This window comes from Odocoileus virginianus, chromosome 1 (genome assembly GCF_023699985.2).
Source record: "Odocoileus virginianus isolate 20LAN1187 ecotype Illinois chromosome 1, Ovbor_1.2, whole genome shotgun sequence".
NCBI classification, from domain to species: Eukaryota; Metazoa; Chordata; class Mammalia; order Artiodactyla; family Cervidae; genus Odocoileus; species Odocoileus virginianus.
In genome coordinates this window covers 54,324,253-54,468,431 of record NC_069674.1, presented here as the reverse complement: position 1 = coordinate 54,468,431, position 144,179 = coordinate 54,324,253, and the positions used below count along the sequence as shown (strand labels likewise).

The 144,179-nt window shown below is 39.6% G+C and overlaps 1 protein-coding gene across 1 annotated transcript; it reads left to right on the top strand.

Annotated features, from left to right (window-relative positions):
* The first annotated feature begins 98,579 nt into the window (after positions 1-98,579).
* Positions 98,580-143,868, top strand: TBX20 (T-box transcription factor 20). The gene is made up of 8 exons (XM_020889338.2): positions 98,580-99,153; positions 102,513-102,771; positions 103,795-103,959; positions 107,866-107,974; positions 111,251-111,409; positions 119,991-120,067; positions 140,688-140,800; positions 143,473-143,868. Exons 1-8 carry the CDS (start codon positions 99,027-99,029, stop codon positions 143,811-143,813), a joined length of 1,350 nt encoding a protein of 449 aa, XP_020744997.1. The 5' UTR covers positions 98,580-99,026; the 3' UTR covers positions 143,814-143,868.
* Positions 143,869-144,179: the final 311 nt, after the last annotated feature.

Here is a 144,179-nt window from a genome sequence, read left to right as displayed (position 1 = left end):
GAGTAGAGTGGCACACATCAAGAAGAGTAAAGTGAGACCAGAGGTGCTCCAGAAGCAGCACTTTGCCCAGAATGAATCAGTCTCAAGCTTTGAAAATATAGCAACTACTCACCTACTTGACCAGGCAGCTTTCCCTCGACCTATCCCTTGGCTCTTACTCTGCAAAAGTATCAGGCTGATGCTGGGGACATGGCAGAATGCCTCATGGCAACCCTTGGCTGGCACAGCTCAGATGACCTCTTCTTACTCCAGTTTCTACTCTCACACACTCTCTTAGCCCTTCTCCTGCCTACTTTTACCCCTGCTAAGAGGCAAATAAATAAGGGAAATGATGGAGAAGGCTGGGCTTTGGAGCCAAATAGTCTTCAGTTTAAGTCGTGCTTTTATCCCTTCCAGGCCATGAAGTCTGGGGAATCTGCTTCTCTTCTCTGCACCCTGGTTTCTTCTCTTATAATAATAATACTCAGCTCCCAGATTTATGAAATTTCTGCTCATAGTAAATGCTCAACAACATTACTATGCAACACTTCAAGCCTTTTTGATGTTCTAAACTAAAAATATTTCCCCCTCTGTTCCCCATAATCAGTTCTAAGGTGTGGACAGTGAGGGCTCAGGAAGTTGCATGCACCCATTGCTAAGTCTCCTGTAGTTAGCAACTGTACTCAGCAGTGGGATATGGGTCTCTATCATTCAGGGTCAGTTATCCATTCTGCTCTTTGCATCTCTCTCCACAATCCTATCTGCCACTCTCACTCTCTCTCTCTTTCTCTTCATTTTCTTTTGACTAGGTATAGGAGGCTCCTGCTTAGGAACACCCTAGAAGCAACTTCATAGTATGTTTAATCCTTTTATTGTTCTCTAGCCTTTAGAGGGCAAGAAAGCCAGGTGCTACCCCTCCTCTTCATGGATAACTTGATTATAAGCATTAAAAGGCTTTGGTTACATTATTTATTTTGAAGCTTTGTGCCTCTTATCCAGTAAGGCTCCAAGAGAGCCTCCAATGCAGATGGTCTGCAGACACTGTACCTCCTGGACAGCCATATATGAGATAATCCTTAGAACTCCTTGCTTATTTGCCTGGCACATCCAGGACCCTCAAAGCACTTTCACATGACTTTCACAATAACCTAGTGAAGCAAGAAGGACAGGTTCCTTTTATGCTCCAGGTGCTCTCCCAGGGAACTAGGATCTCAGGGGCTCAGTTAGGCAAGTGACTTGCCCAAGGTGATGGCCAGGTAGTTTATTGGTACAACAGAAACTGAAACAGAGCCCTGTAGATATTTAGGCTGGTTTCTTTCCACTACACTAAGCATGAACGGTGGCATTTGGGTTGGCACTACACACCATGGGCCTACTTTCCAAGGATGACCACAAAGGCATTCCATCTCATTGCTCTTCTCTAATGTGACCTTGGTTAATTACCCTCCTCTTGCATCTGGCCTGCCCTAATGACTTGCTTATAACCAAGAGAAGGTGGCAGAGCAAATCTGCATGACTCTTAAGGCCAGTCAGGAAATACTACGCAGTTTCCCTCTGGGTTCTATTTGTTCAGTTGTTTTCCACATGCCCTCTTACAATATTCCTTTTCTGTATCCAACTGCCATGATGTGAGAATCCCAACCCATACAGAACGTGGTAGCAGTTAACAGTCCCAGCTGAGGACAGTTTTTAAGTCTGCTGAGCCATGAGATGTGCATGAAGAGGCTTCCACATAATTCCAGCCCCCAGCCATGTGAGTCTTCCCAGCTGAGGCTCTAGACACTTTAAGCCACTGCCACATTGGGAGACAACTCTCCCTGGGTTGTTAGCATTTCGGCATGTCTTATAAGGAGAAGCACAAATTGCCCTTGTTCCAGACCATCTTTTACTACAGGAGAAGGAGTACTTGCCTCTGAAGCAAAGGGCAGATTTTCTTGCAGACTTGGAAAACAAACAGCAGCCTATATTGTAAAGAAAATACCTTTCTCTGGAGTTTATGTCAGGCATGCTTACTTCCTACTATAGAAGATTCAGCTCCCCTAAGCTTAGGGCTCCTCTTCTGTAATGTTACCCATTGTGTGTGCAGGTGTCACCTGCTCTCATCCCATCACCCTGTGGGAATTGGGTTTCAGGGAACTGACATGAGAAAATACTGATACTCAAAATACTGTTATTGCTGTGAGCAATAAAGTCATTTGTCTCTGGTCTAGAAGTCTCATATTTTGTGCTTGCACCCTCAAAACTGTGACATGTTAGCTTGTGAGCTTGCAAGTAAGTAGGGTTCTTGATATCCTAGAGTGCCAATTGAATTTATGATCTCCAGAATCTATGAGCATAATAAAATTGTTTTTGTTTCATACCACTTAGTTTGAGGAGGCTTGTCATGAAGAAATAGATAACCTGACAGATGCAGACATAATCAAGAAATATTTCTTTCCTTTGGGGAGCCTACAGTCTATGAGGAAAAATTAGACCCCATGTACATAGAAACTATATGTAAGGCCACCACATACAGAGTGCCCTGGATGGGCCAGTGCAGACACTCAGATACTCCCTTCACATCCATCAGCACCCACTGTTTCTTCACAGCTGATGAGGAGACTTCAGGGGAAAAGATCTTTCTGGTTTGATACATATAACATGTCTGTTGAGAGGAAGGGCCGTGATAGAGGCTGAAGACATGGAACGCAGCATGGAAGAAATGACCTGGCCAGCCCGGTGTGCTTGCATCTGAGGGAAGAGGTTGCATGTGTGAATCCAAAGAACTTTATCTCTAAATGCTGGAATCCTTGGTGCCCAAGAACTTTTGCTTCTGGGGCACACTTAACTGAGGTTAACACAGAGCCAGGGAGCATCAGTCTCATTTTACAGAAACATTGTTGATTATGGTGAAGGGTCAAGAACAAGAACCCAGGGTGAGAGAGGAGTTTGGGGGAGACGGAATACACTTATATGTAAGGGTCAGTCCTTTTGCTGTTCTTCACCTGAAACCATCACAACATTGTTAATCAGCTATAACCCAATAGAAAATAAAAAGTACCCAGGGACTATAGCCCTGGGGGCTCAGGATACCAAGGCTTGGTAAGAGCATTATCTGCAGAGTTTCCAGAACTGTGGCTACAGATGATACCAGAAGCATCTGAAGATTTCCAATTTTGCTGATAATGAACAGGCAGAAATAATGACCAAAGAGGGGACTTCCATCACAGAGAAGAGATCACCAGATGATCAGGACCTGGATCTGTAGCCTTGGTGGTCAGTGTAAGAGCTCTGTCCCTTTATCAGTCAGAATAGGCTGGCCTATGCTTTAACCTCAAAGGACTGAAAAGTTCGAGTGGATTAAAGCAACATGAGTGCTCTTGTGAGTCAGTAGAGAGCTAGGATGGTGTGGGGCCTTGCTGTATACAGTGGTCATTTGGGGACCCATGCTGATGGAGGCTTCACCACCTTATCTCTCTGCTGTTTCCACAGGAGGTCCCACTATTCACTGCAGCAGTCAAAGAGAGAGCATGCACTAGCTCTTAAATGCTTCCACCAGGAAATGATTTTATATCATTTCCTCTCATGCTTCATTGGCCAAAGCAAGTCAAAGGGTCATGGCTTTTGTCAAAGTGTGGGTGGTGGTGGTGAAGTGTGGTCCCTTCATGTGCCTGAAAGGAGAGGCATGCTGGATGTGTAGTCACAGACTTCTACCACAAGACTACCTGGATGTTTTGGAGCTTGGACCACTCTACTAGGAGATTCCTCTTGACTGGGGAAGGAAGATGCCCTCACCATTTCTCTCTGCATGATCAGCACACAAATAACCTGAGTCAGGGCCCATCAGAGCCAAAGAAGCCTCACCACTGACTTAAGGCTCTTTAGGTTTCCGACCCCCGGCATTTTGGCATGCTTTTTCAGTTTTGTGATATTGAAGAAAGACCTGGGAAATGGGCAATGTAGCGATTCCCTAAGTGCAATCATAAGCAAGGCTTTTCCTGCTCTCTTTCAATACTTCTGATTATATCCAAGAGGAAAATTATGAATGGAATCTAATAGGTCCTAACATATCTATAATACTGGTTAACCTCTCTTTTTAGCAAGGAGAAATAGGACTATGCCTCAGACTCAGTAATCTTTTTCACATATTTATTGTTTATCTTCTAGCTAAGAGATATTAGTTTTCAACCTACATTTTGATATGTTTCCTTTTTAATAGACTTATTTAAACTTTCCCCCAAAAAAGTTGGTTTACAAAAAGTTTTAAGAAAATAATAGTATTAATAGTAAGAGAATTGACCAGAAAGTTTGAAGGTGTTAAGAAAATGACAAAGGTTTGGCAAAGAGGAATCTGACAGCACCCTCTCATTTTCCCAGTAAGAAAACCACGGCAGGGCAGGATGGGGTGAAGAATCTGTCTTCTAAGTATTTGTCACCTGCTGGCTATGAAACTTTAAGCACAAATCAGTGAAGTTTCAGGGCCTCGGTTTTATCATCTATAAAATGGGGATAATAATGATGCTTATCACCTTAATCTGACAACTAAATGGGTTAATTTATCAATAATATCACCAATAACTTGATATTGGTTGTTACTGTTATTGTTCTTGCTGTCACTTGTGCTCACCCAAGTCCAGATTTCCCCAGCTGTCTCCTTTTGCACATCCGACCTGTGACTGAAGTTCTCTGAAAGGCAGCATATGAGTCTCACTGTTTATTCTGTTTTTATTTACTGGAGACAAATGTTTTCCCTGAAAATTAGGTAGTTGAGTTAGTGATCACCAAACTAGACCAAACCGAGTCTGGCTTTTCCCGCAATCAATTATTCCAACAGCCGTTGTTTAGAAACAGGCAACTTAGTTGCTGCTGTCCCTCCACCTTCTCAGCCCCTCAATTCTTTCTATTCATTTCTTTGTTCAATAATCTATTTTACTTGGTCACATTCAGGTGGGAGTGGCTGGCCGCCTGTCTGTGGCAGCTTCTTTCTATTAATCTGAGGGGTAGCGGGTGGGGGCTCCAGGGGAAGCTGAAGTATAGGAGACAACTTGTTGGGTGTGATGTACCAGATCCCAGAGCAGCCCCCGCAGGAGCACAGACAGACACCCAAAGCTGGTGCTAAGCACGTCAATCATGAGGGACTGGCAACCTGAATAACAGCTCCCCTGCACCCTTTCCTGAGGATTCCAGACTGAAATCAGGCCCAGTCCTCCAGAGGCCCAGACTTCTCACTATGTTTTCTGTGCCAAACTACATAAAGGTTAAAGAGCCTGGGCTTCTTAGTCACCAAATGTGCTGTTGAAATCATGCTCACCAGCCATGTGACCCTCGGCAAATGATCAAATCTTTCTGAGCCTCAGTTTCTTCACTTGCACAATAGAATAATAATACATATCTCACAGAATTATTGCAAAGATTAAATGAGATCACATATATGACAAAAAACAGGCCCTTATCCCATTTTATAATGTTTCCCCTTATGTGGAAGGCTCTGATGCAGAAAACTGTGATAATTTAATGAAACAAATTTTTATGCTTTTATCCATTTTTCTCTTGGTCAAACATATCTGCCCACATCAAATTGCTACCCATTTTTTCTCATAGATTGCTTTTGTTTTCCCTTCCTTGAATATCTTTTTTTAAAATTCATTTTCCCATATTGATACCCTTAAAATAGCAGTGCTATCATCACTTGAAGATAATGTAAACAGTAGGTTACCAGATCAGTTTTTGATGGTGTATTTCTTTAAACTATTTTTCACTACACACATAAAAGCAGTTAGGTTTTGTCCTGTCTTATTCTGTGGCAGTATGTCTCAAATTTTGTTAAACAGTAAATCCATGGTATATTAATACATGTTACTCATACAAACAGTCCATGAACATCCAAATTTGGGAAACACTGAGCTAAGCAAAGTTAAATTTTCTTTATTTTGGAACTTTCCCCAAGCCTTTAATATACTAATGCATAAAAAGAATAGGATTCACTGTTTCTCAAAGTTTTTTTTGCCTGTAGAATCCCTTTTGCCACAGTGGAGCATTTGAAAAGTATAGACTCTTCTAGAGCAGCATTTCTCAAAATTTACTATGCACGTGAATCAGCTAGGGGTCTTATTAAGAAGCATATTCCAACTCAGGAGGTCTGGCGTGGGACTAAAGATTCTGCATTTGTGATGAACTCCCAATGGACACTGATATCGCTGATCTGCACACCAGACTTGGAGAACCAAGACTCTAAAGGAATATCACCTGACATATAACTTGAGAAAAATTATTTTTGCTAGACAAGTCAGCAGAAGAATGTGGTCTCAAACTATAGTTTGGAGCAGTAAAAATTACACTAACCAGCAGTCAGACTGTCCAGTTCTAGGTAAAACAAGAAAGCTGGTCCCAGCTGGTTGAACTTGAAGATAACCTTTCATATTTTCAGCTATCAGTCCTTTCATCTATAAGTTCACTGAGTTTGCACTAGCTCAACAGAGTTGCTATGAGAATGAAATTAAATTCTGTGAAAGAGCCCATTGTAAAATCTGCATAACTCTACCAATAAGGGTTAGAAGGTTAAGGTACCTTCACATGGAAGCTAGAACTTTGTGTTGGAGTCATGCTTATTGTTGCCACAAACCTTTCAGTGTTCTACAAAATAAGTGAACCAGCCATGCTGGGCCCAGACTCACTTGTTTCCCCCTCCGGCTGTTGCCTGTGTCAGGGTAACTGACTCTGCTAATCACATGTACTAATGAACTGACAGGCTGTCTGAAGCTCTCCAGTGACAAGGACTCTCTCTTAACTCTGAAAAATAACTCCTGGGTCAATTAGTAATTTCTGCTATGAGTGTTAGCGAAATAGCATGTGTAACCGACTCTTGCCCCCGCTACCCCCACACTGGGGCCTAGCTTTCCACTTTCCTTATTATCACTCATAAACTGATAATAGCCCAGGTGTGGCTAACAGCTCCTTGTTCTCCAAAGCATAAAGCCAACAGGTAGCACGTGAGTAGCCAGAGCAGCCACAGACTCTGCCATGCCTTCCTCACACTCCAGTCTGGTCTGCGGATAAAAGTTCTGGGGCCAAAGGGTCACTCTACTCTTGGAAGGTACTAGGAAGTCCCTGATGGAAAGCCAGCTGATGTGAAGAGCTGACTCACTGGAAAAGACCCCGATGCTGGGAAAGATTGAGTGCAGGAGGAAAAGGGGACGACAGAGGGGAGATGGTTGGATGGCATCACTGACTCAATGGACATGAGTTTGAGCAAACTCCAGGAGATAGTGAAGGCCAGAGAAGCCTGGTACTACCAGTGATTTATTGTTCATTCACTCAGTTGTGTCCAACTCTTTGCAACCCCATGGACTGCAGCACTCCAGGCTTCCCTGTCGTTCACTGTTTCCCACAGTTTACTCAAATTCATGTCCATTGAGTCAGTGATACCATCCAACATTTCATCCTTTGTGTCCAAGAGTTGGACAAGACTGAGCGACTGAACAACAACACAAAGGAAGTCCCCTAAGCCTCAGGTTTTCCTTAATCTTACAGATGCCAATTGCCCCCAAACTGGCTTTGTCTCTATTCAAACTTATATTTCACTGGGGTTGAAAGGATCTCCAGATCACTTCAAACGTGGGTGAAGTCAAAATGCCATGGTCAGTGAGAGGAATCTTGGGCTGCTTCTCTCTGGTTCATACTGTTCTATATTAAAAAATGTCCACAGTTCAGTATATTGTAGGAACCTTAAACTCTCATCCAGAGAAATGGTGCTGCATTCTCTCACTCAGACCAGGAGCCAAGCTATCATCACTGACTGTCCCTCTGCCTTTCCAACTCACTCTGGTCCACATCCAGTGGAACCGAGTTTGGAGAGGATGGAGACCCACTAGGCTAATGTACTTTACAATTCCCTTCCAAGATTCAGAGAGGAACCTGGCACAAGTGAACTCCCTGCCCCCACTGTTCCCTCTTCCTAGGGTCATGTCTGATTGGCTCAGGGGTGAGCATTCATTCTAGCTGGGCCAAGAAGAGTCCCCTCAATGGGAATTTTAAATGGGAGAGAAAGAAAGAGGGCCATATTAACTCAGAAGCTGCCTGCTTTCTTCCCGGGAACATAGGAAGGCAGAGGAAGTCAATATTTAGATACAGAAAGGGGATGATGAAGATGAGGAAAAATAAGGGAAGAGGAGAGACAAAGAGCACCAACTCTAATCTCTTGAGTCCTAGTTCCTTTGTTCTAGGTCCTGTCAGATACCACTGTACCCTTATAATAAAGACCCATTTTATTTAAATGAACACCTGGTATTTCAAATATAAATACAAGAGTTCTAAGCATAGGCTTTCACCAATTCTTCCCTAGAAACATGTCTCAAATGAGAGTTTATTTCTACCTTAATTCATCGCCTTTCAGAATATCACTTCTCTATACTTGAATGGCTGCAGTAACCACTCAGGTGAATATTCATCTTGCTTGTCATTTTGTAAGGTGATTGTTTTCTAAATAAAGAAAACAAATCTAAGACATTCATAAGTCATCCTCCTACTCAAAGAGAGTCCTAATTCCCCATAGTTAAACTCAGAACTCCTTTACCTCATATACAGACTCTTCAAGATTTCAAAAAAAAGTGATCAATATTCACTACTTGATACATAAGTTTCAAGTAACTTAAAACTCGATATAAACCAGCTTGAAAGTAACACAAGTAATATAACAGATGCTGCAAATGGACTCACTCAATACTAATTCTAATCTTCTTGGTCTATCCAATACTGGAGAGGCTAGAAAATCAAAGGCTGCATTTTCCAGTGTTCTGAGTGCTGGAAGGAAAAGCATGGCCTTTCTGGCAGCATGTTATGCTTCAGCCTTTCCTTCTGTCCCTCACCATTCACTTCCTTGGCCCCGCCTGCCCCCTCATGCATATCTACCTCGGCATCATTTCTGAGGCCGCATGGCCCAGGCCATAAATCTGTGCCCTTGTTTAGTGCGGCATGTCCTCTACCTCTAATCCAATCTCCCTTCTGCGTGTTCTCGGCGCTTGCTCATTCAGTTTGACAGCTATTTAATAAACCTATTTGCTTTCCTTTGACATGAGGCAGAAGTGGTGGGTGTTGAAGAGCTGTGAGGCCCTCGTGGACAATGAAACCCTTTCCCACTCAACACTCTTCCAGCTCAGTACAGATAAATTGTGGAGAACTTGAAATTAACCCAAGCTATCTTCTTTTCTTAAGGAAAAAAAAAAATCACTGGAGACCCAAGAAGCAGAGCAAGTGCAGTAAGTGAAAGGAATGGCAGAAGAAATCACATTTCCTGGCTCCAAGGGCAGGGGTGAGCCCAGATCAGGGGCCTGTGAGCCTTCCCTCAATCTAGCTTTTATCACTTCAAAGCAGAAGGTCTTAAAGGAATGCCCTTTATGACTGATTCTGTCTTCAAAAACATGAAAGAAAAAGCATATTTTCTTAAGTCCACTTGCTGGGAGCCAAGTGTTTTCTCCAAGGTGACTGGACCACAAATCTTTGCAACCAGGATACAATTTAGTGTGACAGAAACAGTACTGGTTTCACAGTCAGCAGACTAGGCTGAAATTCTGACTTCACCTCTCATAAGATTCATGAAGATGGGACATTTATCTCAGATCTCCGAGCCTCAGTTTCCTTCTCTATGAGATGGTGAAGCCATTCACAGGGTTGTTATTAGGATTAAATGAGAGAGCAAAGGTGAATGTTCTTGGTACATAGTAGTTGTTCGATGAATTTTACCTAATATTGTTTATTGCTGATAGTAATAACAAGAAAATCTACTATCTATTCCATCTCTGAATAAATATGTATTCTTGCTGTTTACTGGTGTATCACATAGAATGTGTTTCCTGAGTCAAGACTCTAGGGTGTCCAGCAATTCCTGAAAAGTGTGTAAATGATCCCTTTTGTTAAATGCATGGTTATCTAGATAAATGGCCATAGGGAAGGACTATGTAAATTCTACTGACTATACATGCCATGGACTTTCAAAATTGCTCCTCCTGGGGACCTGACTTGCATATCAGTCAGTAAGGGGGATGGTAAGGTTGGGGGAGATCCTGAGTGAGGACAAACATTGTCTTGTAAGGTAATTATTTCACTTATGATTTCTGCATACGCTTCAAGCAAGGGAAAAAGCACTGTTTTTTTAATTAGCAGGAGTGGACCATTTACAGACCAGAAGGCTTAAGGTGATTTAAGAGTTCAAGATTCTCAGCAACATCTACTCAGATATCCCAGACCCAATTTTAAGGGTCCCCTTTCTGCTGAATTAGAGTTCCAGACTCTGAAATCAACCTTCACTAAAGCTTCATTGTTCTGTATCTGATCCTTCACAGTGTTTTTATTTTGATAATAGATTAGTGTTTCCTTAATGTTGCCTAGGATGTCCTCTGAGTGTCACAGTTTGCCTTGAATTGGTGGTTAATCATGATGAGACAGTCACTCTTCATTTAACACATCCATGTATTCAGTAACAACTACTCAAGCCCACAATCCTTGTGGCTGCTGCTTTCCATATTCACCCAAGTGTACCACCCAACACATGCCCTTCCATTGATAGTCCAATCATGTCTACCACCTGTACACATTTTAACAACCATACCATAAAGCATGCTAAGGACTCTTCACAGGATTCTCATTGTCAATTGGTTGGCCATTTACCCAGCTCCAAAATCCTATTTTAGAGTTCATTCTTAGGACCATTTTTGGTTCGATTTTCTGGAAACAGATCCTGAAGTCGAAAGCTGGTACATAAAGTTTACTAGTATATACTATAAAATGATAAAGTGGGAAAGGCAGGGCTAAGAACAGAGAGAAGCTGACCTACAATGTTGTTGCAGCTGAAGCCTTGGCTGATCCTATGGGGAGCTTTGGAGAAGGGATGGTCCTTTAGAGTGTCCAGAGTAAGGCAAGGTGTTGGGTCTTTGAATGCCTGCGAACAGTCATCAGTCATGGTCACTCCATGGAAGACAACTGGGCAAGGCATTTCTCTGGAGCCAAGGGCAATATCTAGTAAGGAACGCAGGTGTAAGTTATCCTGACTGATATTCCCAGCACTGGGGCATGGGTCGTGAGTCCTAAAGAGGGCATCTGGACAGGGTACCATAGCATCAACTACATCATGTAACTAACATCCCACTTAAGATATAAAACATTTCCTTCTATATAGTAGGATCTTATTAGTTAATTTATTTTATATATAGTACAGTGTACATGTAAACCCAATCTCCCAATTTATCCCAGGGAACTCTTAATGTTCTGTAATGACTTATATAGGAAAATAATCTGAAAAAGAGTGGATATATGTATATGTATAACTGATTCACTTTGCTGAACAACAGAAACTAACACAACACTGTAAATCAACTGTACTCCAATAAAATTAATCGAAACAAATAAAGACCAAAAAAGATATAAAACATTCCCATCACCCCAGAAAGTTCTTAGAACCCTTCGCAGTCACTCTTTGCCCCTTGCCCCACCCCTGAAAGAAAACCATTGCTCTGATTTCTATCACTATAGATGATTTTTGTGAGTTTTACAAATTTATATAAACAGAATCACAAAGAAAGTAGTCTGTTGTGTCTAGCACCCATAATTGTTTTTAGATTTAATCACATTTTTGTGTATATCAAAAATTTTTTGTTATTAATTCCATTATATGAATATACCACACAGATTGTTTTTACATTAACCTGTTGATGGGCATGTTTGCTATTTCCAGTTTCTCATCATTAAGAATAAAACCATTATGAACATTCTTGAACAAATCTATGTATGGGTGTATGTTTTTATCCCTTTTGGGTAAATACCTAGAAATGAACTGGTAGTTGTGGTATAGGTGGTTCTTAACAGCTAAAGAATACATGCTAAACAGTTATCTAAAGTGGTTATACCATTGGCCCTTTCAACAGCAACATATATGAGTTCCATTTTTCCACATCAAATTAATATACTGTTCATGCTATAAGCCTTTTAAATTATTACAACTACCTGAGTGGCTATGAAGTGATAACACCTTGTGGTTTCTAAATTGCATTTTCCTGATGAGTAATACGTTGAGCACTCTGCATGATTTAAAGACCATTTAATGTCTGTTCAAGTCTTTAGCTTATTTTTTATTGGGTTGCTTATGTTTTTATTACTGATTTGTAGTAATACATATCATAATATTTATGCATTTATAAAAGTATTTATCATAATATAATATACAAATGCATATTGTAGATATTTCTCTCAGTGTTTGGCTTCTTTTCATTTTCTGGATAACATCTTTTGATATGCAAAAACTTTTAATTTTGACATTCCCAATTTGCTTATTTCTTTATCATTAGTTCTTTTTGTATATTAAATCTTTTACCAAGCTTCTGATATGAAGATGTGAAGATATTCTTAATTTTCTTCCAGACGCTTTATTGCATTATTCTAAAAGACAAGTCACATTTGATGCTACATTATGCTGTTCAAACACAAGAAATATTTAGTAAAAGTGAGCAGTACAGAAAGTGGGAAGGAGGTGGCAATGCAGTGGGGAGCTGAGGCCAGCAGAAACAAAGTGGATGCCCGACACAGACGAAGTCTCCTGAGGGCCGGGGAAACCTGCTCCTCTCTGGTTGTCATCTTGAGGCTGCTCCTCTCCATTAGAGCTGAGGAGGTCAGCTCTGCCTTTTAAAAAAGGGAACCTGCAAATGGAATTCACACAGTGCCATGACCCTTGATGTGCAGTGTGGTAGGCTCAGCCTGATTCATGTCCAAGTGCACACCACACATTCATGGCTGAGAGCTTGCCTCTCCTGCCCTCTCACACCCATCACTTCCCAGAAGTTCTGCAGCCTGCTCTCCCTGACAATGTTTTGATATGTTGGACTGAACCTCTACAAGGGCACCAGCTCATTTTTGGTTCCGGAACACACTTATTTCAAGAAGGTCAGTTTCAGTTCTCTGTGACTTTGACTTCACCACTTCTCAACTTCGAAGACTGAGACAAAGAGGCACTGGTACTCACTGTACAGCTATGACCTCCTGTCCCCTGAGTCTCCACAGAGGCCTTTTACATCTATCGCCCTTTCAGAGAAAGAGGAGGGAAGCACGTGCCCTGGAAACTGGGTTACCACCAGCCCTTCCTACATCCTCTTCACAGAAAGTCTGCCTGCCCCCCCAGTCCGCTGCTGCCTGTGTCCTGTGATACCTGAGCCATAGCTGATTTGGTCAAGTTGAGTCACATGGCCCAGGACCACATGATCTGGGAGAACGAATCAGTGGTTGACCAACAATCTTGTAGTAGCCCCATGAAAAACGAAAAGGTCCTCCTCTGATTAGATTCTTTCTCTTGAGAATTTGAGCTCAAACACATGGGAAGAATTTTCCAATATGCGCTCAGAAGTAAAGCAAGATGTAGCAAGAAAAAGGTCATGGGGAGCAGTTATGCAAGAGATACCTGGAAAGATACTGAGATACTAGGAGATACCAGGAAAGGACACCCAGGAAAGAACAATGGCTCCCGCCTTATCAGGTTTTTTTAAACCAAAGCTCTTAAGTGCTTACTTCTAGATGTGTGCTCAGGCAATAAGAACTCAGAGGAATGGAAATGTGACTTTTGAAAGCAGCCATCCTGCTGGGATTATGGGACATTCATATAGCATTTTCGCAATTTTCTACAGTGTCAATCTTAGAAGTAAAGTGCTTTTTGTTAAAACCATGTATTAAGGGAGTGACATTCTGATAAAGGCAGTGGACATTTTATGCCCACAGAGCAACACCCACAGAGAATGGGTATTTTCCAGACTGTGCCAAGGGAACACAAATCACAGTTGCAGACTCTGAACAGTTAGACTTCACACTCAGTTATGTGCACGAGCTGACCAAGGGGATGTAGTCAGTGAGGATTATTAACACCAACACACACACACACACACACAACACACTCCTCTGAAAATGGAGGCTCAGCAACAATTCATTCATGGGAATTAGCTCTTCAGAAGAAAGCTCACAACTTATTTGGCAGAGTGTAGGGGTAGGGAGCAGGGGTGGGGGGTAATGCCTCAGCTGACCAGTGAGAAAACCACAGCCACAATGGACAAAGGAGTGTCCTATTACTTTCTTTTACATTGCAGAGAATCAGGACATTTTGTGCTCTAGTATAAGCGAAATGAGAAGAAAGGCCTCATACTGAAAGTAAAGGTTGGTGTTCAAAGATCAGGGTGGACACTGGGACCCCACAGAGTCTTCTGTCTGTGTGTGGAAAGCATCCCATAGTAAGTAAGTAAGTGTTAGAGGAGAAGCATCCCATACTTACAGAAAATTCGAGCTAGAAAAAACTTGAGCAACACTAGCCCAAGCTCATTGTATAACAGGTGAGGAAGATAAGGCACAGAGACAGAATCGTGGGCCCCAGCCCTGAGGCTGTCTCACAGCCTGCCCCAAAACAGGGTCCCTGGGTGATGCATGGGCACACAGTTTGAGAAGTGAGAAGCACTGCCAATATGCCACTGATGTGGCTCTTTCTCAAGAAAATAAATTGCAAGTTCCAACAGTTACAATTCAGCAATAAAGAAGACCACCATGCTGGTTTTAAGTATTGGCATTTGTAATTCATTTTCTAGAGCTGCTCCAACAAATTTAATGGCTTATAACAACAGGAATTTATACTCTCATAGTTCTGAACACCAGAAGTCTGAAATCAAGGGCTGACAGGGCTGTACTTCCTCCAAAGGCTCTAGAGAGGGAATCATCTTTGCCACTTTCAGCAATTCCTTGGTTTGAGCTTGTGCTGTGCTGTGCTTAGTCACTCAGTCAAGTCCAACCCTTTGTGATTCCATGGACTGTAGCCTGCTAGGTTGCTCTGTCCATAGGGATTCTCCAGGCAAGTATACTGGAGGGGGTTGCCATGCACTTCTTCAGGGGATCTTCCCAAACCAGGGATCAAACCCAGGTCTTCTGCATTGCAGGTGGATTCTTTACCGTCTTAGCCACCACGGAAGCCCAACAATACTGGAGTGGGTAGCCTATCTCTTTTCCAAGGGATCTTCTTGACCCAGGAATCGAACTGGGGTCTCCTGCATTGCAGACAGACTCTTTATCAGTGGTTTGTGACTACATCCCTCCATTTTTGTCTCTAACCTCAAATGGCCTCTCCTCTGTGTCTCAGATCTCCTTCTGCCTTCCTGTGACGTGGACACTTGTCACTGGACTTAGGGATCACCCTATCTCCAAATCCTTAATTACATTTGTGAAAACATTTTTTCCAGATATGATGATATGTACAGGATCTAGGTGGATATATATTTGGGGCCACTATTAACACACAATTGCATTATGGAGGTCAGTGAGGACAACAGTCTTTAAGATGTGAGGGCCTGTCTCAGGAGAGACAGAAGAGAAGAGAAAGGGCAGGATGCCACACAGTTGGAGGTGACCTTTAGTTGTTAAGGTCCCCTGATTTGTTTTAAATCATTCATTAAGAGTTCTCATGGGGACTTCTCTGATAGTTGTTCAGTGGATAAGATTCTGCATTCCAATGCTGGGGGCCCAGGTTCAATTCCTGGTCAAGGAACTAGATCCCATGTGCTACAGCTAAGTGTTTGCATGCTGCCACTAAGACCTGGTACTGCCAAATAAATTAAAAAAAATATTTTTGAAAAGAATCCTCATGGGTTTTGATTATCTAGAAAGAAGCATAGAGAGAAGAGAGACACTCTTTTGCAGTCTCTTTGGGTCCTCGCTAGAGGAAGAGTATAGAAGACATTAACTCAGGTTATCCAGAGAGCATTGTGCTCTGGCAATGAGATTAAGGCATAGCAAGCATTAGAAGTCAGTCTAAAATATATCTCTTTTCTGTCAGCAAAACATTCCCCTCTTGCCCTCTCTATCTATGGGCCTCTTCTTCCCTCCAGCCCCTGCCTCTTGTCTGCTGGGTGCTCATCTGCTCCCAAGCGGATTGGCTTCAGCCCCCAAGCTGGTCCTGCAGACAGCCCTCTGCCCCCTGCCTCTCCAGCCCAGAGGCCAAGGGCCCGGCTTGTCAGGCTGTCGGGGCACAGGTCTCCTCGCTAATTAGGAGCATTATCACTTTGTCAAGAAAAAACATGGACCCAGGAAAAGGCTCTGTTAAGTGTCCTGGACATCAGGGATCCTGACTGCAGGCAACTGAACTCTGGCATCTGCTTGACAGAACTGAAAGCTTCAGAGCTGTCCCCAAGTGCTCTGGAGAGACAGTTGCATCTTCATTTTCCACCCAAAACCCCCCAAATCATGGCCAAGAGATGGTAATATCCGCAGGACATGAAAATATTTAACTTGTGGCAATATATATATATATATATATAACATACAATTTAATATTTTTAACCATGTCTCTTTTTTTTGACAATTTAGTGGCATTAAATACTTCCACATTATTGTGCAACCATCATCCCCATCCATCTCCAGAACTCTTTTCATCTTGTGAAACTGAAACCCTGCACCCATGAAGTAATAACTCTTCACCTCCCCTCTCCCCCCGGCCCCTGGCAATCAGCATTATACTGTCTGTTTCTATGAATTTGATTTGACTGCTCTAGGTATCTCACAAGTGACACTGTACAATATTTTGTCTTTTTCTGTCTAGTTTATTTCACTTAGCATAATGGGTTCAAGTTCATACATGTAGCATGTGTCAATCTCCTTTTAATAGTCAAATAATATTCCATTGCATTTAAATACCACATTTTACTTATTCATTCATCTAACAGTGGACGTTTGGGTTGCTCAGGACACAGATTTTTAAAGAAAATATTTACTTTAAATTCTGAAGTCACTTCAGTAGGAGAAAGGAAAAGTCTAAAGAGCCTAAAACTGACTAGTGAATAAAATGAAGGCCATCTTTGACACTCACTGAAAGTAACTCAGCAAATTTGGAAAAGGAAAAAAAAAAATCACCTTCCTTTTTACACGTGCAAAAAGCCCCAAACTTTTCCAGAGAAAATAGGAGAGCTCTGTGACTCACTAGTTATGCCAATAGCTGGCTGAGTTATGTCAGTTGCACCAAAGAGCCAATTAATTCTCAAAGAATTAAAGGGCAATAAAGCTACATTTTGGAGAAGGAAATGGCAACCCACTCCAGTATTCTTGCCTGGAGAATCCCAGGGACAGAGGAGCCTGGTGGGCTGCTATCTATGGGGTCACACAGAGTCGGACACGACTGAAGCGACTTAGCAGCAGCAGCAAAGCTACATTTGCCAATCAAATGAGACTGAATTATTTGGAAAGAACTTTGAGAATTATGAACCATGCCTCAAGATCTTGGTACAGCTCTGCAGATGTGGGAGCAGCAGGCAGTGGTTTTTAGAGTTTCCAAGGTTCAGGGAAGTGGGGTCCTTCTTCCTGGGGTCTCTGATACCTGGTTATCCCAGTGCACATGCTTTAAGAAATGCTGATTTGGGTATTAAGTGAAAAGCATACTGGCTCCACTATTGTATTCTCTGAAAACTGCTTTCACATTTTTTCCTAATGGAGCAGTGTTTATTATTCGTCCTCCTTTTATTAAGACAACTGATTTTTTTTTTTAATTTGGGTTATTGAATTTCAAGTTGATTAGATGATGGGTAAAAGAGACTTTACTGTAGAGAAGAAACAAATTATGCCTTTAAGAAAATAAAATTACACATTGTATTTATTTTTCCAATGGAAAATTTTGTTCTTAATTTTACCAGTAAAAATATGTGAGAAGGAAGGCTCATAAATGCTGGGACATGCAGTAACTCAAGTAACGAGGAGTCCCCAGGGGGCAATTCACACATTCCTTCTTGGTGAGACAGGGATCTCTGGGGTAAAGTTGCATCATAAGTAAGAGAGGTGTGACATCCACGTGGCAGTGTTAGTGGTCAAGAGAGGGTATTGAGTCACAGGCTTTGGGCCTTAGGGATACTAAAACCAGCTCCTTAGCGTACCCTTGAGGCATACTTCCCAGATTAGAGCACAAAGTTGGAAAATACAGCCCCTCCTGCTAGTCAGTCAAGCTGTGTTAAATGCACAACCAGACAAACCCAGGCATTTTGCTCTCTGGGATCCAGGAATCTTTCAGGATTTAAATTCTCAGAGTTAGTGTAACCTTCTGTCTTCTATTTCATCATCAATAAAGTAGACATGAATGTGCTTACCACCCACCCTTTCCTCGTCTCGTTATTTTTCCAAATGAGTCCGGTACACCAAAGTTTCTAATCATTCTCCTAGCACTGTATTGAAAAGTAAAACCACTGATGCTATGAAATGATTCTTGAAGCACCTTCAGTGGCAGAGTCTGTCCCCAGAATTCAAAAGGTAGAAAGACTGTTGGGGTCACTAAGAAGTATTGTGACCATTTCAGGCTAAGTTTAAAAGAGAGCTGTTTGGGACTGGGCAGCATCCAGTGGCCAACAGTGCTAACACCGTGCGCTGTGGCTTCTGGTACCCATATCACTTCCCCAAAGTAAACTCAAAATCCAAGTTCCAGTGAGGAATTTTACCTAGAGGGTGAGTAGTTGGTGGTCTTCACTGTGGCTGCCTTGAGTTATCAAGTTGCAAAATAAAGGAAGCTGGACAGGAAGGTGGATGTTAGTCTTGGGGATCTCTTCTGCAGACTAATAATTAGTTCCTTCTTCCCAGGGGATCAGAAAGGCATTTCCACCTGTCTTTCTCCCCAAGGCTCAAGTTTCTTAGAATAAACAGAAACCAGAAAGAAGAGTGTCCAAGCTTTAGCCATGGAGGAATCCTACTTACAAAGTGGTCTAACAGGCTACTGGCGCTTTTTCCTCTGGGGCTGTTTGGGAGCCTTAAATGAAGTCATATCATTTGTATTTTTCATTTGTACTGTGTTTGTGTATTTCTCTTTGCAGTGAAGTACCCAGTTCATTGTCACACTCATTGCTGCTTGCTGGAAACAATAATGACCATAATGACAATTATGGCTACCACTTGTCCATTTTCTATGTGGCCATCAATGTACTGCAGTCAGTATAGGCATCATCTCACCCAAGAACAGGAGGCTAGACCCAAACTGCCTGCCCCACACCATAATAGCTGAGACAAAATTTTTGAGATTATGATGTGAGTTGACGGGGGGAAACTTAACAAAGTGTATTTCAAAGCAGTGGTAATGGTATTTATGTTATCACTGGGAAAACAAATCAAGAAAAGGAGTAAGCAGTCTTTTGTTGGCATCTTATAAAATAACTTTACTTCAGAGTGGTCCACCTTACATTACAGCCACTCACGTGTTCCCCTCCACATCAGCCAACACACACACGGTTGTATCATCACCAAACCTCATGCTTTACTTCCCCAGTTGACTCTAGAAGGCTACACTCTATCTTGGTTTGCTCTTTGGAGGAATGACCAAAACAAAACTAATCGTTAAAAAGCAGTAAGCAGCAAGAAATGGAAGGAAGGAGTAACTCGACGGAATCCCTCTCTGCCTCTGCTAGCTGTGTAACTCTGGACATGTGGTTTAACTCCCTGAACCTCAGTTCTTCATTGGAAAATAGTGTTATTAACAATTAAATGAGACAATGCAATGGATAGGCACTTAATAAGTAACTTGAAACACTCCATTTTAAAAGTGGATTGTACCTCCATTCTCTTTGTAGAGGCTATAACACATTTACTTGTCCAAAGAAGAAAACAAGATGATGTATTTTCCAAACATGATAAGAAGCCCTCATTTAACTTTTTGTGAATGCTATAAATCAGCAGTACACCCTTGGCATCACTCATTTATAGCTCTTAGAAAGACTCCAAAGAGAAGACAGATCTTCTGGATCCCAAGGAAATGAACACGTCTTGCTTTTCGGTCAAGCACAGGTTATTATTCCCTGTGCTGTCCTCTGGCCGCCTTGCCCAAACCCTCGGCAAGGAGGGACTTGAGGGAGCCCTCAAGGGTTGACTTGTGTAGACTCTACCATGTATGTCCTGTAACCTGACTGCCCTAAAACACGGGGCTTTGTATCAGGCTTTTCTGTGGCAGTCCTGCTTCCCCCATGGCCACAGCCCTCCTGTCTGGCAGCTGCAGAAGGAACATTCCCCACAGTTAAGGCCCAACAAGATTCAACTTTTACCATCATGATCTGGGTCTTCTCTGTCGGATTGCTTTGGAGCCAGCCTCAGAGGTTTGCTTAGCTGGCTACAGAGGAATTTTTACAATGAAAAAGAAAAAAAAAAAGTTGTCTGAGACAAATCCTACAGGGTCCTGAGGGAGACCCGAGGGTGGCTAATTGGAAAAACCATTTGCCCCCTTCACTGTTCCCCATCCCCGCCCCCCACGACCGCCCCTGCCTTATCCAGAGCAGCCACCCTATCTGTAAATGGCGACCATGGAAAATGTACCCTGGCGACTTGGTGTGAAAGATAGGCAAGGCTCCTAAAAAATCTTCTCGGAGGCTTATCACCTTCTTCTGGCTCCACAGTGCGCTCAGGCTCTGGGGCTGGAGGAAACTGCCTGTCTGTGAGCCTAGACAGGGTCTCATCAACAACTGATAAGGCCCTCTGTGAACAAGCAGGCACTGTGGGGCTCACTCGCTTCTCAAATGCCAGAGACATTTGTAGGAAAACATACAGGGTCCAATGACCTCCGTGAAGGAGGCCGGGCAAGCCCGCCATGTCAGCCGTGAAGCAGTGAGGCCCTACCCGCACTTAAGAAAGGAGAAAACCTAGCAGTCACTCCACAGACTAGGGGACAAAAGTCTGGTGGTCAGGTGGGACATCCATGAACTGGCAACACTGATATGCCTGATGAATTAATCACAAAAGAATCTCCATTCTATTCAGACTCTAAACAACCAAAGGGCTTCTGCAATCATAATTTCTGCAACCCTGTAGGAAGACAGTGGATATTAGAGTGATGCCCTCTCATAACATAAGACCTTGAGGTTCTTTTCCAGTGGAACTACTGAGGTCAACAAGGCACAGCACTGGAAAGGAAGAAATCAGATTTTATACCCCAACTCTGCCCTCTAACTGTCCATGTAACATTAGATAAATCAGTTTCTCCAGGAAAATGCAAATATTTACTCAGACTGGTTCTCATTATGTGAAAGACATTTATAAATAAATGGTAGAACACTATATAAATAAAGGATTATTCCATTAAAAATACAATACTTAGACTATTTTCAGTGCTGAGTGCACTTGTACACTCAAATCCTTTGAAAATTGTCAATTCCTATGCAGCCTATGCAGCAGGGTGAATTCAGTTAATCAAATGCAAACCGAGTTCCTTGCACTGTGGAAAATAACACGGTGGATGAAAAGATAAAGCTCTCATACAAAGAACTGTAGTATCAGGCATGTGTTATAACAAAGGAGTGAACATACTGCAATGGCAGGAAGATTGCTAAAAAAGCGTCTCAGACACAGTATAATCTGAGCAGAACCAAATGGTGGGATGGTTTTGGCCAGGCAGGGCAGCTGAGGAGAAATCAGTAGGAAGGACAAAACAACATGACAGACCCACTGGGAGACGACAATAGCAGGAAGCAGGCTGGTGGGGCTGCCCTGAAAGTGGTCATGAAGATACCTGAGGGCAGGGGGAGGCACAGGGGCCAGAGGGGGACGTCTTGAATGCCGGGTTATGGAGCTTAGATTGTATTATGCAGGCATGGAGAGAAGTGGAAGGGGTGTGAGGAGGAGAGCCATGCTGAGCGGAGGACTGTGGCAGGAGATACAGGGCAGAAGGGAGGCGGGAGGAGCCACAAACACTGGATGGAGGGTACCAGTGGTGGTGGGAAGGCAGGGGCTGCTCAGAAGAGGCTTTGGCTGTGTGTTGAGTCTGATAATCTAGCTTCATTTTTTTCCCAACTGGTTAACTGTTTGCCCCAATATCATTTATTAAATAGTCTATTCTTTATTTAGTGGTTTGAAATATCATTTTTATCACATCTCAGTATTTCATTCCAGTGATTGGCATGTCTGTCTCCTTAGGTGTCAATCTTGTATTGTTTTACTTATCATAACTCTGAAATATGTCTTCACATCTGGTAAGGCAAGCCCTCCTTCATTATTCTTTTTCTAAATTTTGTTAGTCTCATTTATTCTTTCAGATGAATTCTAAAATAATTTTATGTGTTCTCAAAAATAATGCTATTGGAATTTTATTGGAATTGCCCCACATTTAAAAATTAAACAAAGAATTGACATCTTTACAATACGAAGTTTGCACGAGAGAACATGGTTCACGTTTCCATTTACTCAAATTTGCTTTAATGTTTCTCAATAATGCTGTGAAGTATGTAACATGTAGACAGACACCGCTCAGTTCTTGCTGATGTTATCCCTAAGTATTTTATGTTTTTAGTTGCCAAATGGGATTTTTCCTGTTATATCTTCCAACTCATTATCACTGTTATATAAGTAAGCCATTATTTTATCTCCCTGTTACCTGCCAAATTCTGTTACTAATTCAAATAACTTTTCAATAGATTCCTCTGGATTTCCTGAATATGACTGTACTGCCTCAGGTTGGTTAAGCAGGAACTGTTGTCCATGAGCCTCTTCTCTACGTTGCTCTGAGTTAGAATTAGTCAAAGGGGGAATAGGGACAATGTTTGGACATGAAGGTAGAGCAGTAATCGTTATTCTCTGAAGGTCATTCACACTGAGTATCAGGCAGATACAGATCACCACAAGCCCCAAAGCCTCATAGACACCTCATAGACGTGCCAAGAGATGATAGCTACACAGAGACACAGGCATGTCTGACTCTTTGCAACCCCATAGACTGTAGCTGCCAAGCTCCTCTGTCCATGGAATTCTCCAGGCAAGAATACTAGAGTGGGTAGCCATTCCCTTCTCCAGGGGATTTTCCCAAACCAGGGATCAAACCCAGATTTCCTGCATTGCAGGCAGATTCTTTACCATGCGAGCCACCAAGGAAGCCTTTTAAGCAGAAGCATGTTTCAAATACTGAATGTGATATATTTACACAAAAAATTATTTGTTGTTTCTCTGAAATTCAAGTTTAATTAGAATTTAACACATGTACTCTTTTTCCCCTTCTTAAATTTGTCAGATCTACATTAAAGTTTATCTCAGTTCTATCTATTTAGTTTATAGAGAATAAAGCTTCAACCTAAGGCTGGTAATGGAACCTGGCTAAGGTCACCCATCCTGGTAGTGGCAGAACCTTGGGACAAGTCCCCAAGGCCTGACCTCCAGCCCAGGATGTTTGTGTGTTTGTTTGTTTCCCCCACTGTATTGATGAGAAAGCTAATATGGAAATGGAGTTTGGCTCTCCTCAAAACAAATCAAACCAGTCAACCCTAAAGGAAATCAGTCCTGATATTCACTGGAAGGACTGATGCTGAAGCTGAAACTCCAATACTTTGGCCACCTGATGTGAAGAACTGACTCATTGGGAAAGACCCTGATGATGGGAAAGATTGAAGGCAGGAGGAGAAGGGGACGACAGAGGATGAGAAGCTTGGATGGCATCACCCACTCGATGGACATGAGTCTGAGCAATCTCTGGGAGTCGGTGATGGACATGGAAGCCTGGCCTGCTGCAGTCCATGGGGGTTGCAAAGAGTCAAACATGACTGAGCGCCTAAACTGAACTGGACTGATCACAACTGCACAGCTGGTGACAGAGAATTAATTCGGAGGATTTAATAGCATATTTGGAGATGGTTCTCACATTGGCAATCTGTATGGCAATCCACAGTAAGCTTGTTAGACAAAACTTTCGAATTTTGGGATTTATACGTGCTAGGGATCTCAGTTGCAGAATTTCTGACTGAGACTGGAAGTTTGGCCACAAGCTCCTTGTCCTAGTAAAGGGCTGCCAAAGGAAACTGTAAGAGGGAGAGCCCCCTTCTGAAGCCATGAGTGTTCTGATTAAGCCATGAATTCCTTTTAGCATTAATTACCTCCAGGAGAAAGAAGGAAGGAAAGAGGGGAGTAGAGGGGAAGAAGGGAAAGTTAGGTTACTAAATGGAATAGTAGATGAAGAGTATTTCAGTTCAGTTCAGTTCAGTCACTCGGTTGTGTCCTACTCTTTGCGACCCCGTGAATCGCAGCACGCCAGGCCCTCCTGTCTATCACCAACTCCAGGAGTCTACCCAAACCCATGTCCATCGAGTTGGAGATGCCATCCAGCCATCTCATCCTCTGTCATCCCCTTCTCCTCCTGCCCCCAATCCCTCCCAGCATCAGGGTCTTTTCCAATCTTTTCTCTTTGCATGAGGTGGCCAAAGTACTGGAGTTTCAGCTTCAACATCAGTCCTTCCAATGAACACCCAGGACTGATCTCCTTTAGGATGGACTGGTTGGATCTCCTTGCAGTCCAAGGGACTCTCAAGAGTCTTCTCCAACACCACAGTTCACAAGCATCAATTTTTCGGTGCTCAGCTTTCTTCACAGTCCAACTCTCACATCCATACATGGCTACTGGAAAAACCATACCCTTGACTAGATGGACCTTTGTTGGCAAAGTAATGTCTCTGCTTTTAAATATGCTATCCAGGTTGATCATAACTTTCCTTCTAAGGAGTAAGCATCTTTTAATTTCATGGCTGCAGTCAACATCTGCAGTGATTTTGGAGCCCCCCAAAATAAAGTCTCTCACTGTTTCCATTGTTTCCCCATCCCATGAAGTTTCCACTTCCCATGAAGTGATGGGACCAGATGCCATGATCTTAGTTTTCTGAATGTTGATCTTTAAGCCAACTTTTTCACTCTCCTCTTTCACTTTCATCAAGAGGCTTTTTAGTTCCTCTTCACTTTCTGCCTAAGGGTAGTGTCGTCTGCATATCTGAGGTTATCGATATTTCTCCCGGCAATCTTGATTCCAGCTACTAAGATGCAAATAATAAATACATATTTCCCCCACTATCTGAAAGGAGAGCATTCCTAAGAAATCTTTCATAAAGCAGAAATGACATAAAGCAAAGAAGCACTTTTCTTCATAAAAGAGAAAATTCCTTTCGAATAGCAAAACCAGGTGCTGATGAAGGTCTTTAATAAAAGCAAAGAGGCATAAATTAAACTTTCAAAAAGCAAGGGATCCCTGTATAAGGTTCTTTTTTTTGACAGTAGTCTCTTAAGAGAAGTGACTCATCATATGATGTCCTCATCACAATTGCACTGTTGGGGACAGAGAACGAATTTAGGAGCAAGGAGTAGGGGCAAATAAAAACAAGGATTCTGGAGCTAAAACCCTCCTTATAGAGCTAACACGGAGCAGGTTACTTTGCATGCTGCTCTCCTACACAGATGCTCACATATCCGTCCTTTACATAGCTGAAACTTTTAAAATAGTAAGAGTAATCATGAAATACTAAGAAAAATGACCACAATAATTAGTATTAACTAGGTATCAGGAACTCTGACATACATCAACCCAGTGATGGGACATCATGTTAATTCCTTGATTTCTCCTAAATGAACACAACGGGAAGTGGTGTAAAACAAGCATTTACAAACATTTTGGGGGTCACCATGAGAAAAGATTATATCAAAATAAAGTCAGTCCCCACCATTTGAGGATTCCACAACTGTGAGTTCACTTACTAGATAAAAATATTTTGTAATCCCAAAATCAATACTCACAGTGGTTATTCATGAACATGAGCAGAGTGGAAAAATATTTAAGTTACCCAACATGCACAGTCTCGGCTGAGGTGAGAACAAGGCAATACTCTGCCTTCTTGTTTCAGCTCATACTGTAAATGAGAGCTCTTTGCAGTACATTTAATGCCATTTTCCCCACATTTTTGTGCTTTTCTGGTGATGGTTTCACTGTCTAAAATGCTCCCCCATGCATAGTGTTGAATTGTTGTCTAGTGTTCCTAGGTGCAGGAGACTATGATGTGCCTTATAGAGACAATATGTGTATAGATAAATGATTTTCAATCACAATTTATAGTGCTACTGGCCATGAATTCAATGTTAATGAAGCAACAATATATTAAAAGGTGTCTTTAAACAGAAACACACATGAGACAAGTTTATATACTGACAATGATGAAAATGTTTTACCAGAGGCTCACAGGAACCTAACCTTGTATTTTTCCTTGTACTAATCTTGCAGGAACCATGAATAGCTCAGGATTCATTAATACAGGGTTCGCACAAGACTAAGACTGAATCAACTATGTAATACAAAGAACTTAAGAGTAGATATTAAACAACTTAGCTATTAAAAATATCTCCATCATACCTAGCATTGGGAATGTCTGCGTGACTGTCTTTTCAGCTTTTAACCACCAGCTACTTTCTTAGGCTGCCTCTCTCTAGTCTCTTGTCATATTACTCTGCTTGCCCCCTTTCCCTATTCTGGGACCAGCTATTCTCCTTCTGGAGATCTCTTTGGAAGCCCAACTTGGGAGGCAGAATAGCTTATTTCTCTCTGCCTAACTAGGACCTCACACCATGCTCTATGGGGTCTTTTTACAAGATGGTTCATTAAGGCATTTCACAAAACAAAAACAGATATCCTCCTGACAAATTCTTCTGTCAAGTTTGAAATTAATCTTTCCCCACCACCAAACATACACATACTTTTGTATATTTTCTGACATATATTTGATGAGCCAGTTGATGGTACTGAGAACACAATTGTACTTGGTGTTTAGTTTGGAAATAAACCTTCAAGAAGCACTTCGGGCCACCTTTGTATTCATACTTTTGCCAGTGAGAAGAGAAAGGTAGTGCTTGTGGTAAGAACCAGAGAGTCCTAATTTTTCACATCAACACCTATTTTCAAAGGAGGCAGTTGGAGGTGATTTAGACAAGCTTCTAAAATTTTGCCCTGGGAAAGCCAGGGAGGAGCTGATTGGATAATTTTTTGTTTTTCTGAACTAGTCTTGTCACCTAAGAAAAAGTTGACAGTCCCCTATCAGGGCCCCTCTATGTCATCACCAAATCACTCCTGCCTCCATAAGAAAAACTTAAGCAGGAGTCCAATCTTCTGTACAGACATGACCTCACAGGGTCTCAGATATAGGGCCTTATTTTATGTTAAATGATATTTTTTTCCTTTTTTGTCTTGCCACATGAAAAATCTGCTTTTAGAATGCATGGGAGAGGACCGTCTGCTACTTCTTATTAGTGTAACTTCTAAGAGACCTGAGAAAACATGATTACAGCCATTGTTCAAACAAAGAAAAACATCAGATCTAAAAGCAGTAAATGCAATGATTTAGACTATGTTAACTGTTTTAAAAAAGGGTCAAAAGAAGGTGAGGAAATTGATCAGTAAGCTGGCTGCTAAAACATTTTAAATGAAAACGTGTGTGTGTGTGTGTGTGTGTGTGTGTGTATGCATATATAGCCTATGGCTTCCTGTTTTTCTTTTTTTTATTTGAGTATTTCTCTGCCTTTGTTTCTGTACCTTATGGAGTTTCCCCAACTATTTTTCCCCAGTTATGAAGGGAAAAAGTTTGAGATTGGTTAAGGTCAATGTGTAAAACGGGATTATTGTAGATGATAAATCAGAAGTCTTAGTTTTTCAGACATTTTACAGTAATCTTTCTTGGGAAGAAAATAACACATTTTTTACTACTTGTTTATCTGCTTTTGTTTTCAAAATAAATTCTTCGACATTTAAGAATTGCAAAAAATTCCTATGGGAAGACCTAGACTAGAAATATATTGTGCTGGACTTGGAAATCAGTAGACACTGTGAAAGATAGTGTAATAAGATACATAAGGGTTTGCTAATTGGACTGGGAGTTCATGAGGGAGAGCAGTTGATAGCTCTGAAGTGATTTGGGAGGGAATAACATGTTAGCATTAGAATAAAATGAAAAAATGAATCAGCACAAAGTGATTCTGGAGTTCATCTGCTGTGAATATACTTAGATGGGATGCTATTTTTGGCAACAGTTGCTATTATTTTACTCTAATAAATATTTATAAATTGTTTCAAAATTCTTTATCAACTGACTGTAGTGAGTGCACAGTGTGAGTATTTAGTTTTGGCATATTTACGTATAAGCGTGTGTAGGAGGAGGTGAATATGATAAGAAATAACAGCAATGTGTCTTCATTCAAAATAAATGCCCTAGATTCTGGCTGGATTTTAAAATAAATTCTAATATTTTAAAAATAGGCTAGAAATGAAGTTCTAGCTCAAAATGGTATTGGCTAGTAGCTCTGTGTTTAACAGTGTCCAACTTCTCAATGATTTAAATAGGAACACCAAAAAAGTGATGAAACATAAAATGATACTGCATTTTATACCACCACTGATTTCAGAGACTTCTGGAAGTCTGTCTGTACCACCCAGAAAATTGGTCATAAGCCTTTCCTTCAATGACTGAATACATCTGCCTACAAATCTCCCTGCTCTGTTTCACATCTTTGTACAGCCAAAGAGCAAAAGCCAGATATCAGTTGGGTAGAAACACAAATAGGAAGCTTTCACTTGAGTATTGTAACCACCATGAGAAACTATTATAGATATAGATATGTGCAGATGAACTTTGGTAGCCATGGAAATGATGCTTGCTCACACATTCCATCATTACTACAGGTGGATGTCAGATATAGGGGAAGATATCATCTGAATGAAAAAGAGACACAGTGGTAGTAAGCTAGGAGTTAGACTGGAAACTATGTGCATCAATCAGCCTGCAGTTGTAGATCTGAAAAGGGACATTAGACCATTACATAGCCACAGTAAGAGCAGGCCCAGGGTTAATTCACAGACCCAATGCCTAGAAAGATTTCACCTTCCTCACAATTAATTCATCAAACAAATGTCCACTGAACCTCTACTACATGCCAGGCCCTGTTCTAGACAGTGACTGGGTAAGAGAAGAAAACTACTGCAAAACTGAGGGAAAATAAAACAAAAGCATAAACCTAGGAAATGTCCAATGTAAGAGTCAGAATAAAATTTCAGAAAATAATTGGCATGTACAAAAGAGAACAACAGGAAATAACCTTAATAAACATAAGCAAATCTATTTTTAAAAATCTAAATTCAAGAGAATAAGATGAGACAAGAGGTAACAAAATAAAAACCTATTACAGACTGCAGAGGTATAACAGAGAAATAAGTTTAAAAAAACAAAACTTGAAAGTCAATAGAAATATAGAAAAAGGAATGGTAAATCACTATTTGAATAACCAATAGTACTTACTATGAAGAGACCAGAATTATTATTTAACAAAAGAAAAAGATATATAAAGCAATAATCATTTAATAACTTTTAATATCATCTAATAACTTTTCTGAGCTGAATAAAGACCTGGAGATCAAACACCAGGTAAAAACACCAGATAAAAACTATTGGAAATTGGCCCACTTCTTAGAAAAATTTAAACTACAAAAATAAATTTAAAATGTCATTAGCAGAAGGGAAAATCTGTTTCTTAAGTCAGAACACAAATAAAGATAGCTTCAGATACCTCTATAATCTTAATTCTAGATGACAGTGAAGCCACATCTATAGGTTTCTAAAGGGAAAATGTTGCAACCTAAGAATTTTAGACTGGCTTTCATGTATGACCAACAGAGAAAAATTTTCAAGGAGGCAGGGCTTAAAAAGTCATATGACATAAGTATTATTTTCTTTGAAAATAACTGGTTGAAGACATACTGTAATCATTTGAGTTGAAACAAAATTAAGTGGTTAAGTGTTAAGCTGTAATAGTATAACAATTAAAATACAGATGTCCAAGTAGAGGAAAGGAAACACAAATAAACATAAGAGCAGAAATCACTAAAACTGAAAAGAGAAAAGCAACAAAGAACATTAATGAAACTAAAAGCTGATTCTTTGTGACAATAATTATAATGGTAAAACTATGAACAGATTGACAGAAAGGAAAAAGTAAAGAACACAATAATTATTAACATAAAAATTGAAAAAGAGAATATCAATATAGACCCCATAGACAATAAAAGAATAATACAGAAATATTAAACAACCCTATGGATAAAAGTTTAACGGCTTAGATGAAATGGTCCAATTTCTTGAAAATCACAAACTACCAAAATTTATCCACAAAGGAATAGAATCCTACTAGTCTATGTCTCTTGAAGAAATGGAAAATTTAGTTTAAACACTACCCAAAAAGAGTTTTCAGTCCACATGGTTTAATTGGTGTATTCTAACAAATATAAAGAAATAATAGCAGAAATTTGACACAATATCTTCCAGAAGATAGAAGGGAAAACATTTTCCAAGTCATATCATGCAGCATCATTAACCTGATACCAAACAAGACAAAAATAGCACAAGAAAAGAAAACTAAGGACATAAATCCTTATACATGAGATTAAAATCCTTAAGAAAATATCATCAAATCAATTCCAGCAATCAGTAAAAGAAACAATACATCACCAAAAAGAAAAGTTTTTACTGCAGAAACACTAGGCAGTTTCAGCATTTAAAAATAAACCAATATAATCTACCATATTAATTGACTAAAGCAAAAAAAGCCCATATGATCATACATCAGCTGCTGCAGAAAAAGCATTTGATGAAATTCAACACCAAAAAATTCCTAGAACTTGCAAGTGAGTTTAGCAAGATCACAGGATACAAGGTCAATACACAAAAATCAATTGTATTCCTATTTATTAGAAATCAACAATAAGAAACTGAAAAAAAATTACCTATTTAGATAGCTTGAAAAAAGAGAAAATTTAGGCATAAAATCAAAACAAATGAAGAAAACCCAACCAAAACCATGTTTAGTATCTGTATCCTGAAAACTACAAAATTTGATGAAATATCAAAGAAGACCTAAGTAAATGAAGATACTTTCTGTATCCATGAATTCAAACACTCAACACAGTTAACATATATTAAAATCTTAAATTAAAATTTGTTTTCCCCAAATTGATCTTTAGATTTAACTCAATTGCAATCAAAATCCCACAGAACAGTTGAATATATGGACAGGCTGACTCTAAAATTTATATGGAAAAGTAAATGAGCTAGAATAATCAAAGTAATTTTTAAAGAGTAAAGTTGGAGGATTCAAACAGAAAGAGACCTACATAAATATGGCTAACTTATTTTTGATAGATAGTTGGACTATAAAGAAAGCTGAGCGCTAGTAGTCTAAAATAGTCTAACAGTCTTTCTAAAAATGCTGTTGAAACAACTGAATACCCATATGCAAAAAAAAAAAGGAAAAGAAAGAAACTCAAACTTTACTTCACATTTTATAACATAACTTAACCAATTATAACTCTAAATGTAAAATTTTGTAAAACCACAAAACTTTCAGAAGAAAATTTTTGTGACTTTGGGTTAAGGGAAGAGTTCTTGCATATAATACCAACAGCATGACATGGGGAAAAATATTTTTAATGATACACTGGACTTAATTAAAATTAAAAAGTTTTCTTCTGCATAAAACACTCAACAGAATTAAATATTTGCAAACCATATTCCTGACAAAGGACTTGTATCCAGAATATATAAAGAACTCTTAAAACCCAACAATAAGAAAAGAATTCAGTTTTTCATAAAGGTTCAAAGATTTGAACAGACATTTCAGCAAAGAAGATATCCGGATGGCAAATAAACACATTAAGACACTAAACATCACTAGCCATTAGAAACATGCAAATTAGAACCACGAGACACTTCTATGTACCTATTAGATATATACAAAAAAATTAGATGCTAAAAAAAATTCTGACAATACCAAAAGCTGACAATCAGGGATATGAAGAACAGGAGCTCTCATCCTTTGTTGGTGGGTCATCAAACTTTCTGAGTCAAGAGCTACCTGGGAAATATTTTAGGCTTTGGCTGCCAAGAGGCAACGTAGAGGGTATTATGTAGGTACTTATAGATAAACCATTTAGAAATGTAAAAACCATTCATGGGTCATGCAAAACTAGATGGTGACTGGATTAGGGCTATGGACCATAATTTGCCAACTCCTGTTCTCCAATATAGCCAGTGTAAGATGAGAAAAAAAAAATGCAAAAATTGAAGGAAGGAGGACAAATCATAATTAATTCTGATGATATAATTATCTTTCAGGCATACTCAAGGCATTAACTTTTCAACTTTGAGTATTCAGGAATATGCGTAATTATAAAGTACCAACAAACATGAACCTAGATCCATTTAAAGTCAGTTGTTCTCATCTGATAAAGTACATTTTCTGCGAGGATTTTTAAATGCAGTTTCTTAGGTGCACACCCCAGATTTTCCAATTTGAAAGTTCTGAGTCAAGGTCCAAGGATTTATATTAAAAACAAGCTCTCTAGTTGATCCTAATATAAGTAGTCCACAAGCTATACTTTAAGAAGCTCTGCTTTAATCAATCATATTAGTCTCTTCTAAATGGATGTTTCTTAACCTTTGGGGAATTTTAAATGCCTGTGAGAGTTTTATAAAGATTTATGTAAAATGGACACTGCTTTCTCCACTCCACCTGAAAATTCACCTATATACCAAGGAGTAAAAGAAAAGTTTCTTATTGCAATGGGATGGAGGATACATAGGTTTTAGTGTGACTTCACTTGAATGAAGGACTTGCACTACAGTACTGGGCTATCCTTGGTTGAATTCTGAAAAACAATTAGGAGAAATGATGGAGGGCAGTGAAGTGTAAACACAGAGAATTCGCCCATAGTAGTAGATTTGAAGTCTTTCTGTGCAGTCCATTTTGGGTCTTCAAGAAGCAGCTTTCCTCACCATCCGTTCTCAATACTCACTCCCCCTCCTACTACCACTACCACCATTCACAATCTCAGTATTTCCATCCACCTTGTATCTTGCAGTTATCTCTCCCCCAACTTTATGTATCTAAGGGCACATAGCCTTGAGCAGAAGGTCCAAGACGAGGAGGAGTAAGTGACAAATACAACTGGAAATCCTATGGGGTGGTAGAAAGTCAGGGAAAAGGTTTTGAACTTCATCCTAAAAATAATGGGTGACAGTTAAATGATGGAGAAAATGACAGAAGGAGAGTTTTCATGTCAATGTAATGTCTTTTTAAACAAATAAAGGGACATTTGCATGTTTTTTATGATTATCACTTAAGACTTGGTTCACATAATCTCACAGCTGACTGAACACCCCCCTCTGACCTCTTCCTCCTCAGGGACCAACTCAGGTTTAATAGAAGCTTTTGTTTCTGTCTATGCCTTTGACAGCTGGGAGGTTAGCAGGGACTTGGCTAATTAGTATTTAACTGTTTGCTAATGTTTCAGTGGGTTTGTCGATCACAATCTAGTTTAAAATGGATTCGAAGTTTTCAAAATCTTGAAAAAGAATGCTGTGTCAGAACTGATTTAATTTCTTGAGAGGATTCAAACAAGAATCAGATCTATCTTTATGATCTTTTCAGTCACATTCCCTAACAAAACTATGTTTTGAATTGGAAATAAGCCACAATCCTCTTTAGACACGGAGGCTATGGAATGAGAGTACAGTGAACTGAAGAGCCTCCATGGAAATGAGCTCTCACAAGTGCCCACCGATAGCAGTCCCACAATGACATGCTCCCCAGGTGGCCTAGGAGATCTATGAGGAGACAAGCCTCTTTATGCGATGTTTAGCACCTGAAGTTTACTAAAAGGTACCATGCAACTTGATGCCTACTTTTATTCGTTTGAGCAGTCAGTCATTCAATAAAAATTTTCTTCTTATGTGCTAGGCAGTGAACAAATACTGAGGATATAGAGGTAGAAAATTATGACCTCTAAAGAAGCTGACATTTTAGAAGGAAGACAGGCATGTAGACAATTACCATGCTATATGCCACATGGTGCCTTAATAAGGCACAGCATGGAGCAGTAGGGACACAGATGAAGGAAGACCTATGTCATGAGACAGCTGCTTAGGAAAGACTTCAGAGGAGGTAGCACTTTGACTGGGTCTTTAAGGATGAGTAGGAGATTCCCAGTGAAAAATTAGGGGCAGATAATTCTAGGCGAGGAAACAGCATTTTCAAAAGTGTAAAACAAAATGTAAGATGAGAGAAAAGACAATGGTTAGATCATGGGTATTTCATATTTCATGTTAAGGAGTTTAGACTTCATTCTATTAGAGCAATATTCTCTAAAGTCAAGAGACACCACTGAACTATCTGTGTGAGCTTAAGTTAATTATTTAAGCTTATTGGAACCTAGGGTCTTCATCTGAAACGGGAGCAACAAAAGGTTTGAGTGCTAGAGCAGTGTTTCACATAGGAGGTGCTTGAATCATACCACATATAAAAGTAGCTCAAACAAAATAGGTGTTTATATCTCCTCCACAGAAGAGTCCAGAAACAGGCATTTCAAAACTGATATGGCAGCACTGTTGCCTTTAGGGACCCAGACTACCCTAGACTGTGGATTCCACCTTTAGGATCTCGTCATGTCAAGGGTTATCAGAGCTCCACTCCAAGCAGCAAGAAAAATAAAAGGGGAAATCTCCCCTCCCAACTTGAAGCTTTAAGTAGCTTTCCTAAAAGCCCCATACAAACCTTTGACTTTCATACCAGCTTTCACATGCCCATGCTTCCTTGCTTCAAGGAGCCTGGACTATGGAGTCTTTTAGAGGGACATATTTCCACACCAAACAAAACCAGGGTTTGGTATGAAGAAGGAAGGGGAGAATGGACGTTGAATGGTCAAGGCAAATCAGCACAGTTTAAAGGAAAACATGTTTTAAGTCAAACACACTTGGGTTCACACCCCATCTGCCACTCATTTGGCATATAAACTTGGACATATTGCCTTAATTACTCAGAATTTCAGGTTTGTCATCTATAGAATAAAGGCAGACATTCTGACCTAACAGGCTGTAGAATACCTGGTACATGTACTCAGTAGATAAAGATCGACCTCCTCTCTCACCAACCTGGCAGAAGTGTAGAACATCAGTTCCAAGTGCAGCTTATCAGTCGGTTGTGCTCATCCATCCTTGGGAGAGAGACACCAGAGTCAGGATCTTTTGAGTAAGTCAAAACCATAGACAGATGGACAGTCTAGGTTTGGCATCTGGAGGAAGAAGGCAGAGAAGGAGGGTCAAGGTGTAAGTCAAGACAGTGCAAACCAGAAAAATAAGACCATACAAGAGGTTATAGGAGTCTAGAGACATTGCTTCCACGAGAGAAGCAGGATGTGTGGTCCTAGGTGAGGGAACTCTAATTTTGAGATATTGAAAGGGCATTAGTAAGTAATAGATTATAGTAAATAAAGACTGGACTCTGTGAAATGGACCTGATGTTAAATATAATTTTCTGGTGCATAATCTGTTCAACATAGAAGCTCCTGAGGAGACGGCTGAGTCCAAACACAAAAGCATCTAATAGTGGTATCAAGGGCCTAGTGACCTTGAAGTTTGCAGATAGCATGAAAAATAAGCAATTCATTTCATAAATATCTTAGTCCCTGATGTTTGATGGCAAGGAATAGAAACTCACAAAAAGAAATTCAAATAAAGAAGTTCATGGAAAGGATACAATTGACAATTTCATGGCCACTTGAAACCAGAATAGACTTGGATGGTCCCTTTGGGAATCCATGAGGCCTGGACCTTGTCAGTTAGGAAGGAGGCTGCTGTTTTGTCTCTCATTTCTGTTCCTCTCTGCCCCCTACTTCATTTCCTGCCTCTATCGGCACATTGCCCTTTTCGGTTTACTCATAACTTGTGAACTCTTTTTTTTTTTAATTTTTAAAAATTTATTTACTTTTAATTAAAAAAAAATTATTTAGTGAACTCTTTCTTAACCTTAACGCTACACAGCATCTTATTACCATGGTGATGACTCAGGCTCTGACTCCACAAGTCTTTTCCATTCAAATATCCACATCTTATAGCTACAATTTTCTAGTCTCATAATTAAACTCTAGTGGTTGAAAATCTTAGCTCAACCAGCCTAAGGACTGTCTTCTGAGGTGGATGTCTACTTCTAACCAGCTGTGACTAAAGGGTAGGACGGGGTCACACAACTGTGTGGACAGCTAAGCCTTCTGCTACTCTCCTAAATATGATATGAGTAGACAAGGGTAAACTCAAGATTTAAAATTTATAGCTGCATAGCTAAGACATGCCATCTACTACCACACCTACCAGTCACCAGGAATGTTAGCTTCATGATCATTCCTTTTATTCCCACTGTTCTAACTCCCTCTATCACTAACAACCCACACCGCAATCACCACTACAATTATTTATACTATCACTAACATATCCATCCTGCATCAACACCATTATCACTATCACCTTTCTCACCACCTCAGTCCCTACCATAATCATTCACCACAATTGCCATCAGAACCATCATACAACCCCCTCCGTCATTAAAGGCCATCTGTGCTTTCACCACCCTCATCATACAACCACTACCACCACTATTTCCATCACCACCATCACCACTAGACTTCTATTCTCCATCACCATCACTTCTCTTACCTCCATCATGCCCACCAACATCCCCCTCCAAAATTCCCGCCAGCACCATTCCATTGCCGCCGTTACTGCTGCTGCTAACACCACCTCCATTGCTACCGCCGCTGCCCGTTTCACTGTTGCAAGCAAGCCCCACCACAATTATCACCTCTGCCATATTACTGCCACCACTGCCACCACCTTCAGTATTACCATGGCCACCATCATCACTATTTCTGCCACTGCCTCTATCACCATCTCCACCATCATCACTACAACTACCACCACTGCTATCACCACCTGTAAAAACCTACGCTGAAAACAAAGATTATACTGTGTGTGACCTACTCTTAGCAGAGAGAGGAGGTGGAATTAGGATACGTACCTGTGACTTTTTGAACTACATCAATGCCAGTAATTCTTCATAGTTATCCAGAGCTGAATACTTATAGTCATCTTATCTTCCATAGCTAATCAGTCACTAAGTACTATAGATTTTTATTTCTAATTTGCCATCTCTTCCCAATTTTCCTTCTTGCTGCCACCATCCCTCATTTCATAAATGGATGATTATACCTGTTTCCTAATTGGCTCTCTGCCTCTAGTCTATCTCCCTCCAAAGTATATTTCACGTCATGCCAAATAAATCTTTCTAAAGTACTGATTTTGTTGCCTTTCTGCTCTGCTCAAAACAGCCAAGTTTTCCCATCTAGAACTAAAAACTCTAGATCCAGACTACTTTTTAAGTCTTATTTCCCATGACTCTCCCGCTGGAACTCTGGGATTCTGCTTGGCTAACATACTCATTATTCTTCAAACCTAAGATGGCCAATACCCATCTCCACATTACTGCACAAACTTGTCCTCTCTTTGGTCTATCTTCTACAATTCTCTATTTCCATGTAAATTCTACTTATTTTTCAACACTTGGCTGAAATCAAACATCTCCCATGGAATTTAAGGGCTTCTTCTTAAATAGATGAAAGGATTCTACTTTAGGATGACAGACTAAATCCCCATGGTAGACACTCCATCATGGCGTGTCCTGGTCCTCAGAAAAATGATGGTAAAGCAACAGAGTTGTATAAGCCTGCAACGGCAAGTCAATAGAAGGATACTCATCAACAGATAAGAGATTATAACAAATTTCCAGATGATAGAAAGTAAATGTAGAGGCATCATTGGTTTGAAGCACAGCCGGGAAACAGTGACCTTGAGGAAGCTGCACGAATCCAAAAGCAGCAAAACTACAGAACCTCTGGACTCAGAGGGAACACATACAAGAGCATAAATAAGAAGCAGAGCTGAAAACCAGGGAATGAGTGAAAGGGCTATAAACAAAATAGAAAATACCTCTCTCCTTGCACAAATGTCAGGCAGGCAGACATTTATCCTTGGTTTAAAAAAAAAAAAAAAAACAGGGAGGGGGGAGAGGGAGAGGTGTGGCAGTTTTCTTTAAAAAAAAAAAAAGTTACTCTATATCTGGAGTGAACTAAGGCAACTACTGGAGGTATTAGCACCTAAAAGTAAAGCAGTCATCATCCTAGCTTTTGGAAGCAGAATGGTTCACTCCCCACCCGCTCACCTTAAAGACATGTCTGTCAGTAACAAGTCCATGCCCATGAGTAGAGATTTGCCTGCCTAGTCCACACTCTTGTATATCAGTGAGCATTCAAAGTTATCCAGACACTTTAGGAGAAAAAAAGCAGTTTGAAAGAGAAAGAGCAAGGAAAACTGAACATGAATATGATTCAAGTTCAGTTATTTAAAAATATAAATCTAATCAGCAGGTTCAGTGAGATTTAAAAAGCCATTTAATTTACAAATCAAGAATAGGAAACTACGCTAAAGGATGATCAGGGTACAAGAAAATCGTCTTGGAAATTAAGAATACGACTGGGAACTTCCCTGTTGGCACAATGGATAAGACTACCTGCCGATGCAGGGGACACGGGTTCAATCCCTGATCCAGAAAGATTCCACATGCCGTGGAGCGACTAGGCTTGTGCGCCACAACTGCTGAAGCTTGTGCACCTAGAGCCTGTGTTGAGAAGCCCATGCACCACAACAGAGTAACCCCAACTCCCTGCAACTAGAGAAAGCCTGGTGCAGCAATGAAGACAGTGCAAACAAAAACAAATTAATTAATTAAGAAAAATAAAAATATGATTCTGAAATAAAAATACAATAGAAGTATTGGAGGAAAGTCTAGAAAACCTCTCAGAGCACAAAAGTAAAAAGGCCAAGGGATGAAACATATGAACAATAAAGATGTACACGAGTGCTCAGTCACTAAGTTATGTCCAACTTTTTGTGACCCCACCAGGCTCCTCTGTCCATGGGATTCTCCAGACAATGATACTGGAGTGAGTTGCCATTTCCTCCTCTAGAGGACCTTCTCAACCCCGGGATTGAACCTGAGTCTCCTGCACTGGCAGGTGGATTCCTTACCATTGAGCCACCTGGGAAGCCCGCACAGATTAAAGACACAGCATCAAACCAGGAGGTCCAATATCCACTAAGAGGAGAGCTAAATGAATGATAACAAATAAATGCAGAGAAGATAATTATCAAATAAATAACCAAAGAAATTTTTCAGAGCTAAAGAGAAAAGTGAATTTCAAATTGAAAAGGCCTATAAAATGTAAAATGGAATGAATGAGAAAAAACTCACACTTCACCTATCATTGTCCAAAAATAGCTATTTATAAAGCCAGATAGGAGCTTTCCTGTGGCTCAGACAGTAAAGAATCTGCCTGCCATGCAGGAGACCCAGGTTCGATACCTGGGTCAGGAAGATCCCCTGGAGAAGGGAATGGCAACCCACTACAGTATTCTTGCCTACAGAATTCAATGAACAGAGGCAGGCGGGCTTCAGTCCATGGGGCTGCAAAGAGTCAGACACGACTGAGAGACTAATACACACAAAGCCAGATAGACACATATAACATTTGGGAAAAAAATCTATGTATACATATGGGCTTCCCAGGTAGCTCAGTGGTAAAGAATTAGTCGGCCAATGCAGGAGACGCAGTTCAATCCCTGGGTTGGGAAGATCCCCTGAAGGAAGAAATGGCAACCCACTTCAATATTCTTGCCTGGAGAAATTTATGGACAGAGGAGACTGACGGGCTACAGTCCATAGTGTTGCAAAGAGTTAGGCACGACTTAGCGACTAAGCAAGCACTTGTGTATACAAACATAAACAACACTTAATATTTGTAATCAAATATATCTTTAACAAAAATGCAAATATATATAACACATTTAACACATGCCTTTAATAATTTAAAAAAAAAAAGCATAGGTGGAATCACGGCCTGCCCCTAGTAAAATGAAATCTTTTCCCTGCTACAATTAATACAAAGGAGTGTAGGGTGATATTTTGCACAGCAAGCTACATTGAAAAGACAGATTAGTCCTCTCCAATTAGCTGTAATCCCATATGTGTATATTTATTTAGGAGTTCCAATAAAATGCCCATGGCAAGTGAACATAAAAAACGTCCTGGTTAATGACAGTAACTCATATCTCACAGATGTCACATAACAGTGACATCTGGCAAGGAGTGGGAATCACACCCAAAGAAAACAAAACAACAGCCCAAACCCCCAAAAGATGTCCTTTTCACCATAGGGGACTGAAATGCAAAAGTAGGAAGTCAAGAGATACCTGGAGTAACAGGAAAGTTTGGTCTAGGAGTACAAAATGCAGAAGCGCAAATGCTAATAGTTTTACCAAGAGAACACACTGGTCATAGGTAACACTCTCTTCCAACAACACAAGAGACAGCTCTACACATGGACATCACCAGATGGTCAATACCGAAATCAGATTGATTATATTCTTTGCAGCCAAAGATGAAGAAGCTCTATACAGTCAGCTAAAACAAGACTGGGAGCTGACTGTTGCTCAGATCATGAACTCCTTATTGTCAAATTTAGACTTAAATTGAAGAAAGTAGGGAAAACCACTAGGCCATTCAGGTAATGACCTAAGTCAAATTCCTTTTGATTATACAGTGAAAGTGACAAATAGAATCAAGGGATTAGATCTGATAGACAAGAGTGCCTGAAGAACTATGGACTGAGGTTCATAACACTGTACAGGAGGCAGTGATCAAAATCATCCCCAAGAAGAAATGCAAAAAAGCAAAATGGTGGTCTGAGGAGGTCTTACAAATGGCTGAGGAAAGAAGAGAAATGAAAGGCAAAGGAGAAAAGGAAAGCTATATCCATCTGAATGCAGAGTTCCAAAGAATAGCAAGAAGAGATAAGAATGCCTTCCTCAGTGATGAATGCAAAGAAATAGAGAAAGACAATAGAATGGGAAAGACTAGAGATCTCTTCAAGAAAATTAGAGATACCAAGGGAACATTTCATGAAAAGATGGGCACAATAAAGGACAGAAATGGTATGGACCTAATAGAAGCAGAAGATATTAAGAAGATGTGGCAAGAATACACAGAAGGACTTACAAAAAAGATCTTAATGACCCAGATAACCATGATGGTGTAACCACTCACCTAGAGCCAGACATCCTGGAATGTGAAGTCAAGTGGGCCTTAGAAAGTATGACTCCAAACAAAGTTAGTGGAGGTGATGGAAATCCAGTTGAGCTATATAAAATCCTAGAAGATTATGCTGTGAAAGTGCTGCACTCAATACACCAGAAAATTTGGAAAACTCAGCAATGGCCACTGGACTGGAAAATGTCAATTTTCATTCCAATCCCAAAGAAGGGCAATGCCAAAAAATGTTCAAACTACTGCACAATTGCACTTATTTCACATGCTAGCAAGGTCATGCTAAAAATCCCGCAAGCTAGGCTCCAACAGTATGTGAACCAAGAACTTCCAGATGTTCAAGCTGGATTTAGAAAAGGCAGAGGAATCAGAAATCAAATTGCGAACATCTGTTGGATCACAGAAAAAGCAAGAGAATTCCATAAAAACATCTACTTCTGCTTCACTGACTATGCTAAAGCTTTTGACTGTGTGGATAACAACAAACTGTGGAAAATTCCGAAAGAGATGGGAATACCAGATCACCTTACCTGGCTCCTGAGATATCTGTATGCAGGTCAAGAAGCAACAGTTAGAACAGGATGTGGAACAATGGACTGGTTCAAAATTGGGAAAGGAGTACGTCAAGGCTGTATATTGTCACCCTGCTTATTTAACTTATATGCAGAGTACATTCTGTGAAATGCCAGGCTGGATGAAGCACAAGCTGGAACCAAGTTTGCCAGGAGAGATATCAATAACCTCAGATATGCAGATGACACCACCCTTACAGCAGAAAGCAAAGAGGAACTAAAGAGTTTCTTGATGAAGTTGAAAGAGGAGTGTGAAAAAGCTGGCTTAAAACTCAACATTCAAAAAACGAAGATCATGGCATGTGGTTCCATCACTCCATGGCAAATAGATGGGGAAACAATTTAAACAGTGACAGACTTTATATTCTTGGGTTCCAAAATCATTGCAGACTGTGACTTCAGCCGTGAAATTAAGACACTTGCTCCTTGGCAAGAAAGTTATGACAAATGTATACAGTGTATTAAAAAGCGGAGATGTTACTTTGCTGACAACAGCGCCCCAGGCCTCCCTGTCCGTCACAAGGAAAGAGGTATAGGGATAGGATAAATATCTAGTCTAAAGGACCCTTCTACATTTTTAAACTAGTATTTTTCATCAGTTTGCAAGTTACAGTCTCATCCCGGCTGACTGAGGGCAAAGGAGCTTGCTATGCCTGCCCCACGATAGCTGACTGTTCCAGCAGCTCCTGTGAGAACTCACAGACTTGCAGAGCCTCACGGACTGTCTGAGGGGGACGGATAGAAGACCACAACTCTTCACCGACGCTCGACGGCGCACAATCCTGGACAAAGAGGGCAGAGCACCTGGACTACAGTTTAGGAGAGTCCCTTTACTTCTCTTCAAGTAGCTAATATACCCAGTTTGTCAACCTACACAGAATTTTGAGAATAAATAGGATTACTAAATTAGCATGCATCTTAAGCTCTGACTGAGAGGAACAGTATTTATGGAGTACAATATGAAGACTATGCACCCCATTTATTCTTTCAGATATTTCTTAATTGATTCTTGAATAAGTTATCTTATTAATGCATTTGAACATTGTTGTAGCTCCCTTACCTCCACCCTCACGCTATAGAATCGCTCTTGCTGAAGTATCCTTTGGGTGTGGGTAGTGGTGATTACCACAGTCTAGCAATGCTCAGATTCTTTAGTGAGATGACCAAAATAAGGTATTTTTGGCTCAGTGCACCATAAGGACCGAGTATAAAAACTGGCATATGAGGTGTGCTATGGCCTCTTTCAGGGATGATGTTCATTAAGTAACACTACATTCTACCTATATGGTATTCTTTCTGGTTTTAGCCTCAGAAAAAGCTTATACTAAATTGTTTTATTCTCCTGTTAATAGCATTGAATGGAGTAGCTGGTCTAATTTCCAGCTTTTTGTTGGTTAATAAATAGCTTAGTGCTAAGTCTGAAGCAGCACAGCATAGAGCAGAGACTTCTGGAGTTAGACTTCTGAATGAGAATTAGAGCTCCACCATTCATCAGCTTTGTGAGTTGGGACCAGTTACCCAACCTCTTTGCCACTTGTCCATCATCACCCATAGGTGGGAATAATTATAGAACCAACCCCGTAGGGTCATTATGAAGATTAAATGGCTAAATATTCATAAACAGCTTAGAACAGTGACTGGTATGTAAACAAAATAAATTCTTTCACATTTATTTTTTGTATCAACCTCACTTATAGCTCCATTGTATGTCCTTGTGTGTATTTTATCCTTTCTTTCTTACCTGTTTTGCCATTTCTATGGCTAATATATCATTATAGATACACAGTGACTTTTAAAGATAATTTCTCTAATGTTGGATCTTTAAGTTGTTAGTAATGCTTTCCTAAGTGCCAATGAGTTGATGCTTTCAAACTGTGGTGTTGGAGAAGACTCTTGAGAGTCTCTTGGACTGTAAGGAGATCAAACCAGTCAATCCTAAAGGAAATCAGTCCTGAATATTCATTGGGACTGATGCTGAAGCTGAGACTCCAATACTTTGGCCACCTGATGTGAAGAACTGACTCAAGTGAAGAACTGACCCTGATGCTGGGGAAGCCTGAAGGCAGGAAGAGGAGGGGATGACAGAGGACAAGATGGTTGAATGACATCACCAACTTGATGGACATTAATTTAAGCAAGCTCCGGGAGATGGTGAAGGACAGGAAAGCCTAGTGTGCTGTAGTCCATGGGGTCACAAAGAGTTGGACACAACTGAGTGACTGAACAACAGCAAATGTTTCCCTACTATATATTTCATTGCAATTGGCATCCTTATACATACTACCTTTATATTTGTTGTAATTTCCTTGTAATAGAAAGCTCAGAATTGGGATTACTGTGTCAAAGGGTATTAATAAATTTAAGGCTTTTGATTAATAATGCTCAAATAATTTTTTAAAAAGTTATCTTTATTATTCTTCAATCAGCAATAAATAAAAGTGCTGATTTCTTCATGTTCCCATTAATATCAAGAATTATCTTTAAAAAACAATATAAAATTGGAGGATATTTTAAAATGACACTTTTTTCTAGTGTGATCAGTGTTGGTCTTCAATTTTGATAATTTCAAAGACCCAAGGGGTTCAGAACTTTTTTCTGCTTACCTAAGAAGATGTGTGTAATGCAAGAATACTTCCGAAGAGCTGGAAATGCAAAGGCAATGTTATCAATTGGCTGTTTATATATACTGTTTATATAACTTTTGTGTGCTACTATTTTCTGATGATATTGGTATATTAATATTTTCCCAAATTTTATTATATGCAATTGATAAAGAAAAGAAAAATCACTGGCACTAATAGTAAAATACTCCACCAAATGCATAGATCACATTGTACTTTGTTATTCCCATGTTGCTAGTTATTAAAGTTTTTCTGTTATAAGTAATGCTGCAATAGACATCTTTGCACCTAAAGCTGTTTCATTAATCTAGTTGCTTTTTTAGACTACATTGCCAAAAGAAGAATTACTGGGATAAAACATGACTAAATTGTACAAAGATCATTTGAAAAGCTTTTTTCGAAACATGTTTTGGTGGACAGGAAGAATGTGTTTTCATAGTTTTAAGAGGAAAACATTCCTACAGAAGCAAGTTTATAATGAAGCTAATGAAGCATGGACTGTGGGGCTCCTCACTTGAATAGGCTCTTTGAATGACCATCAGTGATGTGCTAACATGGTCATATGTTGTTTAAGTTGCTAAAGTAAAACATTTTAACACAATTTGTCAAGACTGCTCTTTCCACTCTATCTTTTACTTCATCTTACCCCCCTCAGATTGGTGATTTTAAAATGTCATGTGCAAGCTTTCAAGCCTCACAAAACTTGCATCTGCCCCTAAATTTCTACTTAAGATAGGCAAGTTGAAGAATGCTGGTATCCATATACTAAGCTCTATGGACTTTCATATTCCCAAACAGAGCTGGTTTAGAGAAAAGCCAAGAGTTTTGCTCTGGGACAGCTCTTGGATGCAAGAGCAGGATAAAAGCTATTAAAACTATTTATTGAAAGCTGGCTTTCCTGTACAGATGGAAAAGAAGTCTGCCAGAGGCTCAGCCTTTGAGAGGAAGAAGTCGTCTCCATCAGGATCCTTGCTCTGGATCCCGGGAATGGGATTCAGTTCCTTTGGTCTGTGTGACTGTGCTCAGTGCCCTCAGCGCCATTCCAAAGATCAGCCTGAAGGCAGGGCTCACCAAAGCACCTAGGGTCAGGATTCAGAGGCACCAAGGGTGCCAAACAGAAATCAGAGAACTGCCCAAGAAGTAGCTGACATGCTCAAGACCAGGATATGGTCCCCTAGTGTCCACCAGCTTCATCCTTAGGGCCTTCATTTGGGAAAAGGAGTGAAGAGAGAAAAAAAAAAAATTTTACTCTCGCACACAAAACTCCACTCTCCCATCCAAAATCTTTCTGTTTTTCCCCTTGCTCTCACATGAAAGTAGATATAGGCGTTGACTGATTGGGGTTTCTTAAGGAAAGACTGACCAAGGAAGAAAAATAGACGATGGTAGGGACAGCTGAAGCTGAAGCTCCAATACTTCAGCTACGTGATACAAAGAGCCAACTCACTGGAAAAGACCTTGATGCTGGGAAAGATGGAAGGCAAAAGGAGAAGAGAGTGGCAGAGGATGAGATTGTATCATCAACTCAATGGACATGAGTTTGAATTTGGTCTGGGAGATAGTGAAGGACAGGGAAGCCTGGCGTGCTACAGTCCATGGGGTCACAGAGTCAGACACAACTTAGCAACTGAACAAAAACAGGGACAGACAAGGAGGCCCCATTAGAAATGAAAGACAGGGAGAGGCAAGGTCAAAGGGCAAGCACATGTCCTTGACGGGAGGCAAACGGTCTCAATTCTTAATACTACCTTCTATTGTTTTGGTTTGGCATCTATACTTATGGGACAGGTCTGTCTCCTTCACAGAGTCCCAACTTTACTATTGGAAAGAAAAGGAAAGGATCTGAATTTGGGAAGGAAGGGGAGTGAGGGGAATAACACAAGGCCTGGGAAAGAGACCGCAGTTTTCTCAGGGTGCAGTGAGAAAGTCACAACTTCTACTTCTTGAATTTTGATTCATACATTAAAGCAAAAAGAGACTTTGGACACAGCAGGGGAAGAAAAGGGTGGGACAATTGAGAGAGTAGCACTGAAACATATACATTACCAAATGTAAAACAGATAGCTAGTGGGAAGTTGCTGTATAACACAGCAGCTCAACCCAGTGCTCTGGGATAAACAAAAGCGGTGGAGTGGAGTGGAGGGTGGGAGGGAGGTTCAAGAGCGAAGGGACATATGTATACTTATGACTGATTCATGTTTTTGCATGACATAAACCAACAGAACATTGTAAAGCAATGATTCTCCAATTAAAAATTTAAAACAAGAGACTTTGAGTCTTTTAAGTCAGAAATTTGCATATACACTAATAGTCAATAAACAAATTTACTCTTCCTGGGGGCTGATTTCAAAATTCCATCTGAGAAATTTTTCCTGTGTTTGTTTCCTGTATCCCACTCTGCCCATGCTCCTAAGAGCTGGGCTGCAACACTGTGCCACGTCTACAGGAGAATCTAACCCCAGACTTGAAGGATGCTAAATCTCTCCTAGTCCTTGGAATGTAATTACCATTAGGGCTGAAAAATGAGGGCGATGAACAGTAGTGGCAGATTTTTTCAAGTTTATGTAAACACTGGCTGCAAGGAAATGGCTGGTACATTGGAATCAAAGCATCCCTGTCACATCAGTGCTTTAAATCTCTAAGCAACTCCTTGAAGATCATATGGCCTCTGTGAACATAGCAGCTGATAAAAGGCCCCTTTAAGCTCACTTATCTGCTCCTGCAAGCAGAGACTGCCCTAAAGCAGCATCCTGGGGAACCCAGCCACCCAGTGGTGTCTGGGGGATGTGTTGGTGCCACGAGACAGAGGCAGGCTTCTGGGATGTTCCTGCAGGTGTACCTGGCTCAGAAAGGACTCCAGTCTGTGGTGTTCTTCCAAGGTAAATTACACTTTAATCCCCTCCTAGGCCACATTTGTTTTATCTGGTCAAATGAACACCCAGGGCTACCAAAGAGCTGCAGCTGCCTGTGGAGAATAAGGATAAAGTGAAGGAAAGGGTCTGTGTCCTTTGTCTTAAAGATCAGGAACCTAAAAAAACGACCCAAGAGTCTTCCCCTGGTCTTTCCCACCAGGGAACTCTCTGAAGCACTTTCATTTTTGAAAAGTAAATATTTATGTGAGCCCAGTATTCCCTGTGGGCCTCTAGCACGGCTCTTGAGTACAATATTAAATCATGAAGACAAACACAAAAGAAGAGGAAGATTTCCTTTCCCTCAAATCAGCAAGGAACCAAGATCCAGTAGCCATGTAGACAGTTCAACTAAATGATTTCAACCAGCTAATACAATCTTCCCTCAGTTGGAAGCCACTTAGACAAAAATAACCAATGTAAATTACCTAGTACAGTGGGAAGCACATCATATTTCATTAAAAAAAAAAAAAGTTTAATACCTGCCCTGTGTTTCTTTAGTGGGGCTGGTTCTTGAATCACCTAGGCTCAAAGAAATGGATGACGACCAGAGAAGCTGGATCAACATGCAAAGTTCTAGTCCCATCACTGAGACGGCTACTAAAATTAAACTTGGGAAAACTTCTAAAATTGAGAAAAAGTAAAAGTCATGAGCAATGTCTTTACAATGGTATGGTGTCTGTTATTCCTAATGAAAAAAAAGTGTGACTAGTTTTTGATGACATTAGCAAAACAGAATAAAGATGACAATGGGTTTGTCAAGGAATCTGAGGTTATGTCTTGATAGATTCCATTTTTGCATAGTGATATCTACTCTTTCTTTAAAAGATACTTTTGATGTGAAATATTTTTAAAGTCTTTATTGAATTTGTTACAGATTGTTTCTGTTTTATGCCTTCGTTTTTTGACTGCAAGGCATGTGGGATCTTAGCTCCCCTACCAGGGATCAAACCCTCCAATGGAAGGTGAAGTCTTCATCACCGGACCACCAGGAAGCTGCAGTGATATCTACTCTTGACTTTACATCTGGAATGATGTAAGGAGCCTCACTTCAACCATCTTCTTACCTACTTAAAAAACTATACAAAAACTATATCAGTTATATGGACTGCAAATACTCTTAAGCAATCATTCTAATTTAACATGAAGCAATGATCCAAAGGGATTCCCTGATAGAATTCTCAGATAGAATCTGCTTGCAATGCAGGGGACCTGGGTTCAATCCCTGGGTTGGGAAGATCCCCTGGAGAAGGGAAAGGCCACCCACTCCAGTATTCTGGCCTGGAGAATTCCATGGACTATAGTCCATGGAGTCACAAAGAGTTGGACACGACTGAGCTACTTTCACTTTCACTTCCTTTCAATGATCATAAAAAGCAATTGTGAACTGATTTGTTTAGTCAAAGTGGGCAAGTACTGATCCATTTGTTCACCATCTGATTTATTAATTTGTTCCAGGAACTGTTTCAGCTCTTGGACACAGAGATAAACAAGACTTAGTCTCTAATCCACTGTCCCCCACAACCACAAATACACGCGCATACACATATAGGATCCTATAGTCAAAAGAGAAGACAGTCATATAAAGCAATAATCACAATGCCAATCTGATAACAGTAGATTTGCCCAAAGTGCTCCAAGATCACAAGAGAAAGGATTGTCAACCCATTCTATTAAAGAAGGGTTTGCAGAAAAGGTGAGTTTCCACTGGTCCTTAAATCAGCCAATCTGGTTTGTATGTCTAAACACCCACCCAATTAGCCAACCAAGCAGACAAAAACATTATGTCCAGAAGGAAACTCTTCTATTAGGGTCATAAGAATATGATGACAAAAAGAGAGAAAGGAAATGAGAAAAAGGAAAATCAGAGAAAATATATTGTCATTTTAAAATTACCTCCTAAAGTACATTAATGACTCAAACTTCCTTGGAGATACATCAAAGAGGAAAGAAGAATTTATTAATGGATAGAAGAACAGATAGATGTAAGATAAAGCAAACAGAGTTAAATGTTAATTGTCCAAACTAAATAAGTATATGGATGTTTGCTGTGCAATTCTTTCAACTTTTCTGTATGTTAAAATTTCACATAATGCTTGGAAAAAGTTATCTTGCATAAGGTTTTCCTGAATGATATGTGCAGTTTTAGATTTTATTTATCTTCCATTAGTTGTCCATTTCCATTTTAAGTAGTCCATGAAAAAGTGTTTTCAAAGGGCTTTATTCTAGTTTTCTCTCCTATAGCCCCCTAGAGACTATTTAGGGCTTAATTGATCTCTAGGGATCCATGAGCCTTAGGATAAGAATTCTTGCTTGAGGGCTTTAATTTAGAAACTAAAAGATCATTTAAACTAGAATCTACATACTGGTGACAGATTACATTTGCTTTGCCTGTAGAAACGTAACTGTGGATCAAGAACAGTTGAAGACTTCCATTTCAACGTGGCAGACTAAGGACACATATTTGCCTCCTCTCTCTACCAAAATCTAATTGAAATGACACAAAATATACAATTGAAAAATACATTTATAACAAGCTGAGGAATAAGAAATGATATCGCCAGGAGACCTTATGTTTGGGGGAATTTCTAGAAGTTAGAAAACTAATAAGATCAGATTGATAAAGAAACCAGAGTAGAAATAAACTATCCACAAAACAGGGTGGGGAAAAGGCTACTGAGAAGAGAGCTGTTCATCCCCAGGAGTTCTAGAATCTTCAGATGCAGTGAACAGAAACCAGACCTGGAGGAGATCCTGACATGGGGCAATCCTGAGGACAATGAAGGGACTGCTTGCTGAACAGCTTGGTCTGTAGTCCCTGTCTACTCCTGCATATGGACAGGAAGGCTAGCCATGGGGTCTGCCTCCAGGACAAAGCCTCAGGAGTACTTTCTATGGCGGCAATTCTGCCTTTAGGGGCTGTGGGGAGAGGGTGTCCTAACATTTTTTGAGTTCAGAAAGAGAAAAGTAGAATAGGGCTCTGGGAAATTCCAGTCCTACATAATGATTATGCAGGGAAAGTAAGTAGGGAAGAAAGAAAATTTTTCCAGGAATTAAGGAATTCCAAAGTATTCTAGTATCAAGGTAAAATCTTCTTTACTTTGACAGGTGTGTAGAAGCCCAACTTGCTTTCCTAATCCACTCTAAAGATAAATACCCCTGTCTACAAGATAAGCAGGTCAATCTACACTCATTCCTTCCAATCAGGAGAAAAACCTATTATGGAAAGAGATATGCACAAAAAGGGAAATCCATGCCAACCCCAAACACTCATCATCCAAGTCTTTAATTTATAAATTTAAATGAGCAATGAAAGATCACCAAACATTTAAGAAAAACCACAGGTGCCAAAGGAAGAGCCAAGATGAACAGTCAGAAAAAGCAATACTGAAGAAACCAAAAGATACAAAATATGAAAGCAAAATTTAAAAATTCTAATCAGCAACCTCCAAAATTTTCAGGTTGATGTTTTGTTCATAAAACAAGAAAAAGATAAGATGTTATTTTTAAAGAGGATGTCAAAGAAAAAGGAAACAACTGCTCAAAAGAAGTGTTTTAAATTGAAGTAATTAAAATGGACTACCCAATGGCCAAATTTAAGATCTGGAATACTAAGCAAAGAAATTTTCAAAAAAAGAGAAAAATAAAGAAATTTAAAACAAGACAAAAAAAAAAGACTTAGAGGATATACTTAGAAGATCCATTTCAAATAAAAGGAAGAAAGAGATTAACAGACAGGAGAAGGGAAAAATCAATAAAAGAAACAATACAGGACAACTGAGATGAATACACTTGGAACTTCACTATTGATCACTGAGAAAAAATAATGAATAAATGTTTATCTATACATATCCCCAAAAGTTTCTTAACTCACTCTGAAAATAAAGGAATGAATTATTTATGAAGGAACTAGCATTTGACCACTGTTCAACTTTATTTTTCAACACAGAATGCTAGAAGATAATGATATTAACACCTAATGTTATGGTAAAATAGATGAATCTTCAATATTTGAAAAACATGCAACGAAATTCTTCAGTAAAACAAAATGAACAAAGAGTAAATCTTGAAATAAAAGGGTTGATGATAAACAAAGATAACACAAATACAAATAAAAGCTAGAGGATTTTAATATGGTTGTGAACTTGATGAAATTGTTAGGAAATATTGAGGCAAAAACTGGAATTAAAAATGAACAGTCAAGCTAAAATTAAATGATTTTAACTAAAATTTGTGCCAGTAGAGAGGGAAAGCACAATGAACTTAAATATGTTATTCCATATGTATAGTATAGTCATATTACACAGAAAATCATACTTATTTGTGCATCAATAAATCTGAAAGTATAATATTCATTAATAACTTTTCCAGGGGGTTGAAATGGACTTTTGTTTTTACTATTAGGACTTCCATGCTACTGTAATTTTATAACAATTATTGTTGCTTTTATAATTCAAAAAATTCATGCATTTCCTCAGATGTTCACAAAAATTTAAGAACAGTCATTAGAGTAATAAAGCAATGCTCACCAAAGAAGATACACAGACGACAAAAAAAAAAAAAAGCACATGAAAAGATGATCCATATCATGTCACTAGGGAATGTAAATTAAAATAAGAATGATATACAAATGACACCTATTAGATAGCCAAAATCCAAAACCCTGACAATACCAAGTGTTGGCAAAGATGTAGCATATCAGGAACTCTCCTTCATTGCTGATAGGAATGCAAAATGGCACAGCCACTTTGGGAGACAGTTTGGCAGTTTCTTACAAACTAAGCATACTTTTACAAGATCCAGCAGTTGTGCTTATTGGTATCTACCCAAATGATGAAAACTGTTCACAAAGAAACATACACAAGAATATATAGCAGCTTTATTCATAACTGCCTAAACGTGGAAGCAACTAAGATGTCCTTCAGTAGGTGAATGAGTGAATAAACTTTGGTTCATCCAGACAATAGATTATTATTCAGTGCTAAAAAGAAATGAACTATCAAGCCATGAAAAGACACAGAGGGAGCTTAACTGCTTGTTACCAAGTTACAGGTGTCAATCTGAAAAGGCTACATACTGAATGATCCCAACTATATAACATTCTGGAAAAGGCAAACCTATGGAAACAGTACAAAGATCAGTGGTTGGCAGGGGTTAGAAGCAAGAAGAAAACAAAATTGAAATGATAAATATTTAGCAATAAATGATAATGAAAACATTATGTTTTGATATCTATGAAATGTGACCAAAGAGTATTCAGAAGAAACTTAACAGCCAGAAAATAAATATACCAAGTGTTCAATGAATGAAACTAAAAAACTAAATAAGGAAGAAGTTAATTAATAATAAAAACATAAATTTAAAAAATAGAAAACAAAATACCAAAAAAGATAGATAACTATAAAATCTAAGACTGTTATTTTAATGGTGAATTTAAGAGTTAAGGTTCTCAGAGAAAGACAAATAGTATGATACATGGACAAATATAAATGATTAACTTCATGTGAAGTCTAAGAAATCCTGAACTTATGAGAACAGATTTGTGGTTGCCAGAGGTGGGGGTTCGGGGTATGCAAAACAGGTAAAGGTGGTCAAAATGTACAAACATACAGCTGTAAGATAAATAAGCCCTGGGAATATAATGTTCAGCATGGTGACTATAGTTATTAATAATGTAAATCTGAAAGTTGCTAAGAGAATAAATTTTAAAAGTTCTCTTCACAGGAAACAAAATTGTAACTGTGTGTGATGACAGATGCTAATTATTGTGGTAATCATTTAACAGTATTGACATATATCAAACCATTATATTGTACACCTAAAACTAGTATGATGTAATATGTCAATTATATCTCAATTTTAAGGAAATATCATTGCAATTAGGAAGGAGGTTAAATTTATTAGTAATACTATGCACAGACACCTTATATAATGTTATAGTTATAAAATATAAATTAATAAAATTGTTGTAGGGATTGCAGAGGCACTAGGTAATGCATGAATTCAAGAACAAATAAAAACTGTATCAATTTGGGAGAGAGGAAGAGATCAAAGCGTTTTTTTTAAAAATAGAAGTTACAATTGTAAGACTAGAATATAAAAAGAAAAAATTAAAAAGTTATTAGAATTGAAACAAAATTTCAAGTGACTGGATATAACAGCAAAATGGAAAAATTAGTAGCCTTCCTACATACCAACTCAAAAATTAAAATTAAAATTTTCATCTCAATAACAATACCAGACAAAAACATTACAAAACATTATCTCCCATAAAATAGATGCAAATGTTCTCCACAAAATATTAACAAATCAAATCAAAATTAACAAATCAAATCAATATATAAACAAAATGATACAGTTTGGCCAAGAGGAATTCTTTCCAGGAATGCAAGGCTGGTTCAACAATTAAAAACCAATCAATGTCATTCATTATAATAATAGACTAAATAAGAAAAAACATCATATCAAGGGGCTTCCCAGGTGGCACTAGTGGTAAAGAACCCACCTGCCAGTGCAGGAGACATAAGAGACACGGGTTCGATCCCTAAGTCGGGAAGAGACCCTGGAGGTAGGCATGGCAACCCACTCCAGTATTCTTGCCTGGAAAATCTCATGGACAGAGGAGCCTGGTGGGCTACAGTCCATAGGGTCACAGAGAGTCAGACACGACTGAAGTGACCGATCACGCACGCACATATCAATAAGGCCAAAAAACAAACAAAAAAAGAACCACTGGAAAAAATTCAACATCCATTTATAATAAGAACTCTCAGCAAACTATAAATAGAGGAGAATTTCCTCAGCTTGATATACAGGCTACAAAAATCCTACAAATCACAGATACTTAATGACGAAAAGTTGAAATGCTTTCTCCCCCAGATTTGAAACAAGGCAAGATGGCCTTCACCACTCTTATTCAATATAAAACAGGAAGTGTTAGCCAGTGTAGTAAGGCGAGAAAAGGAAGTAAAAGGCATACAGGCTGGAAAGGGAAAAAAATAAAACATTCCCTATTCACAGACAACAGGGCTTCCCTGGTGGCTCTGTGATAAAGAATCTGCCTGCCTATGCAGGAGACAGGGGTTTGACCCCTGGGTTGGGAAGGACATGGCAATCCACTCCAGTATTCTTGCCTGGAAAAGCCCATGGACAGAGGAGTCTGATGGTCCATGGGGTCTCAAAAGAGTTGGACATGATCAGCCACTAAACAACAATAACAACAACAACAATTCACAGACAACATGATTGACTACATAGAAAATCCCAAGGATTCTCCAAAAAAAAAAAAAAAAAAATACTAGAATTGAGTTCAGCAAATTTGCAGAATACAAATAAAAAACCAAAAATCAACCATATTTCTATAGCAGTGAACATGTGAGAAATGAAATTAAAAACATAATACCATATATAATGTATACAATCACTCTTCAAAATTAAGTACTTATATATAAATCTAACAAAATATGTACGGGCTGTATATGCTAAAAATTACAAACAGCTGATGAAAGAAATCAAAGATCTAAATAATGAACAATTTTCACGGATTGAAGACTCAATATAATAAATGTCATTTCTCTCCAAATTGATTCATAGGTTTAATTCAGTTCTTGCCAAAATCACAGCAAGGTTTCTATAGGTATGTGTGTGTGGTCACTTGAGCAGTCGTGTCTGACTCTGTGACCCATGAACTATAGCATACCAGGCTCCTCTAGCTGTGGGGTTTTCCAGGCAAGAATACTGAAGTGGTTTTCCATTTTCTACTCCAGGGGATCTTCCCAACCCAAGGATTGCCTGCATTGGCAGGCAGATTCTTTACCACTAGCCCTGATCCCCTGGAGGAGGGCATGGCAACCCACTCCAGTATTCTTGCCTGGAGAATCCCATGGTCAGAGGAGCCGGACAGCCTGCAGTTCATAGGGTCACAAAGAGTCAGACATGACTGTAGTGACTTAGCACACACAGTACAGTATCACCTGGGAAGCCCAAAGGTATAGACAAACTTATTATAAAATTTACAGACAAGTTTATTCTCAAAAGAATTAAAATAGCTAAAATAATTTTGAAAACAAAGAAAAAGTAGAATAAATTTCACTTGCAAACTTACTAAGTAGTTACAGTAGTCAATAGTCTTACCTCCCTATTAAGACTATTTTGAGGACTATAAAAATAATATACTAAGAATTTAGACATGTATTATTATCTTACACGTAGTAAGTGCTTAACACATGTGAGCCATTAAATAAATATTTTAAGCTGAGGAAGTGATGTTTAAGAAGCATAAAGTAAAATGTCCACATTCATATAGATAATAAGTTTAGAAGCCAGAATCAGCAAAGTCCTACTAATTCCAAGTCCCAGACAACTTACCACCGTACTATAAACATTACCAAAAAAGAAATTACCTTTCTAAAGGCCCTCCAGCTTTCTCACTTTTGGAGTTTCATTTGTCTGTAGAGGATAAAATTCTGAGATCTCTTCAAAATATCAGAGTTCACAAACCTTAGAATACTTTGTGGCCCCAGTTGGTCTGCCTATGCAAGCTGTTTTATTTGTATTACTATTTTTCCTTACCAGGAGGTCAACCCAATAGTTATCCTTGACTTCTTCAGTAATGGGACTCTGATAGAGATTTAAGGAACCAAAAGTCCCACTCTGTAAAACATAAGCTGCCTTGTCCCCTTCCTGTAAATGATTCATCACAAGTATTATCCCAACAAGCCTATGATCGATAGGAACATCTACATTTGTGTGTAAATAACACTGGTCTTCTCGGGCCAGTGCGTTCTCTCACTCCTACACCTGCAGAGACTAAAAGAGATTAAGTGGGTCCTCTCAATGCATCCCATGAAATATTGATTAAAGGTCTAGTTGAAATAAGTGTATTAATGTAGACTTAAACCACTCATGTGAGTAAGAACACCCCAAGGGGAAACATTTCTACAGAGCAAGTGAGACAAAGATTGGATACTTTGGAAATGGTGAGAATGTTCCTGGGTACACAGATCCTTTTTGCAATGTCACACAGAAAAGTAGGACTTTTATCAATGATCCCAGTGATAAAAGCCTAGCCCTTAGAGAAAGGGAAAAGGTGGGAGAGGGGAGGGGAAGCTAAAAATGAAATAAACAGGAGGCAAGCAATGACTTTATAAATTAGTATTTCTCATCAAATTCACTTAAAATCAAGCTTTTACTCTCCCTTTTTAATTTGATTTCCTTCCTATTTCCACCCAGTACAAGTAGAAATGAGCCATGGTTTTCTAGGGAAAACAAATATGAAGGAAAAAGATTCATCATTTCTAGAAGACTGGCAATATCTGCAATTCATTGCCTGAGTTTAGTTTCTTTGGAGAAAATAATCTAAGACAGGTTTTCCTGTGGCTTTTTGGGTACACTTTGTAGAATCTAAGGAGACCATTTAGTCATATTTTCTTATGCTTAGAAATTATAGATTGAGTGAATGTAAGAAGAGAAAGAGGTCTAACAATTTCCAGTCCTTTAAATTTTTCAGATGAGGAAACTAATTGGGCTTATATAGGTTAGGTTCATCTAGTCAAAGCTGTAGTTTTTTCAGTAGTCCAGTATGGATGTAAGAGTTGGACCATAAAGAAGGCTGAGTGCCGAGGAATTGATGCTTTTGAACTGTGGTGTTGGAGAAGACTCTTGAGAGTCACTTGGACAGCAAGATCAAACCAGTCAATCCCAAACAATATCAGTCCTGAATATTCATTGGAAGGACTGATGCTGAAGCTGAAGCTCCAATATTTTGGCCACCTGATAGGAAGAAATGACTCATTAGAAAAGACCCTGATACTGGGAAAAGATTGAAGGCAGGAGGAAAAGGGGACAACAGAGGATGAGATGGTTGGATGGCATCACTGACTCGATGAAGATGAATTTGAGAAAGCTCTGGGAATTAGCGATGGACAAGGAAGCCTGGTGTGCTGCAGTCCATGAGGTTGCAAAGAGTGGGACGTGACTGAGCGACCAAACTGAACTGAACTGAACCGAGGTAAAAAAGACTTGTCCATAGACTCATAGTATGATAGTAGCAAAACCCAGTATAGATTCTGGATTTCGGAACATCTACTAGTAATCGCAAAAGCAAGAGAGTTCCAGAAAAACATCTACTTCTGTTTTACTGACTATGCCAAAGCCTTTGACTGTGTGGATCACAATAAACTGTGGAAAATTCTGAAAGAAATGACAATACCAGACCACCTGGCCTGTCTCTTGAGAAACCTGTATGCAGGTCAGGAAGCAACAGTTAGAACTGGACATGGAACAACAGACTTGACTCCAAATAGGAAAAGGAGTACGTCAAGGCTGTATATTGTCACCCTGCTTATTTAACTTATATGCAGAGTACATCATGAGAAATGCCACGCTGACAAGCTGGAATCAAGTTTGCTGGGAGAAATATCAATAACCTCAGATATGCAGATGACACCACACTTATGGCAGAAAGTGAAGGGTATCTAAAGAGCCTCTTGATGAAAGTGAAAGAGAAGAGTGAAAAAGTTGGCTTAAAGCTCAACATTCAGAAAAGTAAGATCATGGCATCTGGCCCCATCACTTCATGGCAAATAGATGGGGAAAGAGTGGAAACAGTGGCTGACATTATTTTGGGGGGCTTCAAAATCACTGCAGATAGTGACTGCAGCCATGAAATTAAAAGATGCTTACTCCTTGGAAGGAAAGTTACAACCAACCTAGATAGCATATTAAAAGGCAGAGACATTACTTTGCCAACAAAGGTCCGTCTAGTCAAGGCTATGGTTTTTCCAGTGGTCATGTATGGATGTGAGAGTTGGACTATAAAGAAGCTGAGCACTGAAGAATTGATGCTTTTCAACTGTAGTATTGGAGAAGATTCTTTAGAGTCCCTTGGACTGCAAGGAGATCCAACCAGTCCATCCTAAAGGAGATCAGTCCTGGGTGTTCATTGGAAGGACTGATGTTGAAGCTGAAAGTCTAACACTTTGGCCTCCTGATGTGAAGAGCTGACTCATTTGAAAAGACCCTGATGCTGGGGAAGATTGAGGGCAGGAGGAGAAGGGGCTGACAGAGGATGAGATGGTTGGATGGCATCACAGACTCAATGGACATGAGTTTGGGTAAGCTCCGGGAGTTGGTAATGGACAGGGAGGCCTGGCATGCTGTGGTCCATGATGTTGCAAAGAGTCAGACATGATTGAACGATTGAACTGAACTGAACTGAACTAGTAACCCTCAATGGAGGACAGTATTACTCCCCTGGGAGCATTTAGAAGTATGTAGGGGCATATATGATTGTTATGCAATGATGTGAGGGTGTTAGTGTACTGAGGACTAGGCTTGCTGGATGTCCCACATTGTTCAGGGCACTCCTCTGAAGAACAGTTGTCCTTCCAAAGATGCCAACAGGGTTCCCATGGAAAAATACTGACGTTAAGAATCCTCCCTTTACCACTTCATGCCATTTTCTTATGGCCGTTTTCTGGGACTATGTACCTCGATACATCGCTGGATACTACTGTTTAGCAATATCATTATCACCCTCCTGCTTCTCTGAAATTCTCTCCTAATATCTCAGTGTCTTCATTCCCAAGAATGAATTCCCCTCCTATAAGTGGCAAAACAGAACCAACTTCAAAATAGCTACTGTGGCTCAGATAGCCTCAAATTCATGCCAGGTAGGAAGACCTTGAAAACATTCCTAAACTTTATTCAACAAATGGTAGTTTTTGTACCACCTCTTTCACCTGGACTTATAGCATATAAGAACATTCCAGATTTATTTTTTACTTTAATTAGAAGATGTGACACCAGCATATATGATACTAGAACTGAGTCCTTAACATCTACATGCCTTCCATTAACTCATAATTTAGAATGAGTCACTTTCAGTTCAGTTCAGTCACTCAGTCATGTCCAATTCTTTGTGACCCCATGGACTGCAGCACACCAGGCTTACCTGTCCATCACCAACTCCTGGAGTTTACTCAAACTCACGTCCATGGAGTCGGTGAGGCCATTCAACCATCTCATCCTCTGTCAGCCCCTTCTCCTCCTGCCCTCAATCTTTCCCAGCATCAGGGTCTTTTCAAATGAGTCAGCTCTTCACATCAGGTGGCCAAAGTATTGGACTTTTAGCTTCAACATCAGTCCTTCCAATGAACACCTAGGACTGATCTCCTTTAGGATGGACTGGTTGGATCTCCTTGCAGTCCAAGGGACTCTAAAGAGTCTTCTCCAACATTATAGTTCAAAAGCATCAATTCTTCAGTACTCAGCTTTCTTTATAGTCCAACTCTCACATCTGTACATGACTACTGGAAAAACCACAGCTTTCACTAGATGGACCTTTGCTGGCAAAGTAATGTCTCTGCTTTTTAATATGCTCTCTAGGTTGGTCATAGCTTTTCTTCCAAGGAGAAAGCGTCTTTTAATTTCATGGCTGCAGTCACCATCTGCAGTGATTTTGGAGCCCAAAATAAACAGTCTGTCATTGTTTCCATTCTTTCCCTATCTATTTGCCATGAAGTGATGGGACTGGATGCCATGATCTTAGTTTTCTGAGTGTTGAGCTTTAAGCCAACTTTTTCACTTTCCTCTTTCACTTTCATCAAGAGGCTCTTTAGTTCTTCTTTGCTTTCTGCCATAAGGGTGGTGTCATCTGCACATCTGAGGTTATTGATATTTCTCCTGGAAATTTTGATTGCAGCTTGTGCTTCATCCAGCCTAGAGTTTCTCACGATGTACTCTGCATATAAGTGAAATAAGCAGAGTGACAATATACAGCCTTGACATACTCCTTTCCTGATTTGGAATCAGTCTGTTGTTCCATGTCCAGTTCTAGCTGTTGCTTCTTGACCTGCATACAGATTTCTCAGGAGGCAGGTCACGTGGTCTGGCATTCCTATCTCTTTCAGAATTTTCCAGAGTTTGTTGTGGTCCACACAGTCAAAGGCTTTGGTGTAGTCAGTAAAGCAGAAGTAGATGTTTTTCTGGAACTCTTGCTTTTTCAGTGATCCAGTGGATGTTGGCAATTTGATCTCTGGTTCCTCGGCCTTTTCTAAATCTAGCTTGGACATCTGGAATTTCACAGTTCATGTACTGTTGAAGCCTGTCTTGGAGAATTTTGAGCATTACTTTGCTAGCATGTGAGATGAGTGCAATTTTGTGGTGGTTTGAGCATTCTTTGGTATTGCCTTTCTTTGAGATTGGAATGAAAGGTGACCTTTTCCAGTGCTGTGGCCACTGCTGACTTTTCCAAATTTGCTGACATATTGAGTGCAGCACTTTCACAGCATCATCTTTTAGGATTTGAAACAGCTCAATGGAATTCCATCACCTCCACTAGCTTTGTTCGTAGTGATGCTTCCTAAGGCCCACTTGACCTCACATTTCAGGATGTCAGGCTCTAGGTGAGTGATCACACCATACTGGTTATCTGGGTCATGAAGATCTTTTTTGTATAGTTCTTCTGTGTATTCTTGCCACCTCTTCTAATATCTGCTGCTTCTATTAGGTCCACACTATTTCTGTCTTTTATTGTGCCCATGTTGGTATGAAATGTTCCCGTGCTATCTCTAATTTTCTTGAAGAAATCTCTCATCTTTCCCATTCTATTATTTTCCTCTATTTCTTTGCACTGATGACTGAGGAAGCCTTTCTTATCTCTCCTTGCTATTCTTTGGAACTCTGCATTCAAATGCGTATATCTTTCCTTTTCTTCTTTGCCTTTTGCATCACCTTATATACCCCAAACAAAACTGCATGATTCCTTTCAAATCACTAGTTAGAAAGAGCCATTGACATCAGTACATTCTATTCCCAGTAGCCCTTGGTTGTTTGTCAAGTAGCTGTATTCATCTGGGCAGAAGCCTCAATGATTATGTGATGGTTTGAGTTCAGAGGTAGACATCTTGCTTTAGAATTTAAATTGTTGGAGAGGATGCTGAGTTTCTTTCATACTCAAGCAATATTAACCAGTTGTCCAATAGCTTTCACCGTTATTATAAATGATACAGTGTTTCTTGAAAGTAGTTTATATCTTCAAAAACATGTAGCTCCTCCTTGGCAGAAAGAACCAAGCCCCAAGGGCTCAAAGACCTTGGTAACACCTTCTGCTGAAACCTGAACATCACAGAGAGGGCTGGATTCTAACAAATACAAACCAGGCAGGTGTCACACTGTATGATTATTGCCCCTAAATCTTTTCAGTATCAAAATACTAAAAACTACTGGAGGAATTTCATGAAAAATAATAATTTGCATTATAAACTGGGGACAAAAAGAAGACACCACTTTGGACTTCAAGTTATATATAATAATTAAGCATGTCTTAACCTCTTTACAGCAGTAAGTTCCCAAAGAAAAGACATATAAACAATTGTGAAGGAACCTTTCCTCTCTTATCACTGACTTTCTCTAACTCTTCCACATTTCTCAGTAAAACAGCTACTATAAAGATTATTTACTCCCCTTTCATGTCCCTGTCATTTTATAGAATGCTTAATTTATGCCAGGATATAAAGGAGACTAAATTTGAACAAGAGACAGAATTATTCATGGCACTCATGCCCAATGTGCAAGAGACAGATTCAGAGGTGCAACTGAATATAAATAGTATAGTCAGGACTATACAGGGAGCTCCATTAGCTCTAGGTATCATCTCTATCAGGCTAGAGAATGAAGCACTGAAATCACGTCATCATGATTTGAAATCTGAGATAGAGGGGGAAAAATGCTGTCATTCTTCAGATGGAAATCTACTTAAACAAACACTGAAGGTGGAAACACTCTTGTCCCACACCACAGCACCAAATCTGCACAGAAGGCGGTGAAGCTGCACATGGCCACTTTGCTTCCAGTCACTGGGGATCAGAGAAGGAACGGAACACCCCTCAGGGCATCCTGGATGTCAGGGCAATCTGGCCCTGGCATTTGTCGCTCGTAAGGAGCCAGGGTGGATGGGCCTGAGCTGACTGGCCAGGCAGGTCACTCCTGCTTCCCATCTCATGATCTCATGTACTCTGTCAGATAACATGACTCTCAGGAAAAGGAAAAAAAAAAAGAACGTTTCAGACAACCCTGTCTGTCATATGACTTGTTTGGGTACTGTCCAGAAACCCAGTAAGAATTTTCTCAGTCAGTAGCTACAATCAAGTCTTACTGTCTACAACCCTAAATCCAAGCTGTTAAATTGGGTCTACATTTTTTTAAAAACAGATTTAGTCATAGTACTGTATTATAATACTTCTCACTGCATAAAAGAATGAAATATTAATCATAGACAAAGATAGACTGGGTTCAGAAAGAAAAAACTACATATGGCATATAAGATGCACATCTAAAACATGAGAAACAAAAAAGATAGAACATTAAATAATCACATATATGTTACATATAATATTTACACATAGTCAGTGACAGTCACAGCCAAGTGAAAGCTGGTGCAGCCATGTTAATACTAAACTAGTAGGCTTAGGTATAAAATACTTACTGGAGATTAAAAATACAATATGTAATAAGAAAAGGTTTGCTTACCAGTGTATATATACCTAAAATATGCCATCAAAGTATACAAAGAGAAGTTCTGACAGAGTTATAAGGAAAAAGGAACAAATCCATAATTGTCTCTCTCAGAAACTGATCAGTTACTTGCCATCATGTTGCTGAAAGCTTCTGTATCCCTACTGACAGACGAAAGTCAGAAAGAACATAGACGACATTACCAAAATGATTATATACTTTAACCAACTGACATATGTACAACACAGCATATGTGTCTTTCAAGTACAAATAGAATTTTTTTTTAATGGTACTTATATTAATACTAGATCATGAAGAAAATCTCATGAAAATTTCAAGTGATTGAAAACCTGTGAAGAATAACCTCTGAACACAATGAAATAAACCTAAAAATTAGATAAAATCAATGTCCTTGGAAATTAATAAATATACTCCTCAATAAACTGTGGGTCAAAGAAGAAATCATAATGGAATTAGAAATTATCTGAATATAATGCTAACCAAAAAATATCTACACTTGAAAACTTGTGGGTTGCAGCCAAAAAAGTTTTCAAGAAAGAAAATTATAGCCCTGAAGTGAATATATTAGAAAATAAGAGAGATCGCTCTTGTTTTTCTTGGTCAGTTTTGCCAGTTTATTTCTTGATCAACTTTAACAGTCTTTTCAAAGAACAAAATTTTGGTCTTGTTGACCCTCTCTATCATATCTATATTTTCCATTTTATTAATTTATGTCATCATACGTATTTCCTTCTACTTTATTTGAGTTTATTTTGCTGGTCTTTTTCTAACTTCTTCAAACAGATGTTGGTTTAGGTCAAACTACTTCATAATCTGCCTTGAAAATTATGAGATAATCTCCAAAGGGAGTCAATTACAATTCATCTATCTGGGGACTGAAAAACATGCCAGTTGGTCAACTCAAGTTAAAGTGTTCATCAAATTCACTTGCATCATTTTATTGGATTCCACATATAAGTGATATCATATGATGTCTGTCTTTCTGTCAAGAATTTTATTTTTTCCCAAAGTTCTATTTTTCTAAGAAGAAAGAAGTGTAAACTAAGTGATACAAAAAGACTAAAAATAAATTAACTTTTATCATAGTCTGAAAAAAATTTAAATCAGAAAAACATACTGGAAAAAGTAACAAGAACAGAAAAAATATCTCACAGGAAATGTCACTTGAAAAGCTCATTATTTCCAAGTAAGAAACAGAATTCACCCTTTTTTAGCACAATGAGATATAACAGCGAGTCTAATACAGTGGCTAGAAAGAGCAAACATTCTCTCCATCTCTCCATGAACATGAAATTGAGATTATTTTCAGGCTCATTTGCAAATTTATGGAGACAGGGCATCAACAGCTTAATGGAGGCTCCATTTTCAATCAACAGACCAGAGAGTCAAGTGGAATATTCCCCACCTATGGTGTTCTTAATCATTTTCTAAGCAAATGATAAGAATAAAAGGAATCATGAAAAGCAGATGAGACCATCTTACCCAAGCAGATTGAGTCATTTCCCTTAACTCCTGAGAAATTTCCAGAGGTGCCTAAACATTGCTAAATTCCTCCATGTCTTAAAAGCAATGAGAAAAAAGCACAGTTCATTTCACATTGGACAATTGCCCAACAACCACATCTGAAAGAAAAAAAAAGTACGTGCTACTATCAAAAAAACTGAGAACTTGTAAGTTTAATCACATCCATAGCTTGTCACTCAGCTTTACAAAAGTTCAATTTCTCCTCTCTTGGAAGGTATTCAAGAAGAAAAACATTCCTGTGCAGATAAATAATTTCTGCCTAAAGAATGGTATGTAATTGAGAGCAAGGATATTAGAAAACCTATTTATAACTTTTTTACCACCAAGTTACACCATCAGTGTATTAGTCAGATAATTTCACTAGTTGCTGTAACAGACAACTCCCCAAATTTTAGTAGCCTAGCACTATAGTTCTCACCCATGTCATGGTCTAATCGAGTGTCCAGACTTTAATGTATTATTTTAGGGAAATCAGTTTTTTTCATCATTTGGGCTTCTAGCTTCTAGAAGTTCCTGAGTCCACCACAGCATCCTTTGTATTTGACTAAGTGAAAGAAGAGGATTGTGCCAGGCTTAGAATGGCACACAGCACTCATGCCCACATACCCTGGCTTGTCATATAACTCTAATCTAACATGAGTTTGGTAAATGCAGTCAAAGAAATGAGACAGATGAGCTTGTAGGCACTGCGCTATAGTGAGAAAGCACACCACTCAAGCACTCTGGCACTCACTTTATAGCAAACTGGTAGAACAAAGGGATCTCTAAGTTCACTTAGTTCTGGCATTCTGTAATTTCAATAAGAGAATATCTCTAGTTTGGGTCCACAGATATGACTGCACATAAGAGAATACTACTCTACTCTTACCTGAGACTTTTCTTCAATTTCTTGATAGGGCATTTGTCTTTAGTGCTTTCAACGATGTCCAAAAAATAAGGGAATGCATGTGATAAAGCCAACTGAGCTATCAACAGTAAATTGGGCCCTTCTAACCCTAATATTCTATGATCCATTGCATCATGCCCCTCATTTAGCAAAGAAGTTGTCCAAGAATTCTCAGGATTGGAAAAACCACAAAGGTTTTTTTCCATGGCTTCTGTAACAGTGCTTTTGCACAAGCTGAGCTCCATGGTTATTGCTATGGTGTAAGAGAAATTAAGAGGCTAATGATGTTAGGGGACTTAATGTATGTGTGTGTGTGTGTGTGTGTGTGTGTGTGTGTGTGTGTGTGTTTTCTGAAGATCTCCAATGCCTGATTATCTCCATGGATGGGAAACACTGCTGACATAAGCATAAATTAATAATCTGTCATTGATGTGTATCTGAGTATTACTATCAAGATTTGAGTTAGCATTTAAATCAGTAATAAATTTGAAATAAACTGGTTAACTACCAAATAAATCAACCTAATGTCATTTCCCCTGGTGTCTTATTTTCTTTGTTTTGTTTTACATTATGAAGATAAGAGATATAGAATATCCATTCTGGTGATTTTTTTCACTTTATCATAATAATTAGTCTAGCTCTGTTGTTTACATATTCTAAAAGTCAATCTGAGAAAAAGTTTGAACCTGGGTCTCCCACATTGCCAACAGACTCTTTATCATCTGAACCACCAGGGAAGTCCTTAGATAAGATACCACTCTTAAATCTAGGATCTTACAACAAGAACATGTTAGGTGTATTTGTTAACTGAGATCAGAAGTGGTGTTTTCACAGCCAGAACTGAACCTATCAGAAAAAAAGAATTTTTATATATTAATATTTTATTAAGTGGGTTAATAGAGGAGAATTTTCAAAGATAATTGTTAACATATTTTTAATTCCTTTTTCATTGCCTTATTTTACAATTTGGCCTTAAAAAACAACTCTTTTTGTCATATTTGTTGTTCTTACACCTAATGAATATAAACTAAGATTTGCATAACAATTTTCTTTAGAAGATTGTCCATATTTCATCAAATTCTATGCATGCATTGCTGAGTATTCCAATAGATTAACAGCTGACTACAGCTATCACCTTGAACCAGAGTTGGGCAGTTTGATCATATAAGGTAACTAAAGCATCCTGATGTAATTTGATATTACATTTTGATATTCAAAATTTTGCTTTGTTTAAAATGTTTATATAATATATACATCTGATTATAGTCAGCTGAGCCTTTGTGGCTCAGCAGTAAAAGAATCTGTCTGCAATGCAGGAGATTCAGGAAACTACGGTTCAACTCCTGGATTGGGAAGATCTCCTGGAGAAGGGCATGGCAACCCACTTCAGTATTCTTGCCTGCATAATCCCATGGACAGAGGAACCTGGCAGGCTACAGTCTATGGGGTCACAAAGAGTCAGACACAACTGAAGTGACTGAACACACACACATAGTCAGCAGAAAGTCAATAATTATATTCAGTTGAAATTCTGAAATCAATCAACACATACCACAAACCAGTCAATCCTAGCGGAAATCAATCCTGAATATTCATTGGAAGGACTGATGCTAAAGATGAAGCTTTGGCCATCTGATGCAAAGAGTTGACCCATTAGAAAAGACCCTGATGCTGGGAAAGATTGAAGGCAGGGGGAGAAGGGGATGACAGAGGATGAGATGGTTGGATGGCATCACCAACTCAATGGACATGAGTTTGAGCAAGCTCTGGGAGATGGTGAAGGGCAGGGAAGCCTGGCATGCTGCAGTCCATGGGTCGCAAAGAGTAGGACACGACTGAGCGACTGAACAACAACAACAACATAATATATCATGACTAAGGTACCACTGTCCTAATAGTGTAAGGATAATTTTATCAAGTGAATAATAAATGAATAATTGTTAAACACTAATAATTCAAAGGCTAAAGGTATATGATGATATCTATAAAAGCCAAAAAGGATTTTTTAAAAAGACAACAGAACTTCTGTTCACAAGAACTCTTTAAAAACTAAAAATAAAAAGGTATTTCCTTAGCATAGTAAAGAATAGGGTTTTTTTGATTGACAGTTGATATCAAAGTAATAGTGCAACACTGGAGTGTTTGCATTAAAGTCAAAAACAAGACAAGGATTTCCACTATCATCACTGTTATTCAACATTGTCTGATGACTTTTTGCTAAAGAAATAAGACGATCAAAAAGAATTAGGTTTAAATACTAGTAATAAATAGAAAAATATCAAGCAGGAGAATACAAACCAAATAAATACCATCTCCTTTCCACCATTTGTTTCTGGTGTTAGAACTACCTTTATGGATCAGTGGTTTGTAAGTCACAGGTCTAAGCCCTAGACTCTGAAGACTTTGTAGTTGGGACTTTTTAAAATGTTTTATTTTAAATATTTAAAGTCCTAAGTATTGGAGTCGGAAAACAGAGAGATAAGAAACTTGGACCTGAATGGCTCAGTGTGGTTACTTTGGAACCCACATTAGTACTAAGGAATGTGCTATGGAAATGGTGTTTTGTGTCTAAATAAATAGGTGAATTCTACATAAAACAGGACTTCTCAGAACCTACAATGTGCAGCTCCGTGTTTTGAACAACCAAGAGGGAATGTAGTGTAAGTATCTCCCCACAGAGACGTCCCTATCTCCCTTCTTCTGAGAAATGTCTTGAGGAATCAGTGTTCCATGAAACAGTTTTAGAAACCCTTTTCAAGATTTATCCTCTCATTTCACAGATGAGAAAGCTGATGCCCAGAGGAAGGAAGTGACTTGCTAAAGGCTATTCAGTGATGCCATGCCGGCAGGGGCTAAACGCCGTGTTTCTTCATCTCAGTTTCATGTTCATTCTTACATCCTGACACCTCTGTTTGAGATCCTCCTGTAACAGCTTTTTCCCACTACCCCACTCAGTATAATTAGGTTCTGTATTAGTTTGCTAGGGCTGCCATAATAAAATACCACAGACTGGATGATTTAAAAAGCAGAGATTTGTTTTCTCGCAGCTCTGGAGGCTAGAAGACCAAAATCAAGGTGTCAGCAGGTTTGGTTTCTCCTGCAGCCTCTCTCCCTGCCTTATAGATGGCTGTTATCTCCCTGTCTCTTGATACGGTCTCTCCTCTGTGTGTGTACATGTCTGTGGCCAATCTCCTCTTCCTATAAGAATACTAGTCATATTGGATTAGTAATATGACCATATTTCACCTTAACCACCTCTTTAATGACCCAGTCTCCAAATGCAGTCACATCTGAGTACTGAGTTCAAACTTCAACATACAAACTTTGAGAGAACACAAATATCCCCAAAGAGGTTTCATTTCTGTGTCTTAAGTGCCCTGTGCTTCTCTCAATTATAGCATGTATCTCACTGAGGTTCATAAAAACGTAATATGTGTCTTACCTACTAATCTGTAGATGATTTGAGAACAGGAACTGTGTTTGTACTACTATCAAATAGCACAGCTCCTAGAATAGTTTGGATGCTCAGTGAATGATTGTGGAGTACGTGAATTACGAAGTCAGAAGCCCGACTCCAAGCCTTTACTCTTTGAGTTACCAGCAGTGTGATCACTGAGACAAACAGAGATAATAAGTACTTCCTGCAGTTTGGGTGAGAATTCAATAAAATATGTCCCTGGCAAAATGCCTAGCAATATAAGGAGCTCCATAATTGTTAATTGAATTTGAGGTTGTATCTTCTTCCCAGATATCTATAAAACACTAATTAATAATTGTGATTACAAATGCTTAGTAATTAAACTGCTTTTATAAAAACAATTAATAATGAGGCATGCTAATCTAGGCCATACAGATATATAAAGGATTTGTCATCAACAACAATATTCCACAAATTTTATCTCACAAGTTGAAGCCAATTTCAAATCTAGGTAATTAAAAGCCTTTTAAGCAAGGGCTCTGTTTCCTCCTGGCCTGCCATGGTAGACACTATGTGACACCTTCCTGGACAAAATAATGAACAAAATAATGCCTTCTAGAGGAATGGAATGTTGAGTCTGTTGCATTTTTAACAGGACATTCTTGGTCTGGAAGCTACAGTTAGCCAAAACCTTTAAACATTTTGATGTTATTCAATGAAAAGATTCTCCTCTCGTTTTAGTTACAGAGGCATGATAGGATGAAGATAGGCTAAGCTCACAACACAACAAAAGTCTCTAGAGGAACAGAAACCTATTTGTCCTGTGTATGAATATATTCATTGGAAGGACTGATGGTGATGATGAAGCTCCAACACTTTGGCCACCTGATATGAAGGGCCAACTCATTAGGAAAGACCTGAGTCTGGGAAAGATTGAAGGCAGGAAGAGAAGGGGACAACAGAGGATGAGATGGTTGGATGGCATCACTGACTCGATGGACATGAGTTTAGGCAAGCTCCGGGAGTTAGTGATGGACAGGGAAGCTTGGCATGCTACAGTCCATGGGGTTGCAAAGAGTAGGACACAACTGAGCAACTGAACTGAACTGATGAGTATATCTGTTGCCTCAATAATGTTGGGTAACAAGCCAACTTAAGCCATTTGTATTTCCTGCTGTGGGGAGTATAACTGATTAATGGCCCAACTGCTGCCCTCCTGGATCCATCCGCAAGTCAGTAAGGGTATGATTCACATTTCCAATGACTGAACACAGTGGGCATGATAATACAGAGCCACTCCTGCAAAACATGGGATTCCTTTCACATGGGGTTCTTTTGGCTGAAGAACTTGTGGTCAGGCCAGCCGGAATAGTTCTAGCCCTGTGCTGCAGCCTGAAGCTCTTAACTACTCAATCTTTCCTGCCCTCTGTCTTCCACAGGGGTCAGACCTGTGTCTCAGCCTGAAGGCTCTCAGCTTCTTGGTCTCTCCCCTTCATCTTTCAATAGCATTTAATCCAGTAAATCCCTTGTACCTGTAATTCCAGCTTGGTATCTGCTTCCCAGAGGGCTTGACCTAAAACACACCTCAAAGTTAAATCACTGAAAACAATAAGCATTTCATTTTGCTCTTAAGTCTACATACAGTTTGGCTGTGTGGTACTTATGATTATGGCCTGAGTCAAGCTGGGTTGATCTCGGTGGGCTTGATTATGCTTCAGTCAGGTGGTGGGTCAGCTGGGTGTAGAATGATCTAAGATGGCCCCAGTTGGGATGCTTCAGATCTGCTTCATATGTTCTCTCAGTCTTCCACTAGTGCACAAAGCATTGTCTCAAGAGCTAGAGCATCAGGGCTCAGGCCTCTCCAGATCTGGCCTTGATCTGATATAAACTCCCACCTCACTCAGTTGGGCAATGCGAATCAAAAAGCCAGCCCGGATTTAAAGGAGGGGCAATAGACCCCAACCTTTGATAGGAGGAACACTGCAAAGGGCATGGATATGAGGGGGGGGAGGGTAAAGAATTGCAGCCATTCTTGCAATCAACCTGTCATACTTCATTTCCCAATATTATCCCTAAACACATTGCCATGTCTGTGCCAGTAACTGCCTTGGCCGTTGGATAGCTATCCAAGCAGACATGACCAATAAGCGCCTCTGGTCTCTTCACTTGGGCTGAGCTGCCCATCACAGAGGCTTGCGCACCTAGGCAGAACTCCCAGCTGGTGTGAGCCATGTTAATTGATAAACATAGCCTGTAAAAGCTGCTGCTAGTGGTCCGGTCTTCCAAGTGGGGAACTTGAAAAGGTTTACTCTGAATGCAACGAGAAGTCTTTCCCGTCTGTTCCCTGTCACCCTGCATCAGTTTCAGGTCAGGAATGCTAAAAGAAAACAGGGCACATAAGCATTTGAACTCAACCTTACTTTCTGAGGAGCAAACTGACAATTAGGACCAGGACCCGCATCAAAAAAGAGCAACCCAGCATGAAGTCCGTCTAATTAGTCATATGAACGGAGAGCTTCCCCTCCGCTTCCTCTAGAACATACGCTTGTCAGATCTTATAAGGGAGGCTTTGTGCCCTGACATGCTATTGAAAGGAGAATGGGTACAGGTAGTTTCACATTAATATCATGAGCACCCCTCTCCAGGCCACAGAATGTTTCTCTGAACATCACTTTTAGATTTCTTTTTGGCCTCTCAAGCTGTTAATAAATTTTTAAAGTGAGGCTTTTAATTTTGCTGCAAAGATAGACCCATAAAGAAAACCAAGCACCCTGGTCTGGTTGAAAACCCCGACCTTTTTAATACCTTGTCTCATGTTAATGGGAAACTGAGCAAGATGAAGAATTCAAGGTGAAGGCTGGACATGGTCTGCTAATCCTGGGAACTGCATTGTTTAGGCTTCTGCACTTTATATTTTTTTTTTCCGTCAGAAAGTTTGTGTGCCACTGAAGGTCATCAGGCCTGTCATCAGAAAAGATTAGAAAAGACGTCCACATAGCACCTTGCTCCAGGCATCACAGAAAAGGCTAGCCTATTTTGAGAGGTCATTAAGAGCCAGACCTTGAAGAAGACAAGCCCCGACTGGGTATGATATCGTGTTACTGCCTGGATTCTCACAGTGGGATGGCCTGCTTTTCTACTGTGCATCTGCATTTTACTCAAGTGTTAGCTTTTTGGGCAAGTCACATCTCTCTCTGCAGGCAGCTCCTGGCCGAAGCACATTGTAACCACATGACTATTAACATGATTTGAGAGTCATTTATTTTCCTGTTTGGAGTTCATGCCCATATGTGTAAAATGATTCTCTACTGTAGCCACATGCACACAAGCATGCTTTTATTTTTTCCTTAAATTGTTACACAAAGATGTGGATGGAGTGTCTAATAGTATGCGAGGTGGAACATAAGCACCACTTCCTCTGGTCTCTGCATTTTCCCAACACTCTCTTTTCAATCTAAGAAAGAAACTCGCTTCATTAATTCTAACTGGCTTTGTTAGTTGGCTGGGTTATGAACTCCTAACCATCTGTCAATCCACGCCAGTGTTCTTGCCTGGAGAATTCCACGGACAGAGAAGCCTGGCGGGCTACAGCCCGTGGGGTCACAGAGTCGGACATGACTGAACAACTAACACACACACACAACCGTCCTTCAAAGTCTTCTCTAGGAAGGCTTTCCAGGCAACATTGCCACGTCGCCTCCTGCGTGTCTCTGATACACAGTGCTTGCTGTGACCATGTCCTCTCCTGTTCACCTGTGTGCCCAGAAGACAGCGCCTCTGCTGAGCCAGCTCTGCAGTCCCGACAGCTGGAGGCCCTCACTGCACCTGTGCCCAAGGAAGAAAGAGGAGGAGATTGCTATGCCTAGATGAAACCTAATCATACTACAAAGGAAGAGAGGTCATATACCCTGAAGCTTTTCCATAGCTCTGCCCAGTAGTTCTAGTAAATGGCAGACTGAATAGACCTGCCCAAGTCTGAAAGGTTTCCTCTATTATTTACATCTATATTAGTATGGTACATTTGTTACAAATAATTAAGAAAATTAATTACCTCAGCTGTAAAAAAAAATGTCAAAACAAATTCTTCAGACTAAAAGACAGTAATCTCTGATGAAAATATAGAACTTCAGGGGGGTGGCTTCCCTTGTAGCTCAGTTGGTAAAGAATCTGCCTGCAATGCAGGAGACCCGGATTCGATTCCTGGGTTGGGAAGATCCCCTGGAGAAGGAAATGGCAAACCACTCCAGTATTCTTGCCTGGAGAATACCATGGACAGAGGATCCATGCAGTTGCAAAAGTCGGACACGACTGAGTGACTAAACCAACACCACCAGGGAAAGAATGAAAGCATGGAAGCAACCTAAATGCCCATTGACAGAGGAATGGATAAAGAAGATGTGGTACATATATGTAATAGAATATTACTTAGCTATAAGAAAGAATGAAATAATGCCATTTGCAGGAACATGGATGAACCTAGAGATTATCGTACTGAGTGAAGTGTGTCAGACAGAGAAAGACAAATATCACATGCTATCACTTATATGTGGAATAAAAAAAATGGCACAAATGAACTTATTTACAAAACAGAAATAGAGTCACAGATGTGAAAAACAAACTTATGGTTATAGAGGGGGAGGGATAAATTGGGAGATTGGGATTGACATATACATACACACTACTACATATAAAATAGATAATAAGGGGCTACTGTATAGCACAGTGAGCTCTACACAATACTCTATAATGACCGATATGGGAAAAGAATCTAAAAAAGAGTGGATGTATGTGTAACTGATTCACTTTGTTGTACATCAGAAACTAACACAGCATTGGAAATCAACTATCCTCCAGTTAATTTTTTTTTAATTTTCAATAAAAAAAGAATGAAAGCACTGGGAAAAGCTAAAAGTGCATGGGTAAATTTTTAAAATATTGTTTAAGATAATAACAATAATTGTGCCTGTGGAGTTCACAGAATATGTAAAGTAAAACATATGCTAACAATACCATAAAAGGTTGGAAGGGGATTGATGGAGTTAAATAGTTAGGAAGTGTTTGCATTGTTCAGGAAGACCCATTGCTTGTGGGGAATGAATACTGATGATATGTAACATAAAATGACATCAAGGTTACTTCAGTTATTACATGTGGTTGCCTAGGATAAACTGCTGTTTGAAGGAAGGCTTTAAGAGATCAAATAGCTGCCTCATCTGATCATTACTATTAATAAATAAAGAAAAACTCATGAAATAGGCTGGATATTTCTAATAGTGCTGGGGAACAAACAGAAATAAAATTATAAGTTCAGTGAATTAACTCTCAACTCAAGGCATTCCTGAGAATCAGATATGCTATAGCAGCCTCAAAATATTAAATTTCTTATAGCCTCAGGGCACACATAGCTAATGACCATATTTGAACTGAATTGTGCTGGGTTACTGAAAGTTGAATATGTAGCATCAGCGAATCTCTTACATGAAGGATAAGATCATATTTTCCCTGTTTGAAGTTGCTTCCCAGAGGATACTTTTTCTTTGCAAAACCATTCCTCATTTCTCTCATTACCTCCAGATCTAGAGAAAAGATCAGATCACAGCACACCTCAAGAGGAGAATTGTAAAGTCTGTCTGGGAAGATATAGCTTATATATGGAACATTTTCAATTTATTGATAACTTATATTAGTTAGAAGCTGGGCACCAGTGTGGGTATCAATAATTATTAGACCAATATAGTATAGGTTAATTTATGAATATGGGCACACTTATCCAACCTTCTGAATTTAACATGCTAGCTTACCTGGCTGCAAATGACTCTAACATTTTGCTTGTTTGGATAATTGAACCTATAGACTGATGATTTATATTCAATGAGATCAAGATGCTGGAACTTTTTGTATAATGTGGAAGAAGGAATCTGAAAGCTTACCAAGATGAATATATCACAGTGAATTTAGTATGGACAACCTACCCCTGCATACCTAGGAAGTGTTAGGATATAGTCTATTATGGAATTTAAAAAATGTTTGGAGAGGCAGGAATCCAGTGGTAGTGGGAGATATTATCACTGAAATAGGCATGCTGATTTCAGTGGGAATGATGGGATTTCAGACAAGTAGTGGCCAAGTGGCAGCAAGGTGGGTGTAATATATCATGACAGCATGGCTGAATGGCAACTGGAGTGTTTAAACACATAAGAATTAATGATAATCGTTAATTGATCATGGTGCTTCTAGGAAAGAAATAGACTGCCTGGCAAAATACTACTTGATTTACATCATCAGAAAACTTGTAAGGTTTAGTGAGCATACCTCAGACTTGTGTTTGCCATAACATGAAGTAAAGAAAGACCTTTCATTTAGTTTCCAAACTTAAGCCACTGGGCAGACCCAGAGTCCTTAATTTGAGCTAAAAGCAGGTCCCATTGCCATAGGTGTACATTGTAAATCTTTCTCCACATCTTCCCCAAAGTGGTCTATGACTATATTTTTTAGCCAGTGCTTTCTTCATTCAGATTTATTTTCTTTCTGATCATCACAATTTTCAACTAAGTAGGTTGCCAAAATACATTATTTCTGACTTTTTTATAGTTAGGGTACAAAAAAGCATATTAACATCTATAGGCACGAGAACATTTATGAATTTATAATTTTATGGTACAAGAAAGGGGGCACAGATAAAGAAGATAAATAGTCTGAAGAGTTACATACAACATTTCCTTTGATTATTTACTAAAACCCACCAGAAAAGTGAAAGGAATTCCATAAAGGCTTTATAACATGAACATGGTCTGACAGTATTTTCTTTAATTACCTGCTCACATCCCCACAATGCACCAGGAAAAGGAAAAAAAAGCCATTAATACCAATACTTCAGAAGTTATTAGACACTGGCTGTGAGCCTACATTTCATTGTGATCCATTAGATACACAGGGAGGTTTATGGAGGTCTAAGGGGCAGGAGGAGAAGGGGACGACAGAGGATGAGATGGTTGGATGGCATCACCGACTCGATGGACATGAGTTTGAGTAAACTCCGGGAGTTGGTGATGGACAGGGAGGCCTGGCATGCTGCAATTCATGGGGTCGCAAAGAGTCAGACAGGACTGAGTGACTGAGCTGAACTGAACTGAAGGTCATAAATGGAGTTTGGGTCCTGGTCAATCCTAGAATGGGCCTACTTCCCTATCCATGTAGCTATTTTCTCAGAGAGAACATAGTTGGAAAAGACATACTGTGAGAGAATAGAAAAAATATCTTCATTGGCTCCCTGACTTGATGTAAGGGCTACATTGGCAGGAACTACCAAGTTGAAGACCCTGGAACTATCCCTTTCAATCAAAATAATAAACCAAATGCACCTTGAAGAATTGCAGAGGTTCATGGTAGCATCAAAAGACTTGGAAGCTTCAGGGGTGATGACTCCTATTCTTATCCATTTTAACCCATCTGTTTTTGACCTGGGCAAAAGCCAGTTAGAGAATGACTCCATTTGGAGGATAGAAATTAGTGTTAAATTAATAAACCTGTGTATCAATTGTAATTGATGTTTCAGATGTATATATATTTACTGAAAAAATTTAACAGAGTGCCTGGTACTTATTAGGCAACTCATGATACGACAAATGCTTTTCTTTCTGTGTCAGTGAACAGATGAACTTCCCTGGTGGCTCAGCTGGTAAAGAACCCACCTTCCATTGAAGGAGACACAAGAGATGCAGGTTCAGTCCCTGGGTAGGGAAGATCCCCTTAAGAAGGACATGGCACCCTACTGCAGTAATCTTGCCTGGAAAATTCCATGGACAGAGGAGCCTGGCAGGTTACAGTCCATGGGGCCACAAAAAGTCAGACACGACTGAGCATAGACACAATCAATACAGTAGCTCATAAGAACAGTGGTATACCTTCACTGTCTTGCTTCAGGGCTATGTCAGCTCTCCTGCTCCTTGTCATAAAATTGTCCATTGGGTCCCTGATCATTTGACCTTCCAAGACCATCATGCTGGGCCCATCACATTAATAACATCTTGGTGACTGGACCTGGTAAACAGTAACAGCAAGTATCTTAGATGCCTTCAGTCAGTTCAGTCACTCAGTCATGTACAAATCTTTGCCACCCCATGGACTGCAGCATACCAGGCCTCCCTGTCCATCACCAACTCCCAGAGTTTACTCAAACTCATGTCCATTGAGTTGGTAATGCCACCCAACCATTTCATCCTCTGTCATCCCCTTCTCCTCCTGCCTTCAACCTTTCCCAGCATCAGGGTCTTTTCAAATGAGTCAGCTCTTCACATCAGGTGGCCAAAGTATTGGACTTTCAGCTTCAACATCAGTCCTTCCAATGAATATTCAGGACTGATTTCCTTTAGAATGGACTGGTTGGATCTCCTTGCAGTCCAAGGGACTCTCAAGAGTCTTCTCCAACACCACAGTTCAAAAGCATCAATTATTTGGTGCTCAGCTTTCTTCACAGTCCAACTCTTACATCCATACAGGACCACTGGAAAAATCATAACCTTGACTAGATAGATCTTTGTTGACAAAGTAATGTCTCTGCTTTTTAATATGCTCTCTAGGTTGGTCATAAATTTCCTTCCAAGGAATAAGCATCTTTTAATTTCATGGCTGCAGCCACCATCTGCAGTGATTCTGGAGCCCCCCAAAATAAAATCAGCACTGTTTCCATTGTTTCCCCACCTATTTGCCATGAAGTGGTGGGACCAGATGCCATGATCTTAGTTTTCTGAATGTTGAGTTTTAAGCCAACTTTTTCACTTTCCTCTTTCACTTTCATCAAGAGGCTCTTTAGTTCGTTTTCGCTTTCTGCCATAAGTGTGGTGTCATCTGCACATCTGAGGTTATTGATATTTCTCCTGGAAATCTTGATTCCAGTTTGTGCTTCATCCAGCCCAGCATTTCTCATGATGTACTCTGCATATAAGTTAAATAAGCAGGGTGACAGTATACAGCCCTGACATAATCCTTTCCCTATTTGGAACCAGTCTGTTGTTCCATGTCCAGTTCTAACTGTTGCTTCATGACCTGCATATAAATTTCTTAAGAGCCAGGTCAGGTGGTCGGGTATTCCTATCTCTTTCAGAATTTTCCATAGTGTGTTGTGGTCCACACACTCAAAGGCTTTGGCGTAGTCAATAAAGCAGAAGTAGATGTTTTTATGGAACTCTCTCGCTTTTTCGATCATCCAGTAGATGTTGGCAATTTAATCTCTGGTTCCCCTGCCTTTTCTAAAACCAGCTTGAACATCTGGTAATTCATGATTCATGTATTGTTGAAGACTGGCTTGGAGAATTTTGAGCATTACTTTGCTAGCGTGTGAGACGAGTGCAAATGTGTGGTAGTTTGAGCATTCTTTGGCATTGCCTTTCTTTGGGATTGGAATGAAAACTGATCTTTTCCAGTCCTGTGGCCACTGCTGAGTTTTCCAAATTTGCTAGCATACCCAGTGCAGCACTTTGACAGCATCATCTTTTAGGATTTGAAATAGCTCAACTGGAATTCCATCACCTCCACTAGCTTTGTTTGTAGTGATGCTTCCTAAGGCCCACTTGACTTTGCATTCCTGGATGTCGGCCTCTAGGTGAGTGATCACACCATTGTGATTATCTGGGTTGTGAAGATTTTTTTGTATGCCTTAGTAAGATACATATAGTCTACCAAGCAGAAGGTAAACCCCATAAAAAAGTCATGGACCTGTCACTCAAGAACATTTTTAGATTTCAGGAACACATAGGTGAAAGACAAGTGGAACATTTTGATCAAAATGAAAAATGATCTGATTCTCACTTTGGTGGTACAATGTTTGGTGGGCCTCTTACATTTTGAAGACAATAGGCTCCTTAACAAAATTTCCTGCTTCAAGTCTTTTACTGAGTTACCTGTGAGATTGTTATCAATAGTTTTCAGAGGCTCTTTATTTTCTCCAAGGTATGATACAAGCTTCTCTGTGACTCAGATCTTCTGACCTCACAGATATGTTAGTGCCAGAAGTACCTGTTGCAAAGAATGATGCTGTGTGGGCTCTGTGGTAAGCCACAAGTAGAAGATCCTGCACAGACCCCTAAACTCTGGGGGTTCCACATGTTCTGGGGGTTCTAGCCCATGTTCCACACTGCTGAACTTTTCCTTTTGAGAATAGCCTCTTACTTACTACTGGCCCTGAAAGGGATTGAATACGTAATACTATAAAGCCACTCATTGAACTGCAGTGTTATCTGAGCCAGCAAGCCACAAGTTAGGGTGGACAAGAAAATAACCCGTTATCAAGGGGGAATGGCATATATAAGTTTGCTCTTGAGCAGGCCTGGAAGGCTCAAGTAAAATGCTTGAACAGGTAGTTAACTCTTAGACTATCTGGGCATTTTCTTCCGTGCACCACCACTTCCCTCAGTCCAATTCTATGGAACTCATGAGGAGTCCCAACTCTGTATTGAAGGAAGAAAATACTTGGGCCTGGTTTACAAATAAATATGCATGACAAGCTGGTTCTAATAGGGAATGCCAGCTGCCACACTAAAAGTTACAGTCTAGGGTGGCCTTATAGGCAGAGGGAAAGGGAACTTTCAGTGAAAAAATCTTTAAGTAGTACATCTGGTTGTCTAGTGTGCCTGGAAGGAGAGATGTCCTAAGGTATGGATCTACTCTTATTCATAGATAAGATTCATAGTTTAAGTTGCCCAGGTGATCAAAGGCTTGGAAAGAATGAGGTTGACAACAAGAAAGTATCATATACTTTGAGGATAATTCAGGCAGCTGAATTACCCAGAATGGTTATAGAGTATGAAGATAATTGAGTCCCATGTGAATACTCTTCAAAGGGCATCTACCACAGAGAAGATGCTTAATATTCAGGTGGAAAAGATGAGCTATTCAGTGGATGAAATTTCTTCTTTCCTCAGTCACTCCAATGCTTGCTTGCTCAGTGGACCCATGCGCAAAACTGCCAGCGGTCCAGGTACCAAACAACCATGGTGGTACAAGGAGAGAGTAACCATGGGCTTAACCCTATCCAGTTGATTTGGATACACCCTGGATTTATATTCTCTGCTAGTGTCCCTGCCAACACCACCACCTGTGGGATTAATTCACCGTTACATTTCTAACCAAGGAACTCATTTTATGGTGAGAAAATCCAGCAATGAAAGCACTCTCATAGAACTTACTGATCTCATGATAAAGCTCTTCATTCATAAGCATCTGGCCTGATAGTAGAATGGCTTACTACAGATTTATACAGCACTGAGAGATAAACACCCTGAGAGACTGAGGTACTATATTGGCTTTTTGTTTCTGCAGTTAAAAAACCACCACAAACTTAGTGGCTTAAGCAATGCACTTTTATCACCTTGTATTCCTGTAGTACAGGTCCCACTCATGTTAAGTCTTTGGTAGGGCTGTGTTCTTTTCTGTAAGCTCTAGGTAGAATCCAGGAGTCCAGGATTTCCTGGGCTTTTCCAGCTTTTAGAGTCTATCTGCATTCCTTGGCTCATGGTTCCCTTCCTCCGTCTTCAAAGCAACTAAAGGAGAATTGAGTCCATGTCATATCTCACTACTCTGACCTTGCTTCTATCACCACATCCGCTCCTCTGTTTCTCTTGTGTCTCTCTTCTACTTTTAAGCACACTTTTTATTACACTGGGCCCATCTGGATAATTCAAGCTACTTTTCCTATCTTAAGATGAACTCTATATCTGTAATGTTAGTTCTTTTTTGCTTTGTAGGCTGACATAGCCACAGATTTCAGAGATTAAGGTACATATGTACATATTCCTGGGGGGTGGGGAGGGGGGGAGTGTGGCATTATTCTACCTACCTGAGATGCTGTTCTTCAGGATAATATACATTCTGAACCACAATAAATGTGGTGCTTTCTCCCCAATAGCCATAATACGGTGGTCTAGATATAAAAGAATGGAAGGAGGTGATATCAAGCAGTGAGCCTTCTACACTTAATGATGCCCTAAAGAGCATTAGCTTTCTAGCCCCAAGACCTTGGGCTATGATTCTTTAGAGGTTCCTAGGGGAGAAATGCTTTCACTAGGAGACAGTGCAATGATTCTACTAAATTTGGCTCTGAATCTGTGTTCTTCATGGCACCAGCCCAACAGGAAGAGAAAGGGGTACAATGCTGGTTGAGACATTGGATCTTAATTACAAAGGAGGAATTAGGTTGCTGCTACATAATGGGAGTGTGGAGAACTCTCTAGAACCAAAACTCACTGGGATACCTCTTATTGCCTCTGTATAAGTTTAATGGAAGATTACAGCAATTAAATAAAGGCAATAGCACTATGACCACAGAAAATTCAAGAATGAAATTTTGGTTCTTCTCACCAAATAAAAATCCCTAACTGAGGTGCAAGCTGGGGACAAAGGGAACATGAAATGTGTAGTAAAAAAAAGAAAGTGATAAATATCAACATTAACTTGGCCTGATAATCAGTTATAGAAATGAGGACTATAGTAATGATGCATATTTTGTAATTCTGTATATACATAAGACATTATAATTTAATATAATGTGATATGATATAATGAGGAGGGAATGGCAACCTGCTCCAGTATTCTTGCCTGGAAAATTCCATAGGCAGAAGAGTCTGGCAGGCTACAGTCCATGGGGTCAACTCTTGGACAGAGTTGGACAACTCTTGGACAACTGAAGCAACTTAGCACACAGGCAGGATATGATATAAAATATACAGAAACAATGGGTTTCAAAGGTGGTTCAGACAATAAAGAATCTGCCTGCAATGTGGGAGACCCAGGTTCAATCCCTGGGTTAGGAAGGGCCCCTGAAGAAGTGCATGGCAACCCACTCTAGTATTCTTGCCTGCAGAATCCCATGGACAGAGGAGCTTGGTGGAGTACAGTCCATGGGATAGCAAAGAGTCAGACACTACTGAAGCAGCTTAGCAAGCATGCATACACAAACAATAATTTCTTTTCCTTCTCCTCCACTATTGTTTGTGTAGGAAATTACTTATAAAGTACTAGACCATAGGAGTCACATGTGATCCTAAAAGGGAGAATTGTATCATCTGGTGATTCTATACATTGAATGGGTAGAAATGGACTCTGAAATGACTGATAAGACTTTGTGTCTCCTCTTCTAAGGAGAGTGAGAGTCTTTATTTGTGTGAATGATAGAGGCATGTGGTTGACAGTGTCTGGGAAATAAAAATGGGTGGGAATATGGAACAGCTGTTGATTAGCAGAAATGGTGGATTGTGCCAGCCTGCTAGCTCTCAGATCCATTCTTCACACCTTCCCTGCTCTGTTTCACAAGGCGGACGACTCTGGCAAACTGTATTTCCAAGGTTCTCTTTCTAAGTGGATTCTAGTTAGGCTAGCCAGTTGTGGGGCTGGTGGGTGATGAAGCCCTGCCAAGGGAGCAGAGCCACAGTGCTTCTCTCTATCTCTCTGTACCTGGGACAGCATTTCTAGAAGAAGTGTAACTTCTTCTCTATGGTTTCAACTTTGGCCAAGTAGCCCACACTATCATTCCAGGCCCTGGTACATGACAGCTCCTAGTTTCTCCAGTCACAGGGGTGGTAGCAATTTCTTGTTATTGCTAATCCAAGTTTCCTCTCCATTTTCTGCTAGTCTTCTCAATCTCTGCACCTGGATCCCCATCTCAAATTCCCTCTACTGAGCTCCCTGGCATGGACTGTTTTCCTGACTAGAGCCTGACTAAGCCACCTTGGTCTCAGTAAATTCCTCTTCTCTCCATGCTGCACAATTGTCTCAAGTGTCTGCTATGATTTGTCAAGGGCAGCATCAACGTCAAAACACACTTTATTTGATTAAATTACTATATCTTGACATTTTGCCTCTCAAATCCTTATCAGAGCTAAACTGATGAGTAAGGAAATGTGTACCCAACAGGCTTTCTTGGTTAAATTCTCTTAAAGAATTTAAAAGAATTCATCAGCTGCATCTCTGACATTTTCTCTTCCTGTTAAAACCTGTATCAGTTATTTATTGCTGCCTAACAAATTACCCCCAAACTTAACATCTTAAAATAACAAATGTTTATTATTTCAGACTGTGTCCAAGGGCAGGGGATATGGGAGCAGATTGACTGGGTGATTCTAAGTCAAGATTTCTCATGGGGCTGCAGTCCAGCTGTCGGGCAAGACTGAATCATCAAGAAACTTGATGTGGGTTGGAGGATCTGCTTCTAACCTTGGTTGTTGGCAGGAGACTTCAGTTCCTAGGCACATGGGACTCTATATCAGTCTGCTCATAGCATGGCAGCTTGTTCCGCACAGAGAGACAGCTCAGAGAGACAGAAAGAGAAACAGGGACAGGAAACCTTCAGTATTCTATGACCTTATCTTGCAAGTGATGCACCATCACTCACACAGACTAATCTTGGAACAATATAGGAGTGAACCACTCAAGGATGTGATGCCAAAAGGTGGATTCATGGGGGGCCATCATGGAGTCTGCCTACTACAGAAGCTGTGATCAACATAGAGAAAAACCAAGGGAATTCCCTGGCGGTCCAGTGGTTAGGACTCCACATTTTCACTGCCAAGAGAGTGTGTCTGGAAAGTAAGATCCTGCAAGCCATGCAATGTAGCCAAAAAAGAACAAAAAAAATTTTTTAAAGACTAGTTTCCTTCCCTTCCTGATATTTTATATATAATTTTTACTTTAAGAAAGCTGAGGTTAGGAGAGGAAAGAGGAAAATGGAATATAATTTTATCTTAGTCAGGTAAATGCTTTTACATCACAATAAATCTATTCCAATCTTCCAAAATATCTTTTGCTAAAATTCATAATTTTCAAAGGGAAATTTCATATTCTTCTAATTTCAAATGTGCTTCACAAAAGTACCACAATCAACTAATAGAAAAAACATACCATGAAGAATGCAGGGCAGATGTTTTTCTCTACCTTTCATAGATGAAAAACTGAGGTTCACAGCAAGCTGGGGTTACTCGGAGTGGAGAGAACGCAGTTTTCTGACTCCTGGTCTGGCAGGCTCTTTACTATACTTTGCTGTTTTATCTTTGAAATGTAAACAGATTCCAAATTCATTTGGTTTTTGTTTTAAAACAACACCTTGTGAAGGACCCAAGGTGGTTACTTTCACTGGTGTAAAATCACTAATGTAAAATAAGACTCGTAATTGGTCTTATGGATTCTCTTTCCAAAGCAATAGTTAAAGTGGTTATCTCCCTTTTAAGAGGGCCAGTCTGTGTACTTAGCAAATCCACATAATTTATTCTAAGAGGTCTAAGGGGATTTTCATTTTCAGGTTTCTTTTACTCTGCAGCCTTTTAAGCTAGAAGGTTAATCATTCTGCATTATGGTAGAATCAAGTCAGGAATAGAAAGCTCTCTCGACACAATTCTGATAAGTTCATTTGTTTTTATTTTTAGTAGAAGGTTGCTTTTCTCTATCAACATGACTTAGTTAAATAAGTCTAACCATTTAAGAACTTTCAAGATAGCCTTTCTAAAAATTATCATTATTAACTTTCACCTACTCGGTTTTTTCTTTTTCTAAGAAATTCCACTAATTTAAATAAAAATAAAATACCCATCAGGATCCAATATGAAGCAAATAAAACTTAAATTAATAATAGATTAATAGTTCTGCAACCTGCCCAACACTTCCCCGCAGGCTTTAAATGGAACATTTACTTCCACCCTCCTCTCCATCCCCCCATCTCCTATCAAGCTCCCACAAGAAGCAGACAGTACTGACAGGCCTGGCTTATATGACCAAGTGCACAGATTGAATTAGGAAGCTGACTTTGGGTCATTAGCAAGTATAAAAGGAAGAAAACGAACAGTGCTTTTCCACTCATGTGACCACAGTGTCATGAATGCTGTTTGAACAGTGTCTGACACATCACACATCACAACACAGATTCCCCACTCAATTAGGGGTGAGAGTGTTCTACTTTCATAGCTGCTCAGTCTCCACCCTTCAGGGCTCTCAGGTTGGCTGCTCATAGTTGTCCTCACATTCTGAAAGCCCCAAATCCCAAGTCTGGTAAAGATTCTCCATTTCCCCCCTTTTTTCTTAGCTCTAATATAAAAGCTGCATGTTTTTTGATTGTTAATGCTTGAGAAGTTTACTGAAGTTGGAAATAAAAAAATGAAGACGATGGCCATCAAGAAAAGGAAAGAATGGAGGGAAGAAAGAAGGAGAAAGTCAACAAAGAAAGGATTTAATGGGGTTTTACTGAAAATTTACCTTACTACTACATAAAGAACAGATAAAAACCCAAGCCTTACTCTTTAAACCTATCTGTACATTAATTGGGGCTTCCCAGGTGGTGCAGTGGTAAAGAATCTGCCTGCCAATTCAGGAGATGCAGAAGTGCATTCAATCCCTGGGTCAGTAAGACCCCCTGGAGAAGGAAATGGCAACCTGCTCCAGAATTCTTGCCTGGAAAATTCCATGGACAGAGAAGCCTGGTAGGCTACAGTCCATGTGGTCGCAAAGAGTTGGACACAACTGAGCATGCACATGCACATACGTTAGCAGATATGACATCATAAACGTATAACTAAAATGGGGAAAATGTGGTGTATGTGCCAGTCAACCAGCAGTCAGTATACCTAAATCACTGTCTCCACAGGAAATTAAGATAGTATAAGCAGCATTCATTCCTTGGAGACTAACCAACAAATAAACAATCTGTGTGCTATAATAAATAAATTTTTTAAAATACAGTATTAATCCTTGGCTGAACAAATGTCACCAAAATCTCACCAGCTCTGAAGTCAATTGTTAGGATAATCCTGTCCTCGGTGAATTTGTTACTGAATTTTCATTAAAGCATTTAGATTAATCCTTCTCAAAAAGAACCACAGAGTTAAAATCTGTTTATGTAATATGCAGATCCCTAGCCTTCTGAAAAAATGATTTTAATTCAACAAGTGGATGTGGAGTGAGAGAAGAGTTCCTCTCAGCTTTTTGTTATAGGAGGCCCCAAGAAGGATTGAAAAAAATCCTCCAAATGTGGGCCATCTCAGAACTTGCTGAAATGCAGACTGACCCAAACTTGCAGAATCAGAATCTGTATTTTAACAAGACCCCCAAGTGCTCTGTATGTAAACTGAAGTGTGAAAAGTATCATTCTAGAGTAAGCAGCAGCAAAGTTTTTTAATACAAGGCCAACTGGTAAATATTTTAAGCTTCCTAGGCAATGTGGTCTCTGTCACAGCTACTCAGCTCTGCTGTTGGCCTACAAAGGCAGCCAGTAAAATGGGCCTGCAAAGTATGGCCCATGGGCCAAATCTGACCAATCACCTGTTTTTATATAGCCTGCTAGCCAAGAATAACACTTTCCCAGGTGGTGCTAGTGGTAAAGAACCTGCCTGCTAATACTGGAGACGTTAAGAGACGCGGATTCAATCCCTGGGTTAGGAAGATCCCCTGGAAGAGGGCATGGCAGCCCATTCCAAAATTCTTGCCTGGAGAATCCCATGGACAGAGAAGCCTGGCAGGCTACAGTCCATAGGGTCACAAAAAGATGGACACAACTGAAACAACTTACCACAGCACAGCCAAGAATGATCTTTACATTTTAACGTGGCTGAAAATATCAATTTAAGAAAAATTTTCGTGACAAGTGACAATTATATGACTTTCAAATTTCAGTGTCCATAAATATAATTTTTATCAGAACACAGCCACTTTGTTTGTTTAAATATTGCCTATGACTGCTATTATTTTACAATGGCAGAGTTGAATAATTTTAACAGAGACCATACGGCCTGCAAGCCAAAATATTTTCTATATGGCCCTTTACAGAAAATGTTTGCTATCCCCTGCAAACGGGGGTTATTTGTGGACATTGAAATTTGAGTTTTGTATAATTTTCATATGTTACAAAATACTATTATTCTTTTGATTTTTTAAATACCATTTGAAAATGATAAAATTGTTGTTGTTGGAAAGATGTTCAAAACTAGGTGACATCTGAAGCAACCTGGGTTCTCATAAGCTTCCTTTGGGACACCATTCCCAAGTCTCCTGAAAAGCAAAAAAAAAAAAAAGAAAAGAAAACTTTCTTAAGCAAGGTTTCCCAAGCTCATGTTGGCCAATAGTAACCTCATTTCACTTTAATGAAGTCACCCCTTTCCTGGTCTCAGTCACATGGTTTGGGAGGACTTCCACTAACCTGAAATTTCAGGGGTTACAAACTCCCAAACAAGCCAATCAGTGAACCCCAATCCTTTGGATCATAGTTTGAGGGGTTCAAAGCACATTATCCTAAATCAGGGCGAATGAGATATAAATGACATTTTCTGGACTCCTTTGATGACTATTTCCTAATAGGTAGGTACGAGAAGGAAAAACATAGCCAGGAGACCAGCAGACAGCTATCTTGTGATCTCAAAGGAAAAAAAAAAAAGCCTAAGAAAAATTACCACCAACACCAAGAAGCCAGAAATGAGAAAAAGATTTCCTTTGTGCCTTGAATCACACTTTACCTATTTAAATAGATAGGCTGACAAATTCCTTTTATTGTTAAACTAAGTTGAAAAAATTTGCCACTAGCAGTCCATGGGGACTGCAAAGAGTCAGACAAGACTGAACGACTGAACTGAACTGAGCAACATAGAATCCTAACCAGTGTACACATTATCTCAACCCCTCCCCCCATTCCTTAAAATTGTGTTTCATATACTTGCGTTTTATCTGGTCATATGTAAATCCCTCTCTTCTACTCCCACCCTCCCACCACCCCCAGCAAAATGAGCAATTCAATCCTGTAGGCCTGGCAATCTTAAATCCAAACATGACTGCTCTACAATACAATCCAGATGACGAGGAACTGCTCAGGAAGTCAAACCCGGATGCCAAGGGCAGGATTCTGAGTTTTCTTCTGTGCTCATGCCCAGATGAAGCCTTGCTGCAGAATTCAGATTGGGTTCTTTGGACTTCATGAGCATCACCAAAACCCAATATGTGTGAGCCTTGAATGAGAGAGTGTAGCTACATAAATAAGGAAACAATGACAGATAACAAGAGGGCTTTCTTGTCCCTAAGCAGAGTCCCTGTCAGAGAATCAACATTAATTTGAAGTCAAGCAACCTGGTTCAAGGATATGACCAGCAGCATAAGTGACTTTGGGTGTGTCACTTTATGATCTAGGCTTCAATTTTCCATTTCCTCATCCACAAAATGGGAGAGGCTGAATTTTATTGACCCTGTTGGCCTTTTCAAACATTCCACAATATCCTGATCCCTGCTGTATAGTAATCCAACCTAAGGACCTCACAACCCTCTAAGTAACGTGTTTGTGTGTGGTGGGTGTGCTGGGATGGGGGTAATTGCTGGTGGTTCTTTTTTTCTCAACTTGTGCAGAGTCAGCCATGCTTTTTCTAGTATTTTCTCTTGACAGAAACAACAGACATATCAGAATAAGAAGCCACCCTTTCCTGTTAAAGGTGTGGTGGGAAATTATGAAAGTTGTAAGTTTCAGTGCGGAATATCTTGATTAACCACAGATGGCTTCACAGAAGTTCTGGGAATTTCTTGTTTCTCACTGGCTCTAGTCAAATACAAAGCTAAATGTGGTCAATAGGAAGACTGTAGTGCCATGAAAAAGACTAGGAATTCAGGAGTTTCTTGGGGTGCTCTGTTAGGCACCAGGGGACCTGAGTCTAGTCACTCTGAGTAGAAGAAAGAAATACACAAAATTCTTAGGTGCTTTGGATTCAGGTAGACTTTGAGCCTCACAGTGAAAGATCACTGTTCAAAAAAAGTTTTTTTTTTTTTCAGAATTTTTAAAGAATAGCCATTTATAATAATGTCTTATTTTTTTTTAATACTTCCTAATAATGTGATCCATTGGATCATCACAAAAGCCCTGTGATGTAGAAAATATTTCCTATCAAATAAAATCTATGAAATGTATTTTACAATGAAATGATGTATATAAAAGCACTTACCACAGACTTTGATATACATTAGGTCTAGGTAAATGTTACTTGGGGCTTTCCTGGTGACTCAGATGGTAAAGAATCCGCCTTGCAATTCGGGATACCTGGGTTCAATCCCTGGGTTGGGAAGATGCCCTGGAGAAGGGAACAGTTACCCACTCCAGTATTCTGGCCTGGAGAATTTCATGGACAGAGGAGCCTGGCAGGCTACAGTCCATGGGGTCACAAAGAGTGGGACACAACTGAACGACTTTCACACACACACAAATGTTACTTATACACTATAACTAGCAGTTATATAAGAAGCATTCAATCATCTTCCAGAAGAATGTACTGTGGCACAAAGGATAAGTGACTGACAAGAAGGCCTTCAGAATCCTGCCACGAATGGTAGCTTCCATCCCTAGGTGCCTCCTTAGAAGCACAGAACTTTCTGAGGTATTTTGTTTGCTTGATTTCTTCCAGACACATTGGTTTTAAAGTGTTTTTGGAGGTGCAAAAGAGAAGGGGCTATAAGTGCTGGGAGATGGGGGCACAAGAGAAAGGAAAATAAGAATTTAAACCTATACTCCACCAACTATTAGCTGTGTGATTTATAGTAAGTTAAATAACCTCTCTGTGCCTTTGTCCATGAAATTCTATAGTCTCCTCATCTATAAAGTGGGAAAAATGAGATAATACAGGTAAAGTGCTTAGGATATTGCCAAGCACATATAAGCACTTGAAATAACCATTATATGGGCCATTTACTTCATGTCAGATGAAGAAAGTCAATTCAAAAGCACCTCTAGGATTTTGGGGAGACCTATGAGGTGAGACCAGTGCTGACTGAAGCTGAGCACAGTCATTAAAGATTGGGCTCTGTGCCCAGCACATCCCACTTAAGAATATTCACAAACATTCACTACTTAGAAGGTCACTTTAATAATTAGTCTTGCTTTGTTAATTATATTTTACTGATTAGAAACTACTGCCAAGAATACTGGGGTTGCTGAGAGTGCTAATTTTTTAGCAGCCATCTGAAAATAACAGTGACTGATTGTGTTGTTGAGACTTTTATCTTAAATGGATGACATCTATAGGGCATTGTGATGGGAATGCAAAGAGGAAACTTCAGAGGCTAGAAGACACAGTTGTATGATTCTCTTTCCTGGCATTTCCAGACCTGACATTCAGCCCTAAACCTGACACCCCAACCCCAACATGAATATTCCTTAACATCAGGAGACAGTTGCTTGCTTGTAGGAAGATTAAAAACAAACCTAAAGAATGTGGTTTGTAAAAACACTTTGCTAATAACTAATAACCTATGCTTAAGGAGACCCTACTCAGCATTCTACACGTGCATGCGTTAGTAGGTCGTGTCCAACTTTTTGTGAACCCACGGACTGCAGCCAGCCAGGCTCCTCTGTCCATGGGATTCTCCAGGTGAGAATACTAGAGTGAGTAGCCATTTCCATCTCCAGAGGATCTTCCCCAACCAGGCATCAAACCTGGGTCTCCTGCATTGCAGGTGGATTCTTTACCATCTGCGCCACCGGGGAAGCCCCATGCATCATTTTATTTAATGTGCCCAACAGTCTAATAACGCAGGCGGAAGTATTCCATCCATTTTACAGCTAAGGCAAAGAGGCACAAACAGACATGAAGTCTCCAAAGTCACACGAAGAGCAAGTGGCAGAGGAGAAATTAGATCCCAGCAAGTCATGAACAAATCCAGCAAGTTTTTAAGTAATCTTTGGACGTCTTTGGTCTCTACACTTTTTTTTTAAAAAAAAATCAAACGGGCCGGGGTTGGGTGGGGAATGTTTTTAAAAAAAAAAAAAAAACATAAAATTCTAGTGTAATAATAGTACTAACACCATTTGTGGTCTGAACCTTCTTAGTTTATCTTAGATGCATCATCTGGGTTTATCTTCAAGAGGACCTTGAGCGAAGTATCTAAGCAGATCCATTTTACAGATGAGAAACTGAGTCTCAAAAAAGTTCAATGATTTGCTCCAACGCCAAAGAGCTAGTAAAGGTCGAGTCGAGAGGTAGGAAATAAAAGTCTAATAAACTGTCAGCTTGAGAAGAACTGGTTTGAGACAGCACTAGCCGCCACCAGACCCCGCGGCTCGGCCTTCCTCAAAGCGCCCCAGAAGCGCTGCAGCTGCGTTGGGACAGACGGCGGTCTGGGGACCCAGCCCCCACCCTGCCCTACGCTAATGGGGGTAAAGCTCGGCCGGCGCCATCCTGCAAGCCCAGTCTGATAATAGCCCTGATTAAATGGCGGGGCAGCCAAGGGAAGGCCCCCGCCGCCGCCAGCGCCACCGTCACCGCGCCGACTAGGCAGGGACTGGCAGTGGCGGGAGCTCTAACTTTAATGTCTGCGTCGCAGCCGCAGGGACTGCGGCGGTTGGAGCTGAGGCTACTGTCTTGGGCCTCGGGTCCTGGGTTGGAGCCGCGTGTGCGGGAGGGTGGCCCGAGGACCGCTAGCAGAGAAGTGGGTTAGGGTCTGCTTCTCCTCCGTTCGGTCGTTAGCAGGGACCCCTACGGCGTCGTTTTAGGAAGCATCTTTAGGAATCTGATTCCGTCTCTAGCGTCACCAAGTGATAAAACGTGGTGGAGTCGGGCGTACAGCGCTGTTGTCCCCTTCACTCTGACCTGTCGTGGTCTCTCCAACGTGGAGGTCTGACCCTATGACAGCCGCAAAGGAGAGGGTGGGTTGGAGGGAGAGAACCAGCGGATCCGCGAGGCGACAGTGAGCCTTGCAAGCCCGAGGGCTCGGTGAGTCTGCGCCTCTCGGTTGCAGTGTCGGCTTCCTGCCATCGCATGTGCCTTACGGGGGCCGCGGCTCCCAGTGTGCTCAGCCGGCGCCGGGCACTGTGCGAGCCTCTCGCTTCGCGCTAGGGAAACTAAGGCTTAGAGCAGTCCAGATAACCCAGGGTCATTTGACTAGTAAAGGACAAAGCTGTCTTCTAATCTCCAACGCTCGCAAGTCTTCCTTCCATACTCGCAGGGTACGCAGAAGCCAGTCAAGCTGTGCACGATCTCCAAGGCCGCCCCGCCTCCATCCCCCTCGCCGCCTCCTCGAAACGTGTAGATTAATGGGTAATTAACCCCAGAAAAGAAGAAAATAGTGACTAAGCGCCTGGACTCGCGGTCTACGTGCGACAATGAAAGACCTTTACTTGGCCCTCCTTCTGCTTTGCGCGCGGGGAGAGTGGACCATGGGCAAGCGAGTTAAATCTGCTGATATTTGAAGGATCAACGTTCTCGAGCAGGTGGACCAACAACAAAGACAGGCAGATGTTTACAGGTTACAGGGGCTGTTATTTACAAACAGACAGGGAAAATTTAGCCCTTTCCTCCGAACTGCCTCTGTTTCCAGAACTGGAAACTAATCAGGTTAGCGACAGCATTAGATGTGGGTTAGAGGTTAAGATTGTGGAGCCGAAAGACTCTGCTCACACAGTCCAAGATCAATTGCTCTTCCCCATGAAACTATCTATTCGTGTGCCCAGATCAAGTGAGTTACTTCGCGTTCAGCGTTCGGAGCCTCATTTTCTGCAACTTTAAAATGCACATGATAATGCTACGCGACTGTTATTATTATAACATTACTTATTTCTTGGAAAGCCTACTGCAGAGACTAGCACATATTAGTACGCAATAGCTCTTTGTAATGCGTTGAAAAACTAGCATCCAGGCTTGAAATGTACATAGAACGCCTTCCAATCACGTGAGTCAATGGAAGGAAATGCTGTCCAGAGGCCAACTGTGGACCTCCAAGCCTTTCCAAGGAGGGCATTCACGACAGAGAGGCCAAGTGTCTTGAGCATCCCCAGGGACCTGGCCCCTTCCTAGTGGCAACCTATGGGTTTCTCTTACACCACAGAAATTGAATAAGACCCAGACACTTTCACAGACCCCAGAGAGAAAGCTTTTTCTTACATTCCTTACAATTCCAAGGTGGAAACTGGGGCTCTTGAATACAGTTCTCCATCAGATCTAATCTGTATCCATTACAAATGTGTAATATGTATTAAACTGAAAAGGGGCCTTGCCCAAGTTCCAGAGTTGGCTAATAATAATATCTGTGAAATCCTTTACCCTCATGAAGACATTAATCTTCACAACACACTTGATGTAGTTTGTTTTTACAGATATGGAAATAGAGGCATTTTCTCCAAACTGGTGTTTCTAATGTTTCTAATGCCAGGCCCCATACCTTCTTCTGCAAGCTTTTTTAATTAAAGTTGTTTAGTCTGCCTGTATGCCCCTACATCCTAAGAGTTCTTTTAGTTCTATGTTGAGAAGACTGTAATGTATACTTTTCACATTGATGCTCTTTTATAATCTCCAGCTAGGTTTTGAATCCTTGATAGGCAGGAATCACATGCAAATTATCCGACACCATCTCCCCCTGCCCCATAAGCCAGTGCCTTGTCCAGAAGTAAGGAATGTCCGTAACCATAAATAGGTTTAATCAGCAATGATCGCTGCTCCTTGTTTCCTCGTCTTTATCACAAGTTCCATTGTGTGTGTGTGTGTGTGTGTGTGTGTGTGTGTGTGTGTGTTGTGAGCAGTTTTATGTGCTTATTATTGTTGTCTCCCACCAGACTGAGTTGCATAAGGCAGAAATATTAGGGTTCTGATCAGTGGTTTATTCATCCAACTAAGCACAGTATCCAGCCCAGGGTTAAGTACCAGGTAATATCAGATAAATGAACAAATACTCTGCACTCTATCTTTTGTGAGATACATACATCTTTGTTCCCTTACTTGCTTCAAGTCGTCTAGAACATGTTGATATTTGAGAAAAGGCACCCAAGTCGTTACTGAGTGTATTTTGCCCTCCACAGGGAAGAGACTAAGATGAGCTTCAATCAAATTGCTTCTGGGTAGACTTTGCAATGGGAGCAGGCTGCAGAGACTCTGCAGGACTACTTCCTGCCTGGGTCTTCCCTGCCTTGAGCTCTCAAAATTCTTGATAAGGACCTGGACAAGTTGTCACCAAACAGCAGGTTCCAGCTCCTGAAAAGCAAAGGCAGAACCTCCTCCAGCAATCACTTAGTTGCTGGAAAGCTGGATCACCTTCCAAAATGCAGTAACCGCTGTAAGTTTCATTAGGTGATATCTGATATCTGCAAAACTGACACTGCTTTGCGGGAGGAGTAGCGCTCACAAGAGAGCTGTGGTTGCTCTTTTATGGAAGTTGCCTCATTTACTTTTGAGTTTGTTTTTAAACACCTAAGAAACCACAGCTCAGGAAGCATGCTCAGTCGTGTCCTGTCTGGCTACTGCCTTCGCTATCCACGCAAGCCTCATGCTTCCACACCGCTGGACCAGGGCACCTGGGACCTGGCCAAGAAGACCTTCATCCTGGAGCAGGGCACCACCCTCTGCCCGCTTTCCTCCTCCTAGCGGGAGTTCCCATTGAGTCAGTCCCATGTGCGTGATAATAGTGATGGGGAAAAGGAGGCTTTCGAAACTAGAGATTTGCGTGGGAACCTCCGCTCTACTGCTTATTATCAGTATAATTTCGATCAAATTCTTAACCTCCCTAAGTCGGCCGAGATTATGATGAAGCCTAAACTTTAAGGCTAACAAAAAATAATATTTTAATACAGTAATTTAAAGAATCAAAATTCATGCAAAAATTCATTGATGTACGAAATACCTAAGTGTTAAACACGTAATTGATCAGCAGCCAGGCCTTGAGAGACAGAAGGTGAGGATGTCCCAAAAGGATTGGGAAGGCGGGCGGGAGCACGTGTGGAGGAAGAGGAGGGACGGTGGAGAAGGGGTGAAAGAGAGCAGATCTGGATTCCTAGATCAGAGGATCAGAAGAGATCTTTCTTTGCTGTTCTTGGGATCACGCTTCGAGTTGTGCACCCAATTCTAGCGCACAAGTTCTTCCCTGGTCAGGAGGAGGCCTGCGGTGCTTAGGTTTTGCAGCCTCGAGCTCCTGGGGGATGTACAAGCATGCGAGTGGTCAAGGGAAGGAGCTGGAGGGTCGCAGCCCTGAGGGAACAGTCTGTGAGGAGGCTCTGGGGCTCCGCACCTGATCTCAGCGTTTAGGCTCGGTGGCGCCACACCTTGGGAACCCGAGAAGGCCCCAGGAGTGCAAGTTCCAGTAGCCTGGTGGTGGCGCGCACCCACAGTCTAAGGCCTCCTTGAGCCTGAGGAGTGCCCGGGGCTCTGGCCCCCGAAGAATTTTTCCCTTCACCATCTGAAGGCACAGGCCCTGGAGATGCGTGCCACCTGCCTTAGGCCCACACGACATCCCTTTCCTCGGTTCCACAGCCGGGCGCCAGAGTGAAGTCCTGGCCGCGTGTAAGCGCGCGTGCGAACACCCACCCACCCACCTATCCACCCATCCACACAGGGACAATCAGATGACACACTCTGGCCGCGCCTCTTGAAGAACTGATCTTTGCCTCGCCCTTAGAAACGGAATTGGGCGGGGTGCCTTGCTTCGCCCGTTCCTGGGGCCTCCGGGGTGGACGGGAGCTCCGGCGGACCGGCCCGTTCTTGCAGCCAAAGCTAGACGAGGAGCTTCTCGCAGACACTTGGATTCAAGAAAACTTAACTCCATCAGGATGTGCACTTGTAACTCCAGAGGAACTCCGCGGTTCCTCTGAGGAAAGGTTTGGACCACTCCATTCCTCGCACAATGAAATCCGAGGCCGCGTTGCGCGCTCCCTACGCGGCACAACGATGCGCGCTACTCTCGGCGCGCCCCCGGGACGTGTAGCAGCTGCTTTCAAGGGATTGCGGCCGCGCTCCCCACACTACTTCGGGTGGGTTTCCTGTTCGGTAAACCGAATTTAGGAATCCAAAGGCACCGAAGCCCATTTCTTTTGCTTTTAAGGCGTTTACCAAAAAGAGCGGAGGACAGAATGGGGACGGGATCTCGAGAGTAGAGCTGCCCGCGTGTTGAGAAACCGGTCTCCTCGGGTACCCGGCGGAGCTCTCGGTCTGGCACCGGGTCCTGCCGCTCCGGCACAGCTCTCGTCTCCTATACCGGTGGAGGGTTCTTACCGCTGTCAGCGGAGGGTTCTGCGTTAGCTTCAACATTCATTTAAGCGAGAAGCCATTGGCCGAAATCGTGAAACCGTTTCTTCCTGCACAGTTCTGAAGTCGACCAACTTTTGAGTTTCAGAAGTTACAGAGGAAAATTTGAAGCGGCGCTGTGTATAAGGAGACATCTTCCAGTCCTCCATATAATCAAACTCCGTATAACCAATTTCAGGCATATAACCTCAAATTTTAATTCCTGAGTTCCAAAGTTTAGCAAGTTGTAAATAATCGCCCATTATCACCATGAGACCCCAATCCATACACTCCAAAACTGTTTGCACAGCTACCTGCATGTGAGCATGCGAAAGAAACATTTCTGAGATCGCAAAATTGCAGTTCAAAAATTAAATACAATAAAATTCTGTATTTATAGTTCATTTATACTGGGGTAACTGTTCAGGCGCTTTACGAACTTTATCTAGTTTAACCTACAGCAATATTCTAGGTAGGAATAAATTAATTTAGATGATGAAACTAAGGTTTTAAGAAATTGAGGTAACTTATACCGAGTCTCAGGGAGGGCTAAAGCGGGTTAAAGTCAAGATTCAAAGTCTTCTCCAAGTGGAATGGACTATCCGGACCCCTCTCTCCCCAGTCTCACCCCTTCCCCCACTCCCGCCTGACGTCAGCCTAAGAAGGACCTTCTGGAAAGTGTTAATGTGATTACTTAGTTCCAACCCCCTCGGTGGCTTTACCTATTAACCCGCGCTAACACGATGGGACCTCAGAACCGGGCGATCTTCTCTTCGGGTGGGCTTTTAATCACTCTATGATGGTACCTCCCTGCCAAGTACCGGTTCCCGGCTCTTACAGCACAGTATTGATTTGCAAAGGCAATAAATCTAAGAGCAGGGACAGTGCGCCCCAGATAATTATGTTGCAGTATACATTTTATTGCTGCGGTTTCAACACCAACAAGATACATTGCTTTTTAGGGATCCCCAAAAGGCTCACCTCTCGAGCCCCGAGTTTGTTTAAAGTGGACTTTTCAGTTTCTCTGATTTGGCGCCTGCCTCCCAGCACTAGCTTAGCTAGTTTAGCTTCCTATTTTGTCTTTAGAAGGATGAACAGTCCAAGTTCACTGCCCACCAAAGACCCAGAACCGGACAGAGTGCGTGGGCAATTGGAAAAGTGGAAACTGACTGGGGGCAAAGCATTTCCCCCCTTGCTCTGCCAAATTTTCTAAAACTGTCCCTGTCATGAAATTATTCAAATTCCAGCCTCAACCACTAAGATAATTAAGAAAAGATATGATGCTTCTTCTGTGTAGAAATGCATTTTTTAAAAATCTAGGTATAATTTCACAATAAGTTTTTGAAAACTAAAACCAGCAAATAAGATTTTCGATGCTCAATTGAAGCGTGAAATTCTAGACACTATGCCATCGCTCATCCCAACAAACAACGCCCCCCCCCCCAAGACACCCGCTCTTGACAGAAATCTTCCTTCCTGGCCAAACCCTAAGCATTTGAGACAGGACAGGAACAAGCTTGTGTGCCTTAAATTTAAACAAGGGAAATGTCACTGTTGCATTGATTGAAGTGGACTATGTTTGCCTGCTGGGGGGAAGATTTGTTAATCCAAGGGTCTGGGTTGTCCAAAAGCAGCAAAGAACCGGAGACTCAAGAATAGAAACGAACCTTCAGGCACATGAAGTGGTGCTGCCTCTATCTTACTAAGGTTTAAGCTGAAAGCATTCTCAACCAGCGTTACTTTACTATGGTCTCCGGTGTGAAGAGACCAGGCACAGCGGCAGGGCTGGGGTGTGATCAAGATCTCTGCCTGGAGTGCAGGTCCTGTGCTTCTAGCCGGTTGGGGCGATTTTAGGGGAGATGCATAACGCTGCTAGCCAGACTCGGTTTCTCACTGTCAAAGCAAATGGACATGGGCTAGACAGTATAAATCGTTTCCAGCACAAAAATCTATAGTTTTACGAATTTACCCCAAATGTACACAAACGCTCTGTGTACACAGAGGTATTTCAAAATTATTCCTTAGTCACTGTTATGCAGTGTGTTGTTAGAAACTATTGACATATGGTGACAAGACAGTCTTAACTCACAAGTTCCCCACCTGTCATCATGTTACTTACATGGCTGATTTCAACTTTTGAGTTTCAGCTTTTTCCCCTCATAAGTTTGTTTCAAGGGGTGGAGAATGTCTGTGCCATGGAGAGAGGAAAATGTGGGGGTGAGAAAAAGGGGGCTGTTTTCCTTCTTCTCTTTCTTTTTAAAAAAGACCTACCAAGAGGCTCCTAATCGCCAGACCGACTGGAAAGGGGAGCAAATATTTACATGTACAGCTTGAGTGTGTGTGTCAGCCTGAGTTTACGCGGCTCCAAGTGAAGCGGATTACCCCGCGAATTTGGAGAATTTGAGTTATTCAAGCTGAGCAAGGCCAACAAGACGACCCCCACAAGGCCGTGGGAAGTCCGAGTTTGTGAAGACTGAAGGCTCGGCGTCCGCCAAGCGCGGGCGCGGCGGGGCTCGCACTCTCCCACTGCGCGTCGCGTGGTCCCCGCAGGGCGCCGCGCCACCAGCACGTCGATCGCCCCTCACCTTCCCTTCCGTCAAGGCCCGATTTTCCAGTCCCTTTTGGGAATAGGAACCCCGAACGAGAGGCGCACCAGTGTGCAAAAGCAGCCGTGGTTCTGAGAGCATCCTTGGCCAAATGCTTACAGCCCACCCTTAGCGCATCGTTCTCAAGGTTGCTTCTCTCCAGACCCATTGTCTAGCAGTCCGATTCTGAAGCCCATCGGGTTCTGGGATCCAGCCCTTCACGCTGCCGGGCAAATGGGATCTATCCCTTAGGCGCCGACTCTACGGCGCCAGTTTGTCCCATTTCTAGCACTTTCCAACTTTCTTTTGGAACTTTGATTACCAGTAAGAAAAAGAATGGGAGAATCAAGAACTCCCCGAGGCTTCTTCTGGTCTGGATTCCCGCAGTGGGCCACTCCTAGGATCCCAGGTCTTAAGACGAGACAAAAATGCCCCCTCCCGACAGCGAGCACCTCCCTCCCACTCCGGGATTGCGAGACCTGAAGGGCTGCATCCGCGGTCGCTGCACTAGCCTGGTGGTGGCACCCCATTCCCCGAACGGATGCCAGGTTCCACCAGGCTGTGAGTGAGGCCACACGGACACCGCGCCCCGGGCGCACCCTCCCCACCCGGCCCGCAGCCCCGCCCCCGGTGGCGGAATCAGGAAGCGGTGACGTGTGGCAGCGCTGACTGGCTGCGGGCCGCCGGGATCGCCGCTGCCAGCAAATTAAGGCGCAGGGCTTCGAGCGCCCGGGCGCAGTGTCCTCCGCGCCCCGCCGCGCTCGCACGGCCACGCTCAGACTCCCAAGCATCCGCCCCCTTTCAGCGACTCTGAGCCGCTCTGACTGTCCCCAGAGTGCGGAGGGAGGAAAGACGTGGAGCGGGTGCTGCAGGACCTCTGGGCTTAGCGCAGCTCATGCTAGTCTTCAGCTTCCGGCGGCGCAGCCTGTGCCCTGCGGAGCGTCCCGGTACTTGCACACTCGGTTGAGCCCGCAGTTGGTACTCTCTGGCTAGTTCGAAGTCTCAGCGGCTAAAGGCTCTTGCGGTGGGGGAAAGGAGACACCGGTGTGGAGCTCTTGGGAGGTTGGGGCTGACTCATCTAGAGTCCCTGGCTCCCCTCTGGCTGCACTTGGAAACTTTGCGCTGTGTTTCGGTCTTTGTCTCTTTTGGGGAAGCTGGACAGCAGTTCGGCAGGCCCGGTCCCTGGCCAGGACCGCACACTAGGGGCCATGGAGTTCACGGCATCGCCCAAGCCCCAGCTTTCTTCCAGGGCCAACGCCTTCTCCATCGCCGCGCTGATGTCGAGCGGCGGCTCCAAAGAGAAGGAAGCAACGGAGAACACTATCAAACCACTGGGTAAGTCGGGCTGCTAGACTGTCCGGGATGGGCAGGCTTTGGGGTGGGGGGGGGCGGCACATTTGTTTGTCCTTCTGTCCCCTAGCTGCACGACGCTTTTGAGGGTGGCCACCTTTTCCGGCTCGCGCGGCAGCTCTGACCACAGACTTATATTGCGGGTGGGAAATTTTTTTTTTTTTTCCCCTCTTAGGCCCAGATTCTTTGGGGACTTCACAGTGTTGTTATATGCAACCAGTTTCATACCTCATACGTCGCTTTCCTTACCGATTTGTCTAGAATGCTTTTGTCAAATCGAACATCCGGGGTGTGTGTGTGTGTGTGTGTGTGTGTGTGTGTGAGTGTAACACTTTTGGGATAAAAGATTTAGGGATGAATAATGAATAAAAGCCCCTTTTTAAGACTCGACAGAATTTATGATGCATCTAACACCTGCTTGTGCATTTGCAACCAAGGAGACTGTCACTTCACAAGATGCTAGTTTAATTTTGTTTTTTCCTGACTTGAATAGATTACACAAAGTCAGCTCCTTAAGACCCCTGTCAGGTGCTGTAGAATAAGCCAGATCTACCGGAATGAACCATTTTCTTTAGAGAAGCTCCAGATATATCAGTAAGACATCATTTCATAGCTGCTGTCACTTTCAGTGGAGGTTGGCAAAAACATTAGCCAGTAACCATTTCCCAAATTCCTCAACTTTTAGCTATACTGTTTATTTAACAACCTTTACCATTTATAGAAGACACTATGCTCAGAGCAAAGGGAGAAAAGTGACTATACTACCCTTAGCATGAGTGAATTGTGTGAGAAAGAAACTGCTGGAGAGGTGTTTCAAGTCCCTTCACAATTGGGAGAAAGAAGTGTTCTCATCATCACCTTTTGGGTCCCTGGGTAATAATTAGTTCACATTCTGATCATCTGGTAGTCCTAAAATAGTGAAAAGCATCAAGTAAACTTAGGGTAATTTTTTAAAACTTCTTAACTTCAATTTTTTTCTTCTTCTCCCTGTCCTTTCTCAACATTTTAACATCTCACACCTTGAAACACAATAATAATATGGAAGATGAAATGTTAGAGAAGAAAAATAAGGGGCCTCAGCAGAGAGAAGAGAGAGCTAGAATCCCTGCAGAAACTTAGAACCAAGGCAAAGGAAACAGGAAGATCTGCAGAAAACATGTCAAAAAGTCTCTCCTCCGTGGTTTTCACTCTCTTTCTCTGGTTCTTCCTATCTAACCTCCCGTGTAAATCTAAACCTGCCAAAGAAATGGAAATAACCAATCAGATAAACTCCAACTGTTTAGAAAAAAATTCACCACTAATTTAAAAGTTAACTTTGTGGCCCTTCCCAACGGTATCGGTATCCACTCCTATTTAGGAGGCCTCCGAGCTCTTTATAAATAAATGTCCGCACTACTGTTTGGCAGCTAACAAGGAAAGAGAATTTCAGGTTAAAATTTCTGACAGGTGTGCAGTAGACTGGGAAACATGCTAGCTTCAGCTCTACTGTCATTTCAACGCTGCTTCCTTCTCTACTTTCCTGAGGGGGAAAATACCTTCCTCTGAATTCTAAACTATAAAACCATTCACAGCTCAAGGTACCCCCACCTCATTCCAGTCTGTAAAGTGAGCATCCTTCCTCCCCTGGGGCTTTTGAGACAGACTCTGAAAGAACCTGAAGGCATCTTAGTCCCTTTCTAGGGCCAGTTCAACCGAGCACTATTATTGACTATAAGCCGAGGACTCCAGCACGTGAAATACCTGTTAAGAGAGAATGCAACACTAGCGAGATGCTAAAGAAAGTATAGGGTGGGAGTCAGAGGTGTCTCATGATTGCTTATTTAAACACATTAGGTCTATTCAAAAGAATCACCTCAACAACTAAGTCATTAAATTTTTTTAAATCGAGATATAACTGACATAAAACATTGTGTTAGAACATTTCTGTATCATTTTCTTCTTCCATTTCCCCACCCTGACACACCGGTTAGTTTGGAGCTTGGAATTTGCCTTTTTCAATTGTCAGAAAAATTTTAAGGCTACTTATTAATTCCCTATAAAGATGTTATGTGAATGTGTTTCTGAAAATATTAGTAGAAAATATAATTTTGTGATCGCATGGTTCTCTTTGAATTTGAAAACAAGGATATGATAATTAATTTGATTATTCTTATTTAAAAATTTTTTCATGAGTTGGATTATTATTGTAAGAGAAGGTTAAAATTCTCTACCTCCTGCTTGCCTGCCCCGAGTCAAAGAGAAATAAAACATTGTGTGTGTGTGTGTGTGTGTGTGTGTACTTAGAACTTATTTCAATTCCTTGAGGGCACTTAGAACAGAGTTGTTTTGGAGTTCAGTTTCACATTGTCGATTCAAGTAGTTTCTTTTTTAAGGGACGCAAGATAATTGGGCCAATTACAAAACTCCCCCTGTATTCCATCAAAGTGACTGGTGTAGTCCCAGGCCCTTATCAGCTGTGGAGGAGAATGTTTGGTTCATAGGCAGTGGTATTCTAGCCTGATGGTTGATGGAAAACTATTCTTCCTACTTTAACACTCTGCTAGTCTGGGTTTGGGGTTCTTTTCCTCACAGAACATTTTTTGAGAGAGAGAAAATAAACACATTGTCCCTCAAGTAATTGTTTCAAGCTAAGTCCAAAAAATTGGAGAGCGTACTGCTGTGATTTAACAAGCAATATGTTAGTCTTTCATAAGATCTCAGACTGATAGGGAAAATGTTCCAATCTAACATCTGAAAGTCTGGGAAACTGAGAACCGGGCAAAGAAGTGAAGTGACTTAATTTTTTTTTTTAAAAAACCACATCCCCAACACCACAGCACACCACACCCCCTTTTCATTTTCTCTTATGGGGAGAGGGCTCCAGGAGGGAAGGGAGGTTCCTCTTAAAGTGAGGAAGGAGCTGATATTTTCGCTGCTTTGATCTCCGTGGAAAAAGTGTCTCCTCTTTGTCAGAGAGGAAGAACTGGTACCAGGGCCCACAAACTGAGAAGAGTGCGGAGGGATAACAACAGGAATATTTGTTTTTAATTCTTTATGATCATTGTCGTCCCCAATATCCACTCCTCACATTTTTTCTTCTCCAAAGTGGGTTTCAAGTAATGGTAACAAGCCATGGTTCTAGAACTCACTCATTTGGTTCAGTAAGCAAGCAAGCAGGAGCCATGCCACTCCACAGGACTCTCAGGCTTGGTTTATGTAGTGAATGGTTTTCACTGCCCTCCGGGAGATCCTGAGCATAACTTTTCCAAAGTCAAATCTCAGTACCTATTTTAGTTGTGCTGCTGTCCTTCTTATATCTTTGATTGACAGAATGAGCTGTCATTCTCAATTCTTTTTGCCTGCAGAACAATTTGTTGAGAAGTCTTCCTGCGCTCAGCCCCTGGGAGAGCTGACCAGCCTAGATGCTCACGGGGAGTTTGGTGGCAGCGGTGCGGGCAGCAGCAGCCCCTCCTCCTCCTCTCTGTGCACCGAGCCACTGATCCCCACCACCCCCATCATCCCCAGCGAGGAAATGGCCAAAATTGCCTGCAGCCTGGAGACCAAGGAGCTCTGGGACAAATTCCATGAGCTAGGCACGGAGATGATCATCACCAAGTCTGGCAGGTAGCAGGAGGGCCTTGTCAGCTGAGGAGTGGGGAGGAGGGAACGGTGCCCTGAGTGGCATAGGGAGTCTCCAGGAACTGGGTGAAACTGCTAGTACTGAGCTTGAAGAGGAAGCTTTGCTCCAGGAGAGTTTCCTTCCACTGACTTGCTTTTGGAAAGATCTACTGAGACAGGTGTCCAGGCATTTGCTTTCTTGGGATCTGGCTATAGGAAGCCCTACCCCCACCCTAAGGGCAAGAGACTGGGCTCTCTTGCTCCCTGCAGCCTGTTGTCTTTTGGGTGCTAAGTTTGCATATGGAGGGAAGCGGGAACTTGACTTGTGCCTGCTGTGGTGCAGGGCAGGCTGCTCCGGTGCAAGGCGGGCTGCTTCCTGTTGTGAGGGAGGCAGGTGGCTTCCTTTTTATCACCTTTTTATCTTCCTTTTATTTGCAGAAGCTCCCATTAAAAACTAAAATTAAAATCAGGGAGATAGAATGAAATTTGAAATGACCACACTCCTGGTAGGAAGGAGCTCTGGTGCGGGGCCCCTAGACACCGAAGTCCGGGCTGACTCAGGGAAGGCAGGAAGGCAGCTCCTGGGACTGGGGCTAAGGCTCTAGGGATCGGTGGCCCCTTGGCGTCTGAATGCTCCAGCTCTCAGGTCTCTGGGACGCACCCTCTCAGAGTCTCCTGAAAAGAAAATCAACCTGAGAACTCCGCTCTGGCTTTCTACTAAGACGGGGTGAGTTTTCTCCCTGCAACACAAGGAGGTTATAGGACTCTGTCTGCTCTGGAGACATCGGTTCAGAGCCTAATGGGCTTGATGATATAGCACAGGATTTCCCCTAATTGCAGACCTTTGGGTATTAATGAGGACTCCTGTAGAGATGACACTTAAGATTATCTAGGCTTGGGAGAAGGTCAGTCTCTGTATTCACATCTCTGTGGCTTTACAGGAAACAAAGAGTTTGGGGGCTGGGTAGAGAGGGAAGGGACCTCTCTTCCTCTCTAATTCTGGCGATTCTCTTTGTCTCACTGTGTCAGGAGGATGTTTCCTACCATCCGTGTGTCCTTTTCCGGTGTGGATTCTGAGGCCAAGTACATAGTCCTGATGGACATCGTCCCTGTGGACAACAAGAGGTACCGCTATGCCTACCATCGGTCCTCCTGGCTGGTGGCTGGCAAAGCGGACCCTCCACTGCCAGCCAGGTTTGTGTCTCCAGATTCTTAGCCAAGCAAAATATCTCCTGCCCTGGCTGTTTGAATTTTCAGCAGGTCTGTTTCTAAAGCCGTGAGTTCCGGTAAGAAAGCGTTCCAAGCCCAGGCACTCCAGGATTAACTATACAAAATATGGATTAGTCTCTGAGAAAGGCAGAGTTTGTACTCAGAACACTGCCTTTAATATTATCTTTCTTCATAATTCATTTCAAAGCTTTTCTTAAATTTCAATTAGAATATTTGTTAGAAATCTGGACCCATTTCATATGACACCCCTAGTTTCTATTTGGCTAACACCCAACAGAATAAACCTACTGATGAAGTGACTGCCCTAAAATTCTTTTTAAAAGTGTGCATTTTAGTGTATTTGTAGCTTGTAGTAGATATTTGTTATAGTGTGGTTATAACTTCACATAGTAAACATCATTTTGGTAAATGTGGGTTTTTTTTTTTGACTAGTAAAAGGCTCAGAGATTTTTAAGTATGAACAACAAACTCTCCCCCCCCCCTCCATAATTAGTGGATAAATGTAATTCAACATCAGGTTAATATACTTTCACTGAAAAATTATTCAATTAATATGTTAGGTAATGACCCAAACAAAACATGCCCATTTTTGTCCTAGTCATTGGTAATGTTTTTCCAGGAGAACCCTGTTTAACAAATCACATGCAAACCTTTATAGCTGCTGCTTTGCCCAAGTGAGCATTCTGGAGGGAAGAAAATGGCATTTTTACTTTATGTTACTATGACTAGCTGAAGAACAGAAATCTAACAGGCACTGTTTAATACAAACAGTGAATCTTTACATTTTACACTACATTTACATAGCTGATTATACATTTAGGGCTCTAAAACCAAAACTTACAGCTTTAAAGTTGTTTTATGACTATGTAATTTTTATAATTGATAGGCAGTTCATATCAAGGCTAAGAATTTATTTAAATGTACGGGTTAAGGAACTTTGATGTTATGGTTCAAAGTATGGTTCTTTTTAAGTATATAGTTTGGAGTCTTAAGGCACAGAATCAACACAGATAATTTACACATACAGTTCAAATGGAATATTAAGCTTACTTAGTAGTCGATCACATTATTAAGCTTGCAGTCTGTTAAGTACACTAGAGACAAGATTAAAAGGAGCCTCTCTGAGTTTTCCATTTCCACAAGAGACTAGGAAGGATCCCAGCCTTTCCAAATCGATATATTAAATAACAATCAGGACTAAAAAAAAATTTTAATGACACTCATTTTGAGTGACTGTAAATGAAAAATTTACAATAGATATTTAAATATAATTAGTGTTCTCTACTATTTACTATTAACTAGCCAGTTCACATTAATCTAGAGCTTCTTTCCAATATTTACAATTTTTTTTAAAGGGGGAAGAGAGAAAGAAAAGAGACAGAGAGCGGAGTATTTTAGCAGATTCCTAACCATTTTTACAAGCAGCCTCCCCCACCCCTTTTCTTTTTTTTTTTCCTCTAAGTCCTTTCTCTAAGAAGTTAATCACTCTTATTTAGCATACATTTTCCTCCTATCTAAAGGTATGGGGAACTGGTTTAGGCCAGTTGGAAATATGACATGCCTTGTTTATGTTACTAATCTGTTCTGGCTGGAAAAAGAAAGCATGTACCAATACACTATCTTAACTGAAGCATGTTTAAGCTATTGCTGGAATTTTAAGTCCCACGAGACTTGAGAGAAGCGGGGCTTCCTGTAGGCTTTTTCATTCATCCTAGTTCAGTTTATTTATATTGATATTAGATTAAAATGTTTGTGCCTTATAGGATAGAAATATTCTAGATTATACAAGCAACTATTTTTTATTGCTATTAAAAGACACTGCTATAATTTCTAGCTACATAAGGGAAAGGTAAAGAATTTGGGAGGTGATCATTTTTGCACTTATGGTAGAAATTCCTTGCAATTCTAGCTCTTTGAAAGATTTTATTTTAGGCTAAAATTCATCAGTCACTTGTTTCTAATCAGAAGAAATGATGCTTGACAGTATCATTTGATCATAGTAATGGGCAAGACATTATACATAACCTAAATAATGTTTTTTTTTTCATATAGGACATTTCCTTTCTTTAAAAAAGTTGATATTTAAATTATTATTTATTAATCTTATTATATGTGGTAAATTGATACATAAAGAGGGACCATCTCATCAACTTTTAGGACTAAATATTTTTACTCCTCTTTGGAGGAGTGGGTAGGATGTGGTTGTTGTTGCTTAGGCCCTCAGTCCTGTCTGAATCTTTGTGACCCTATGGACTGCAGCACGCCAGGCTTCCCTGACCTTCGTCATCTTCCAGAGCTTGCTCAAACTCAGTCTATTCAGTCAGCGGTGCCATCCAACCATCTCGTCCTCTGTCGTCTCCTTCTCCTCCTACCTTCCATTTTTCCCAGCATCAGTGTTTTTTCTAATCAGGATGTGGTGCTTATTAGTAAAACAACTGTGTCTATAGAGTAACAGCCTTGGAAGGGTGATACTTGAAAAGCAATTTAATATTATGGTGTGTCATTGAAGAATACTTCAACTGAAAGGCAATTCTGAGCACTCCTTTAAAAAATTATTCAGGCAGACAAATACCTAAAACCTTTAAAGTTCTTGTATGGGTTTGGTAAGAGTCTTTGGTACTATTAGCCTGTTTTTTGCTTAGATTCTGGTGGGCTTTGTGAGTTGCAGCCTGTGATTCCAATTCTTCTATTGTTAGTCCTCTGTGTGACAAACCAGGGCATAGACTTCTTATTCTTTACATGAATATTGTTAGGAAAGGCTTTTTTAAAAAACTTTTTTCCTTTCCTTTGTTCCCTCCATAATATGTATGTTTAATGGTAGTTACAAAGATTCTCTACAAAATATAAATATAAATAACCTGTGGCATGGATAAAGGAATTTATCCCGTTAAATCAAGAACATTTCCTTCTCGTGTTATTAGTTCTGTGATCTCCCATGACTTCAGAAAAGCTTCTGTTGAGTGGATATTAGGATTGTGATTTACAAAGGGTTGTACTTAGTTTAAAGCTTTGCAGGTAAAGCAAATGACTTGCATTTAACTGTCAGTAGGTAAAAGCTAGCCAAAAACATAGCAGCTGATCAATAAATGACAAATGCCTGATAAGTACATTTTTCCCCCATCAAAGCTTTTTTTTGGGAGGGGGGAGTGCTTAGTCTACTTACAGATAAATACACTAAATAATTTGAAGCTTACCCAGCTTGTTTTCACTCTCATTAGCGAGCACTTAACAAGGTAATGATGAAAGAAATAATATTAAGGTACCAGGAGAAGCAAATAGACTATGTGAGCTATTAAAAGTTCCCTGAGTCACTGTATAAAAATTACTGTCATGCTTATAAAGAAAACAAACTTTAAACTGAGCCACCTTCGAGTTTAAATGGATAGATTCTCTAGAATTGTTTCCTCTTAAATTATTTGTCTTCACTGCTTTTTAGCAATGTTTATACTAGGAGCTCATTATGCAATTAGTTTAACCTAGACCTTCTTTTGAAAATACCTACAATTGAATTTTATATTTGACAGAAGCAGACCAGTAGTTGATTAATTAGATGAAAAAAAAAATCACCTTTAAAAAAACAACTTGCTCAGCAAATAATAGAAAATGTATTAAGTATTATCCCTTGAAAATTAATAATAGGAAATGTATTAAGTATTACCCCTTTAAAATCATTGGTACACAAAGAAACACATCTGTATGTTTTAGCATTATTTTGGCATTGCTGTATTATTAAATTTGAGATTAAATGAGGCAAATAAAAATTCACCATTTATATGAGATTTTTGTGTTCCTTTAGAATCAGGGTATTTTAAAACCCACAGAGAGATTTTTTTTAAATGTCTCAATAAAATTCTGTCATAATTTTCTTAGGTTGTATGTACATCCAGACTCTCCTTTTACTGGCGAGCAGCTACTCAAACAGATGGTGTCTTTTGAAAAGGTGAAACTCACAAACAATGAACTGGATCAGCATGGCCATGTAAGTACAGTACTTGGACTACATGGATTCCCTGGGGTAGAATGGAGAAGCCACGTGAAACTCTCTCTCTTGAAGTCTCTTCCTTTTCTCCTTTTTCCCCTCCAACCTTCCCGCTCTGAGTCATCCTGTGAGAACATTCTTGTGTTCTTTGGGGAACCCTTATACGTACAGAGATGCTGTATGCCATTACTATGTAAGAGGGTCAGGGACCTTTGGCACCATGGAATCCCACTTCTGCAAATGCTTTACCACCTGTGCCAACTAAACACAGGGCATGTGCATTTTGGAGGTTACTATAGCCCATTCTTGGATTAAATATTTAATTTCTATCAGTGATAGATAACACAGCATAAAGGGAATGGGGCTGAGACCTCCTGTGGAGGTTTCCCAAAGTGTGTTCTGCAGAATACATTCTTGTGAGATACAATGGGACCAAAGGGTTTTGTGTACAAATAAATTTGGAAAAGTGCTGTTCGCTTATTACATGTCTCCTCTATAGTGAATCTTATGAATATTTAGAACACAGAGAAGTCTTGCTGTTAAAAACAAAATGATTTGATTTTATATATCAATAAGGAATTCATCAAAATGTGGAGAAAAGAGAAACTGGAATTCTGAGCTCCTATCAACATTTAACAGAACAGCCATTAACAAAGGCTTTTACACATGCTAAGACTGCTTTTTAAGGAACTATCTGTGATGTTATTTCATGCTCTTAAGTAAAGATTTACATTTTAAAAAGTGTTTTAGAATTTATGCTAAGGAAACTTCAGACAGACATGCATGCTTCTTTGTGATGAGGAGAATACTGTTTCTTTTTTTTTTTCTTCCTTTGCCCTGTATGCCAGAAAGCAAGTTGGTATTTTCATAATTTCTCTCCTTGGCTTAGATATTCTCATATAATTATTCTCTCTCTTATCCCTTTTACTAAAGCTCTTGTTACTTAAGATTTTAATTTTTATTGGATCTATGCAATTTAGTAGAAGAGTTTCAAAACTTAAAAAAAAATGGTTACATATACATATATAATAAAATAGAGAGCTCTAGACATGGTTCTAAAAATTGGATTGACCCTAAAACCAAGTAAATCACTTCAGGCACTGCCACCATTCATATGCCCACAAGAGACTTTGTTTTTTCTGACCAAGTCAGAGTAACTAGGTTAACCTACAACTCAGTTGTCCAGAATTGGTGTGTTTTCCTTTCGGCATCAGTTTCATGAAGAGGAATAGCACTAACCTATACTTCAGGAGCTCTGGGTTCTAGTCTGATTATGCCAAGATCAGATCGTGACAAATTGTTTGCCTAAATCTTAGATGATTGCTAATATCCGTTTTGGCTTTAAAATTTTATTATTTAATATAACTCTTTTTCACTAGAAACAGTATGTTCTGAAAGCTACAAGGAAATCTTTTAGATCTTGTGTTGTTTAGACAAGTTCTCTGAATCAGCCCTGAAGAAGCCCCCCTTTACAGATACATTTTTGGTTTTTATAATAGGAAAATTTCTTATTTCCAGGAATTTATTTCTCTAATGAAGTAAAGTCTACATTTCTATCAGTATTTCTTAGATCCATGAAAGCCTGAGCAGAGGTTCAAGAAGCCCTGGGGTCTGAGATTCAGTCTCAGGTCTGAGTCTGTCCGATACCCTTTCCTAAAGGAAATTAACCTAGGGCTGGTATAAATAAGGAAGAGGGGACCTTATTTAAAACTTAGGGCTTTTTCCAGTGTGTATGTATGTGTGTGCGTATGTGATTTGAAAACTCTTATCTTCTTGGTAGAACATATAGTGAATGCTCAGGTTTTTCTTATACCAGTTTCAGGAGGCAAATGTTTGGCTTTGTCACTTCAAGTTTATTCCAGTTTTAGGACTGAGCACAGATTCTTGAATTCCTTGGAATAAATGCATTATACAAAGAGATAACTTTTTAAAGTTTATTTTGATTCATTTGAAGCTCTTATTTGCTTCAGTAATTCCTGTTCAGATTTGGGATCATAAAAAGATGGCGTGTTCAAAATTCTATGCCAGTTAATGCCCTGTAACTTTGTTGGTGTATATCTCAGTGCAGAAATAGATTGATTCTATATCAGTTATCTCACAGTGACTAGTATTTAACTCTCCTAAAGTCAACCAGCATTAACATTCACCCACACCCAAGTTAGCCAAGGAAACAAGAGAGCAACAATACTGCATGCTGTTGACCCTGGTCCTGCCACAGCATGTATTAAACACCTCCTCTGAGAACCATGCTCTCTGCTAGGCTCCTGAGGTTAAGGGCATACAATGTGAGCCCTGTTATCCCAAGAAAAACATACTCAATTTTGTATACTTAGGTAGCTGTCTGGGTGTGGCATTGGGGAAGATATAGAAAATCTTTAATATCTGAAAGTAAATTTTGTTGTTCAAATTTCATAATGGCAACTGTATTTTATTTAAATGATACATGAAAAATAGTGCCTTTGTAAACAAGGGTATGTTTCTGATTTCTAAGTATTGGGCAACTTTTATTAGCTATAGAATGGAAGACAGCTGTCATTATCATTCCTATTTAGTTTGTAACTGGAAGTTGGAATCAATGAAACTATCAGACATGATGATGATGATGATAATACAGTTACGTTTACTGAGCACTTCGTATTTGCTATGTGATTTACAAGAGTTACATCATCTGATTCTCACCACAACTCCTGTGAGTTTAAAACTTAAATGCTTTTGCATTTAAGAAAATGGGGTGAGAAAGGTACGATCACTTGACCCAAGATTAAAAGAGCGAGAAAGTATCGGATTCAGTATTCCAACCAAAGTCTCTCTCACACCTCACTGCCTTTTAAGTTTTATTTCCCTACCATCCGCCACCCACCCCAACCCCCAAACCCCCACTGTCCCAAGTAACAATCTGCTTCCTCAAATATGTAATTTCTTACTTTAGAAAATTTAGAGACATACTGCCTCTAACCAGACTAAAAAACAAAAACTTTTTTTTTTTTCAAAATAAACCTATCCTCCAGATGACTTTTTCTGCTATAATTTTAGAAAGAACACTTGAAACAACCTGTGTTATTTGCAGTTGTTTTGGTAAAGTGTGATTCACAATGATGACTCTGCAGTATTATGTACAAACTACTTGCCTGAAGGATGAAAAGGGTCAATTTTAATCTTAAAACTGCATTTGAAACTGTAGATTTTATGATTCTTTCTTTGCCTCATTGTAATTGGGCCTGTTTAGCAACATAAAAACCTACATTTCAGTACTGTGCTTGCCATTCTTTGTTGTAGATAATTTTGAACTCAATGCATAAGTACCAGCCACGGGTGCACATCATTAAGAAGAAAGACCACACAGCCTCATTACTCAATCTGAAGTCTGAAGAATTCAGAACATTCATCTTTCCAGAAACAGTTTTTACAGCAGTCACTGCCTACCAGAATCAACTGGTGAGTGTACCCTTCACAATTTTTTTTGCCAAAAAAGATGAGGTTTTAGGAGATGCTTTTATCTTTTTGGAGAGAAGGGCTATCCCAGTACTCAAAACGGAAGTTTACTTTGAAGAAAGCTATGGAGACTCAGCCCCGGGACCTCCAAGTATGTTGAGTGACTGCAGCTCAGTGTTATAAAGGTCTGTGTTTCCTAGAACCGTTACTTTCCCAGTCAAGCTGTTTATGGCCCATTCTCCTGCCAAAACCTATCCCAAACTGACTTCTTACCAGCTTCCTTTACCTCCTCTTGGTAGGGTCTCATGATGTACATAACCATATACTCATGAATTCATAAAATTTTAAAGTTCAGTTTTTCTGCTAAATTAGCACACACAGTCTAGCCAACTATCCAAATTATTGATTTGTTAGATATTTTGTGAGACTTACTCAGCTGAAATTCAGGCTAATTATAGTAGAATGATTTTAAATACCTCTTTAGATAATAAACTGTATTATGTAAACATCAAGAAATCTAATTTATAATATTGAGTTTTATATTTTCTACTCTTGTAAATCATATTTAAATTTTATGCATTTCTAAGGCTTAGACTAAGTTGGTAAATAATTATTAAAGTGTTGCTAAGGACTGGGTGCTATTAAGATTCTTCCCCATTTATTCTTTCATGGTCAGCATAAACTTGAAGGCTTTCTATATGACTTTGAGTAGACTTCAGTTCATCACTGTGGCTGCCATTTTCTTTGCCTGTAAACTGGGACTAAGAACTGGCCCATCTTAGGGAATTCCTGTAAAGCTCAAATGAGATGCTATACATAAACATGCCTTTGGAAACTCTAAGGCACTCTATCAAAAAGGCATGTTGTGACTATTAGACTGTCTCTGGAATGTCCAAAGAGGATTTGTCACCATATGGATTTTTCAAAATTAGTGGCATTTTAAAAAATGAACTAATGTATAAATAATGAAATCAATGTACAAATGTTATCATACTATTTATCTTTAAGTGAAAGCAAAGTACTATAACTTTTTTATTATCCCTAAAATAACACAAGAGTGCCAACTTTCAGAGAATGTCCAAGTTAAAAATTTGGGTATAGACTGAAGCCCACAGAGGCCTAAAACACTAATCTTACTTTTCTTAGAATCTAGAACACTGACATCAACAATCCCGTTTTCAACTTATTTGAGGACACATGTATATATATGTCATAGGTTCACAAAAGATTCCTGAAACATGCATTCAACTTATACTAACTGAATTAGTAGCTTTTATACTATAAACATTGAAAAAAGAAAGTATTAGTCACTCAGTTGTGTCCGACTCTTTGCGACCCTTGGACTGCAACCCGCCAGGCTCCTCTGTACATAGGATTTTCCAGGCAAAGATACTGGAGTGGGTTGCCATTTCCTTCTTCAGGGGATCTTCCCAACCCAGGGATCGAACCCACATCTCCTGCACTGCAGGCACATTCTTTACCTACTGGGCTACCAGGGAAAGACTCATATAACATTGTGTGTGTGTGTGTGTGTGTGTGTGTGTGTGTGTGTGTGTGTGTGCTCAGTTGTGTCCAACTCTTTGCAGCTGCATAGACTGTGGCCCGCCAGGCTCCTCTGTCCATGGAATTATTCAGGCAAGAATATTGGAGTGGGTTGCCATTTCCTTCTCCAGGGGATCTTCCTAACCCAAGGATCGAACCCAGGATTCTTGCATTGCTGGTGGATGCTTTACCATCTGAGCTATTAGGGAAATACAAGAGACCCTGTTGATGTTTGAGAATGAAAGAAAAATTTGTCATGTGAAAACTTCATTGCTTTTATGAAAATCATCTGTGAAAATTATGGACAGAACAAAATTAAGGGAATTTTAAGTATAACATCTGAAATTTGGTCTAATTGACAAAAGCGCAATCCTGAATAAATATTGGCAGGACCTCTCATATCACATAAAATGGAACAGGAGGCTATTATCTACATGATTATAATAATAGCTAATATTTGGGTACTTACCATGTGCAAAACACCATTTAAAGTACATTGTCTTATTTAATCCTCACAATAATATTTTGAGGTAGGAACAACAGTATTTTTATGTTGCATTTTATAGCCAAAAGAATTGAGGCATGGAGTTAAATAACTTATCCAATGAGACCTTGCTGCTTCTATCATAGATTTAAATCCAGGTGGTTAGGTGTTAAATGTCAGTGTTCTTAACCTCTAAGCTTTAGGTACTTATGTCCCCAAAAAAGCAGAACCTCACCTCCTCTCAGCTTGTGACCCTGATGGATTCAAGACATCCTATTTTAAAGGGTTTTAGTTCTTTATGTTAATTTCTTTTCTTCTCAGCATATGCTCACTGCTTACCTGCTCTGTGCAGGGAGCTCCCCACACTGACAGTAATCAGTGTGACAAGATGGTCATCATTCTAAATTGACAGAATATCCTCTGGCATTAGCTGTTTCTAATAGGAGCTGTATGCTTTAGTGACATTATCTCATTGAATTCTTTTGTTCCCACTCAACATTTATCTGGAAGATTTTCAAAATCCAAAAGTTAAACAAATAGTAAAATGAAGCACATGTACTCTCTACCCAGATTCAACAATTAAATTTTTGCAGTTTTTTACCTTCCCTGCTCCATTTCTCAACCTCTGTTGAGGTATATACTTTCCCCCTTCTCTCAATCATTTGAAACTAAGTTGTATGCATCTTGATACTTTACTTGTAAGTACTTCTACAAGCCCAGACTGACAATAAGATTATTTTGTAACTACAATATCTTTAACACATTTAAAACTGAGTTTGTATTAAAAATTTCAGGATGGACCAACAAATGTCTTTATAGCCTCTACCCCCTTCCCCTACACTAGTATTCACCAAAGGTTCATGGTTTGGATGTTACTTTTAACTTAGAAAAAAAAATCTCTATATTTTTAATCAATATCTCACTTAATTCTGATACTAATCCCCTGAATAAGGCCCTAAGAGCTCCATTTTGTGGATGAAGAAACTGAGGTTCAGAATGGTTAATACACTACCCCAAGGTCACAAATCTGGTAAGTGGGATAATTCCTTTTGGGTGTTAATTCCTACTTTTTGAAAGCATCATGCTAGATTGCAGGATTAAAAAAGTGACCACTGACAGTGTAAAGGCTGGGAAACTGAATTTGAAAATACTTAGTTAAAATAGGTTAAGATTCTAATAACCACATATCCCAATACTAGTTACTCCTCTTGAGAAATGTTTATTTCTAGTTAAGATTATAAGTGGGCTCAAAAATCCACCTACCAGTGCCTATCTAGCTTTCACTGCATCATTAAGTGTAATGATTAATATGATTGGTATATCATTTCATTGCTAAATAACCACAATAAAAATGACTAAATTCAGAACTGATTTTCTCAATAGATCCTGCCAGGTCTGAGTTTATTTCTATGCTTCTACCTTGAAAGCCATAATCCCTAGCACAATGCCGCGTGCGTGCACACACACATGTGTGTGTGTGTGTGTGTGTGTGTGTACATCCCATCCCCCCTACACTGACATTGTGCTAGGGGTTATGGCTTTAAAGGTAGAAGCATAGAAATAAACACTGCTATATCATGCTTGTCTACTGATTTGCCTATAATAAACATAAAATAAATATATAGGAATTAAACAAATTAAATATGTACTAAGTATAATATAAAATAAGTTTTTCATGGCTAAAAAACATAAAAGATTTAAAATTTCACACTTAAGATCATATTTATATCTCCTAAACTTTGGATAGACATTACTTTCATATATATTAACAGCAAAATCAAAGTGTCCAATAGAATTTGTGAAAAAGCTTCTCATTTATTGTGTCTGGTAGTTTTATTTGTGAGAAATGAAAAAGGCGCTTTTTTTCCTATTTTTTTCCTCTGGTTTTTGTGAGGAAATGATTGCATTTCTTTACATTATTAGTTTAAAGCTAAATACATTACACTCTCAACAAACTATTTTATAATTTAAGATTTAAAGGTCATACATTGTTTTTGAGCAGGCAAGCCATTGCTTTAGAGTTGAAGTGTAGGTCAGGTTTCATTTTTAAATGCCTTTGGACAGATCTTTTCCTGATAATTGGAGAAATGGTCTCTGAGGGCCAATTTCACCTTGTGGTTGGGAACCTCAGCTCTACTCAGAGTCCAGTGATATCACATGGAATAATAACTATTGGAAAAAGTCCCCTTCTGTTTGGTGCAGCTGGCAGTGTAAAATTCTGCCCTCTATTTATGCATACACTTATCTATAGATAAAGGAGATGTTGAATAAGTGAATTTTGTGGTTAGGAAATGCATTATGATCCATATTTTCAAGACGATACATGAAAAAAAAAGGGGAGGGGTATATTTTTGCTGGAATGGGCTTCCCTGGTGGCTCAAATGGTAAAGTATCTATCTGCAATGCAGGAGGCCCAGTTCGATCCTTGGGTCGGGAAGATCCCTGGAGAAGGGAACGGCAACCCACTCCAGTATTCTTTTTTTGTTTGTTTTACACTCCAGTATTCTTGCCTGGAGAACTCTATGGACAGAGGAGCCTGGTGGGTTACAGTCCATGGGGTCACAAAAAGTCAGATACACTGAGTGACTGACTCTTTCACTTTTCACTTTCAGTCTGTGATTTGCATGTGTGTAGATACACTTGAAACTGCAGGATTTCTTAAGCACATACTACTGTCCTTACTTGCTAATTGTTTTTCCTCACAAAATGAAAAACACTGCATTTTTAAAATTTGTTGTTGACTCATAAAGACATTTCAGTAGTTTCACATGGGGTTCTATACATATTATGTTCAGTAATTGACTATTTTGGGATCCTTCTTTTAGTTTTACCTTTGACATGGGTGACATTGTCCAATGGTGTTAAAAGCTGGAGGTGTTTTATATTACGAAAATGATGTCCAACTGAAATCACTGTATATAACTCAGATCCTTTCTTTCGTCAGTTCTAACTTTCTCAGTTCTCCCAAATTTCACAAAGGGATGTAAAACTATATCTGCAAAACTGAATTTCTGTTAGCTACTGGTTTTTATTTAAATATCTATGGGATAAAATCTGTGCCTAAACTTTTAAAAATGTATGATTAACTAGAATGTTAAAACTTTGCTATTTAAAAATTTTTTCTGAAAATAGAAAACAAAATGCTTTTTATATAAACTTAAAAAGAATTTCGCTTAGTCTATAACTGGTAAACATGAAATCATATTTCTGACTGCTTGTTTTTGAAGCAAAGTTCAACCAACATTTCTAAGCAACTTACTGTTGGCACCCTGATAGACTGAGTCTAGCGACACCACAGTGAGCTCATTAAGAAGGTTAACCCACAGTTCCTGTGTTGTTAATCAGTACTTCATAAAGCCTGTTCAAGACTGTAGTGATCAGTTCAGGGGCCCCAAACAACTGTAGTAAGAGATCTATTCAGCTTTTATCCTCTAACTTTCAAAAGTAATTATTAGATAACAGGAATTAGGTAACACGGCCCATAGAGAAAGTAAATACTGGGTTAATGTCCTGAGCTCCTTTTCTAACTAGCACACTAAAGTTAAATCAGTGCTGAACCAATTGGTAAATCTAGCTGTATATACTATTCTTGAAGTTACAGTTTGAAATTATATCAAACTATAAAGTAGAAAAGTTACCATTGGTACTCTTGGGGATGATGAAAGAAATACTATAAAGATACTAGAAAGAGAAAAATTCTAATAAATGAAAGAAAGTTCCAAAGAAATCTGAAAACCTGTGTTGAATTTTATTTACTTCCTCATTCAAAGTTATGGTGGTAATACTAGATACTGTGACACATTAGCTGACAACACACACTGAAAGTATTTACTCTCTACAGTAACTCCACAATCATCACATTCTAAGCTAATAGTCTTTACCTTTTGGAAATACAAATAACAAATAGAATTCTCAAAATCCTTTTCAGGGACAAAGTGGATAGAAAGTCTTTAGTTATTATATGGATAATATTTTATATTCTTTTAGTTTATGAAGACTCAAAGAAAGCTTGATGTGGTTCACATTTTTAAAAATTGTATTTCATTTTTTTATTGCTGCACTGCACGGCTTGCAGGATCTTAGTTCCCTGACCACGGACTGAACCCAGGGCCTGGCAGTGAAAGCACTGAATCCTACCCACTGGACTACCAGGGAATTCCTGAGATGGTTCACATTTTAGAGGGATGGTTGCAAAAGGACTTTGTTCAAAATTGTTTCTGCATCAGATATTATTTGCTTCTGTCTTCAGAAAATTTTATCCACTGGCAAATCCATTCACTTTTTAATCTTATAAATGAGCTTGTAGAAACTAAACTTGAAAGGAGCCTTAACTTTATTCATCTACCTCACAGTTTCAGTTTGAAAATTTCTGGGATTGGTTCACCCTTAATGTCAGTAACACTGCAGTGAATGTTCTGCCATCCTTTTTAGTAACACTTAAATGACTTCCAGTTCTGGTCAGCTGTGTATCCCTCTGCCTGCTCCGTGGAATTTTAGGGACTGCATGTTCTCAGTTTTGTTGATGAATTATTGTGAAAGTGTTTTCATGAACTATAAAGCAATTTAGAAATCTGAAATATTTCATTTATAATTATTCAGTAGAAAGAGATGAAAAAAATCCTGTCTTTGAGGATTCAAAAATCTTGTTGATAATTTATAATCCTAAAATATATTGATTGTTTGGACTTTATAAGATGTTTATAATTTATTTCAAACAAAATATTTTGCCTTTGCCCTGAAAATTGACCTTCAGTACTAAATCCTAGTCTGAAAAGAATGGTTAAAATAGACTTTACCTTTTAGAAATCCATGCCCTTAATTAAAGAGGTGACTGAGTGTGAGAGAGGTTCTCTACAAACTATTGATGGCCATACACTAGGGACAACCTCAGCAGTTCCTGTATATTTCTTTCTATGCACACCTAAAGTCCTGTTGTTGTCCATTAAGAACAGGTTTCTTACTTATCTAAGTTATTTTCTTCACTGTTTACCATTTTCCATTAACTAAGCTAAAAAGGAAATTAGCAATTTTATTTTTGGCTGCTCTAAAGTAAATGTCTAAAAATAAGGCTAAAAATAAGAATTTCTGAGGTACTGCCAAGTGTCCTTAAAAATAAATTTAAATAAATATGCTAGAAAATCAAAGTAAATAACTTGTATAAGAAAAAAACTAATACCAAAGAATCAATCTTACAACTTGCCAATATTAATGATAGAGAAGTAGCATCTCTCTGGCCAGGACAGTGTGGGAAGTTCTATTCTGAGTGAGGTATATAGCTTTTTGTACTTTGCACATTGGTTAGCACATACTGAGAAAACTTTAGAAAGAAAAACAATGATTTTCTTTTGTAATGAATAAAGCAGTTCTTTAGGTGTTAATGGTTTAAAGTGAACAGTAGATACATTCTGATCAAAGGAAAAGTATTGGCAAAACAATATTTCAAACTGTTGTTAATTGTTCTGTTTTTAATTGTGTTTATTATTTACTTTGAAAGAGGAAGGCATGCCTCCCTCAGCCTCTAACTTTTTTTCAGGTTAAGACTATTGCGTGTGTGTTTCTCCCTCTCTCCAAAGATGAATGTGGGCTCTCATTTGGACACAAATGAGCTATGACTCTCTTTAAAGGTGTCTGTGGTTCTAACTAGTTGTGTCCTACATTCTCCTCCATGCCTTTTAGCAAGTCAAGTATCTTTTAATTAGTGTTTCCTTTATTTATTTTTTTGTACCTAATATATTTTCCCTGAAACATGAAGTGCATATGTTTTAATGAATCTTTCTACATTAATATTGTGTACTGTGGGAATTATGGCTAGCACAGCATAGACACTTAGTACTTCAGACTATGATTCTTATTAGGAAATAAGACTATTTTTTTCAAATACTTTTTTCCAAATAAGCGTAGAGTCTGTAAGTAACATTCTATGGGAGGGTAACAGGAGACCCATTAATTTGATTCTAATTTAGTCAGATGGAGAGGGAATGGGGTAAATTTATATGCTGAAAACTTTATATCATGTATTTGTATCATGTTTTTCAGTACAGTGTTGAACATGAAGCTATTATTGAGGTATCTATTACGGTATATATAGGTGCCCATGGTATTAACAAATGAGGCTGTCAAGTCAGCATGAGGCAACATTCTTGTTTTCATTCCCGTTACCCACCCATGCTGGCGGGTATTGTCCAGTTCTGAACAGTTTCCTCATTGCCTAGTCCACCCTAACCTTTCACTACTCTTAAATACTTCTCACATCAGGCACACTGTTCATAACAGGCCCGCATTTCTAACTGTCTCTGTTTATTGACATCCAGCCTGTTTTAGGAACAGATACTCTGTCCTCAGATACTTCCTCTTCCTTGATGCCTTCTCTGACCAATTCACCCAAATTTGTGAATTTCTTTAGCAATTTCAAGTTTTGTCACAATACTGAGTGATATTAAGATATTCTTAGACATTCTTGGGGTGCTATGATGGAAAATGAACAAACTTTTTATTTCTGATTTTGTTTCCTTGACCACAAACATGACACTGTTTTGTGTACTCATCTTCCCTTTCCAGATAACCAAGCTGAAAATAGATAGTAACCCTTTTGCCAAAGGATTCCGGGACTCCTCCAGGCTCACGGACATTGAGAGGTAATGAGAATTTTCTGTTTACTTTTTTGCCCAGATAAGATAAAGAAAAGCACTAGCTTCTAAGAGCACACTCCTTGCAACACCAAAGAGACATAATTTTACTGTATATAGTCTCCAATACTCTGTATAATCTCCTGTTCTCTGCCTGACCTTCATTTCCGGTTATAAACCCTACAGATATGCAACTGCTGAAGTTCTGACAGCCGCTGCAGCTGGATCTATTCTATGCTCCATTTCTGAGTGAAGTGGTTTCTTTGAACAGGACATTAATTCAACTGCAAAAAATAGGGCTTCTTTGTTATCAAAAACTCAGTCCTCTTGATGATATTAAGCTTCATGTCTTAAGTGGCAATCCACAGAGAAAATAGAATCTTAATAGCTGTTGCTTTCTGAAGTGGATATATTTGCTAACATAAAGACTATAAAGGTAGTTTGGAATTTTGAAGCAAAAAGAGGCAGTTTAAATCAAGGTGCATATTTTATCTACAGTGTAGAATGCGTGTGTTTAATAGGAAAGCTATTGGATAACAGGACCTTTAAGGCAAGTGACAATCATGTGCCTGTAATTGACCCTAATTTTTAATTAAAATGGTTCACAAAGTGTGAGACTGTTTATGTGATGAGTAATGACTATATTGAGATGCAGAGTTACCCAATATGAATGTCAAAAATGTTTTTTTCAAAGAAAAGATTTTTTTTCAACCTAACTGATTATTTGTACCCCTAAGCGTACTATGCAACTTTCTGTACTTACTGTTTAATTTTTGGTGAACACACTTAAATTCTACTGTCTTTGCAAATTTAAATTATAAAACAGCCGCCATTTTATACATTAAATCATCAGATTTTATTCATCCTCTGTATTTAATCTCTTATATGTCCTGGAATCTTTATAGACAGGTGGAGTACCCTAACTACCAGCCCTCTGGTTTATTTTATCTCCAGATCTTTATGTGATTTCCCCACCAACTGCTACATGGTTCTGACACACTTCGTCACCTACCACATGGTCACATGTCCTGACCTCAGCACTTCTCTTTCCTGTTCTGGCAACTCAAATTAAAGGATTATTATAAATTTTAGCAACATCTGATCCTTCAGTCATCCTTCCCAATGCCAGAGCATAAGGGTGTGGTTTTGATTTTGCCGGGAAAGATATAGAAGCTCAGTGGGGAGGCAAAGAATCCAGTAGGAGAGACTGAAAGTTGGGCAGGCATTTGAGTAGAAAAGATTAATTAGTTGAAGAGCCTGACAAGTGATTGGGGGTACTGAGATCAGGGAAAGGAACTTGAGCTTGTGGTTGAAAATCCCTTGCAAAATGGATGGCAAGAAGGTAACTTCAATTAGGTAGAACATAGGCATGCAAATAGGCCATAAGATCCAAATCATTGAGAAATTGGTATCAGCAGCATGGGTGACAGAGGAGTCCACATTTACAAAGACATTTTGTGACCCCATGGACTGTAGCCTACCAGGCTCCTCTCTCCATGGGATTTTCCAGACAAGAGTACTGGAGTGGGTTGCCATTTCCTTCTCCAGGGGAATCTTCCCAACCCAGGGATCAAACCTGGGTCTCCCACACTGTCGGCAGATACTTTACCATCTGAACTACCAGGAGGTGTTTTAAAAAGGCTACTTCCATTTAGCTGTGATCTTTCTCATCTCCTGTTTCTAGAGTGCCAAAGGCACTGATTCACACTGTATTTATGCAAGTGGGATTATAATAAGTGAATTTTTTCTCTTTTCTAATCAGGTATCAGGCAAAAATGAAGACAGTGGTTCAGTGGGGCAGTAGAGATGTGTTTTTATAGTGTGCCTCATATCTTCTGTTTCAGGTCAGGGGTTGAGCATGGTATATGAAGACAAAGCCATGGGTTAGAATCTGTGCTCTGCCTTTTCCTGGCTGAGTGATCCTAGAGAAGTTACCTAAGTTAAGTAGATCACTTAAGTAAGATCTTAAGTAACTAAATTAAGTAAGATCACTTCTAAGTGATCCTCAGAAGTTACCCTGAGTCTGTTTCCTCATGTATAAAATGGAGAACATAATGCTGCTCACTTTATTATAAGGACCATGTAAGATGACATTTATGAAAGCACTTTCAAAATCTGAAAATGTAAAATAATTATATTTTACTAGATGAGCATCTGGCAGAGGTGTGGGTCAGCAGTGGCCTGCTGCAGGGTTGGGGGCATTGCCTGTAGCAGTGCCTGCATGGGAACTTTTGAAGGAGGTCACCATTATCTTCATTCAGTTCAGTTCAGTTGCTCAGTCATGTCCAACTCTTTGCAACCCCATGAATCGCAGCACGCCAGGCCTCCCTGTCCATCACCAACTCCCAGAGCTTATTCAAACTCATGTCCATTGAGTCGGTGATGCCATCCAGCCATCTCATCCTCTGTCGTCCCCTTCTCCTCCTGCCCCCAATCCCTCCCACCATCAGGGTCTTTTCCAATGAGTCATCTTTTTGCATGAGGTGGCCAAAGTATTAGAGTTTCAGCTTCAACATCAGTCCTTCCAATGAACACCCAGGACTGATCTCCTTTAGGATGGACTGGTTGGATCTCCTTGCAGTCCAAGGGACTCTCAAGAGTCTTCTCCAACACCACAGTTCAAAAGCATCAATTTTTCAGCGCTCAGCTTTCTTCACAGTCCAGCTCTCACATCCATACATGACAACTGGAAAAACCATAGCCTTGACTAGATGGACCTTTGTTGGCAAAGTATCATCTTCATTACCTCCACCACAGTTTGGCCTCAGGCCAAATAACAGGGAAGGGAACACAGCCCAGCCCATCAACAGAAGATTGGATTAAAGGTTTAGAGGATGAGATAGCTAGATGGCATCACCCACTCATGGATATGAGTTTGAGTAAACTCCGGGAATTGGTGATGGACAGGGAGGCCTGGCATGCTGTGATTCATGGGGTCGGAAAGAGTCGGACATGACTGAGCAACTGAACTGAACTGAACTGAGCATGGCCCCGCCCATCAGAACGAGACCCAGTTTCCCCCTCAGTGTCTCCCATCAGGAAGCTTCCATAAGCCTCTTATCCTTAAACATCAGAGGGCAGACAGACTGAAAGCTACAATCATAGAAAACTAACCAATCTGATCACATGGACTACAGCCTTGTCTAACTCAGTGAAACTATGAGCCATGACATGTAGGGCCTCCCAAGATGGACGGGTCATGGCGGACAGTCTTGACAAAACGTGGTCCACTGGAGAAGGGAATGGCAAACCACTTTAGTATTCTTGCCTTGAGAACAGTATGAAAAGGCAAAAAGATAGGACACTGAAAGATGAACTCCCCAGGTCAGTAGGTGCCCAATACGCTACTGGAGATCAGTGGAGAAATAACTCCAGAAAGAATGAAGAGATGGGGCCAGAGCAAAAACAACATCCAGTTGTGGATGTGACTGGTGATGGAAGTAAAGTCCGATGCTATTGTTCCTATGAGCAATATTGCATAGGAACCTGGAATGTTAGGTCTATGAATCAAGGCAAATTGGAAGTAGTCAAACAGGAGATGGCAAGAGTGAACATTGACATTTTAGGAGTCAGCAGACTAAAATTGGACTGGAACGGGTGAATTTAACTCAGATGACCATTATATCTACTACTATGGGCAAGAATCCCTTAGAAGAAATGGAGTAGCCATCATAGTTAACAAAAGAGTCCAAAATGCAATACTTCGATGCAATCTCAAAAACAACAGGATGGTCTGTTCATTTCCAAGGCAAATCATTCAATATCACAGGAATCCAAGTCTATACCCCGACTAGTAATGCTGAAGAAGCTGAATGGTTCTATGAAGACCTACAAGACCTTCAAGAACTAACACCCCCAAAAAAGGTGTCCTTTGCATTATCAGGGACTGGAATGCAAAAGTAGGGAGTCAAGAAATACCTGGAATAACAGGCAAATTTGGCCTTGAAGTACAAAATGAAGCAGGGCAAAGGCTAATAGAGTTTTGCCAAGAGAACGCACTGGTCATAGCAAAACCCTCTCCAACACCACAAGGGAAGACTCTACACGTGGAAATGACCAGATGGTCAATATCAAAATCACACTGATTATATTTTTTTGCAGGCAAAGATGGAAAAACTCTATACAGTCAGCAAAAACAAAACTGGGAGCTGACTTTGACTCAGATCATGAACACCTTATTGCCAAATTCAGACTTAAATTGAAGAAAGTAGGGAAAACCACTAGGCCATTCAGGTATGACCTAAATCAAATCCCTTACAATTATACAGTGAAAGTGAGAAATAGATTCAAGGGATTGGCTCTGATAGAGTGCCTGAAGAATTATGGACGGAGGTTTGTGACACTGTACAGGAGACATCCCCAGAAAAAGAGATGCAAAAAGACAAAATGGCTGTCTGAGGAGGCCTTACAAATAGCTGTGAAAAGAAGAGAAGCAAAAGGCAAAGAAGAAAAGGAAAGATATCCCCATTTGAATGCAGAGTTCCAAAGAATATCAATTAGAGATAACAAAGCCTTCCTCAGTCATCAGTGTAAAGAAATAGAGGAAAACAATAGAATGGGAAAGACTAGAGATCTCTTCAAGAAAATTAGAGACACCAATGGAATATTTCATGCCAAAATGGGCACAATAAAGGACAGAAATAGTATGAACCTAACAGAAGCGGAAGATATTAAGAAGAGGTGGCAAGAATACACAGAAGACTATACAAAAAAGATTTTCATGACCCAGATAATCACAATAGTGTGATCACTCACCTAGAGGCTGACATCCTGGAATGCAAAGTCAAGTGGGCCTTAGGAAGCATCACTATGAACAAAGGTAGTGGAGATGATGGGATTCCAGTTGAGCTATTTCAAATCCTAAAAGATGATGCTGTCAAAGTGCTGCACTGGGTATGCCAGCAAATTTGGAAAACTCAGCAGGTGGCCACAGGACTGGAAAAGGTCAGTTTTCATTCCAGTCCCAAAGAAAGGCAATGCCAAAGAATGCTCAAACTACGCACAATTGCACTCATCTCACACGCTAGGAAAGTAATGCTCAAAATTCTCCAAGCCAGGCTCCAACAGTATGTGAATCATGAAATTCCAGATAATCAAGCTAGATTTAGAGAGGGCAGAGGAACCAGAGATTAAATGGCCAACATCTGTTGGATCATTGGAAAAGTAAGAGAGTTCCAGAAAAACATCTATTTCTGCTTTATTGACTATGCCAAAGCCTTTGACTATATGGATCACAACAAACTGTGGAAAATTCAGAAAGAGATGGGAATACCAGACCACCTGACCTGCTTCCTGAGAAATCTGTATGCAGGTCAAGAAGCAACAGTTAGAATTGGACATGAAACAACAGACTGATTCCAAATTGGGAAAGAAGTACGTCAAGACTGTATATTGTCACCCTGCTTATTTAACTTACATGCAGAGGACATCATGAGAAATGCTGGACTGGATGAAGCACAAACTGGAATCAGGATTGCCAGGAGAAATGTCAATAACCTCAGATGTGCAGATGACACCACCCTTATGTCAGAAAGCAAAGAAGAACTAAAGAGCCTCTTGATGAAAGTGAAAGAGAAGAGTGAAAAAGCTGGCTTAAAACTCAACATTCAGAAAACAAAGATCATGGCATCTCATCCCATCACTTCATGGCAAATAGATGGGGAACCAATGGAAACAGTGACAAGACTATATTTTTTGGGCTCCAAAATCACTGCAGATGGTGTTTGCAGCAATGAAATTAAGAGACGCTTGCTTCTTGGAAGAAGCAAAAGTTATGACCAACCTAGACAACATTTTAAAAAGCAGAGACATTACTTTGCCAACCAAGGTCTGTCTAGTCAAAGGTTTGGTTTTTCCAGTAGTCATGTATGGATGTGAGAGTTGGACTATAAAGAAAGCTGAGCCCTGAAGAATTGATGCTTTTGAACTGTGGTGTTGGAGAAGACTCTTGAGAGTCCCTTGGACTGCAAGGAGATCCAACCAATCCATCCTAAAGGAAATCAATCCTGAATACTCATTGGAAGGACTGATGCTGAAGCTGAAACTCTAAAACTTTGGCCACCTGATGTGAAGAATTGACTCATTAGAAAAGATCCTGATGCCTGAAATGATGAATGTGGGAGGAGAAGGGGATGACAGAGGAGGAGATGGTTGGATGGCATCACCAACTTAATGGACATGAGTTTGAGTAAATTCCGGGAGTTGGTGATAGACAGGTAAGCTGGCATACTGCGGTCCATGGTGTTGCAGAGTCAGACATGACTGAGCGACTGAACTGAACTGAACTGAGATGAGCATAGTTTTACCCCATCCAAGTGACTTTCAATAATCTTAATAAAATACTTCTAGAATAAAAATAGCCCCTTTAGTTTTACTTATGTTTATGAGAGACAGGGACCCAGACTGACTGCCATTTAGAGTGACGGACTTGATAATGCATGCAGCCACATTTTCCACTTAACTGAGTAAACATCCTGATGTCGGGAACACTCACATGTACATGAAACTTAGAAGCTTTCAGTGGTCTGAGGGCTAAAAGAGCATCTTATGAGACTAGCTGCAAGTTTGCAAGATGACCTAAGTAGTGTGAAATTGGCCAAGGTTTTGGATTTCATTTCCAGGTATTTAAGTCTGAATTTTTCCTAAACAGCCTTTGGGGATGGAACAAATCAGATCAATTGATCTTTGGAGACCTAAAGAAATTAAATTAGTCTGGAGTCAGTTACTGCACTAAACCATCTAGTAATTGAATTGCCCCTTGTAACTGATGGAAAACAGCCCTATTTGTAACAATATAGAGAGCGTTTGTAAAATAAGAGATCTGAGAGAAAAACACATCTTTTTATGACATGATGACAGAAATTGCACTTTTCTAACCTAATTGAATATGGTGTTATAAATATGTGACCTTAATGATTTCAAGTTTCCTGTCCCAGATTTACAGCTCCTGTATGGGATACCCAAACAAAAATGCCTTTAGGACTGGATCTGTATGCCTTATACCTCTAAACTCACAGTATTCCTTCTACATCTGCACAAGCTTTGTAGATACTCTAAAAGCCATTCTGATTTTCTCACTCTCATTTTATGAGGTTCTATTCAGATACCTAATGTCTCAACATTCTTCACGTGTAGCCTTACTCCCAAGGACAACATCACCCTCATTTGTAAAAGAAAACTAGTGCCATTAACAAAAGTAGAAGGTATTTTCATTAGATGCTTTGTACATATACCTACAAATGGACAGCTAAGAAGCAAATCAAAAGTCTAAAAGGGTTTCTCAATATCTGATTTATAGCTATTTAGTTCAGGGAGAGAATTATCTGCTAGTGCCATACCGTAAATATAACTTACAGATAGTCTGTCAGTTTTCTTTTTGGGGGAGTGAAGGGACACTTTCTAAGTGAAAGAAAGATAGTAAGTGAAAGCATGGTATTACTTCTGAGAAAGGAGAAAGGACTATGAAGATATTTAAATGTTCAAAATTAAGTTTCTTCTGTTAGGTTTTTTGTTTTTGTTTTGTACAAATAGAGTAAGTGGGAAAGGAATATGTTAGAAAATATATAGTACTGAATACTGACAGAGAAAGTAGAATAGACATTACCAGGCAACAGGAAAAAAGGAGTCAGGTATCTGATATGACAAACTCCAGATCTTTTTACTTGTCATTTTCAAGTTTTCTTGATACTGTTTGACATTTATACTTCCAGTGTTTGGAATCATTTTGTCCAGTCTTCTAAAAGAAAAAGTCATTGGAATTATGATTGGGCTTGTGTTGAACTTGTATAATAATTTGGGGGAGAAAAATGATGCCTTTACTGAGACTTCTAGGAATACATCATATGTTTGTCTTTTTACTGAAACTTCTTACGTTCTTTATAAGTTAGGGTATTTTCAAGTCTGTAAGTCCTACACATTTTTTTCAGGCACATAGCTAGGTTTATTAGAATTACATTGTCCAGTTTAATAGCCAATGGCCATAGATGGTTAGTGAAGAAATGTGGCTATTCCATATTGAGAAGTACTATAAGTACCAAAAAAACAAAAACAAAAAACAGACACTGATTTTCAGGATTTAGTGTGAAACAAGGCTGAAAATATCTCAACAATAGTTTTAGGATATTGATAACATGCTGAAATAATATTTTGCAGATATATTGGGTTAAATAATTACTAAAATTAATCTCATCTGCTTTTTAAAACTTTGACCGTTAGACTATTTAAAATTACATATATGGCTCATGATAGCTTTCTTTTGTCTTGTGTGTACTAGAAGGTTATTTTAGGGGTGGCTTACTTTTTTTTTTTTTTCCATTTATTTTTATTAGTTGGAGGCTAATTACTTTACAATATTGTAGTGGTTTTTTGCCATACATTGACTTGAATCAGCCATGGGGGTGGCTTACTTTTGAAAATAGAATTTTTAATTAGAAATCTGTCTAGTCTATAAAAAGTTATTGATTCCTATATGTCATTGGCATCCTGCCATTTTACTGAACTTAAAAAACATTAGTTTTAATAATTTTTCCTTTTAATCTTTTGAGTTTTCTACTTAGATCTCCATATCAGCAGCAAAAATGACAATTTTATCTTTTTCTTTCTAATAGTCATGCTTTTTACAATGTCTTTTTCTTGTTATATTACATTGACTAAAATTTCCAGAACACTATTAAAATGTAGTTGTGATAGTTAGCATTTTTCTCTTATTCTTGACTTATTTAGTAATGCCTCTAGTATTTTATCATTATATATGGTTTTCATTGGCTTTTGGTTTTGGATTGGTATTCTTTATCATACTGAGGTAATACCTTTCCATGCCTAAATTAAGAACTTTTTGCTATTCTGAATGTTACTGACTTTAAACGCTCTTTTAACATGCATGGAGACAATTTTAATTATTTTTCTACTTGTAAATAACAATAGGATTAATTCTAGTCATATTGTCTATGGTGAGCCATCCTTCCATCCTTGTATTTCTGGAATATACCGTATCGGGATTCTGTTTTTCTTGTAATACATTGCTGAATTTAATTTACCCATATTTTATTAACACTTAAGGTTTTTGTATCAGTCTTCATAATAGAGATACATTTTGTTTCTTCTTCCTTGTCAGTTTTTAGTATCAGGTTTTTGCTAGTCTGAATGAATTGAAATATCTTCCTGCTTTTTATTGCTTGATCAGTTTAAATCCAAAGAAGTGATCCTGTAGAATCTTGTGCATAAATTCATCTGGGGAATTCTTTGGGTGAATACCTTTAACTGCTTTTTTGGTTTGTTCCATAGTTTATCAGTCAGATAGATGTGCGTTTACTTCTATCCCATTTAATGCCTGTCTTGAGTTCTGCTTTGAATAACCTTATATTGCTATACCTTAACATTTGTTGGTTTTATTTGCCTTTGAATTTTTAAAAAATCTTTGTTCTAACAGCAAGAGACCCCTCTTCTCTTGCATCATTAAACAAATATCTTGCCATTTCATTCATCAAGTAAAAAACAGCCTCCTCTTGATGCCATGTGTCTTTTGAGTTACTGATTCTCCCAGTTTTCTACTCCTTATAGTGAAGCTCCTTAAGTAGAGTTACCAGGGTTTGACATTGTCATTTATTCTCTCCCTTTTTCCTCTTTGCCATTTATTCTTCCGTTTTTCCTCTGCTTCCAAGACCTCTCACAATCTCTGGTTTTTATTCTACTCCAGTGGCCATTCTTTCTCCATCCACTTCTTGGTTCTCCCCCTTGTCCTCTATCTGTAGAACAGTAATATGGTCCAGGCCTTAGTCCTTGGATTTCCTCTCTTCTCAGTCCACATCCCCTTCCTGAGTGATCTGAGCAGTTAGCTTCATGCCTTTAAATGCCATTATATGCTGACTTCTATCAAATTTACATCTCTGGTTCTGGTTTCTCTAGAGTCAAAGCTCTGGCTGTCTCTTTTCTTTTTCCCTCTCCCTTAAGGGTGCCTTAAATTTCACACATCTATGACAGGATGCCCAATCACACTCTTCTACATCTGTGCTTCTCTTACAGTTCGCTTCTCAGCTGCATCCTTCCCATTGCTCTGCCAAAAGACTGGGAGTCACCCTTCCCGGCTTGCCTTTATCTCTCACCTTCCCTTGTGGCTCAGCCAGTAAAAAATCTGCCTGCAATGTGGGAGACCTGGGTTTGATCCCTGGGTTGGGAAGACCCCCTGGAGAAAGGAAAGGTTACCCACTCCAGTATTCTAGTCTGGAGAATTCCATGGACTGTATAATCCATGGGGTCGCAAAGAGTCAGATACGACTGAGCGACTTTCACTTCTACATACAGTTGACTAATTTTTCAAACCATATCCAGAGAAGTCCAACTACTTCCTACCATTCCTGCTGCTACCACCCTTATCTAGGACACTATCATCTGTTTCCTAGATTGTTAATTTTCCGTTGATTTTTCTATGTCCATTCTTACTGCTCTTAAGTCAGCTTTCAGTTCACCAATCAGAATGATCTTTTAAGAAAAAAAGTCAGTCAAATCACATCAGTCTTGCTTAGAACTTTCCAGTGACTCATCTTCCCATTCACTGTGAAACCCAACGTCCAGACAAGGCCTGGAAGGTGCCATAGTCTGATCCCAACCCTCCCAGTTATCTTTCTGAACTCATCTACCTTTGTCTTGCTTGGTTTGTTTTTTTTTACATAGCCAGGTCCATCTCAGCCTCAATTAGGGCCTTTATACTCACCTTCTGCTTAGAATATGCAGCCCCTAATATCTGATTGGTCCAGTGCTTTGCCTTTTGTTTCCTACTATATCCCCAGAACCTGGAATAGTGCCTGGTACACAGTAAACACTCGAATATTTATTGAGTAAATAATGATATGTATTTTTGTAAAATGTCATAGACTATCTGTATTTTTAAAAATTTGTCTGAAGGTCTTTGTGTTTTAATAGAAAAATTTTGTCTATCTCCAGGTGTTACAACTGCTGATATGTTTGGTTTTGTTTCTTTTTAACTGTTTCTGCTCTTTGTTAAGTTCAGCTATTCATTTTACCTTTTATTTTCTCTTCCTGTCTTTTGTTAAATTTATCAAGTCTTCCCCCTCTTTATTATGGTTAACATTCCATAGTCACCATGTGTTACAGGCAGTGGGCTATAATAGTTGACACATTTTATTTCAGTTATACTTCAAAATAATTCTATAATAAAGAATGGTTATTATTCCTATTCGGCTGAAGCTTAAAGAGATTAAAACTTTATGATTCACATAGTGTAATTTGTGACAGCTGAGCCTCACACCCAGGTTGGTTTGTCTGAAACCAAAATCCTTTCTCTTATTCATTGTATTTCTTTTAAATATGGGGGGATCGGGATGGGGAATACATGTAAATCCATGGCTAATTCATGTCAATGTATGACAAAAACCCCTACAATATTGTAAAGTAATTAGCCTCCAACTAATAAAAATAAATGAAAAAAAAAAAGGAAAGAAAAAAAATATAATTATGCTTTTAAATTCTGAAAGACATAATTGTAAATTTGATATTTCTATGTTATTGTTAGGAATGAAACTATACATTTTATTTTCTTGTAAAATAGGAGATATTTGAAAGTGAAGTGAAAGTGAAAGTCATATCCAACTCTGTGACCCCATGGACTGTACAGTCCATGGAATTCTCCAGGCCAGAGTATTGGAGATATTATGTGATTATTTCCTTGTAGTGCCCCTCCCTCAACCTATAGTTTTGGTTTAAATAATCTGGGACTTAAAATCCAGCTTCTTATTCATGTCTCTCCTTCATCTTCTCTTTAAATTCTTTTTCTTAATGTTAATGTAAGGATCAGAAATCTATCAACTGAAATCATTTAAATTTAATTCTAGTCCTATTCATTTCATTGCTTAATGTTCACTTCTATTGTACTCATTACTGAAATTGTGTTCAGACTCTTCTCAGCTGTTGATAAATGTTGAATAATTGGTTGAGGAAGGATATATGGGTTATTCTCTTTATTAGTTCCTATATATCTGAGAGGATCTGTTGCCATTATTATAAACCTGACTAGGGTCACAGTTTTTCTCCTCAGAACTCTTTCAACCTTTCCTTGTTGTCTAGTTTTTAAATACTATAGATAGGGTAAAAGCTGATGCTAAACCCACTGTCTTTCCAGTGTGGGACAGTTATCTTTTTTTTTTTTCTGTCTGATAAAATATGCTTTTAGAAAGTTTTCTTTGAAATTCGGAAATTGTACCAGTATTTGTTTAACTGTAAATTTTTTTCATTTGTATTTACAATACAATTGAGCCCTTCAATTTGAAAAATCAAGTTGTTGCTCATTTCAAGAAAATTTTTTTTCTCCTCTTCTGGCTTCTAATCTGTCTGCTCTATTCAGACATACTAAAATTCCTATTATATATATGTTACATCAATTCCCTACTTCTCTTATCTATTGTTTAATAATTTTTATCTTTTTAACTGTTTACTCTGATAGTGGAAGGATTTCTTATATGAATCTTTTAATTTGTTGAGTCTGTTTTCCACGGCATCAGGTATTCTGTTTGCTCTCCTTATTAAGTTCTTTTAAAATGTGGTAATTACTATATTGTCATTTTTCAAGTATACTTTTACATTTCCAAACTGTTTCCTTTTCATGTCTGCAAGTCCCTGCTTTATCAATACAGGGTGTTCTTAAATCTCACTAAAAACTTGAATGTACAGTTAGAGATTTAAAATACTTCTCCCTGTTTCTTGGAACAAGGCAGTTTCAAAAGAGATTGCTTGTTACGTTTTTTAAAATTAGTTTTCTTCTTTTGGATTGCAGAGTATTTTTGTAATGTCCACTTATCTTTCTCTAGCTCATGTATAGAATGGAGTGTCTGTTTAGTGTTAGGAGCTGAGATTAATTGTGAATAAAACCATGTGGATCTATAAAATCTTTCAGGTGCAGACTGAAAAAGGGGTAATAATTTAAATTTATTGTGACTGTGTCCATGTGGAAATATAATTATTCTGTTCGGGTTAGGAAGTTGTTGCAGGTAGGAGGAGATAGCCTTGGGAAAGGGAGTTTTAACTTTACATTAACTTTGATCAAGTTACCCTGTCTGCCTCAGAAGCTGGAAATCAGCAGCTCCCACTCCATGCCCATCAAGGAAACCTCATGGCCCTTTTCCAGAGCCCATGGTGGTCACTGGCCCCACACCTTTCAGTGCACCAAAGCCACGGTGTGCAGCTGAGAGTGTGCTGCTGTGGGATTCCTTCCTCAAAGCCTCCAGCAGAGTGAGAATCTGCTTCTCATCAGCTACTCAAAGAGCTGCCTCTATCATTGATCTCTGATGCTCCAAGGTGGGGTTTAGGTTAAGCTCTGACAGAGGGCTTTTCATTTCTTCCCCACTGCACCCTCACTCCCCCCAGGCACCCTTCCTCCGTATCAAGCAATGAACTCAAGCTGTTTGATGCTTCCTTCACTTCCTTCCCTGTGACTAAAATGTCAGTTTGCAGCTGGCACTCTTAATTTCCTGAACCCCACCTTGTTTTCTCAGTCATGTCAGTGGGGCAGAGAATGAAATACATAGGCTTATCTTACCTTAGTGGTTCAGGATTCACACTGAGAGTCTCTGTAAAATATGTTTAAAACTCCCTGGCATTGAACAAAACTTTCAAACACATGATTTGGACACAAGCCCAATGGGAATCAGGTCCTTTTGCTCAGAGCTCAAATACTCTCTATTAGTTTAGCCAAAGAAGAAAACTTTTGGAAACAGGGTTGCAAATTTGATATTCTGAAAGTTTATAGTTTTATCTATATCAGGCAATGGAGCATCAGTTACTTTTTGGCAGATCTGCTAAAGAGGTTCACAGGAAATAAGGACTTCTGGTGCCAAAAAGAAAGTAGAGTTGGTTCTAACATAGCTCTGAGCTGGCTTGTGGAGTTTCTGAGGCAGTGAAGTTTTCATAAAGAGCTGTGTGGGGTAAGTGGTGCCCATTTCTAATATGTTAAATAGCTTAGAGCAGGGGTTGGAAAACTCTGTTGTCTACCACCTGTTTGGTATAGCCCTCAAGATAAGAATAGTCTTTACATTTTAAATGGTTTAAAAAGTTATAAAAATAACATTTTGTGACATGTAATAATATAAAATTAAAATTGTCTATAAATTTTTATTAAAGGACAATCACATTTTTCAATTTATGTATATGTGGTTGCTTTTGGGCTACAATGACAGAGCTGAGTATATCTGACAGAGATCCTAAGGCCTTCAAAGCTTAAAATATTTCCCATCTGGCCTTTACAGAGAAAATTTGCTGATCCTAGGCTTAGAGCTTTAAGGGCCTGTGGAAATGATGGCAATGAGGAAAACTCCTCCCCAGAAATTTTACCTTCTTAGGATGATATTTAAAATGAAGAAACTCATAATTTCATTTGGAGGCCCATGTGGTGATGCTGATTGACAAAGCTGGTGAGATCTGATCTCTGCCAATACTTTATCCTTCCTGTCTTTACAGTGGTAGTTTTTGAGACATGTTCTTAGGATCATTTTAGCACCTGTAGTTCAAGCCAGAAGAAAGACAGCAAAGCAGGATGACAAAGTAACAACCTGGAGATGCGTACTTTTAAAAATTATCTATAAATTTTAATTATCTGTGCTACTTTTATATATCTTCTGTCTTGTGCCTCAGAAATTATGAATAATTGAAGAATAGGTTGTAATTTTTTTTTTCTCTTTCAGAGTACTAGAAGCTTGTAGGGCCTTTAGAAAACAGTATAAAAGGCATTTGGGAAAGTAAGTGTTAGAAAAGCTTCTAAAACATAATCCAGTTTATTATTAAGGAAGTAGAAAATACTTTTCCCAATGTTTCCCAAACTTGCATTTTAATGGAAAAATAATGATATTTTAAATGTGTAAAAATCCAGTGCTCAAACTTTAAATAAGTCAAATGTGAGTCTCCACCTCTCAGAATCCTGCTCTCCCCAGAGAGACTCTGTTCTCATTTGAAGGGTACGTATGTATGTGTATCTACATGTACCTTAAAGGTAAAATCCTACTTGAGTTCATACTAATCCTTCCCACTTCCGCTCAGAATGAAAAGGTTTTTACTGAACCCCTCTGACCTTACACCTACATCTCTTCTCATTCATGCTGAACCTCTAGCTCTCAGTGACACCAGGAATTATGAGAGAATATTCTGTCATTGCTCGTGTGCTTTACCCCACAGCATATAGAAGCACAGCAATCTCAGAACATGTATGTCAAGTTATCTCCAACAATGTGACAACTAAAAATAGTTAAAAATCTTTTTATGGCTATTTTTGTCCTTAGTGTAGATTCCACTAGAGTATATTTGATTGTTGTTTTTTTTTTTTTTTTTGCCTTTTCAATACGCCATGTGCTCTAGATTTGTCTTGAAATCATGTAAATCATTTATTAAATAACCATATAAGAAAATTATGCTTTTTTAAATTCCAAAAAATAAAAAATACAATAAAGCATTAACTTAAATGTGTATCATTAGGTTGGTGGTATGACTACCAAAACAAAAACATACAAAACAAAAACACTCTAGTAGAATCTACACTAAAGACAAAAAGAACCACAGAAAGATTTTTAACTATTTTTAGTTTCCCTATCATTATACCAATGAGGCAAGTGGGACCTAGAGTGATCTGCCAGATCACACAATTCGTCAGTAGAAGATCTGGGGTTAGAACTCAGGGTTCTTTGCAACTAGTCTTGGACTTTCTCAAAATGACTCTAAAAAATTTACTTCTATTTATATATTTGTAGGTTCATAAATTGTTAGATCTTAGAGATCATCTACCCAGCCCACCATTTCCCTGCTAACCCGTCATTAAATGGGAGGAAGCAGAGACCAGACTCAGATAAGGAAGCTGACTATACAGCTTCTTACTGAAGAAACTTCTTTTTCATCATCTTCAATAAAGACAGAGTTAGTGTAAGAGACTGTATGTATAAAATGAAAGTTATTTTGTTTGGTAGCCAGGTTAAGGCCTGCTTTTAAATAAAATCTATTAGTGTAATAAGTTGAAATAGTCTGATGACAATAGCCACAAAAAAGAAAAGATGACTTTTTAACAGAATGACAAGTAGTTACAACAAAACTTTTTTAACTAGCAATCTATGTTCCTGCATTTAGAATGTTACTCATTTATTCACAGCTTCTAAGAGGAAACATTTATATTACAAAACAGTGTCAAACAAACCAGTGAATTTGATAGAGTACCAAAGTTATTCATGGTTGATTCATGGTTGTAATTTATTCTTTTTTTCTTGCTTGTGTCTTTCTATCTGTAAGAAGGATATTTGTTCCCTACCTCACAATTCACTAAAGTTTATTTTTAGAGGCTGCATAATCTGTACTTTGGTTGGGACCTTTGTTCTAGTCACAAAGGTTAGACTTAGGGAACTATTTCTTCCCCCACAGTTGTACAGTTTACTTAAGTTGCTAATAATGATATAAAACCAGAAACGCAGATTACTATTGAAAAGAAAAATTAGTAAGATTAAGTCAAATAAATAAAAATAAACTAAAATCTGAAAGAGCTTTTAAAAAGATTAGAGTTACTTTGTTTTTCCAAAATACATTGTGTGTATTTCTGTTCTCAAAATTAATGATTTATAATACATCTCCAATTATATTATGTAAAGTTTTCATTTATTAAGTACTTTGTGGAAGCAACAAATATTGATATATTATCTAATGGTAATTTATAACATTATCTGCATAAATCTTTAGAAAAATATTGTGACAAGAAGTTATTTATAAAGGCTCAGTAAGACATGATATAAACAGGAGAAAACTGATAAGCAAGGATAACTTTAAATATTTTGTTTCCTACAAATTGGATTTGATTTTAATGAACCTGCCATTTTATCCCTGAATGCAGCTTTTTTCTAGGTCTATATTTAGAAAGAGAGAAAGTTAGGATGTAAATTGAAATAACATTTAATTTTTACTTAATTTCCTCTGTGACATATATATTATGCTGCTGCTGCTGCTGCTAAGTCGCTTCAGTCGTGTCCGACTCTGTGCGACCCCATATATATTATAGGGTGGTTTAAATGAAGAATAGCATGTTATAGCAACTAGAAGTCTCAATTTAATTTAAAATGATTATGATTATGTAGCCAGCTTTAGGAATATGATTTTGATACTTAATAGTAACTTAATTTTGTTACCTATAAACATTACTAAGCACTTATTATATGCCAAATGCCAATATAAACTCTGTGTGTTTAACTCATTCAATATTTTTTTCAAGTTATATTATTTTGTTAATTCTTTGAGTTCAGTCTAGTATTGATTTAATTAAATATACCAAATCCTTCACATCTCTGTTACAACCAACACAACAATTACAACCAACACAACAATTACAAAAGATAATTGGTGAGAAGTTTCCAGTGAATAGAAAATGAATTACTTGCACTGCTTAACAAAAGTGAAATGAGTAACAAGGATGACTAATGTCTAAAGCCTGTATCACATAATCCTAGTGAGATTTTTTTTAAATTTTTTAATTGAAGGATAATTACTTTACAGAATTTTGTGATTTTGTCATACATCAATAAGAATCAGCCATAGGCACACCCATGTCCCCTCCCTCCCAGACCTCCCTCCCATTAGAATTAATAATAATTCTAAGACCTAATATCCTCATGTTGCAGATAACAAAACTGAGGCACAGAGAAGTGAAGTGATTTGCCCAAAGGCACACAAAACAAGTGGCAGGACTAGGATTTGAGCTAAGCAGGTTCCAGTAACTACTACACTAGGGTGGTGGTTCTCCAAGTGTGACCTCCGTATCAGCAGCATCAGTGTTACCTGAAAACACACTGGAAATCATATTCTCAGGTCATACCTTGGACTTACTAAATCAAAAACTCGAGGGTGGGGTCCAAAAATCTGTGTTTTGGCCAGCCCTCTGGGTAATTTTGATGAACAATGTCTTAGTCTGGTTGGGCTACTATAACAAAAATTCCCTAGACTGTGAGTGATTTAAACAACAGACATTTATTTCTCACAGCTGGGAGTCTAAGATCAATGAGCTGGCAGATTTCAGTTTTTCATGAGGACCTGCTTTCTGGTTCACAGACAGCTATCTTCTCACTGTGTCCTCACATGGCTGAGGAAAAGAAAGCTAAAGCAAACTCTTTTCTTTTCTTACAAGGGTACTAATCCCATCATGAGGGCTTCACCCTTAAGACCTAATTGTCTACTAAAGAATGCACATCCTAAAATCATCACAATAGGGATTAAGATTTCAACAAGAATTTGGGGGACATAAACAGTTCATAGAACACTAAAGTTTGAGAACCACTGCCTAGATAAAGCATTGTTCTCTCCCTCAATCAGAGGCCAACAGTGTAGTGGTAGAGATGATCATGCAAACACATAATTGCCATCCATCTAGTATATGCATTTAAAGAGGAATATATTAGGTACAGCAGTGGTGCAAAGAAGAGTGTGAAGGAAAAGGGAAGATTTTGCATTTTGAGCATTAAGAAATTTGTACTGAAGTTTCAGAGATAAAGGAAGGGCAGTCAACTCACAATACTGATGAGAGTATGTTGGTTTTGCTTATCTGGAGTTTGAACAAATAGTTCAGATGACTTCTAGTATTTTTGGAGCATTTTTGCAGAATCAACATAATAACTGCAGTTATCCTATTATCTTGCCCACCTTCTGGCTATGATTGTGTCCTTCACGTGTATATTATTCTTGGAATTGATGCTTACGTATTAGTCAGAAGAGATCTCTTAAAGATACCTAAGATAATGATGTATTCTTTTTGCCTGGAAAAATTAGTGTTAGATATTGAAAAGTCAACCTTCAATAATGTTACCCAGTTTATTTATCTATTAAAATCCAAAGTAACTACTGTCTCTTGCTTTGGGATATAACAGAACTGAGCATTACAAGGCACTGTCCTAGCTTGTAATACCTAAATCGCTTAACTCATTAAATGAGTCATCCCTTATTTTCCAGAGCACAGTAGTCTAGAAATCCTCACAATAGTCTTCCAGGCTAAACAAATTCTTTGCACTTTTCATCCTACTGGAAACAGGGATTAGACATAAAGTAAACAACATGGGCTGTCTATTCTTTGTAACATCTTCGAAGAGATGGCCCTGATTTGCACCACTGTTTTCAATCACTTAAAAGGCAATAATTTAATTATGCCATCCTTTATATAAGAACTGCCATTGCTTTCAGTTCACTTTCAGGCCTGACACAAATAAATCACTTCAATAAAATCCTTTTTTTTCTCCCTCTTAGAGATGAGAATAAGTAATGATACCAGTGATTTTCCAAGGAAAAAATGAATATAATATACTTCTTATAGAGAAGCAAAATATTTCACAAAGCCATGATTTATTATATTATTTAAAGAATTCTTCTTGGGTGTATGTGAAAAAGGTTTAAATAATTTTATATTAGGGCATTTTTAGAGAGGCAGATACTACACTCTGCTTTTGAACTTAAATGCTGAGAGAGAACAGCCTAAATGCCTAGGATGGGCAGTGGAATGCACTTTAGAAATACATCATCCATGATTTCAGCCCACTGATGGCCAAGCCTTTATAACTTTATAAAGAGAAGCTGTCTTCAAGGGTATCTGAAGCAAGTTCTTTTCTCATGTGAAAATAACTAATTCTTTCCTAAATTCATTTTAAATAGTAACAGTATGACACATGGCTTAGATTAAAAGCTTGAATTAGATTAATCAGATTTACCAGCTTGAATATTATAGCTGTCATTTTATTAAAGTTTGTGCATCTCAATTGACTTTTTTCTTAATGACCCAAGTTACCCAGAAGGACAGTCATGCTCTAATATTACAGTGAATTAAGACCTTGAGTAAGTGACTCAGCAATTATCATATACTCTATGCACTTACTGGTTTTATTAGTAAACACGGAGTCTTTGTATGACTAATGATATTTTGAACTATGGGCTAGTATTTCATCAGATGTTCAATTAATGCCGTTCATATCAGGTGAGGGTTTTGTGTTCATTAGCTGATAAAGTCACAGGGCTGCAGCTCCTTGTGGTAAATTCATTGTTTTTTTTTTTTTAAACATCATTAAACTCTATATTCCTACGGTTATGTTTTATAGCTCCTTGTTCACATTTGCCCCTAATTTTGTAGAATTTTGGGGGACTGTCCATATCCTGTCCTATTTGTTTCTTTGTATTTATAAGAAACAAATTCAAAGTTCCTCATATTTGTATGCTTGAGGTCATGTTTCTGAGGCGTCTACAATGAAATGTGTATGTTTTGAATGTTGTCTGCCTCTGAAGTGGTGGTTTTTTGAGAAAATGGTTTTCAGGTCAGTTCAGTTGCTCAGTCGTGTCCGACTCTTTGTGACCCCATGAATCGCAGCACGCCAGGCCTCCCTGTCCATCACCAACTCCCAGAGTTTACTCAAACTCATGTCCATCAAATCGGTGATGACATCCAGCCATCTCATCTTCTGTCATCCCCTTCTCCTCCTGCCCCCAATCCCTCCCAGGATCAGGGTCTTTTCCAATGAGTCAACTCTTCGCATGAAAATGGTTTTACTGACTAGTAAATCATTTTTAAGACTCCTCTCCTCTGATTACTTAACTTTTTGGTTTACTCACCATGTGTCATTCTCTAACCTAGGGAAAGTGTGGAGAGCCTGATTCAAAAGCATTCCTATGCCCGCTCACCCATCCGTACCTATGGAGGAGAAGAGGATGTGCTGGGGGATGAGGTTCAGACAACACAAAATCGAGGTAAGACTGCTTCCAGGCTATGCAAGTGCTCAGAGCAAGAGTGCCCAATGGAGAACAAAGACAGGGAGGTGATGAGACTTCTAGTCCTCAGAAGAGAGATGGCCCCAAAGTATTTCAGGAGCCTCTTCAGGAAGGGATAGCCTGAGGCTGATCATTATTTTGCCTTTACCTCTTAAGTGATTATGCTGCCTGAAGCTTTCCTGTGGCTTGTTTTCCAGTAAAAGGACACTGAGCCTCTGAGTCAGGGCTTAGGAGTTATTTCTCTGTTGCTGCTGCTGCTAAGTCGCTTTAGTCAATGTCCGACTCTGTGCGCCCACTAGGCTCCTCTGTCCCTGGGATTCTCCAGGCAAGAACACTGGAGTGGGTTGCCATTTCCTTTTCCAATGCATGAAAGTGAAAAGTGAAAGTGAAGTCGCTTAGTTGTATCCGACTCTTCATGAACCTATGGACTGCAGCCTACCAGGCTCCTCCGTCCATGGGATTTTCCAGGCAAGAGTACTGGAGTGGGATGCCATTGCTTTCTCCGATTTCTCTGTTACCTACTACCAAAGAACTAGTGGATTTGAGGGGTAGTTTCTTAGTCTTTCTGAATCTGTTTTACAATCTGAGAATCAGGGAATATATATGTTTTACTTCTATCAGGAATATCTTATTAGGATCAATAATTAGAATGGAAAATATTTGAAAAATGAAGATTCTCCTAGTGGAGCATGTTGTGTGGAGGTGGTGTCCTGGGTGGTGAGAGTCCGGGAGTATTAAAAAGTTCCTCTGTTGCAGATGTTAAGGGAGGAGCCCTTTGCATCTGGGACTTCAGACAAAAGAGACGAGAGGGTGCCTAGGCACAGGGATGTGTGTATAGGGAGAGTCTTATATGGACATATTTTTATGTCCATGATAAGTAATAGCATAAACAGACAGAACATATGACATCTCTTGTAAATAAATCCAAATGAGCTACTAGTAATTATGCAGTTGGAAAATTCACTGTCAACCTTTGTTTAAACTTCTGGATATTGTGATATAAGAAAAACTTACTCTTGCAACTTGTTAATTAGCTAATAAACAATTATGGAAACTAAGCTGTCATTCCTCATAGTCTGTAATGATGTGCATGTGTGCTCAGGCTTTGAATGTTTGTTAGTCCCTCAGTCATGTCCGACTCTTTGTGACCCCATGGATTACATACAGCCCATCAGGCTCCTCTGTCCATGGGATTTTCCAAGCAAGAATACTGGAGTGGGTTGCCATTTCCTACTCCAGGACATTTCCCAACCCAGGGATCAAACCCACATTTCTTTTATCTCCTACATTGGCAGGCAGATTCTTTATCACTGCATCACCTGGAAGCCCCCCTCCTATATATACTAAGTATATGATAATACAGTATGCATGTATATATTATATTGTGACAATTTGTTATTTTCTATTGATGTGGCTTCTAATCTTGCTCAGTACTATGCTATTTTCATAAACACAGTATTTTGTTTTTAAAACATGATAACGTGTTTTTATATCTGGTAGGGAAAATCTATCCTTGTTACAATTAAAAATATCTTAATATTCTAAACATTATTTGTCCTGATAATTTTGCAAATTGAATTGAACGTGGAAAAACGTTTGGCATTTCATTGGCTTTGAAAGTTAAGGTGTTAGTCACACAGTTGTGTTTGACTCTTTGTGATCCTATGGACTGTAACCCACCAGGCTCCTCTGTCCATGGAATTCTCCAGGCAAGTATACCGGAGTGGGTTGCCCTTTACTTCTCCAGGGGATCTTCCCAACCCAGGGATTGAACTCAGGTCACCTGCATTGCTGACAGATTCTTTACCATCTGAGCCACCAGGGAAGCCATTCATTGGCTTTATACTAAACCAATAAATTAATTTGGGAATAAATGAATTTTAAAAAGACATTTTATTTTTCATCCGAGAATATGTCATGTATCTCCAATTATTAAAACCTTTCCTTCCATCTTTCAGTAGAGTTGTGTGAAAAACTTCGAGTAAGTATCATGCATTTTTTAGAGTCATTTCTAAGTATTTATTGTTTATTTTTGGTAGTGTTTATTATTCCCACATTTCAACTTCTGGGTATAGCTGGCACATTAAAATGTTTGATTTTTGTGTATCTGTCTTAAATATAATCAACATAGTAAATATTCTCATTATTTCAAAAAGAAAAGGGTTATAGAAGCTAAAAAAAAAATTAAAGAAGAAAAGAAAAACACTCTTGTGGGTTTTCAAAATGGCTTTGGCAACCAGGTAGCTTTGTTGAGGCTTATCTGTCCAGCCTTACTTATGTGGATGCTGGAGGTTACGACAGTGATCAGCTATTTGGAACTTCTTTAAAGGGAATCAGGTCATTATCTTAAGGCAGGGTGCTAGCGCTGTAGCCACTCTAATAGCGCTGTAGCCACTCTAATAGCGCTGTTGCAATCTAATGAGTAGGTCTTTTTCTATTTATCAAATTTTCTCTTCCATATATGGTATAAATGATATCCTCTTGTGTGGAAAGGTAGAGATGCCTCCTGATTGAACTGTTTCTCTTTAAAACTATAGATCTATATCTATATATATATGTATTTTTTTAAATTGACGCTTACAGATAATGTAATTCTTGATTAGCATGTTGAAGTAGAGTTTCTCGTCTAATGAGATTTTTTTTTCTTTCAGGATCAGCCTTTACAACATCTGATAATTTGTCTCTTAGCTCCTGGGTATCGTCTTCATCCAGTTTTCCTGCATTTCAGCACCCACAGTCCCTGACTGCTCTCGGCACCAGCACGGCATCCATAGCAACACCCATTCCTCACCCCATACAGGGCTCTCTGCCACCATATAGCCGACTTGGGATGCCTCTGACCCCATCAGCCATTGCCAGCTCCATGCAGGGGAGTGGCCCAACATTCCCCTCATTCCACATGCCCCGATATCATCACTACTTTCAGCAGGGGCCATATGCTGCTATCCAAGGACTGCGCCATTCTTCTGCTGTGATGACGCCATTTGTATGACTCTTCTAAGTATAGGAGAGTCCAGATCCAGAATGTGCAGATGGGTATGGAAATATAGGACAGGGATGGGTGGGTGGGATGTGGGATGTTGGAGCAGGGGCTCTCCAGGAGACATGGGACCTATGAAAGAGGAGAGCTGGACTCAACAATAAAACCTACCACTGAGGGAAAGCACCATGGACCAGGCTTCATCTGTAGCTGGGGGACAGCTTTTGAGTTTGAGAGAGAATCAGTGTAAAGTTCTTAGCCAGCCTAAGTCCTGGAACTAAAAGGATTATCAATTTACCCAGAAAGTTTAATAATACAAGGCAGATGAATCTTAAGGTGCATTATTCCTAGTGGTTAAAAATGCTGTGTCAATGCAGT

Excerpts from the sequence above, each read along its gene's own strand:
- TBX20 (XM_020889338.2), top strand. The coding sequence starts at position 99,027 with ATGGAGTTCACGGCATCGCCCAAGCCCCAGCTTTCTTCCAGGGCCAAC. Across the intron at positions 99,154-102,512 it reads GAACACTATCAAACCACTGG|AACAATTTGTTGAGAAGTCT; the intron begins GTAAGTCGGGCT and ends TTTTGCCTGCAG. Across the intron at positions 102,772-103,794 it reads ATCATCACCAAGTCTGGCAG|GAGGATGTTTCCTACCATCC; the intron begins GTAGCAGGAGGG and ends TCACTGTGTCAG.